This window comes from Molothrus aeneus, chromosome 1 (genome assembly GCF_037042795.1).
Source record: "Molothrus aeneus isolate 106 chromosome 1, BPBGC_Maene_1.0, whole genome shotgun sequence".
Classification (NCBI taxonomy): domain Eukaryota; kingdom Metazoa; phylum Chordata; class Aves; order Passeriformes; family Icteridae; genus Molothrus; species Molothrus aeneus.
Genome location: NC_089646.1, coordinates 28,591,610 through 28,726,052, shown reverse-complemented (window position 1 = coordinate 28,726,052; position 134,443 = coordinate 28,591,610). Strand labels below are relative to the sequence as shown.

The 134,443-nt window shown below is 37.4% G+C and overlaps 1 protein-coding gene across 3 annotated transcripts; it reads left to right on the top strand.

The window, feature by feature from the left end:
- The first annotated feature begins 26,957 nt into the window (after positions 1–26,957).
- On the top strand, positions 26,958–91,673 carry ETV1 (ETS variant transcription factor 1). Of its 3 annotated transcripts, none has more exons than XM_066564963.1 (13): positions 26,958–26,975; positions 28,105–28,240; positions 29,039–29,126; positions 30,849–30,896; positions 40,756–40,809; positions 61,123–61,252; positions 62,802–62,990; positions 66,814–67,061; positions 79,117–79,185; positions 81,548–81,616; positions 84,637–84,806; positions 88,313–88,414; positions 90,977–91,673. In XM_066564963.1, exons 2-13 carry the CDS (start codon positions 28,196–28,198, stop codon positions 91,196–91,198), a joined length of 1,434 nt encoding a protein of 477 aa, XP_066421060.1. In that variant the 5' UTR covers positions 26,958–26,975; positions 28,105–28,195; the 3' UTR covers positions 91,199–91,673. The 3 variants fall into 3 exon arrangements, with proteins under 3 accessions (XP_066421060.1, XP_066420985.1, XP_066421131.1); XM_066564888.1 differs by lacking the exon at positions 26,958–26,975 and adding an exon at positions 27,387–27,558; XM_066565034.1 differs by lacking the exons at positions 26,958–26,975; positions 28,105–28,240; positions 29,039–29,126; positions 30,849–30,896 and adding an exon at positions 31,008–31,413.
- Positions 91,674–134,443: the final 42,770 nt, after the last annotated feature.

Sequence of the window (134,443 nt, the reverse complement as noted above, 5' to 3'; positions counted from 1 at the left end):
TCAGCACAGTAAGCACCCTTTTCACACAGCTCAGTTCCACTTCTTACATCAGTGCATCTGTTGCAAGTGTTGGTTAAATGTAATACATAGAGCAGCCAAGGTTCCTTAAACCAGAATATCTCTTGCTTTGTTTGTCTGTGGCATTATTTGGAGAAGAGCTTGTGTTGCTAGCAATGCAGGGAAAGACAAATTTTTTTACTAAAAGGAAAATATGTTTTTCTAAGGTTTTTCTTGCAGTACGTTTAAGTGCAAATAGATGTCAATGAAAATTCCAGGCACAAGATTTCTAGCTGAACTGTGATATTGTCAACAAAGCTGACAATATTTACAGACTTTACATAACAAAACTATTTATTAAAAATAAGTTGTTCTGATTATAAGAGCCACATAAATGTAACTCCTATTCCTATAGCACAAGAAAGCAATGGTCCCAGAAACTTCATGTATGTAACAGAATCTGCTTTAAAGTTTTTGACAACATTTGGCAAATTTCATTGCTAGAGCAGGCACAATAGTTATTGGTACTAAGGTTCAAGTTGTTAGTCTTAGCTACAAACCTACCACAAATAGTTGACTACTATTGTCAGGCACCATGTTACTATTGCTAGAGAAGACATTAAAATGTAATAAAAATTAAACTTTTAAAGTAAGCAAAAAAATCCACCAAATCCATGGATAAAATAAAGTTGTGCTACCTTACTAGATAAAGAATAGAATTAAAAAATATCTTTCGTTTGCTCCTTGATATTTTTTAAGTACTTGTCCTCAGTACTGAGACTGTCCCATATATAGCCTCTGCATAATAAGCTAGAAAAATTAATTTGAAAGAAAATGAGTAAAGAAAAAATGGGTACTTATTTCATAGTATATGAAATTTGATAGTATAGCTGTTGATGGAATTACTGAAATAAAACTAAACTAAATACCTCTATGTGTGTATTCCATTTTAGAAGTATTGGTGTCTCCTAATATTTCAGTTGTTGGTGCATCTAAACATTTAAATAAGTTCTATATGAAGTTTACACTTAAAAAATAACACCCACCTTAAAAAAAAGAATACAGGAACTACATGGGTATGTCTACAACACTTTTTTATGTTGGCAATGTTTTTGTGAGCTTGAGCACTATTCAGCAGTGGGATGCCTGTACAGGACTGGAGGATGTGGCCAACAGAGTTTACCAAGTAGAAATCAGAAGACATCACTTAGACTCAAGCTTTTAACTTACTTGCCATCAGACTGAGACATAATTGAACTCCATTTTTTTTAATTCCATGTATGTTTTGATTATTATTACCTAATAGTCAGCATTTGATACCAAATAGAAATTGCTTAAACCTCAGAAATACCTGCTGTATGAAACTTCTGTTTCATAAAAGCCTGTGGGTTTTTTCTGCTTTATCTTGTAAACCTTGCCACTTGTATGTGCACCACTTGTGTGAGATTTACTCTGTTGATTTAGAAATTTAGCAACAAGCAAGCATGATTGCTTTTCTATTTCACGTTTTTTTTCTGTTCAAAGATAAATATTTTCTCCTTGAGCTTTCTTTCTTCACTGTGGTACAGAAGAGGAATTCAGGTACCTTTTTGTTCATATGAGTTTTGCAAAAGCAGAAGAGTCATTGCCTGCACTGTTATTTCGTGTGTATGTCATGATCTTTGAGCTTTCAACCTTTACCCTGTTGCAAATCAAGTTTCCGCTAGCACAAGCAGCTCCTGAAGCAGCCGCTTTGGCCACAGTCAACCTACCTGGGTTTCCTGAGGATGTTCACCCTGTGGTTTCACAGATTCTGAAACAGGAAGCAATTTAGTGAATTCTATTCACTGGAAGGGTCAAATGCCCTCTGCTTAGAAAAAGACAACTGACCTAACAAGTGTTACCAAGTGGAAATAACTTCTTGTGTTTGCTGATCAGTTCCTTTATTGTCTTTCTTACATTATATGAACACAGTCAAAATTTTCTTTAATACCTATAAACAATTTATACTTAAATATGGACAGATCTGCATAAAGCAGTACTTCTCTCATTCTCTGTTCATTGGGGAGAGGAAGCTGTGCAAATTAGGTGTGCAATTCCAATTGACAAGCTCAGGACTCATAATCTTGAAGTTGCTCTTTAGGCTGTGTGAATGATGACAAGTTCCGTAACTTTAAAAACAGGAACAATTGCTTTCAAAGCTATTTTTTTCCTTATTACTGCTGTGGGAATGAATAAAGATTGAGGCTTTCTTCCAGAAACACAAAAGATTGAGGTTTTTCCCAGTACATTTTCCCTCTTCTAGATGCAGGAACAGAACATGCAGAGGTTTGTAACTATTGCTTCATCACTATACTTTTTGGTGAATAAATATTGCTCATCGATAAAACCTCAGGCAGACGGTCAATAATGGTTGAGTATTAGGTAAGGCTACAATGAATGTCTGGATAAATTTATAGGTTGAAGGAAAAGACAACAGAAAACTCTGAAGGCTAAAGAGAATATTTAAGCATCCTGTAGGAATTAGAGCCAAGTTGTTCACTGGATAGCAGGTATCTTCTTACCCTTTGGGAAACCTAAGAGTTATGTGGGATTTTATTATTAGAAATGCTAAAGAAGAGTTATGTCAGCAGCATTATCTTGTCCTAAAGATTCTTGCTTAGTTCCATATAATATTTGATTTAGTCCCATTGAAAAGCAAAATAGATGTTTGTTTGCTAGGCATTTATGATGAGTTATACTTTGCATCAGAGGAAGTTTCTTTAAAACTTCCAAATGTTACACATGGTACCATAGAGCTAGATACACATGCCAAGCCATGCTTTAACAGATTATGAACTTGGTAAATACAAAAGCAGGCTAACAGCAGAAGTCATCTTCTGAGGTGGTTTCAGATCGCATAGAACTCCTTTTTTCTATTCTGTGGTTTGAATTTAAATTTTTTTCTTTACTTGTAGTACTGGACATGGGTTTTTTTTTGTGATTTTTTTTTCCTGACACTTAACAGGCATATTATGGATTTCTTTGTAGATCTGAGTGCGAGTTAGACAACTAAAGAAAAAAAAATCTGAACTTCACATGTTTGAAAATCTAGGCAAGAAAGAGAATTCCTCATTTGTCCCCCTGCGTTAGAAGGTCACACTTGAGAGCTTTATTAACACACTGGATTTTTCTCCCTCTCCTTATGGGTTCACAGCCATTTAATTTGTCTGCCAAAACTATTGAAGAATCTTTATTTATCCTCTGTCTGCAATAGGTACTGAATGTAACATTGCTAGAGCTCATTTATGTTTTTCCTGGAAAGTTAGAAGCATAACAAATGTACTGCAGAACAGTCCTTCAATCCATCTCTGAAATGTTTTCAGAAACCTCTCTTGCTCACCTGTTTTGACTTCCTTCGCAGCCAGTTCTGGACAGCAGAATATGAGTTAGTGTTGTTTTGTGCCTGAGCAGCCTCCTTGACTGCTGCTCTTTACAGTTCCATCAGGGAGGTGTGAATGACTTGTGTAAGAGTGTTTTCAAGTGTAGAAAGGTCCTGGAAGCTGCTTGTACACCAGCACTAAGATAAAACTTTAATTTAGGTCCTGTAAAATGTATAGCTTAAGCTCATGTTGTAGATATCTTTATTTAGTTCATTAAAAATTATCATGATATTTGACTCAGGCACAGGATCCCTAAGATACAAGGTATCATTCCTGGAAATAGTGGGGAAAAGCACATAAACTCACCCTTTTTTAGTAGGAAAGGAGTGTGTTAAATCTGAACATTCCTTGAAAATACATAATTGGAATACCCAAATATCATTTAGTCATTAACTATTGACGTCTTCCTAGATATGTAGAAATGGAGTCCTATTCATTACCATTTTCTGTTTACATAACACTCAGGGGACTTCAGGGGTCTCTTGGCAGCGGGGAAGCCTTGAGAGAAAGGTAATTTAGACAGATGATAACTGTTGTGTTAAAAGGAAAGTATTTCCAACATTTGGAAAGGGCCATTGAAGAATATGATGAGTTGGCTTTTGTTTTGCAGATCATTGTCAATGATTATTGATAAGGTTTTTCTGTACATCTTTTTTACTTGGGCCTAGAGGTTGTTCAATGAAAGATATTCATGTTCATTTTCTTGAATATGAGGGATCTTTTTTCAAAGACAGAAGTAACTTACCTACCCAAAAGACTAGTTTAGGAAACACAGAAATGGCCATATTCTAGCACATAAAAGGCAGAACCAAGGTGGAGTTGGAGCTGAACTTGGCAAGGGATGTAAAGAATAACAAGAAGCGCTTCTGCGGGTATGTCAGCCAGAAAAGGAAGGTTAAAGAGAGCAGCACCCCCCTGATGAGCAATGCTGGCAGACTGGTAACAAATGAGGAGAAGGCTGAGATGCTCAGCAGCAGTTTTGTCTCAGTCTTCTATGGCAGTCTCTTTCCACACCTCTCTAGTGAATGGGCTGCAAGATGGGACTGGGGGAAAAAGAGGAGGGACCTTGACCAGCTTGATAGGGGAGTCCAAGGTAACCACATGAAATACTGAAAAGTCAAGAGTAAGGGGCAATCCCCAGTATCAGCACAGTCCAAGGGATGAATGGATGAAGAACAGTCCTGCCAAAAATGCCCTGGGGGGGCTGTTGGATGAGAGGCTGGCAGTGTGTGCCCAGAGAGCCAGGGGTGTCTTGGACTGCATTAAAAGCAGTGTGGCCAGCAGGGCGAGGGGAGAGCATTCTGCCCCTCTACTTCACTCTCATGACAACCCAGCTGGAGAGCTGTGTCCAGCTCTGGGGTCCTCAGCAGAGGAAGGACATTGAACTGTTGGAGCAGACCCAGAAGAATGCCACAAGGTTGATTAGAGGCATGGAAAACATCTTCAAAGCAGAGAGAATTGGACAGTTCAGCCTGGACAAGAGAAGGTTCCAAGAGAGACTTTATTGCAGTCTTTCACTACCTGAAGAAAGCCCAGAAGATAGCTGCTGAGGGATTTTTTACAAGAGCATATAGTAATAGGACAAGGAGTAATGGCTTTAAATTATTTAGGGTACATTTAGATTAGATAATTAGAAGAAATTCTTTACTAGGAAAGTGAGGAGGTACTGGAACAGACTGATCAGGAAAGCTGTGGAAGCATTCAAGGCCAGGCTGGATAGAGATTTGAGCAACATAGTCTAGAGGAAGGTGTCCCTTGGAACAAGATTACCTTTAAGATCCCTTCCAAATCAGACCACTCAGTGATTCTATTATAAAAATAACTAACTTGCTAGTTCTATAATTTCAGAGTCTGTCCACAGGATTATGATGTTTGCTTGACAAAACAAGTCCTTTGGTTTATCATTTATCTTTCTCTCCTTTTTCTCCCTTCCCCCTGCTTTCTGTTGTTGAAAGGCAGCAATATATTACACAATTTTCTGGTATCATGATGGTACTCTGAATCAATAAATGAATCCTCATGTTGCACAAAGGATACTGAGCAATTTTATTTCATAATAGGATGCAGAGAGCGACCATACTTTGCATTTCCTGCCCTCACAGTGGTTTTTGGCTTTCAAGTCTCCATCAATCTAAAGAAAGTAAGAGTCAAGTGAGATACAAGAAGCAGTGAAGAGACATGAAAACTAATGATAAGGTAGGAAGCAGACAGATCTATACCAAAGTTCAGGTTGCAGCCATACCTCTGTCTCCATGTATGTTGTCACACCACCCCCAAATTCTGCATATTGAAGAAGCTGTTAATATCTGAGAGACAGATTCTCTATCTGAAGAAAAGACCTCCATTGAGCTCTGCATCACCACATTGCATTTAATTAACTACCAAAACACCCTGAAGTAAAATTGAATTAAAGGTCTCAATCTAAGGAAGGTGAAGAATTTCAGACTTAATTTGCTAAATGGTATTTCAGTATTTCAAAGGTAATGTGAAATTCTTACATAAAATTGGTTATAGCCAACTTGGTCATTGACATGTTAAAATTCTTGAATGTGTCTGTGCCTTAAGCAGAATTTCTTCTCTTTTGCACAAAGTAAGTTGACATAATTTGCAGAAATTTTGTACAACAATTCTGTTGGCTGAGATGAATTATGTGCAATACCCTGGGAGCAAACAGACTCTAATTGGATGGGTGAGTTAGGTTGTGAAGCTCTTGCTCTTCCTTTACTCTTGGAAAGTCCTAACAAAGATGTAGGAAGCTGCTTTGGAGTGCAGAAGGATGTTTTTGCTTACCTCCTGCCTTCATGTAATTCTTTTGTGTGTGTGTAGTACATATCACAATCTACCACTCAGTTTCTACTACAGAAGCAAAACACTGCCTCTTTTTGGAATAAAGTCAGCACCAGCTATATATATATATTCTGTTCATAACTGACAGAATCCATTGAAAAGACAGAGTTCCATACTGAACTTCTCCATTCCTGTTGTTTCTATAGACTGTTCTATAGACTGTTACCAGCCTATATAAATACACCAGACATTTATATTTTAAACATGGAGTAGGTCTAAAATGTTGTCTTTTTCCTTTTTTTTATAGTAGTCAAATGACACGTAAGCTTTTTCTATTGACATCACAATGGTTGAGAAGTCAAAGGAAGTGTATTAGATTGGAATATTCACAATATGAATTCAAGCTGTATTTTTTAAAATAGATAAGAAATGCAATAACCTCTGATTCCTTGCCATTATAACAACTCAAATATTGTATGCTCTAAAGTCTTCTAAAAAAAGAGTTTAGAACATACCTTATGTCTATGTAATACTTTAAATCCCATACGCAGCTAACGCTGATCTTCATTTGAATGTAGGGAGGTATAAATACTTCTATGTGGGAAAAAAGTTACTGTCATTACACCTGATTTTGAACTTCCATTTCTGCAGTTAGGACACGATCCCTGCACAAATGATAAGAGAATATGATGGAAGTTGTAAAATTGTTAGGTGAGTTGGCATTTCCCTTCATGGAACACCTTATGCTTATATAACTATGGTGTGCTTTCATTATTATTCTCAAAACCTAACTGTAGAATGTTCATTTTAATATTGGAGAAATTATTATTTTGTATTTCTATCTGCAGTATCTCCCCTCATGTTCTATCCAATTGCCTTTAATCTGTGGGCCAGAGGATGAGTTGTGTGCAAAGATGAAATATTTGAGGTAGTTTATTATGGAAAACAGAAAATTCTGAAGAAATATTAGGGCTTCTATACATAAAAACTTAATGCCCAAAGAGAGACGTCTCTGGATAGGGCAAGAAGTAATGTGATTAATTTGACCATCAAGAACAACAATCTTTCCCTAAGGGACAGTTAAGCAGTGGAGTAGTTTGCCTAGGAAGGCTGGATTCTCTGTTGCTAGAGGTTTTTAGAAACTGGTTAGACAAATATGTTAGGTGCGGGGTTTGTGCCACTGCTTACTTGGAATACAGGATGCACTACACAGACTCCTGAGGTGTGTTCCTGCCCTGTTTTTTGGTTTCTTCTGTAAAGGTTCCAGGACAGACTACATGAAAATCATTACTAAAAATCTATTAAAACAATTACAATCACTTTACCCAGCAAACCATCTCTTTTAATTTTTTTCAGAGATGGCTTGGTTTACTGTGGCCTGATAGGTTTTATTAAATTGATCCTTGCCATTTATCATTCACCATCTGGTCTCTCCTAAGTGTTTATATATTGATTCCTTTGTTACTTAAATCTGACCGGGTAAGAAAAGGAAGCAGTTATCTTCTGTTCAGAGAAAACAAGAAAAGTTAACCAACACCTGTGGCAGGGGCTCTGCAATTCTTACTGAGTTTTTATGTTGATAAATCTGTCCAGCATTTTCAGTAGTCTAGTCAGTGCTGCTTTGCTGCCCTGAGTAATCCCTCAAGTCTCACCCTACAGCAGCCTTGTGCCATGCAGTTGGCATTAGATACCCTTGACAGGACTTACATAACCTCCACCACCCCTGAGAGGAAGTGTTTTCTTTAAGCTGCACTTGAGGCCCTTACAATATCACAAGTTTTAGTCCTTCTCACATGGACATATGTCACACAGACATTTGTTCTCTCTAGCATTAATATGAATGTCTTGAACTCAGCAGTATTGTATTGTAGAGTAACCCTATGAAAACTGGAAAGGGGTAAAAAGACAAGAACAGTTTTTCTCAGCTAGCTACAGGGCCTTGAAAATAGAAGAAAAATCTCAGCTGAAATCAGCTTTAGATTTTATAAACCATTCATGTGAAAAACACTTCTTAAGAATCTTTCATACCATCAATTTTTTATACATGGATGCTGTGATAAGCATTTTACATGAAAAATGCTCAAAGCAATTTCTGTTCTGAAAAGGGAAACATTAATTTAAAAGACAATAGAACAAAAACTTGTGAGTATTTTATGATGTTCTTTTATTTTGGCATTCTTTGTTATTCTTGTCTCTTATACTTTGAGTATCTAAGACTGACATTTTTAATCCTGAAATATAGAGTTAAGTGTTTCTCCAATTAGAAAATCAGATGTGTATTAAGATTTTGCCTGAGCTAGAAATTTCTTGCATCATATGTGTACAGTAGCAGTATATAATTAATAATATTTGCATTAGCAATAAAATTTCAGTAGTTAAGATTTTATTTTTGCAAGCAGGGGCAACTTTAGAAGCCCTTATTGCCATCAGACAGTAATGTACCTGAAAACTGAGTGCATCCTGTTGCAGATCCTGTAAAGAATCAAAGAAATTCTTGTAGATTTGTCATTTACAGTCATTTACAATTGGTGAGTCCTATTTCCTTAAACAGGCATTTTACAGGTGTTTGATTGTTCTAAAACAACATAACCTTCCAGGAAAACTTATTCTTCTGAATTGAATTACTGAACTTTCAAATGTTAACTAATAAAGCACATATGCTTTAAAAATTACTGTAGCACATTTCTTATCATTAATTGGTATTATCTATACAGAAATCAACTCCATTCCATTTACTTGTGTGCCACAATATTTTATGTTTTATGAAGCCTTTCCTTCAGAATAACTGCTGTAAAGCAGGAAAATGGAACATTGAGAGCACAGACCTTGGAATTTTCAATGAAGTGTATTGACATGGTGTAAGGTGTAGTGATATTAGTTTGCAACAGGGAGACACACCTGGGATAAGAATATATAGGTCTGCAACACCTATGCTTTTTTCATGATACCACAATATTGTTGCAATGGAACTCGATTCACTTTCCTCTGCATATCCACAACAATTTCCTGTGAACATGTCTAGTGAAACAGAGGGTCATAAGGCTTTGAAGCCAATTGGAGGGAGTGCATCTTGAGATGATCAAACCCTTCTGGTGCCTCAGACCCTGAGATTATCTGAAAGCTTCTCAAAGTTGCCTGGCATCCCTTCACTTTAGCCCCGTTCTTCAGGGAAACAGTAGTAAATTGGATTCTTAAAAATGTCTCTGTCACAGTGTGCATCTTCCCAGTGAAACAGTACGAAGCTTCTTATTGTGACTGGTTTATATGAATTGTCAAGAATTTCTGGAAACATGTTTATGATATGACACAAGCCAAGATAGTTGAATAAGTAAAACTAATGCTTATGCTCTCTTCTTGGGCTTATGTTTCTTTTCTAGATTTTATGGTTAAGGGAAAAAAACACAATTAAGCACCATGTGAGACTTAAGTAGGTAATCCTTTATGCCAAACTGCTAACCTACTATTAATGTTAAATATTTCCAGGGAAATATAGCTTCCATTCCAATTAAGCTTAAAACAAGCACCTACCCAATACTACAAATTTAAAATTCAGTTATGGAGGCAAGTTTTACTCTTATTAATTCACACCGTTTTATATGTGACATTAGGATAAATATTCTTTAGAGAAGATGTAGTGGAAGGGTGTAAAAAAGTGGGATTTCTTGTGATTAAACCCTCCTGAAATGAAATGTTTCCACCAAGTTAATACAGATACAGGTGAATATATTGAATTGAACGAATAGAGCGGCTGAACAGTGACTGCAACAAAGCTTCATTTGTGTCCATCAGCTATGTTTTTCTGCCAAAGCAGTGACATGGAAGTGATATGCAGTTCAGTAAACCTTCTTAAAGCTAAAACAAATTGAAGTAGTCTGAAGTGCAAAATCTTTAATGTATTTGAAGGCCCTTGTTGTCTACAGTGCACTGAATTTTTGAGCACTGTAGTCTTTTAGAGAATTAGACTTGATATAGATGGGGCTTACATTGTTTCCACAAACAATACATCAAATGTTTCCATTTGTCTGTGTATTTAGTGTCTGCAATGAAATTTTTGTTATCCAACAATGGACACTATTCAGTATGCAATATCTTTACGTGGAAGTAAACTATTTGCTTCATGTGCATTATTATGCAATTATTTTTAAGATGAAGAGGTGTTTTAATGCTGAAGGTGAGAGGAGTTACACTTTCTCAAGTATTACACAATGACCTTTTTTCAAAGTCCTCTTAAGTCATCACTAGAGAGTTGATGATGCTCTTACAAAACACTCAATTATTGATTTTTAAGCACTTTTAAGATTCTTGAGATGAAGCTTATATGCTTGTACAGTTTAGAATATGCACCACAACTTAGGCTTTGAAAAAGATGCCAGATATTTATGGTTGTATGTCACACATGAACTCCCAAGGAAGTACTCTTCTAGTTGAAGTGCAGTCAAATCAAAAGAATAGAAAAAAGTGAAAAGCTGAAAAGCTTTAGCAATAATTAGCAATCCCTAAAAACATCAGTATTTAAAACTTGATAGACATAACAACATGAAGTAAAAATGGTACTTCTCCTTCCATGTAATTTATTTCTAAAAATATTTCTCAAAATCCTTAGAAATTTGGGTGGAAAAATCCTTTAATTCATTCATGGAGACAAATGTCAAAACAGAAAATGGTGTTTAGTCTGTGGCATGCTGTGAATTACTTTTGTTGTTATTGTTTAGTTGGGGTGGGGTTTTTTAGTTTTTTGGGGGTTTTTTTTGCATTAGGGAACTTAGCATACAGCACTGCTCCTGTATAATGAGGTTTTTATGTGGAAGGGTCTATGAAGTAGTGGCATTTTTACATGCTTGAACAGATGTGGATTAAATTTCCCAAACAGGGAACACAATCTCATTCACATAAATGGATAATAGTTTTCTTTCAAACTGTAGACATTTATTATGAGTTTTCGATTTGTCTTTAGACTTCTGAATATGTTGGTAATGCATAGCCACTATTGATTTCAATATGGGTTGGGAGTCAGTTGTCCATCTTTAGGCATTTTTATATCTGTCAAAATCACAATTTTAACTCTGAATAGGAGTTTTCCTTTCAAAAACATAAGGCTTAAATAAATTTTTTAGTTTGTAAGAATGCATGCTCTAAGTAAAACACTTATTTTACAAAAATACAAATCTAAATAAGTTTCTCAAATTATGTACAAATACTTCTGAGCTTCATTTTTAGACTAAAATTCAGAGACTGTAGGCAGATACACTTATATTAATTTATGTGTTTTGTGATGAAATTTCAAAAACTTGTAATTTATATACCAATATATGAGGTGTACTTACTGAGGTGTAAGTACTGATTGTACTTAAAATTTTCAATTTCTGTTTGTACTAGCTTTCAGAAATATTTTAATAATTTTCTATTTCTTTGTTGACTATCTGGTCCCTAAAATATTTTTAAATAGAGTGAGCTGTAATTTTTGGTCACAGAAACTAAATCTGGTTTGGTTAGAATTGCATAGGCAGGACTGAAGTGGAATAATTTACTCAGGAATTTTTCTTTTATGAATAATGAGAATTTAAAAATTATGACAATTGCTTTGCAGATTACTAAAAGCACTATAAATGGACTAAATTTAGGATTACTATTGTAATTACTATTATTATTATTAAATATGCTACTTCTCTTACAAAATGTTTGAAGTCACAATGGTCAGTTTTCATTAATGAATTATTCTAATGTTTTGTCAATATCTTCATACATCATTATTTTCACATTGCATCTTTTTGGCAGAGGATGGGTTGCACAATGTATCTAGGTGAATAATGAGGACAGCTCAAAATTGGGCAAATCTTAAATTGCCTAACCAAAACCACTACAGACAGATAATGTGATGTCACTAGTACAGACAGAATGATCCATTTCATGTCCATATGTCTAAAAAACTGCATGTTTCTTCAGAGATTTCAGAAGAACAACCAGCCATATGTGTGATTTCATGACTGAGAATTTCCCTTGCAGGCTCTTATCTGTCTTGTTTCTCTGTAGCCTCTATGTTACAGACTATTAACAGCCACGTAGTTTGGAAAAGGGACACTCGTGTGCTTTGGCATGAGTGCTGGATACTGGGCAGGGAAACCTTCCAGGTGAAAGGAGAGATTTGTCCTTCCCCATAGGCAAGTCATCAGGCATAATTATATAATAAGACTAGCAAAGCCTTCTGGGGTTCAGCATAGAATTTCTGAGGTTCTAATTTAAATAATATTGCTTATTACAGACATCTCCATGTTTATAAATGTAAAGATTTTAATTTTCAAAGAGGAGAAATGAAAAGCACTCAGTTCATTGAAAAGTTGCAGGAAGTTAGCCTTAAGATATTGGCAAAATTGGAATGACATTGTGCAGATAAATAACAGACCATTTTGTCAGATTCCATTTTACAGCTGCCTGTGCTGTTAAAAAATTGTTCTACTGCTTAAGAATATTACTTTTTTAAAAGTAAAAAGGCTTAGAAGTGCTTTTAAAAGTGCTTCTTTTAAAAAAATAGAATATACTGAAGCCTTCTCCCAGGCTTTTCTATTGAAAAAAAACCAAAAAAACTCAACAACCCTTCCACACCGAATGTCTGTGTGGTGCTACCAAGGACTGATCTCTGTTCTCACAGCTGAACCTGGCTGTGATGTTGAAGGGCAGGGAAAGGTATGCTACCTAGCACCCTAATTGTTATCATGTTATGCAACAAGGACAGTGTGTAATTCTGAATGGTTTTACTGGGCAAGAGTGACATTCTTATAATCCTCCTACTTTTATGTCATTTGTCCCAGTAAATCACTCTCTAACTTACAGTCTTGCTGAATCTGTGTGGTGTACTGGTTCACCACCTACAGAAATGAGAAGCTGGCTGAAGATTATAACTGCAGGCAGTAGATGCTTGTTAAAATTCTCTATTATGCTCTATTGGCATTTCATAACAGAGAATGGATGGATTAAAAATGTGTGCTGATTACTATACAGCTGGGACTTTTTAACAAAACGGCTGCATACTTGTGGTACACCAAAGAGCTAAACTATGTTCTCAGAAGCACTTAAACTGTGAATCTATGAAGACTCTTACTTGCAGGGATGAGGTCCCAGCTTCTGTCCCTAGTGTGCTGGGTTATGTTCCTTGTGTGGGTGTTGTTTCTGGGAAGTATGGAAAAGTTCTGGCAGTCTGGTTGATGCCTTAAGTTTAAGCTTTCATAATTTCCAGATTCTGTACTACTTTAGTATAACTCAGAACCTCATATAAAGTGGTCACAACTTCTCTTCACAGCTTAGTTGGACAAAAAGATCCTTTTCCAGCCCAACAACCAAGGACACTGGTGCAGCTTCAGGCCCAAACACTGTAAGCAGCAGCAAATTGAGGAGAGCAGTCTGGGAGGATGGGAGTTAACCTGAAGCTGTAATTGGACAATTAACTCCAATATGTAAATGGAGCAAAGCTTATAAAAGTGTCAAAATTCGTGACCAGTTGTCCCTCTTAGGTCCATCTTGGGTGTAGCTATGGACAGGCTCTTGTACTGCCCAAGGTGTATCCTTTGAAGGCCTTTCTAAGAAATACCTACTTTATTCCTTTAACACTGACTAGCCTCTGTTCCAGGTAGCCTCTCTGGGCACCATGTCAAGAAGAACACAATGTACTCTGCTGCTTTCTGTCTCTGTATCTTCAGACACATTCTGTATGGCTGCAGTAAAGCAAATACACCTACTCAAAATACTGTGTCAAATAGGTGAACTGGAACTCACGATTAACACAACTTACCAAGCCAAATCTGGCTGAACTCTAAATACAGTCGTTGCTACCATCCCATCAGTAGTGTGTGCTGTATGAATTCAGATCTAGCAAAATTCACTTTGACTTAAAACATGAGATAAAGTTTTTCCTGACATCTCCATCAACGTTTTACAAAACTTTTCACTGATATTCTGAAGTCTTATATGAAAGTCTTACACAAAATTTCAGACTGTAAAAATGCACATTATCTGTTATTTTGCCTGTGCCCATTTCTTCTGTTTATCTAGTGTTGATGTGATGATTTTATTTTTTACTGCACATGTTTGGGTTTTTTTGCCCACCTCTGTGTAACTCCTGTAGATGAGACCTCCCAGGCGATATTCAACATCTCCCCTTCCCTCTGTTTTTCCTCTCTCCAGTTTCAGTGAACATAAAGGCTGTACATAATGTAAAGGTTTGCCTTCTGTTCTTTGGTACAAAATTAAATAACACTATGTGCTTTCCTAGTGCCATAAAAAGACCTCTAGACCCCACTAGTGTTACCCGCAGCAAACATTACCCAGGACAGCACTTTAGTTGCCATACCAGATGATATTCCTGAGCTCATTCTGCATAATTGCCATCCCTATGGAAATTTTAGTCAGAACAAGAAAAATTATATGAGTTAGGCTAGTTAGACTAGTTTCAATAAATAAAATACAATGGGAAATTCTGTGTCAAATTTTTATTGACAAGGCAAATTTTGATTTAGAATTAGTGAAATGTGGTCTGCTCCAATAGTGACTCACAAAATTTGACCTAGGTTCTTAGCCTTTTTATTCCCTTAAATTTTTAATTTCTTAAAAATTTCTTAAAATTTATTTCTTATGTAAAAAAAGCATATAAAAAAAGATAACTGAGACCATCCTCCCTTGTCATGGTAAAAATCACTCAGCTGATGACTATTGAGTGAGTTGATGAGATCTTGCAGTGTTCCAGATCTCGTTTTCAGGGGTGTTAGATGTGGCTTGTTTGATGTTTAACACTTAGGATAGCTTTCTCTTTTACAATAATGATTACTATTTCACTATTAAAACCCCTGCTATTAATAAGTATAATATGACACTATCATCATTAGCGTAAGTAAGCAGGAAAGTTTTTTTTTTCCTTCTTCTAATTCACTAATTTATCTTAACAGTGATAAATAGGATGAATGTGATTTTGTATTCATGATCAGGTGAGTTATATTTGGTGTTTCACTCTAATGTGATGGGTAATATTTTCACAAGAGTTGCTTCTGGAGATGTTGCTACAGATAAGAGAGGTCTTCTGAACATGCTCCTGTTATATTACACTATTAAGCATTCAGAACACCAGATGATATCCATATGGAAAGCAAGCAAAAATATAAGAAATGCTATATTCAGACAGAAAAAAGAAACTGCGTTTAGTGGTCTTGCAAAAGCACCACTATGGTTGGCAAGAATACTTTTCATGTTGACAGTCTTTGCTCAGAAGTCCAAGCTCAAATGCTCATCAAGAGTCAACTGCACTCTTCCCATAGACATGTTCCTCTTGGAAAAGCTGAGGGATGCTTGTCAGCCAGTACTGGCAGCACAGATTTCTCTGCTATATTAAACATACTATAAACTGCTACTTTTAAAAGGCACAGTGTGGGTACTTCTTTGAGTTGACATTCCAGCATTTTCCTGAAGTGCTTAGTTCCCTACAAGATGATGTGTTTTCGTTTGTTTGGGGCTTTTTAAAGAAAATGCCAGAAATATTTGGTCTCTCTTAGCTCTGTTTAGGGACATGCTTGTGCTTTCAGGAGAAAACTCTGAATTTAAGCTCCATAAGGGCTTTCTAAATGAGCTTGCAAAATTTGATAGGCTGCACAATCCACTAAGTCACACTTGGCTGACAGCATCACATGCAATAAAAGAACTATTGCTAGAAAGAACCACAGGATAAACTAGAAACCCTTAGAAGTTTCAGTAAATTACCTCTAATAGTCTTTACTTGCTACACTGTTGCAGCAAAGTGGCATGGAAAGACTACTGAAGAATCTATGCTAGTTTATGTAGAAACTATTTCTGTATCATCAGGAGCCCTCTGGAGAATCACAAGCCACTAGGAAGCAACCATTAGTTGATACATGGTGAAATCACATCCCTTTGCTAAAGCTATTGAAGGAATTTTACGGAGACCAACTCACTTTTTTTGATGACCTGAGCTCTAAAAAATATCTGTGCAGCCTACAGTTGCTCTTTTCTAGTAAGGATGGCAGCTAAAACAATCAGAGAAGCACAAGTTCAATCATCCTCTGTTACTTCACTATTTACTACTGGAAATTAGGCCAGCATTCCTGACATTGCTACTTAGCAATTACCTTAGAGGGTAACACCTTCTTTTTTAGAAAAAATCATGTCTAATTACATTTTTTTTAAATTTTTCAAGCTCTCAGCTTTGAGGTTTAGTTTACTCCCTTTTTTGCATTTGCTGGCATGGATGGAATATTAAACTCTAGGATATAGAGATGAATTTTATGGACATCTGTATTTTTACTGTGTGATTCAGCCAAAATACTTGAATATTTTCTCTTTTTACCATTGTAATTTGTTTATGGTATTTTTAAGTAATTTGACTTTATGTATACAAATGTAGACTCCTTGTGTATGAATTGTGTTATGCATGGCTGTAACAATTTCCTTATTGCTTGTTTTTGAACATTGCTCAAGGATATTCTATCAAACTAACCAATATATGTAATGTACACCCCTTTTACTATCCTAAGGTAAAGCTATGAGTGGAATATTTAGCTTTTAAGTGATTTTAGGTCTGGCTGAGTGCATAGGTGCTTCTTTGTGTATATTCTCCTTTTCATCTATATTATCCAAGGAACGTGTACCAGAGATGGCATGTTTATGGTCATGACATGGACTTCTCAGGGAGACAAAGGTAATTTTCATCCGGTACCTTTTAGTTTTTGAAATTAATATTTTGACACCCTGTTAGGAGACCTGGAGGATAAAAATGACATCCAGGCCAGACAATAAGACAAAAAAACCTATTATATCAACTTAGAAGCCCTCCTTGGAAGGTTTTTCTTTGACTTGTAGTAAAATGCTACCCCCAAAAAAACTTGGTACATTTTTTGTGCAATGAATTGGATTTACACAATTAAATTAATAATCAGAGTTGGTAAAACAAATCTACGTTAGAAGAAAGCAAGCAAGAAAGTTCCATAGCTCAAGTATGTTTTCATTTGTATCTTCCTTGTCCGAAGGGGGAAAAAAGTCACAGTGACTCAGGGGACTGTGCTTAGTAAATTTTAGCTTTCCTTTGAAAAATGTGAAGGAAAACATCTTTCTCCCTTAGGCTATCATCAAAAGCATAGAGATGATAATATAAAGATTCAACAGATTTTGCAACAGGAGCATCCTGAATGAAGTACCAGATTGCAGAGATTGTAATCTTAGATATAAGGAGCCTTATATTTTTGGATTTTTCTGAGGTAAATCTATGATCGGAGGAATTTTATGATATTCTGAGCTTCTGTTTGTATCTGCACTGGACTCTAAGTGAAAGAGAAGATTTTTAATTCTTTTTTTTTTAAATGTAGTCTGTCCCTGTTCAGAATGGGATTCCAACATTTCCTGTTAGAGCATGATATATCAGGAATTTACTTAATCTCCAGTCCAAACTGTAGTACAGGCCTCTAAATTTAAAAAGAAAAATAAGCATAGCACTTAACACTGAAAGAGACCTAAACTTAGAAGTACAATAAATAAAATAAATAAAAACCTAAATTAAAATTACAAAAAAATAAAGATGAACCCAAACCAAAACTGGAAAAAGGAATGTCAGTCAAGCCTGTTATGTTCAAAAGCCAAATATGATTTCTGTCATTTATATCTTAGGTTTATGGTATAATGTAATTAAATACTCTCTGTCCTATCAAACATAACCTGTAGCTTTTATATTGCTGTTTTTCTTAGAGGCGTCTATTTCTTATCCTTCCCTCTTTCTCAAGCTAGATTTGATTTTGAAACACAAGCAAATGAATGTCAGTTCCTTTGGCCTCTGTTCTGCCATTCCATTGCTGAAATTCTGCCCAATTGGAAATTTCCATTCAGGCTGAGTGGCATTTGTTGAACTGGTGGTTGTTGTTTTTATTATTATTTTACGTTATTTTAACACTCTTTTGCAAAAGTCATGGACTTTATGCAACCTTTGCTGTGCCTATGCATGACATTTTAAAAGCAGCTGCTTCTGTGGATCTTTTTCACAATAGTACCTTTCTTTCCTGAAGACACTCTGACCCTCACAAAAAACCCTTCAGTTACTTTTAAACCTTGGTCTGTGATGTTTCCAAACTTGTATGTGGAGTAGTACCACCGAATTTAATACTATGCAAACCTAAGGAATACAGAGACTAACTAAAAAGGTACAGTGAAGAGTAAATAAGATCAGTTAAAGATTTTTCAATATCTCTACCACCTTCTCCTTCTTTAAAACAGTATAGAATGTTGTACAGACTTTGTCTTCAAAATCTCTGCTCTACATTACACCTTTTATGATCAGAATTATTAGGCAGAATGAGGTGGACAAGGAAATAGATGGAGCAGAATGGTTTATGAGGGTTTCTTATGTAAAAAGTGTTTTTCAGATTTGCAATAATTTTTTTCAGCCTGCAGTGTATTAGAAATGAAGATAAGACTATAGAATGTTACTATGCTACAGGAATCCTTCTTGCTCTTTGGGACAGTACACGTGCTGTTTGCTTATTAAGGCAGCACACAGTTCTCAGAAGATGTCTTATTTTAGCTATAGAACTGATTTTTCTTTTAATATGCATTAATGGAAAGTGACTGGAGAACTTTCATACAACATACTTCTATGCTTCTACAGTCCTGAAAAGGCTAGAATTGTGTGAATTCATAGCAATATATTTCAGAGAGCAAGAGCTGGGCAGCTTCCTTTAACCTGCAGTCATTTTACCTTGCTTGCTTCCCTATGGTGAACCTGTAGCAGTAATAGCAGCAGTTGCAGATGGAATTAGAGCACATTTGGCCCTTGTCACATATATCAGGGCTTGAATTCCACCTCCTGCTTTCAATTCCTTTTTTGTTTGATTGATTGATTGATTGACTGATTGATTGAATGTGGGACTTTTTAAAATATTACTCTTCAAAATAGGAAAAAAAAATCTTTACGACAAAATAAAATCCAATAAGAGCCAGTAACTTCATGCCTTATTAAAATACAGTACTTTCGAAAATGAAAATCCTAACATTCAAAGATTGCATGTTCTTCCCTTCTCCCCTCTTTTTCAAATACTGAAAACTAATGAATTGCAAAATTGTGAATAATGGGAACCTTGTGCACTCTATGTGGAAGAAGCCTCTAACATCAGAGCTGAGTTTGGTGACCCAATATAGCTAGGTCAAAGAAGAAATAAAGTCCTGGAATATTACTGAAATCCTCCCAGCATGCAATATTTGTCCCTATTATTGCTCCTTAGTATACTCACAAGAGCCTAATTTTCCTTTTTTGAAAAACAGGTATAATTATTGTTTCCAATCTTGTGAACAGATTTTGGGATGTGCAAATACAAGTTTTTAAGCACATTAAATTCACCAAATGAAAAGATCACTTCCTGCTTCTAAATATTTTGCATTTTATAATTCTAAGGGTTCAAATGATATCTCCTTTGTGGCATTTATTATTTCGGCAGAGACTTGCACAATTTGTCTGGTGGGACTCTGATCTATAGTTCCTGTATATCCTATTACAGCTGTACATATAGTTTTAGTCTCCATTTTCTGTTTATTTTTTTTCCTACCTCACATTTCCTCCCAGGGAAGAATTTCCCTACCACATGACTCAACATAGCTGTTTAGTCCTCAGTTTAAACCTTGCAAACATTGGCTTTTCCCAGTCTACCGACAGCTTTCTTTTATCTGAACTTCATTTTCTCTTTTGGCATCTCTGCCTGTGTGCGCCATGTAGTGCTGCCAAGGATTAGCTCCTTGTCTTTATTGCTGTCCTTTCCTGATTTCCATGCTCTCCTCAACCACCTTTCATAGATGCACCCCATCTTTGGCTCTTTGCAATACAGTTTATCCTGAGGGTGAGATTGGTTGGTCTAGGTAGCTCTCTAATAGCTGTGATAGCCATAAAAACAGTAATGACAGCCAGCAGTGCCCCACATTTTCTTCTTACTTTTTGCTTTTTTGCTTTGGATGGGAAAAGTTCTCACGGAAAGCTCAAGAACCTCATACATTGTATTTTTTCAAATGCTGCTTTAAAACTTCTAATTTAAAATGCATCTGCTAGTCACAGATAGAAGTGAAACATAGCTACTGTCTGTTTTGTTACCTCTGCCTCTCAAGGATACTGGGTTTGGCTGTGAGGGAGAACACATTTTCATTTCTGTTTTGATGAGCAAACACCTCTGCTCTCTAGGACAGAGACCACCATCTTTGCTCAGCACCTTCACAGGAACAATAAAGCCTGGCTACGAAGGCTGGCATTTTCAGCAACTAAAAATAGAGAACATATTAAATATGGCAAAAGTGAGAACATAATGCATATGATCTCATTATCTTCCTAGAAGTTAACATAGTCTGTTCTCTTACATTATCTACTCTACAACAAAATACATGCCCTACTGCAAATGGGCACAAAAAATTTAATTCCTCTCCTGAACACCAGTGGCAACACATGCATGCCTCAGCCTCTTAATAGCAAAGCCACTTCCTAATTAACTGGAGACTGGGGCAGGGTTTGCTTCTGGAACAACATTTACAGTGTGCTTTTCAACTAATGTCTTGGTTTATTTAGGTCTTTTTATCATTTTACTAAGTCTTTGCTTCTGAAAAAACCCTAAGAAATACTATTCTCTGTCTTTTAATTTTTTTTCTCTTAGTAATCAACATCTGCTTTCAGTATCTTGTCATTTTATGTGCATGGAGCTGTGTTTAGATTTTGTCCCTTTTCTTTGACTCTTCTATTGCTTGTCTTGGAATACTCAGGTGTTGTGCACAACTATCTGGGCTTAGGGGTGGTACACAGGTGGAAGTGGATGGCTAGGTCCTAAGGTTCTAATGATTATGCATGTTTACTATTTAAAATGTACATACATACAATATAATATAAATATAGCCATTGCCTGCCAATAGTAATAGTTTTAAATATTACTGTAACTATCAAAATTCATAAATTAATAATTGTAGAGAGAGGTCATATGTTTTACTAACTCAGGTGATGCAGTTGCTAGAAAAAGAGGAAATAGGCTTAAGGCCCTTATTTGAATCCACAAGCTTGTTTGATTTTTTTGTCATTATAGCCAGTCATTTAATAAATGGCATTGCTTTTTCCCTTGCTGCTATGTTAATATCTGTGCTCGAGCTCTGAGCATGTCTAATAGTGATCTTGAGGGAGAGTCTGTAATTCTGAAAGGGCACATTGTGTCATCTTTGTGTCTTCTGGGTTTCAGGAGGGCTTAAAGAATGACCAAAACCATTTAATGTGCACTAAACAACTTATAAATGAGAGATTTTCCAGCAAACTTAGTAAACACAATCTTAAAGCATTTCTCTTCCTGTTCCTTGCTTCATGTTTGCCTTAGACTATAATTGCATCAAGAGATTTGAGGTTTTCTCCAAACTCTATGAACTACAGTGGGGCAGAAATCTCACAAAGTATGTGAAGGATTCTGAAGTGTTTGCATGATTCTCTCTTGGTACCTGTACAGGAGGACATGCAAATTCAAGCCATCTGTGAGATTATGCACAAATTCTTTTGCTGGCCTGATATTCAAGTGACTTTTAGGCTACTTGATTATCACTTTATCATGGCTGGCCATTTAATTAATTTAATTGCAAGGAGAGAAATCTGGAAACTCCACTGACCCTGCAAGAACCTATTGCAATTTACATTTAATGTTTTAACTTGGTTTGTTCTTCCAGTGACTCATACACTGCTATATTAGGTCCTGGACTAGTATCATTTTTATTTTATTTTGATTTTCTCAGTTGGTAAGGAAATGAGTATTATTGTGATGGGATTAAGATGATTTATACAACTCAGTGAAGAATTCTTTCGAGTTTTCTGTAGTATTTTGCACTAGAGCACTGCCTGATGCTTTGGTTGTGTTGGCATAGAGAGCTGAGAATTTATCCTGATCATGGATTCACAGTTCTAGATTATTCACTCCTGTTGTGTAGTAATTGTCATTGAAATTAATACATATGTGTAGCATTTTTGCTCCTCAAAGGTTCAGAAGGAACTAGATTAGGAAAATCCAAGAAGCTAGATGCAGCTAGTATCTCCACAATCAATAGTAATAGACTATTATTGTCACCAGTACTTCTCAAGAACTCAATGCTCAATATCTCACTTTATAGGGACAAAACCCCCAGTGAGATGACAGGGGGTGCTGTGTAGGAATTACCCAGAAGACCATTAGGAGATCCAGAACAATACTGAGGTTACTCTGCTCCAACAACTGGGCCAGTGCTCTAAGTGAGTTGCCAAGCCTTTTCCTCTCTAAAGCTTTTATACTTTGAAGTCTTGGTTATGATGAAGGCTGAAAATATTTTTAAACTTAACTTACTTTTCATCTTTCAGGGAATCACAGAATGGTTTGGCTTGGACCAGGCCTTAAAGGTCATCTAGTTCCAGCCCCCTTGCCGTGGACAAGGACACCTTCCGCTAGACCAGATTACTCAGAATTCCACCCAGCCTGGTCTTGGCCACTTCCAGGGATAGGATAGGATCACTTCTTTGCAAAACTGTTCTAGTGCCTCATCACCCTCATAGTAAGCAGTTTCTCCCTGAAATCTAATCTAAAGCAGCCCTCTTTCAGTTTAAAACTGCTCCCACCTTGTGCTGTCACTGTATGCCCTCATAAAAGTTTCCTCTCCATCTCTCTTGTAGGCCTCTTTATGTTCTGGAAGGTGCTATAAAGTCTCTCTCCCTGGAGCCTTCTCTTCTCCAGGTGGAACAACCCCAATTCTCTCAGTCTGTCTTCATATGACAGGTTCCCAAATGCTATGATCAATTTAGTGGCCCTCTCCAACAAGTCTACATATTTTTTATTTTGGGGGCTTAGGAGCTGGATGCAGTATTCCAGGTGAGGTCTGCCCTGAAGAGAGGAGAGGGGAAGAATCTCCTTTGATCTCCTGGTCACACTTCTTCCGGAAGCCCAGGGTATGGTTGGCACACATTGCAATAAAAGACTTGTCTGGAATTTTAATTTCTTGCACTCATTGTGAAATATTCTAATTTTTGTTTTCCTGTGTAGCATAATTTTCTAGTACATAAATGTTTTCTGAAAATTGCCCTACACTGCATTATCAGTTAAACAGACATTGAAATGCAGTTGGTTATGGAGGCCTCTAGGTTTGCAATTCTAGGTCTAAATGACAATGATGTATGCAATGTGCTGGTAATTCATATAGTCAAACAGAAAACAACACTGTTGTTTTCTTTTTTCATTGAAGATACTTGTTTGCATGTACTTTTAATTCCACATCTCATAGTTTCACACATGAATATAATCACCATTTTATTTCTTCCTACTGGTACATTCCTTTTTCCTGATTTAAGGTTTACTCCTTGATGCTGCATTTGAAACAAAGGCTTTACAGAAAGCCATAATGTTGGGCAAGTATCTGCCCTATTAATTTCTCTGGTTTTTTCTTTTAAATTTTGATGTTATATACTATTTTGTTATATGACACTATGACACATCATGATAAAATAAGCACTGTTAATCTTCTTAAAGAGTCAGCGTCAAGAGGTTAAAATGTGGTCAAGGGTTAATTTACCAGACAGAAATCTCATTAGGTTTTCATGGATTTGCTGTAGTCAGTCACATATGCAGTTGTTATTTTAATGAGTCTTCTATATACTATGTTTTAAAAGTTGCTGCTCAACAGTTTGGATGGAGGGCATCCTTTTTGTTGTCTGTCAGGCTCATCAGTGACATCAAAGTTTTACTGGGAAATGCCTGGAAGGAATGGATAAAGGAAAACAATTTCCAAAACCTAGTATTTAAAAAAATAGGTTTTTTAAATGTAGCTTTGAAATGTACCTGCATATTATGCTCCAATTGTGACTGTCCCTTTTCTGAAGGATTTTTTCAGTATAAGCATAATTTGATGAGGGTGTCCAAAAGGGTTTCTTTTTCATCATAAAGTATTTTTGAATGTATTTCCCTGTCTTCTTATCAAGTAAATTTATGATCTTTAATTTTTATTCTTTTTTAAAAATTATTATTGAACTTGGATTTTATCATATTGTATTATGATGATTTATTTCTTGATTTGAAAATGTGCTTAAGCTCTTTCTACATTTTCCAGAAGAAACCAGTATTTATCGAATCTTCTCTTTGTTCTGTTTTGATTTACTTCTATGTTTTACATTACAGCAATTATTTGTGACTCCATAGTGTGTCAAATTGAACAGAAAATATATATTTCCTTGTCCACTTTCAAATAAATGTGTGAAATATATATTGCCATTAAGAAATGGAAATAATATATAATTTTCAATATATAGTGACGCTTTATAGATTACTTGAACATGTCTGTTTGTAAAAGGGAGCTAGTATCTTATTTCTAAAGCAGTATTATTAGAAAAGTTGATTTAAAAATAATTTCTTATAGCAAAATAAATTCAGCACATTTTTTGGATATTTTCAATTGGGTAAAAAACTGTTCCACCTTTTCAACTAAAAATGGAAGTGATTTTGAAGTTAATTTTTCATTTTCTAAAAGGATTATTTAAAAGGAAAAGATATTTAATAATACAGTACTATTTAAAGTAATTATGTTTTAACTACTCTTTCCAAAAAGAGCAGTTAAAACACAAAAACTTTATAAAAACCCCAGAAATTGCAAGAATTTTGAACAAGCATGTAAAATTACAAAGTAATTACTATGCCTTCACCAGTTAACATATGAGACAGTTATGACTGATGATGATACAAATTGCAATTCAGCACATAGAACTACGTCTACAGCATCCTCCTCTTAATAGTTAATGAAGTTTTCCTGAGTACCACTCAGCACAGTGGATGAACAAAGATGAGGATAAAGAGGGCTTCAAAACAGCTTTACTCTTCCTTTCCTCCCTAGCATGTGTAACAGGGCCAGAGAGAGGGAGGAGGGAAGAGATGTGTGGCATGAGGAGGAACAGCAAGCAGTACAGTGCTTCTCCTGCCAGGATGCATTTATTGCACAGCTTCTCTCGGAGTTACAGCCCAGCCGGGACCACAGAGAGCTCGGCTGTTTCCAGAGAGTTGACCTCCTACAGCTCAGTAAAGCAGGATGCCAAAATTGTGCACATGGAGGGGAGGTGGTGGTGTGTGCTGGAAGGTGGCCACGGTGCTGTGCCAGACTTTGTAAGGTGCAGGTTGTGGTGTAGGGAAGTACAAGGTGGGACCCAACCCATGTGAATTTCATGGGTGATTTTGGGTGATTATTTCATGGGCCATTCCTAATATGTGATGGCTCTGAGGTAACTTTGGAAACTTCACTTGATGTTGGTTTAATTGCCTTGGCCGACTGACGCACCAACGATTTTTAGTGCACTGTTTAAAGACAAGAAAATCCATTACTGATTTTGCTTTGGAAGAATATGTGGTAAAGTCCAGTGCTTTGGGAGCTGGTTGATGAGTGGCTCAGGGTATCCATCCAGTGGGGTGGGGTGGTCAGCTGGAGGCAGTTGCTTCACTGGCTCTGCTGGTCCAGGGGTTAAATTGGCCACTTGCTTCCCAGGGTCGTATGTGTAGCCACAGCCTTCCCATAAGCCCAGCAGCTGCTCCAGTTTGAGTATGGGTATAAATAAGAAAATGACGGCCTCGTTAGAGAAGCTGTGAACGCCCCATCCCTGGCAGTGCTCAAGGCTGGGCTGGATGCGTCTTTGAGCAATCTGGTGTAGTGAGAGCTGCCCATGGTGGGGGGTAGAATTAGCAATTATTGTATCACAAAAGTGGCTTACAGGAACAACTGAGAGACTTGGTCAAGAATAGAATAAAATTATCATAGGTTTTTACATTTAGAATAATATTACTCTCTTGTAATTGCAGGTATGCTGGGATGGGTGTGTGAAAACAGAAGGAACAAGAACACAAAAAACAAGCTGCTGGTGGTGGATGTTTTCCCTGTGAAGGCCATATGGGAAGGACAGGAGTGGTGGGAACATGGTGCCTCTCTCTTCCTCAGCTGGACTGGACAAGTGAGTATAGATGGTGAGATCAGAAAGGAGGACAATCAAAGTGTTGTGGCAGAGAGTAATATGCTCCAGAATAGAGTGTAATGAAACAGCCATAGTTTTTGAAACAAAGTAGTACAGAAGAAGTGACCTGAATATTGTTAAAACCACCAGAGGGAAATTATGCAAAAGCAGGTTTCTTTAGTTGGCTTTACACTGTCAGCTATAAAGTGAGCCCTCAGAAACGGCCGAGGGAGAAGATGGGCTTGCTGGCTTTGGGGCTTTACTTGTTAAATGCTGAACTACATCAGATCATAGAAACCTGAAACTTTGTATCTCACAGCAAGACAGCGTCATGAATACCTAAATTTACCACCTGATTGCTGCGATACCTGGGATTTACTGCTCAAAGGGAGGACAAATATAGCTGTTACAAAACCACACAAATCTGCTTTGGTGCATCTTGCCTGTTCAGAAAGGCAAGAGTTTTTGGACACAGCCTTCCAACAGCCACTCTGTCCAAAGAACAGAAAGCTTGCTTTCTTAGAGAAGTTCTCAGAAGTCCTGACCTTGGTAGGTCCTGGCACCACTACACCAAAAAATTCCCCTAGGTCCGGTGTATGGGTGCTGCCAAATTCTGTCCACAAAACCTAGAAATTATGTCATCCTCGTAGAAATAAAAATTGCTTTCTATGATTCAATGAAAAAAAAAAAAAAAGGAAGAACCAAAAAAAACCCACCCCAAACCCGCCAACCAAAAACGCCCAACAAAAAAAGCCAAACCGAGAGCAACCATGAGCCCCGGGATGCCACCAGCTCCGGACAAAACGGTACCAAGTGTCTCTGGCCGCGCTCACCTCCGGGCGCCCGCGGCGCTTTGCGGGGCAGCTGCGCCGCCAGAAAGGGCGCGCGTGTGCCTGGGGGGTGCGTTTCGCTTTACGGAGTCAGGCAGGCGAAACTTTTTCTTTAAATAATTTAAATTTTTGTGAATGGAAGGGGTTGCCCTGCCACCCCGGGGAGGCGTAGGGGACACGGCGTGCCGCGGCAGGATCCCGGGCTACCGGCGGGCCCCCGAGCGCCACTTCCGAGGCGCTGCCCCGCGGGCCGGGGCCGCGGCGGGAGTCGCCCCCCGCGGGGCCGGGCGGGGCGGCGGGGCCGGGGCCGGGGCCGAGGCCGGGGCGGGCGGGCCGCGGCGATCGGCGATCCGGCGGGGGGCGCGGGGAGCCAATGGGCGGCGGGGATCCGCCGGCGCGGCTCGGGGGCCCCTGGAGGAGGAGGAGAGGAAAAACCACGGGATTGAGCTCTGTCAGTGGCGCTCGCGGCTTCCAAGGGGGAAGTGCCGGGGAATAATTAATGTTTTTATTAAATTTGGAGGGAATTTTTTTGCAGCCGATCGCCGCGCGTGGCCTTCAGGTGGGTCTTCCCCCGCAACTTTGCCCGCCGCCCCGCAGGATTGCGCGGCGGCGGTGGGGCTGCGGGAGCGATCCTGTGGGAGAAGGTGGCTGGTGCGCGGGGCGGGGGGGCCGTGTCTGTGTGTGTCTGTGTGTCTGTCTGTGTGTGTGTGTGTGTGAGGGCGGTGAGTGCGTGGCCGCCGGGCGCCGCCGCCGCCGCGAGGTGCGCGGCGAGCCCCGCGTTCGCCATTACGAGTTGAGCACACGCTTGCGAGAGCCGGGGCTGCCGCCGGCGCGGATCGCCCGCGGGCGCGGCGCGCAGTGTAAATAAAGCCCTGCCTCTCGCTCCGCCGGCCGCCGCCGCCGCCGAGTGCTTTTGCTCCTCCGCGTTTTGCTGGCAGGAGCGTGTAACCCAGGTGAAGGCAGAGAAGGGAGGGTTGTTTTTATGAATGGGACTCTTTGAGGTTAATTAGGTATGCAAATGCAAGCAGTTCATTCATGCTGCCTCTTTTTTTTTTTTTTTTTTTTTTTTTTTTAAATCTAAAAGCCATCTTGTATTCCCCTCTAGGCTGATTGGTGTCCAGATCCCGAGGAAATCTCCAGATCAAATGCCCAGTAAATAAAAAACACTGAGCTAAGACTCGTGGAAGAGCTGCAGAATGGATGGATTTTATGACCAGCAAGTGCCTTACATGGTCACCAATGTGAGTGATCAGTTCAAAGTTGGTGTTTATAAACTTGACTCCGACTTATTTCTGTGGGGGAGTTTTACAGACACAGTCTCTGCTTTGTTACGGCTGTAGGGGCGACTCTTCATCTGGGAGCTTTGCTTGCAAGATGAGCCTATCTTCTTAGTTATTGCAATAAAGCATCGTGTTCTTTTAAAGACAGTTTTGGGATGATTAAAAAATCATGCACATGATTAGCGGATGAGGGAGGCGAGAGCAGCAGCAGCTGCATTCAAAGTTTCTGGCTGCGTTTGCCTGCAACGTTCAAAAGAATGAAGTTGAGGCAAACATTAACCTTTTTTTTTCCCTCTCTGTTTTTTTTTTTTTTTTTTTTCTTTCAGGACTTTGCTAACAATTTTATAAGTAACACAGGGAAACAAAGCAGTCTATTATAATTTCATGTCTGGGTTCTCCTGCATAGCTTATGCTATGGGGATTTATGGGCTATTGTGTAGGTTTGTATACTTTAGATGCTAAAAATACGATTGGCATTGTGTTGCTGCTTGAGCACATTATATATGTATTGTACAAATAGATGTCTACATAGATAGATAGAAATGTGTTGCATTTAGATATAGGACTCTTTGGGAGGATATTAGGTGCTCAGCAATATCTTTTGTTTGAAATTGAAGGCTGGCAAGAAGTCCCTGTTTGAAAATATAAAGAATTTATGCCAAGTTTGCATATTCCTGATTAATTAAAAAAAGCCCAAAACAAACCAAACCAAATCTCAAACCTCAGATTTCTAAAGTAACTGATCTTTCCTGTTTATAGAATCCGCGTGGGAGAAACTGTAATGAGAGACCGACAAATGTCAGGAAAAGAAAATTCATTAACAGAGACCTGGCTCATGATTCAGAAGGTGAGGGCTTGTTGTTTCCCCCCCACCCCCCCCCCTTTTCTTACTAATGCAGAGAAGCTTTTTGAGAGCTCTTTATTTATTTATTTTGGAGATAAATATATCTAGATCAATCTGAATAAACAAGACAAGAAAACTACATTTACTAATGCAAAACAAACTGGCAAAGGCAATAAATTTATAAAGTTGAAAGTCTTTCCTTGACTTACCCTGTTGCATTTTGTGCACATGTGGCACACGGATGTCATGCACTGAGGACAAGCCTTTGCGGCATCTGACACAAGTCATGGCACCTGGGTTTTCACCATCAAGCCTCTTCATATTTAGGGCATTCTTCATCCCTCCCATCTTTTAATGTCCTTTTCCCTGGTATGTCTTCACTAGTGGTAGCAGGAGTGAGAGAATGTGGGTGTGGAGATTTGATTTTCACCAGCTTTACTGTATAGTCAGGGTTCTGGTGCCTGCTGGCCTGTTTCTCTTGTTGTATAACACTAACAGGGTTAAAAATCCAGGGAATTTCGATTAAGAGAACCTACAGTGGAGAAAGTTTTGGAGGCCCAGAGGTTTGTAACTTAGTCCCATCAGTAGCCACCCAGGACTGTAGCTTGAGAACTGTAGCTGTTAACACTTCTTTAGGTTACAAGGTCTGTATTATGCTACGCCTGCAGCCCTGAAAGTACATGAGACCTACAGGAAGATATATAGAGGCCTATAACTTACCCCTATGTAAATCTTATCAGGGTAAGAACACACTGACACACTTTTCAAAGTCCATACTTGCCTGGAAAAGTAGATTCAAAAAAAAGCAACTTTCTGATTTTCAGTTAAATCATTTCCCAGTGTGCATGTGGGGTATCAGTCCACAGGATAAATGAATAGCCTCTGTCATTTAAGTATATGTAAATAGTTATCTGTCAGCATTCATAAAAAAGGAAGTCTCTCTCAAAATACAGTAAATTAAAAATAAACCATTTGTTAGTTCAAATATCCTACTTAGTCTTAGCAAACAGAATTTTCGTAACTGAGTTTCTGAGGCTTGCAAGTAAGCTGAATGCTTCTCTGCTTTACACCCATTATAAGTAACTGATTTCAGTACATTGCAAAAGATAAGCTGCTGCAAAATTCAGTCCATGAAGAAGGAGGTTTTAGTTTTAAAGAAGTACAGTGAGTACAGCATAGAGGAAATAGTGGTGGTTCTCATGTCATATGAAGTAAAACATTAGGGGAAGTACAAAAGATTTCCCATTTCTCTTTGCTATTGCAGCATCTCAGGTCACGGCTTCAGAATTTTTATATGATAGTTATGACCCTACTATTAAAAATTCTCAGTTGTTGCTCAGGCAGAACTGTGGAAGTCCAAGCAAGCTTTATCTGGGGCAGATATTACAGGAGGAGGCCTGAATTGTATAAGAAGAAATTGTTCACCTGTAAGAAATACTACGATTTTTAACTTTTCTATGTGTTGCTGAATGAGCCTTTTATACTACAGAGCTCTGTTAAGATTCTGGTTATTATTTCAGGAGCTGAAAATACAGTAAGTGCTTGGGTTTTTATTAATAGGTGTAGAAAAATCAGTAACTGATGCCTCAGAATGCCTGCTTTTTCTGTGCACTTGACTGCCAAACCAGAATTGATGTATATTGCTCTTAAGGAAAAATATATTTTTGAACCTATTTTAATCTTTTGAAGAGATAAAATTTTATCCATGTCTTTATCTTTTTGCAGAACTCTTTCAAGATCTGAGCCAATTACAGGAGACATGGCTTGCAGAAGGTAAGGGAAAAAACTGCTTGTAAAAAGAGGAAAAACAACTCTGGAGGGGAAAAAAAAAGTCCTGAACTTGCTGTCTTAATGTTCAGCCCAATTAATTGAGCTCTAAAAGAGCCACCTCATGTGTCATGCATACATTAGAGCCTCTGATGAGTTTGTCTTTGGGGACTCTGGGGCTGCTCTACCCAGTGTCATCACAAATTACCAGGAGAAATTGCTTCCAGCTCACAATCACATCTGCTTTTGGCAAGAACTAATGCACCAAGACTTCAAGTTCTAAGCCTCTGTTCAGATTTTAATTGCAATTGATCAGGTTTATATTATTGTACCTCGAGAGACTACATACAGCCAGAACTGGGCTTGCTGTTTCCTTTTCAGCAGCACATATAATTATTTGGTGTTCTGGTGGAGTACTTTTCTGATGGCAGAAATTAGTTTCTCTGGGTTCATCGGGACGGGATGCTTCAAGATTTAAGTGCAAGTGTCTTCTTTCCACCTTGTTCACAACACAGAACATTAGGTGTGTATGAAATGCTTAACCAGTACTTTTTCTTTCTTTTTTTTTTTTCAGAAACCTTTAAATATTTTGCATGTTATTTTTGTCTTTGTATTTGTAGTTGTGAGATTCTGTACCGGGTGATTAGAAAACTAACATCGGTCTGTTTTACACATGCATGCTCTTTTAAGTATTTCAAATAATCTTGCAGAGCACATTCTAGTGAAGAGACAAGATTTAAGAACAATAATGTACAAATCTGAATTTCGAGTAGTTGTTGAGATATTCATTTAACAGTAACAAAAATGAGCTGCTGCATTAGAACTTTAACAAGTTGCAAGGTACCTTTTTGCTTGTTCAAGTCTATTTGTTTTCAGCAACATTTTCCGATTTTTTTTCTTTGATATTTGCAGTACTGTTTATTTGAAGCATAAAGATTTTTGTGCATTATCTCTTCTCAATATTTCTGGTCAATTTTTTATGTAAACTTCTGTATCTGAAATAGACATAAATTTGATGCAAGTTAAAATAATCTCTCCAGATTCATCCTGATTTAAATGAATGTGAGTATTCACAAATGTTTAAGTTTTTTCCTGTGCAGGACTTATACTCTATCTGTGCAGCTGTTTATAGAAGAGATGGTCTGTGTTTAGTTTTTTTTGATTTTTTTTTTTGGTTGGTTTTTGTTGTTGTTGTTGTTGGGGTTTTTTGGGGTTTTGATTTTTTTTTGTTTTGTTTTGTGTTTGTTTTAAAGGAGGGATGGTGGGGCGAAATGCTTACTGCTTGTCTTCATAAAAAGGGAAATATTGCTGACTACTTGTTTATACCCTGATTCTGTTTTAACAGCTTTTTGTGTGGTTTCTTTACCTATTAGTAAGTTGTGGGGTATTGTTTATTTTGATGACATTTTTATTCTGCTAGTATTAGTTTTAGTATGGGGTTATTCTGTGTATAATCAAAAACCCCTCTTGAAATTAATGGAACAGAGGATATATTTTTATGAACTAATAAAATTCTTCCCTAATAATTGAAAACAGGCTGTCCTGAACTAAGATCATTTTTGTAGTATAATGGTCAGCTGTAGCTGTCTCCCTGTGGTGATTTTCCTAAGGAGCTCTTTACATTGTATCATCTCATTCATGTCAGCAATCAGAAACGTGTTAAAATGCTACTCAAAAGATACTATATTTTAATTTAGAGGTTAACTTTCAGTTTGATTGTTTCACTGGCATGGATGTTTTTGTTTCTGAAAAATGATTAAATTTCTTTGATCTTAAGTCAGAAACAATGCAGGCAGATTCATAATGCATGTGCAGATAATAATGGAAGTTGGAAAAATAATGCAGAATTTAAAACCGAAATTTGATCATTTCCATAGATACATAAATTAATGTAATGGCAATTTTTTTTTCTGAAGGCACTGCTTATTTTAGGCTAGAATCATTTGTTTGAGAGCCTTTTAACCTCTTTATCAGAGAGTATTTCACTGAATAACTTTAGATAGGTTTTGAGAGAGAAGGTGTCTAGTCCCATGTCAGCTAGGTTGAATAACCTTTATAAAGGCAGATAAAATAATCTGGGAAATAGTTAAAAATGAAAAAAAAGTTCCTTTTTTTTTACATTGCAGAAAGAAATAAACCTAACTAACACTATTTGTCCACGCTATATTTCAACTAAATATTACAGGTTTTGCAGTGTTCTAGAAATACTTTAAGAAATCTCTGTTTCGGGCCATGCCGTGGTTTGAGCTGTTTCATGGAACAAACTTTGCACAGCTTTCCATAAGGCTAAACTAAAACTGAAATAAAAAGTTAAGATGGCAACATCAAATATTGAACTGTTAGCTTCATCCCAAAGTTTTATGGAAAAAAATAAAAAACCACCCTTAACAACTTCTGTTAGTCTTTATAATATGGTAGTGTTTGAGGACATTGTAGCTCTGCTCAAGTGTCTATATGGATGAGCTTAGCCAGGAAACAGATTTTGAAATCAGACTTGTTTACCCATTGCTAGATGTGTCCATTTATGTTCTTCTGGACCTTCCTAGGCTAGAAGTCTGCCAATTTGGCAGCATCAGTACTGTTTACATATTTCTTTTCATAATGCTATGGAGCCAGGGAAATGACCATGAAATTTTAAAACATCTTGACCCTTTTTAAGAAAAGCAGTGGCAGCTGACCAGGTTTCTCCCACAAGTTCAGATCCCCACTGGGGTGTAACCAGGTCAAAAATCTACTTATTTGTTAGGAGAAGAAAGTGAGTTGCATTTTATGACACACAAAAATAATGCTTGTGGATTTTTCTTTGTTTTGCTTTTCTTGAAGCTGTCCTTACTGCATCACATATTTTAGCCTGAAGATTTTTACAGTTAGTATCACCTGTGACAAGTTGGTGGTAAACAAGTAAGCAGAAAAGATATGTATTCTTTTCCTCTTGAAAATGGTGGGAGGTTCACTTGTATTAAAGAATTAATTCAAATGTAAACAATTTGTGTAACCTGTTTAATATTTTATTACTACATAATTAACAAGCTGAATACTACTTACAGAGAGCTCACAAATGTATTCCACTAGCTGCATAGTAGATTTTTATGGAAATGAGTTTTACTTCTTATTCTGTGTTGTATTATATATGTAAGAAAGATTCTAAATTATTTTGATGTAAAACAACTCTAAGATTGCCCTGTGTCAATTGTTATGCAAGACAGAAGATAGGATATAAGTTTTCTCATGCTAGAAATTGAAAATGGGAAGCCTTTAATAATTTTTTCAATGTTCAACCTTGAAATAGTTAAACTTGCCTATTGCTAACCAAGACAAATATTATTTGGGTTTTATCTTGTCTATTTAAATAACTCAGTGGCAACATTTTGACATGATAATACTATAAAATGACTTTATTGATTCCATGTGTTTGGAATCAGATTGGTTCTGTCAGGTAGCAATTGTTCAGTGACTTGAAAAAAGTGGTTAAAATATTAATCTAATGTTATCTTGTCATGGCAGCTCTACCTACTTGTGGAACAAAATGTAGAGAGAGCAAATTGTTAGTGAGTGAGTGTCTCCTTTCTATGCTGAAAGCATTTGGTTTTGGGGAATACTAGATTAACAAAGAACTCCAATTTTTTTGAAATATTATTTAGACACTAATTTCTCCTACAGCTTGTTTAAGATACATAAAAGGCATCCCAAGCGAAGACAAATAATAAATTTATGTACTAGATCTGCTTCTTGGAGCGAGCTAATAAGCTTCTCAGATGGCAATATACTAAAAACTAAAATATAACATTCTTTGTGTGATTTGAAAAATATACAAGAAGATTAAGTAAACAGAAAGGGGTCTGAAATAACTGCTACAGGTAACGGGTTCGTGCCTCTACCGCAACTCTGCTAAATTGAGGGGATGGCTTCTTCAGCTAGGGGTATTCAGAAGCCCCTTCTTAGTATCTGAAAGTAAGTAATTTCTCTCAAATAATTATTGGCCAACTTTGGAATGAACTCTAGGAAATAAGTTTCTTCCCTCTGTTCTCCTAATGTGAAGGTCCCACCAGTGTTGCAGTGATGTCTAAGCAAGTGTTGACTTGTAGTTTGTTTCTTGAATGAGGAGGTGTGAAAGGAAATAGTTTCTAGGTCTTGAAGGATTGCTTTTATTAAAGGAAAGTACTGGATCTTCAAATATTAGTCTAGTTAGAGTGGCTTTGTTTAATCTGGCTAACTAGCTTTTTTCTGCCAAAAAGTTGTAAAATTTAGCCAGTGTAAGGCAGATGGTATGTAGCCACATTCAAGACCTGTCCACATTTTTATAGGAGCAATAAGAGTCAAGAAATTATAATTTAGTACCTCCATGACTGAAATCTGCCTGTCAGGAACAAACACTCTTAAAAGAAGTGAAAACACTTTCAGTTTGTAATACAGAGAATATCTTATTCTCTCTTTTTTTTTTTTTTTTTGTGGACTCTAGTGATCTGATAGATTTGATTTTCTAATTCGGCTCGTGATCATAAATATCTGCACAAAAAAAGAACAGTTAGATTAGGCAAAAAGGAAGTCAAGGGATGTTACTAAAATAAAAATCCAAAAGAAATAAACCCACCAAAAATCTACAAGTCTGAAAGTCTGTGTAGTAATAAACTTTTTCATGTTTTTCTTGTTTGCTAGTAAAGTAAATAATTTTACTCAAAATCATAATTTTTAAATGCGGACAGGGTTTTGCTAACCATGAGGCATGTAGCAAAATACTAAATGTGAGAACTCCTTTTAAAACTAACTTTTTTTCTCATTTTTAGTATAGCAGCAAATGAAGAGCAGATTCTACAAACCCATCCTCATATTCCTAGGGTTTATTCACATAAGGAAGAATTTTGAGATCTGGAACTAGTTTTGAAGTGCATTTAAGTTTATTAGTGTGAGCATCTCACGTTATGTAAAAAGGGTTTGGGGTTGTTTTGACAGCAAATCCAGTGCTTATGGGTAATAATTTTTTTTGCCATCTTGAAATTTATCACTGTTTTACCTTCCCAATGCTTCTTTGTTAAAAACAGTTGTTCCCGTGGAAAAAGTACAGCCACCAACCAACCCCCCCCCCCCCGCTCCAGCTCTTGCAGGAATACTTACAATTTAGCCAATCTTTCAGATATTCAGAACTGACAATGAATCAAAAACTCAATAGATCCATTACTGTTGAGGCCCAAAGTCTTATTTTAGCTAAGGCCAAAATGCTACTGCTCATATAGAATTTCCTGTCAATTTCAATTTCTTTTGCCACTTTGAATAAATGATGGATATTTTAAAACTAATTGCGCTTAGCTCTAAAAGTGAAGCATGAGGTCAGAGCACACAGTACCGCAGGAAGTGTTCTGCTACCCAAAATAAAGTTTTAAGTGAAGCATTTTCAGCTTCTTGTTTTTCTGGACCATTTCCAGTTTGGTTTTTTTTTTTTTTTTAAACAAGAACACCTTTCTCTGGAGTGCAGCTGAGCTTTTGGAAGCAGTTTTTGAGTGGGAGAAGGAAGAGTTAAGTTTAAACCCTTTATAGTTTGCTTAACTTTTCATTTATTAAATAACGTTCCTCAGCAGGTCTGTGCTGCATCTTGAGACAAAGCAGTGAAATCACTGTGTTTATGCCTAAAGTTCAAGTTTACTTTGCTGTAGCTTTCTGGAAGGGTGTGACATGAAAAGCTTGTGGTTGGGGCCACATGGTTCATGCTGGACTGTGTTTTTGTGAATGGAGGCAGAACTCCAGTTCTGACTGCTTGTCTTGAGGAATTGCTTCGGAGATCAGCTGTCTCATTCACTGGCAGAAAGAATGACTCATACATCTTCTGCCTTGTTTGGCTCCAGGTCATTGTTACAGTGGATAGAGCTGGTTTTAATTAAATATTAACTCCTTTTGTCCTGGATGCTTGTTAATGGGAACTTTTTGTTTACTTGCGATGAAAGCAAGCTAACAGGCCCAAGTTCTAAACTTTTTTTTCCCTCCAAATTGCTTTCCCTTTGCAAAATGAACCGTCAGTTCAGCCTTTCAAAGAGTGTTTAAAGCTTTAAAAACTACAAACAAGCATTAAGTATTTTTGTGCTGTGAATGTTTGCATATCTCAGTAGGTAGTGAAACTGTAAAACCTAAACTGATAACATCTTCAAGATCGTCATTTAAATTTCTGCATGCTTTTCAAATCCTCTTGAGACGTTATAGCTATAGTCAGAAGGAAAAAAAAACTTGTGGTAATATTCTAGGCTGAGTTGGATAGCTTATGCTGCAGATGTTGTCTGCTTCAGGAGTCTGAGGCTTGATGGCTCTGAATGTGGAATGAACTCATGTAGCTGCTTCTGCTATAAGCAGTAAAAGCCACGTGCTTAATATCCTTCAAAACCTTTTATCAGTCTTTTGGAATATACTTGCCTTCTCAGACCCCCATAATTAAGTAGCTCAAGGAAATGTTCTCATTCAGATTGGTGATCATTTCACATATCTTTTTTCAATTTCCCTCTAAATGGCAAAGTAAAAAAAAAGTTTTGCTGATTTCTGCATTGTGACTTGTGTATGTTAACAGAAGCTTTTATGGTGGCCTTGCTAAGTTGCAGTATTTATGAATAAAAGAGGAAATGAATGGCCATGTATATAAATGTGTAGACAGTTGTGACGCTGCAAGTTACATTTTCCTTTCAGACATTCACGTTGAGGTGTCTTTACCTGCCTATTTAATTTGCTGCAAAATCTACCTGTGATTATCCAAAATCCAGGTACAAAAGCCCTCCTCTGCTTGAGCGATGGGATGGTGTATCCCAATGATGCAGCATCTCACAGCGAGATGCTGGTGGAAGGAGTCTCTGTATGACGATAAGTGCTTGCATTTCAGCAGTATGAGCATATGCAATTTCAGTTTTGCTTCTTTAGGAATAATATCAGATTAAGTGAAAGAAATAAGTACTCATTTCCACCAGTTAGCAGGTCCTTTTAATTTCTCCATATAGGCTTATTGGGTTCATTTCTAAGGTACTGATGCTACTAAATTTGCATTCCAGTTGGAAATGCATGTTCCTAGTTTGAATGTTTTGGTTGCTGTTATTTGTTATGTTTATATTTGGTAGGGTTTTAAATACTCTTTAACTTGCATTGTTCCTTTCTCTACAGAGGCTTTTAAGGCTATGTTAATATTGCATTTAAAGTAAATTTTGACAGCATAGTCTCCACCTGTTTCTAGAGTGCCGATAAAATGATGTGCTCCATCTCTCCTAAATACGCCTTCATAAATTTTGAGGATCCACGAAAAAAGTACATTATTCTTGTTTACTCCATAAACAAGAGCAAATCAGTGGTAATGGCAGTAATGTAGTAGTTTCTAGGACAGTTCAACCAGATATATTTTATTTTTTTCATAGAGTACTATGGCTGAGAAAAAAAAGGACCTTACTTACTGATATATACATAAATCTCTACAACAGATTTTTTTCTGGACTAAGTCAAATTAAACTGATAAAACCAGAATGAAGCACTGGTGAAGCTGTCCAGTGCAGAGAGAATGCTCTCTGGAAAGTTATATGAGATTTCTATCCCTGTTCTGCAGCCACTAAATGTAGCCTCTTTATTTAAACAGAAGGCAGTTTTGTTTTCTTTGAGGCTTTTAAAGATATCCTAGATTCACAAATTTATATATATATCTCTACATATACATGTATATATGAAATGCAGGTGCATGTTAAAAAATTAATTCTGCTAGTCTTCCTGCTGCATTTGAAAATGATGTGTGGCTTAAGAAAAATGTGGGGGATGTGTCTTCTGTAAACAAGTTACTTAATTCAATTACTTTAACTCTGAATGTACTCACAGATGCTTCAAAAACAAGTGGACTTATTAGAAATCTTAGGTACTAATTTCTAGTAGAAGACCTTGATTTCATAATCAGATATTTCTGTGACAATCAAATAGTTAGCATTTTTGTAAGGAAAATGCCAAACATTCACGTGTAGTGAATTGCATGAAATGTCAGAAATTGTGGAGTGTGAGTATTTGGGCTCATTCTGTCCCTGAGTTCTTTCTTGGTAAAACTTGCGTGGTTTCTCTAGAAGAAAGAGAAATTGAACACATCAAAATACTGGGTATATTTGGGTTGATAGCGTTTTATACAACTTCAAACTTTGAGGAGCCAATATGTCCTCAGAGGTATTGGTTTATTATAAAAGGATGAGTTACTGTCAGGTTTGATTTTGTTCAGTTTTTTTTTTTTAATTAGAAACCCGAACAACAAAGCAACAGTAGCTATGCTTTTTTTTTTCAAAGTAAGGCTAATTACACTTAGTGTATTTATCTCACACTTCTTTTCAAATCTGTATTTGCACATTTCCAAGGTCATTTGTTTTTAAGGGGTATTTGCTGCAATTAAGACAGTAGGATTTTAATTTTATTTTAAAACCCAGAGCAAATAATTTTTCAGTATTATGAGCCTGATTCTGAACTCTTTACCCAGGAAAAAAACTTCCAGTTAAGTCATTAGAAATATTTCCTGAGTAAAGGAGTGGAGATCTGGTCCATGAAGAGCACTGTAATGCACATTCAAAATAATTGTGAGTAATTTTAATTAAATATATATTTTTAATTCAAACAAATTATATAAAAACTAGTAGAAATTGCACATATATAATGGGGAATATGCATTTCCTATACTAGAAAATGTTCTGAAGGGCACGAAAGTCACATTTTATCAATTAATGTATTTGAGAACATTTGATAATCACAGTTTCGATAAAAGATTATATAAGCAGCATTTACCTTTCCAATCTTATTGGGTAACCAGATCATGGCAGATGTTAACTTTTAATTAAGATTGTATGAATTATTTGCTTGTGTTTGGACAAGAACTGTGGAAAGTATTTTTAAACGGGAATTTTACGCAGCTTTGCTGCGGTGATTCCGGTTAGTGTGGATGCTGAGGAAAAGATGACAAAGTTAAGCGAAGATAAGCGGGATCTCTCTTGGTGTACCAGAAACAGTCATGCTCCGAGGACGCCGCTTCTGTGTAATGTTCTGCAGTTATTTGAATGTATTCATCTATAATAAACGTTTAGTGCTATTTCAGCTTAAATGGTTTAAATGAGTTTACCACACAGTTTGAGAGATGGATAATGTCTTAGATATACAACGAAAAGGAAATGTGGTACCAGAGGAGCAAAATTATCTATCAGCAGACCGTGAAATGATTGTATTTAATAGCTCAGGTTTGTGATGGCAGTTTCCTAAAAGCAAAGACGATCTTACAAAAGGCAAATGGATGTTAATCGTGATTTTTGTTTTAAGTAAATCTTTTTTGATATCTGAAATGTTGTCATTGAACCAGGAATTCTGTGGTCTGGTAAAATAGTTCTTTTTGAATATTTAAAATAATAACAGAAAATCCCTACTGTGTTGGCTGACTGCCATGAACAATTGGAATCACTTTTAAGTAAGCCAAAGGTGTGGTAGTTTCAGGTTAAAGAAACATTGGTGTTAATCAGTGGGATTTGGTTTTATGTGGACTTGATGTGCAGATATTTTGAAAATAAGCACTGATGAGTTTTACCAGTGGCTTGGTGGGTCCAGATCCTGATACAGGGAGTGAGGCAGGGCCAATGAGTCCCCACATCCTCCCATTCACATTGTTCTGTGCCAGGACTTCTCTGGACTTACGCTGCACCACACAGCTTCACCCCAGGGCTTATCTGATATTAAAATGATGCGCTTGCCTGATTTTCATACCCAACAATGAAGAAACAAAAAATCATAATTTTAAATTTGACTGTGCTTTAAATTAAGCACAAGAGTCTTTATTTATGCTTTAATAGCTTATTTTAATTCTTGGTTTTTGTTTGTTTTGTTTTTGTTTTCCTTTCTTCAGCTCAGGTACCTGACAATGATGAGCAGTTTGTGCCAGACTATCAGGCTGAAAGTTGTAAGTATACTACAAATCATCACTTTCTTGAAATATACATATTTGTATGTTTATATCTGCATCTTCATACTTGTTATTTATTTTGTCATCTGTGGTCATGTGATAGCTCCTTTTGCTGATCAATGACATCAGTGTGATGAGTAGATAAAGCAAGTGGCATTTTGATGTGCAGCCAAAAGAACTTCTTTGGGCTGAAGGTATAACCTTTAGCACGGGGCCCTTCCCTGTCATTTCCACCCACAGCCCCAGGGAAGCACGGAAAAACTTAGGTTGTGGAGGTGGAAGGAGTTTCTTTGTCTGTAGAGTGTGCAGAGGAGCTTTTTAACCGGTACAGATCAGATACTGTGGGACGGAGGATGCCTCTCTGCTGAGCAGAAGTCAGGCTGCTCGACACATTTTGAGTATGAACAAATAAATAAAATTCTCCATGTAATCAGTCAAATACAGCCACAGCTGAAGCATTCTAAATTTGTCTTAGCATGTGGCATTTTCTTGCTCAAACAATATTTTCCTTTGAGTTAATCGGTGAAAACAGGAGTTATGTTAAGCTGGGTGCTTTGCATTGTTTTCTACTTACTTAACAAGAGTCTAAACTTATTTTTATCAGCCTGTACTCCTCAAGTCTTGCCTTTACGTATTAAAATGCTCCTATTCTGTTAAATGCTGGCTCCATTTTGCTGTACCTGATGTTCTGTGGTATTGGGTGATTGCAAGGGCATAGCATGAGAAACGTCTGACAGTCACAGGCTTCTTGGAGCTTCTTTTTGTAGTTCTGTTCTTCATGGCAAGGCTTCTCCCCATCATCAGAGATCTGTTCTAAAAAGTGTCTGCTGATTGTAGCAAAACACATGGTAGCTTTTCCATTTTGCTAAATAACTTAAATAGTTTATCCTATTGGAGTGAATTACTGCAGTTCACTAAACCAGATAGCTGTTAAACACGGCATTCATATACTGAAATATTAAGATTAATATAGAGAGATTAGGGAGAATTGCATTTAAATTGTCTTTAAACAAAAAAAAAAATCACACTTACTGAATTTTCCTATAAATCTTTTAGATTATTTTTCCAGTAATTAAGCAGCTGTTTTAAGAAGAATTCATTGAGAGTATTCATAACAGCATTTTGTGAGGCAAAAAAAAGCCCACACTTTTTTTTTAATCCCCTGGAATTGTTGCTGTGCAGGATAGTATCCCTACACAGCAACAATTTAAATTAGTTTTTCTCTCAGAGTTCCTGTACATATGCTAACCAACAATCGTGGTCACTTTTAAACTTTGAAAATTGCCTTTTATAAGAGAGGTGTCTTTTTTTTTTTACCTCTGTCTTCAAAGACTTTTTTTTTAAATTAAATTATAATACAAAAGAGAGAACAATCTATACATTGAAAATCAGATATGTTACTTTACATATGGAACTGTGTCCAAATATAGTCATTCATGCATATGCCTTTGTGTAAGAGTACAAAGTTCAACTGGGGCTTCTATTAACCCACAATTATCGTTACACAACAAGTCAATGATTCTTGGAAAATAATTTGTGGACTATGAAAAGCCCTATTGAAGCTGGCCACTGCTTTTGGTGATAAAGAAATTCTCCTAATATGGCTATTTTATTAATGCTGTTGTGTTTCAAAGTTCCTTAGCCACAGCTTACACAGTATTATCACAGGAACATTTATTTCTTCATTTCAGTTGGTTTCTTTATCTTAAGTAAAGGTCAGGAGAGCTTCCTGGAGAGTTACTCTGGCAAAGGTTATGGAGTTTCAGACATATACTTGGATATAATGTACGTAGCTGTGGGCTCTGCAAAACAGGAACGGAGATCAACATAACCAAAGCCATGGGGAAATTACTGCTGCAGAAGTAGCACAATTGTGACTGTTTTCTTTAGATCCAAGCCTGCCTTCAAACTCCATTATAATGACTTGCTCTATATAGTCTATAACTGTGCAGTTCTGAGCCCATTACTGGCAGCAGTCTGGCAGAAGCGCTTGATTTCCTTTTTTAAAAATCTCCTTAAATTTATTTTATTTTATTTATTTTTATTTTTACGTGGGAGAGAATGGACAAGCTGTCATAGATTTAGTGTTTAATACATTTAATTGAGGCAAAAATGAAGAAGGACACAAGTGTATACCGATGAAGGGGGTCACAGCCACATGAGTTAAGGCATCTAAACTAAACTGTGCTTTGCTACAGAAATTTCATTTATGGAGCTGGATATAGATAGGGGTGTGTATAAGTGTGTAAAGAAAACTGAAGTGTTCCAGTGAAACAGTTACAATCTGCAGTCCAGGTAGAAAAAATAATGACATTTTATTTATAGCTTCATTGCTTGAGAAAGGAGCTTTCAATTTAACAGCACAGATCTGTCTCGGCTTTAAAGTTGTGATGTTAAATTGAAACATTAAAAGGAGACTTAAGAAGCTTCACTAACAGTGGCAGTTTTGGAAGAGTGGGGTTAAAATTTTTTTGCCTAGAAATCACCAGCTTGGTGGTCTGAAGAAATCAGCTCTTGAAACAAGACGTGGAAGATAGTGGAGGAGCTGCTATGCCAAGATCATTGCTGTGTCCTAGCACTGAGCAGGATTAAATGCCCCTTGAAGTGCTTTGGCTTTTGCCTTTATTTTCTGTAATAATGATTTTAACTAGTGAAACTGCACTGGTATTAGTAACTAGGGGAAACATTTAGTTTAGATTAGATATACAGTCCACTTTGTCCACTCAGGGATTTAACTTCAAAGCTAGCTTGGGACCATGAATATTTCAATTATGACTTGCTATTAAACTTCAATCAGTTTTTGAAAAGCAAACATAATATGTGTATTTATAGTTAGGTGTGGGCTTTAGATATTATGGGTGAGATCAACAGCCAGCATAACTTCATGTGGTATTATTGACATTATTGGAATTATGCACATTTCTATTTGCTAAGGATCCAGCATGTCAAACTTTAAGCTGTTTAAAAGTAAAATTTGTTTTGTTACTCCTTTATGTCTTCTGGAAAGAGGCCCTTCCTACCATAAGAATCTTAGTAATTCTTATTTACTGCACTTTCAAACCTTAATTTTTGTCATCATAGTCCCATCTTCTCTTACTCTTTTATTAAATATTTTTAACTTGGCATATCTATCACAAAGAACCTTTTTGTAATTTTATTTAGAGTGAGTGGAATTTAGAGTAGATAACAACTAGCTTGTTTGGCTGAAATTTGAAAAACAAAATGCAGTTTGGTTTCTTGTACCTTTCTACTTTGAGCACTGAAATTCTTGAGTTCTAAGAGGCAACAATGTGTATAAAAAAGGTTTTTTTTGTTTGAAATTATACTGGAAAAATATTGAATTGCATATTAAATATGTCATTTTCTTAGTTTTTCAATTTCATTCTCACAAGAAATAAAAGTTCCACAGAGAAAGAGTGAGGAATCTTCTACAGGCTTTTTCCCAAAAATTCTGTTTTAGGCAGGTTGGTTTTGTCTCTTTCTGAATCTGCTTCTATAATGCGGATCACTTGTTTGCTGAACATTCAAGTAACTTCCTAATGACTATTCTTTAACAATAACATGAAAAGTTGTGTAAAGCAAAGATGTAAAAATCTGTTTGCTCTAAAAATGTGAATGTTTTGGTGTGCTTTTTAATCAACATACTTCATGTGACACTTTTTCCTAATTCTTATCCAATTCATAAAACCTAATTAAGCTGGTTTTCCCTCCATGTAGAGTCAGTATTCACATTTGGAGAAGGGTGACCTGTGTTAACTTCCTCAGATAAGGTCTCCTATTGTTTCAAGTCCATTTTCATATACTGAGGAGGAGCCAGATCCTGAACTGGTTGTAATCAGTGGCAAGGTTTTCAGATACCGTAGAACAGCAAGGACTTGCCACTCCAGGAGCAAAAATGAATAAAGTGTTGAGTTTGCTCGAAGTCAATAGCTGTTGAGGTGAAGATTACTTGCTCCCATTGTTTGGATGGTTTCTGTGACAGACACAAGAGGAAGTAGGTAGGATTTGCTGATGTTTAAAAGATGTAGTTGGCAAAGAAAACTTGGTATTGTCAACAAAACACTGAATTGTAACGCGACCTTGGTACAGTTGGTTATGAATGGGGATTACTCGGCACCAAACTTGATTGCCTGGTGTCTTAATGGTTTATTTTGTTTTAGTAATATGTATTTGCATGGATCTACTTTTTCAGAGTTTTCTTTTTTTTTCTTTTGCCCTGAAGCGTTAGTTATGTATTTAAAATTAATGATAAATTCTAGATTTTGGCTTTTATTTGCTATGGAGTTTCAGTTAATGAGGATTTGTCTTGTGCTTCACCTTCTTGATCAGTTTTCTTCCTTCTTGTTTATTTTGTTCCTGTATTGTTTCCGAGATCATCACAGCCTTACCTTACCACTGCCAAGGGGTAAATGTTAGTGTTAGACCACATCTGTTGACAGTAAATGGGAAGGGCTGGCTGTAAAAATCCATGCTTCTCCACGTCTGATTAAATTTTAAGATAGGAAAAAGTACTTTTTTTAGCAGTGATTTTGTCACTGATCTTTTATGACCTTTATTCTTTCTCTAACCTCTTTTTTTGTTCCTCCAGGTTTAGTAAAGGGGCGCTTTCAATGTAGATGCCAGGAATCTTAAATTATTCAGGGATGTGCTTTTTAGATGCTCTGCTTCCATCTTTAAAAGCCTGTTAAAGAGAGATTCTTTACATAGGCTTCAGGTAGCTGTATTCTTCTGTCATTTTAACTAATGGTGTAGGATATTCCAAATGCAGTTTAAATGAGGAATAGCTTTAATACTTATTTATATATTTGCAGCATACAAAGGAATTATTTTTTACATTACCATATTAAAAATGCTTCTTTTGTTTTATTTTCTTTCTGTTTCTTTTTGTGATTTAAATTTCAAAAGTGAATTTCAGAATTAGAAGAGCATTTTCTGCTTGCTTTAGTATGGCAAGAGCTGGTGAGAAATTGACAGAGGTTAATTTTCCCTTCTTTTGACATATTTTGGAGAAGAAACCCCACACAATAAAAGCAGAAAACACCAGAATACTAGGTGTATTGAATAGAATACAGTGTACAGAATACAGTGAAAGGTCTACTGAAGTCAAAATGAGGTATATTTACTGGAATTAGTTTTGGTTTTCATGCAGAATAGTTTAATTTTGCAGCTTCTAGAAGAGATTTTTGTGGACTAGAAAAAATGTCATTTTTTAATGTGATGATTCACTTCATAGGCAGCTGGTAGTCATGTCTTGGTAGTGCACAATGTTCTAGAAATTACAGTTGGTAGCGTTTTGGTTGTGGCAAGTTGCACACACCAGCATCTTTTCAGAGTTTCTTTTTTGAGATTTATTTTATTTTATTTTATTATGCCTTTATTTAGAGTCTGTGTGTCTGGAATAACCTTTTCTTTGAGTGTAGCTCTGCAAGTGTGGTGCTACAGCAGGCAGTGTGACAAATATCCTGCAAGGTGGTGCTACTTATTCCTGGTGCTGAGCTATTCCCTGGTAGGGCTTTTGCTGCAGCTGTGTTTTGTTTCTTGCCACTTGTCTTGAAACTACTTCCTTCCATAGGTCAGATGTTGTCAAATAGAGAGACATTTGCTTACTTCTTTTAGTCCATGCCCGACTGTGATGGATTCTTTCTTAAGGGCTGTGAGAGTCGAGGCTCTGCGGTTTGTTCCTGCCTTTAGCTTTGCATGACCTTGGGCATGTTGCTTAACATCTTTGTTTCTGGTTTGAAGTAGGTACAGAAATGCATGGATCACTCTGCTGTGAGATACACAGCTTTCTTAATGATCACTTATCTGGAGATCTCAAAAGCATTTTACAAAGACAGTCCAGTGCAATTGCTGTTGTAAGAGCTGGAGAGGTCAGACTGAGGAGTCGATGCTGACCACCTTATCTCCCTTCCTAGTTGCCTTAGATAGCCTTGCTTCTTTCATTGTATCCCTGAGCACTTGTTTCCTTTGTTTAAAGCTGGACTGAAACTGTTACCACCTGTTAACTTTCTTTTTCTTTTCCTATTTTTTTTTCTTAATTCACATTCAAAAGAAATTAGGATTTGGTGTCTTTCAGAAAACTCATTTTGTAGCTCATTGATGGGCATTAGCCTGTGCTAATAAGGGTTTTGGTTTTCTTCTTTTTCCTCTAGAAGGCTTTTGGAAATATTTAAATATCTGCCATATAGTTGTGACCATAATTGCAAGATTTGATTATTGAAAAAGTTTTACCATGAAGGAGAGTGTGGACCGTAATGCCTTTAATTTGTGATCTTAATAGTAGAGAATTTGTGGGCTTGCTTTGATTTTAATAAGCAATTTCTGTTTATTTGCTTATCTGCTTGTATTTTTATACTAAATTTCCAGCTTTGAAGGTGCAAAGATTTGAGATTCTCTGGGATTGCAGTACTGGTAATGTCTCACAGGTTATGTAAATACTTGTGGTGGTAGTAGCCCTGTGAAACAAATTAGAAGACCCCCATCAAGAACATAGCTTTTGATTTTTAAAACTTCTAAAGCGGAAGCTTTCTTTCAGAGTGCCCAGCAGGCTGTGATGTGAATTTTATTGCTAATGGAAAGCTACCTCTGGGCATCCACAGAGACAGCAGACACCTCATGCAGACCGGTTTAACTGCTCAGGACCAATCTGAAGCTGATGGTCTCCAGCAGTGTGGGGCATGGGGGAGCCCAGGCAGCTGGACAGGGCTCTTCCTGCGGGGTTTTGTGCCCCTGTCTGCCCACTGCCCTTCCACTGCCATGTCCCTGCTCATCCGAGCTGAGTTAGTTTCCTTTCCTTAGAGCCCTGTCCTTGTTTGCTGCTTTATTGCAGATAAAAGGCTTGGGTTGCATGTGAAGGTTATCAGCTAATGAATAAACTTCAGTCATCCTGTCCTGTGATAAATCTGTCTCCTAGATCAAAGATGAAGCATGTAGACCTTTTTCCTTTCAAATGGTAATTTCTTAAGGCTGTCAGGTCACTTCCTAACGGCTGTTTACATGAAAACAAAAACATTAAACATATTTTATTCAAAATGTTGAATTCTCAGATTTGAAAAAACCTTCTATTTCCTCTCTGAGGGAGCCTCCCCTCCTTTCTTCTGTGGAGGTCTCATCTGTGGAAATACAAGTGATCCTCACATTGTAACTTGTGGTCACGGCAGTATTTTCTTAACACTGCCATTGTTTCTGTTACAAACCAGATAGTTGTTAATTTCATCAGGAGTATGTGTATGTATTAGAATATTTTTTCACTTCCAGTTGTATTAAAATGTGCATAAACTTCTTTTAGCTGTATTTTCACACTGAAACCAAGCAAGGCAGACTGAAGGGTCTTTGTGATTCTACTTTGATACAAAACCCTTATTCTCCTAAAGCTCCTTTCCATGCAGTGTTTTTGCAAAATGAGTTTTGTATTTCAAGAGCAGTGTAAATACTGATTTGAAAATCTATAAGCTCTGGAATGGTCTAAAATAAGGAGGCAGTCTGCAAGCTGAGTTCATCCACTTCTATATATCACATATGTTTCTTTACATAAAATGTGTTTGCAGTCTGTATAATTTTTTTATCTTTTTATTTCTGCTTGCTGCCTCAGCAACTGGAGATAGAAATCAGGCTCTCCTACAGAGTGCTGTGAAGTTTTCAGGGGATATACCAGTTAAAAAAAAGAGGAGAGAGTGAAACTCCTCGAGATGTCAGTTAAGCACTGACATGCTTAACACACATTTGTGTCATGTAGGACAGAGTTAGCCCTCTGTAAGCTTACAGGAAAAATAGCCCTTGTTTCAGGTTCTAAGTCCTTTTGTTTTGGTGCATTTCAGTACTAGGAAGTAGTTACAGTGAAGCCATTTATAAGCTGATAAATATGCAAAAATGATTATATTTATTAATTCTTTTGAAATTTAGAAGTCATCAGTGTTTTTTCTTTAGGAATGGTCTAAACCTAGTTTAAACTTGTAAATGGAAAACTGATTATTTTATCAAGGCATGTGCTTGTCTTTTCCCTGAGAAGGACTCTTTTCTTTTCCTTTCACTTATTCTTCATTCTCTTTGTCTTCAATACATTACTCTTACCAGTTCCTGGATTCTAGTATGACCTTGATGGGGTGAATGGAGAAGTGAACTGTCTTGGTAAAGGATATCTTAATTCTTACATATCTATTTCTTCTATAAGCTGAGGATTATGCATGTTAGAAAAGAGTGAATCATTAGCAGCTTTATTTCTGGTTGTCTTTTTTCCTGTGGCTGTTTATGAACTTATTCAGCAAATGTGGTTGCCAGTAAGTTAATGTAGTGAAATATTTTCTAGCAATGACATTTACTGCCGAGTCCTGCAGTCACCGAATAGGAAGGTTACTGACTGGCCAGGTTTTTGTCTTTGAATTTATATATTATGAGTCGTCATCAAGGACATTTGAAAAATTACATGTGCAAAAACAATTCCCAGTCTTGCTAATTTGATCCTCTTTGCTCAAAGGTTGTTTCCTTTCTGCTTATAATGTATACCTAGAAAAGGTAAACAGTTTAATTCTTTTTTAATACTCTGTCTTCATGCTGTAACTGAATGCAATATTTCCTTACTAACAATCTGTTAAAAAAATTTCACATGGCCAAAGCAATACGAGAAATGGAGACAGCAAGGACTTTTTAAAGTGTCAGTATTCTGTAAAGACAAAAAGTTTCAAGCATTTTGCATTAGAATTTGGGAGCTGGATTAATACAAGTCTATATAGTCAGTGTGTGTGTGTGAATATATGTATATGTATACATGCATACAGGAAATACATCATGTAATTGTCAGTCTAACTGATTGTATGTACTTATAAAATAATCATAAAACTTTAGGAATGCTTGGCTTCAGAAAGCATCAGCAAGTGTATTAGTAATGTATGTTCAGCGAGTCTCACATACATTAGGAATGCTTTAAGTAGCAGCAGAAGCCTTAAATATCTGTGCTGAGCATGAGCACCTGGTTGCAGGTGGTCACACTTCCACTGGCTCCAGAAAGAGCACTTTGCTAAGAGTCTTTGAAAATCGGCCTACTTAAATATAGTCTTGACTTTATGTTCCCAGACGTAACCACTTCTGACAATGGCTGCTTTGTTTCCCTGTTGAATCAGTGATAAAAATTGTGAGCTGAATTTTACTGTTGACTTATTTCAGTGGCCCGCACCTTTTCCACTGGAGACTGCAGGTTTTGCAGTAGTGAAGTAGAGAATTCGATTTCAGCCTTGCTTGAATGATTTGTAAAAGTGATCTTGTTAGAGTTATTACTGGTGAACATTTGTGAAAATTGAACATTGAAGCATGGAGGACACATGTATTTAGAGTGGTGACAGTCCCTTTCTCCACATGAAGTAAACAAACATCCCATTAGCTACCCTGACTTAGTGTTGTTTTATGAATATATACTTATTGTTAAAGGCAAAATTGAATTAAAAATAATCTCAAAACACAGTTTTGTTCAGTGTTAGTGCCTAACATTGAGAGCCGCTAAAATAAAAACAAATTGTAAATAATCTTTTAAATTAGTCCTTTAATTCATGCTAGAGAGCACTCAGTGTGGAGTCCATTTCATTATTTATTGTTTTCTCTTACTTTTGCATATACTTGAGTAGCTATCTGACAGGCATGATTATCCTTGAGGATAATCTTTTATTAGGATGCTCTTGTATTATGAGGATATTCCTGTTTTTATAGGGACACAAACTGACACGTTGGTTATGGGTCTCTAAGGGTAGGCTCCTGAGGCTGAGCTACTTCAAACTAGAATCAACCTTCTGACACTGGTTGTTTGGATTATGGCAGAACCAGCTATTAAATCCAGCTTCTTTCACATTTTGTCCAGCTGCAAGAACAAGATTGGTGGCCCTCTCATTTATAGATGGCTGTTAGCTCTTTGCATGAATACATCAGAAAAGAACAACAAAGATAATAATTATATTGATGTAACTTGAAACTTTTCCGTAAGAGGCGAAATGAGGCAGAATCAGTTCCGTTTGTTTTCTGCTGTGGGCATCTTTCCTAAATATCAAGGTGATGATACCTTTAAAGCAATAAATAGAAAATACAAAATTTTTCATTTTAGAGTTTATTGTTATGTTTGGTAAAAATGCTTGTTATAGTTTCCAGAGTTTTCTTCATAATTTTGTTTCTATAAAACTATTTAAATCCAGACCTGAAATGTCAAACTGCATAGTTACCTGAAGTGGAAAATGTGCATGTGTGTGTATGTGTAAAATGCTGGTATATTATTGGATATTTTAGTAATGGAAACTACGCAATGCTTAGCCATTACCTCCCACAATTTAAATTAAATTTTGAAAATTGCTGCAAATGGAGATCCTGTCCTCAGAAAAGCACACAGACCCTGATATAGTGGCCAGCTCTTCTCTTTGCATTTAACTTTATTGATAATTCCCAGGTAGGAATACAATTTAAGTTTTCTCCCAGGCTTGATTTTACATTAAGAACTTCCTCTTTAGCAGAAGCTCTAAAGGTGGATTGCCTCTTTTTGCACCCTGCCTGGGAGCCTTTGAAGCCAGATACATTATCAGTAACGGTAGGAAAAAATGCCCTGATCTCCTCCCTGGATTTTAACAAAGCAAATGCAGGTGAAGAGCAGCCCTGTTTCTCTGTGGAGGTAGCAGATGCAATGTAGAGGGATTAAAAAGTCTTCGGAATTTTTTTTCCCTCCCTATAATCATCTTCAGCTATCCACGTGTTTTAGTTCAATTGCTACAGAACCCAGCTGGTTTAATTTTATTAGGTTACCGCTTCCTCCTCCAGAGAGCCCTAAGCCTCTGTTTATTTTGGGGGCAGGGAGAGCTCTTAGTCCTGCCTCACCTGCTCTCCTCAGACATCAAAGTGAGCCAGTTCACTCCTCCTAGCTTAATCCTTCCCTTCTCCCTCCCACCAATGTTCTGCAAATTTCCTTGTATTCTTCCCAGTAATCCAGTGCCCCCGGTATTTGTCAGCAGGTTCACTCTTACCCTGGAGGTACTTGCTAGGAGGCAGAGACCCTCTGGCAGCACTTTCCACTCGACTGCCTGCAGCTGTGAGTCTCCTACAGCTGGACAGGTAAATTGTCTGGAAAGGAAGGAGAGCACTGCAGGAAGGGGACATAAATCGGAATAAAACAGTGCCTGTGACAGCATTTCTGTGGGATTGCTTCTTTTGGAGGTTGAGAAACTGTGTTGGTAACTGCAGCTCCTGCTGCCTGAAAATACTTTCCAGACAATTCTTAATGGGAAAGTGAAAATCTTTTGGGGATAGAGGCAAAGAGGGATCAACTAACCACAATTGTGCCAAAATGTTCCATGCTTGAGGGTAGAAGAGTAGAGACAGTTTTCTAATACTGTATGGCAGTTCAGCCAGGTAGCAGCTGCCCAAATACATTGTCAGTTTGTGACAAAGGACCTATTAGTGCCTTACCTAGGTATTTACTAGAAGCCTCTAGAAAAGTTTGCCTTGGAATTGCTCTACATTTGCATTTTAGCGAGTAGGTTATCTTTTATTGATATTTTCTGAAACTTACTCCCCCTACTCCCCAGCCCAGTGGCTTACCCTTTTGGGTGGGCTTTTTACTTGCTGTTATACTGAATATACTCAGTGAATAGACTATGAAATTTTTGACTGACATGGTCCTTTGAAATGAGAAGTGAAGTGGCTACAAATATATGAATTATCTCAGTGGTGCCTTCAGGACTTCCAGTGTCAGAAGGCTGCAGGTGTACCCTCAGTAACTAATGAGCATTTCAGAAATTGCATCTCCACAGATAAGCAAATCAGGGATATCTTGCACTAAAAGTGAGGATTTATAGAAGTGAACCAATTATTAAGCAGAATGCGTACAACCTCTAATATTGTGCTTCCTCTCCCACACTAACTGGGAACCCCTCCACCTCTCAGGGGAGGCTACATCTGTCATGGCAAGAGGGTCTTGGGTTAGCTGCCCAGAAATAGCTACACTGGCAGAATTTTTTAGTGTCTTAGCACACAAGCTGTAGAAAATTCCAGTTAAAGAATGACACTTACTTTCCTTTGTGAAGAAGGTCCTAGAAGAATTTCTTTGCTGAACAGGGGCAGGACCATAATGTTTAATTGTCAAATAAGATGTCCTGCAGGGAAATGGCATATGCCTACATTTTCGTGATGTTTCGTTGGTCACCTTTTCCCTGGGTATAAATGCCCTTGTATAAATCTGCCTGATGGATACTGATGCAGACTTGGTGCCCTACAGTTGCAGCGAATTCTTCTCTGTTTTCTATTTCAACACTATTTTTGGCCTCAGGTGCTAATCTCAAAGACTTCATGTTAAATCCAGATCATAGTCAGGATAGGGAAAACTATGTTGAATATAGAGAATTAACATAATCTAGAGATGAACAGGTGATTCAATTAATTTAGAATTGAGTTTCATCGATGCATTCTTTTTGTCTTTTAGTCATTAATCTGTAATGCTTTTTGCTTAAAAAATTAGGAAATAAAAAACCCTGACTCCAAAGCAAGAGCAAGTTATTTTAGCAAACAGTGCTGGCTAAGATGGATCCATTACTGTAGATCTTAATGTCCAGAATTTTCCAATATCAATTGTAGGAAAATGGGCTGTTATTTTCCATCTTGCAACTCCTTGTTTGTAAACAAAAATAAATTCCAGCTTTTGCTGCAGTTTGTTTTCACCTACTTGCTACTTTTTCCTAAGTCAAATTCAAAATATTTTTTTTTCTATTCTCATACCATGTCATCTGAGAACATTCCATGTAGGCTTTGAGGAAAAAATCCCACAATTTTGGGCTGTCTTTTATTCTTTACCTTCCCCCCACATCCTTTCCCACCCCCTAAGGATTGTAAAGGCTATACTATTGCGTAGCATTCATGCAATTCAAGTAGACCATTAATTGACATGTACAATATTGTAGGCTTTAGTTTGGAAGAGAAAATAAGCAATTTGTTTCATTTTGCAGCATGAGTTCTAACTGTTATTAAAGTGCATTTGTAGTTGCATATTTTCCAGTAAAGGTGACAGATTACTTCAAAGCTGGTATTTTCTTTTTGTTAAACAAGGTTCTCAAATAGATCCATCTTGCCCACGTATTCTATTCTTGCCAGTTGGCTTTGAAAGCTGGTGCTTGGGCTCATCGTTCAGAACTAGCTTCCAAAAAATGAGGTCCCATGCTGTTTCTATCTTTTGAGCTGGTAGGAGCTGGAAGGATCTGATCTGAAGCCAAGGCGAAGACTGAATTGATGGAATCATATATAACGGCTTTGCCAAGTGCTGCCCAGTGATGAAGTCCCACTTTCTGGGAAAGAGCACTGAGACAAGGGGTGGCAGAGCATTCTCTGTGTTAAGGGCTGTCCAGAGATTTTCTTTTTTGGACTTAGAGTTAGGTTACTACATAAGAAAGAACTAGCTTTTTATTGAATGCTTTTTCACACATTTACAAGTTGCTACTTTCTTCTGCATGCTGCTTACCCATTTTCTCCCCAGTTATACATATCCATTTGAAGAGGAAAAAATCCTTCTGCTCTTTATTACAGTATTACACATATTTTGGCCATATGTAACGTATCATTGCAGAGGCATGCTTGCATATTCAGTATGCTTACTTTCATTTGACTCTGTGTGCACACAGCAATACCCAAACACACATGCAGACTGTTTCAGGTGAGCGATCACTACTTGGTGAGTCTAGATGGAGCCCAGCTCTCTTTAGGTCTAAATTCTAGATCTTGAAGGCGTTCTAGTTTTCTAGATGCAACTGTAAAATGGAGAATAATATCAAGATCATGTATTTCTTCAAAAAGATACTTGACAAGAATGCATAGATTCCTCCCATCCCCACCCTCCCTTCCCTTGCTAGCAGGAAAGGAAGGTAGTGAAATTTGTAAGGTAGTGAAAGTTCAGGTCTCTTGTCTATGTTCAGCTTTTCTATAAACTGCCAGGATAGTCTCTGAAACCACAGTGATGATGCATATCTGTGTGTCAGATATCCAATTTGTCACCAACTTCTTCCAATATCTGGCAGAGAGCAGGACCTAAATGAAATCCAGTTGACTGGAGCTCAGCTAAGATCTGATAGAGGTGACTTTGATAGATAAATGGTTGAAGAACCTGGTGGAGTCTGTGTAGATGTAATCTCTTCAGCCACTTTTAAATCAGTCCACAGCCTTCAAGTCTTGCTCATTTCTGCAGCTCTTGCAGTGGTCAGAAACAAAACGTTTTTTTGCAAGAGATTACCTAGCGTGAAAACAACTGCAGATCTTGCCTCAGTCGTCCATGCTTGCAGTCACTTCTGTCTTCAGCTGTAGCAATTGTAGGTATTTATAGGCTTTTTATTCAAAATCTTTGGGAACAGTTTAGATGGCAGTTCTTGATTACCAGCCTTTACTGTCCCAGCTCTCTTCATGTGTCACCTCTCCTACATGATATTTTTATTTCAGGTTCTGTTAGTATACGAGGCTGCATACCTCATCCAGCTGCAGCACAATAACCTCTGGAGTATGAATGAATGGTCAGCTATGTCGAGTGCCTGCTTCTGATGACTCCTGAGCATCTCAAAGTTACCAGTAAAACTTCTCATCAAAATATATAGTACAATGAAATTGAAAGAGCACGCTGCTTTGGCATCCTGATGTCTTTAATCTGATTCTTATTGTTGAAATTCAGAGTGCAGCTGTCTGCAAAGCTCTAAAGCTCAAATCATAATCATCTAGAAATAAATAATCAATACATGCCTTCCAAAATGCAGAAGGCTGTTGTTTCATGAGTTGAATGCACACTTTTGAAACCTCTTTGGAAAATATATCTAAAGCCTGGCATTCCCACCTAGAAAGAAGAGAAAGTATATAGTTTCATAGCTCATTCTTAAGGTAAGCAAATACCTATACTGAATGTATGATTCCAATGTTAAGGTGACTGTAACAAAAATAAGGCATTTTTAGGACTTGTGAACACACAGTGTTGTGCTTGGATTTTTTAAAAATGTTTTCTGATAAGAGCAGCTAAGTCACTGCTATCACCTAAGACATAACTAGCATTTTATGCTCTTTGATGAACTGTTCAATAAACTGTTTAAAAGCAGATTTTTTTTTTTACTAATGCCTACCTGTTGTACTTATAGCATAAATAATTTGTTTGAATCATCAGGTGAGTGCTGTTAAGTTATAGTGAGCGAGGAAAATGGCAAAAACATGAATTAGGGTCCCTGTCCTTAAGTGTATTTCAGTTTGCATTTTGATAGCAGTTTAGAAATGTTATCGCCTGTTTTGTCACAGACATAATTCACATCTTTCTTCAGGCACTGTAAACAAGAGAAATGGTTTAATGGCTCCATAAAAGGCACTCTGTGCTGATAGCTGAGATTAGACCCTTTAGTAATGGATTTTTGTGTGTTGGGGGAAGGGGAGGGCTTGGCAGAAGTAAATGTACTGGAAAAGAATCTTGGAGAGACTCTGATGTATCTGAAGTGCCTGCTGCATTGCTGTATGTATCGAGAGATAGATTTAGAGTGTGACACTGTTGCCTTTATCAGTACAGGGGCCTTTCCTTCTTGCATTTGAAATTTTACCAAGTATTATCTTGGTTCACCTCAGTCAGTCTAGTACCTGGAGTTGTAGTGGTATCAACTTAAGTATTTTTATGTCTTCTGTCTTTTCATCTTGCTGTTGAGTCAAGTCTCCTATATTCAAGTATGTTCAAGAAATCTCTCAAAACTTACATTGCATATTAACCATTTTGCCTTAATTGATGATAAAAATTAGTGAGTTTATTTACAGAATTGTGTTTAGAGAATGATTTGAGAGCATAAATTTGAAAAACAACTCAGAAACAGCGTGTTTAGGCCATGACTTACTGTTACTTTCTTTTCTCTTCAGGTACTCAAAGTCCTCAAACATAATACATGTGAATATAGTATTAATTAGGTGACATCAGAGTTCACTATCAGGAGCAAGTGTGGTACAAAATCAACTGCTGTCAATTGATTTTATACCATATAGTAAATGTTCTTGACCCACAAGTGTGGATAGGACATCTTTGTCTCTTTGGTCAGTAGTGTAAGCATTGCCTGCCATTAGCCAACATCACTGAATTACCAGTTATATTTCGTGGCTTTTTAAAGTATGTTTAAAACCATTCTTTCTCAGAAACAAGATATTATCATGTGTTCTGGGCAGGAATCTGAAGTTTGAAAGTTAAAATGTTACTTTTTGTTCAAAGGAGAAATGACTTGCCATTTCATATAACATATTCCTAATTTCTTCTTCACCTTGAATAGTCATCTCTTGAATTGAAAAATATTTTAAGCCATTGCTTAATGCTATGCATGTCAGGCCCTTCTCAAAAGAAGTAGATTCAGTTCTGTTTGTACAGAGGTGGTACACTTCCTGTTTCTCAGGCTAGAAAGTGTGCATATCAGACTCCTCTGAGACAAACCAATTCCTCCTTTGACTTCAGAGTTCTTGATAAAATTGTTCTTCATTTGAGAGGTGTGGTTCTTCATTCTTTGGGTGTTATTATGAACAAAATGTTCAGGGATTAGGCTGTTGACAGATAGCAAAGTAGAGCAGCACTTCTGAAGGATGGATGGCAGGTTCCACCCCATGTTTTTGCATGTTACATGTGAGCTTACTTTGTGGGGAAATCATTATGGCTTTGTATAAAATCTAGTTCTGTACAGCAGCACATTATGTATAATATGCAAGCCCTTTTACTCTGCAGATATAAATAGACATGTTTATGCACAGAGAATATGCATACAGTAATTTATTATACCTTCATCAGTTTGCTACAAATGGCAGCAGTCATGCTTGTCTTATATCTCTGTGTTGGCTTTGGAGATGCTCCAGACAGGGTCTGTGGGGCAAGGGTCTGTTTCTGATACCGATAAGCCTGACTTTGCATGGTAGTTGAGATGAGGTGTTGAAGCCATCCATCTAAATACACGCTGTAAGATTGTTTGCCTTTCAAGTTCGGAGGTAGTTATCTGTAAGTAATCACTCGGGATGAAATCTTGGCCCTTGGTCACTGTTTAATAAGACCATTATTAAGGCAGAGAGCCCCTTACTTTAATAGGGTTGAGACTCTTGTTCTGGGGTTAAGTAAAATGAATTTAGCATCAGGAAGAAAGAAGTGGTAAGGAGATGGTTGTTTAAAATGTCATTTTGTTAATATGAATGTGTTGGTAGCTGGTATGCTGCACTAAAATTAGATTGTATAAATAAGCAACCCTGCTCTCCTCAAAAGAAAGAAGATTGAGAACATAATATAAAATCCAGTTTAGCAAAAGAGTGGTATGTTTAAATTCTCTTTTAATAGGTGCACTATAGAATGAGTGTCACACTAAAATCAGAAGTGACGGGCAGAGGGTTTCAGTGATGGTATGAAAACTGTTTTGAATGTTTGAAATTGTATTGTTAAAATAAGTCTGTCATCTTCAGCCACACTTAAGACATGTCCTGAAAGAGCAAGTAGCCTTCAAGAAAGGCCCCCAAAAAGCAGTAAGTATTTTTATCAGCCTATCTTTTTTCCTTTCTACCTCTAAAAGTGGAGTTACAGATAAAGCTTAGCATGGTGACTGTGTCAGGGGACTGCCCGAGGAAGGCTTTAAATTTTACAGTTACATTATCTTTCTGGCTGTAGTTAAGATAAAGATCTAATATAAAATCACTTTGGTCTGTAATGCTTTCTCTAAATGAAGTGAAGGTGTTAACCTACTTGATTTGATACACTTTACCCTAGCTTATAAAGCTGGTAGGAAGGTGAGGTAAACTTTAATTAAAACTACAGCACAGATGCCTTCTAGCAGTGTGCCCTGTACCTTGCTAGGACTGTACAGTAAGCAAAATAAAATGTACCTCGCAGTTGAGGCAGCAGGCTGGAGCCGTGTTCAGTGAAAGTAATTTAATTAGTGTTGATCATGACTCCAGATGATGGTGATTTGATAAGGAATAATTTAGTACTTAACAGCCTTTTACATGCACCAACTCCATGTGGGAAGGTAAAGCAAATTGCACAAAATGAATGTGCTGCTTTCACTTGTGCTCGTGCCAGTGAGCTGGAAAACTGCCTGTTAGCAGACGTTCAGGCTCTCGGCGCTGTGATGAAATACCCAGCCAGTTCTCCGCACAGGGCTGTAGTGTGGGAGTCTCTGTACTCCCGTTATTTAAAAATAAATAAGGGAAGTAATTTTTCATAACAGATTAACTCCAAGGAAGTAGCAAAGTAAAAAAAAAAAAAAAAATATAGAGCAGCATGTGGCCTTTGTGCAAATATGTGATACTGGCTTTAAAAAAGAGTCTTGTTGCAGTTGTGTTTTAATTTTTTGATTCAAGTTAAAGTGATTGCCTACCTTAGCTTTGGAGCCAGCATCCCAGAGTTGTGGGGCCCATCATATACATTAAATGTATATGCATGCATTATTTGACCAGACATACAAAGGAGAGTCAGCAGTAAAAGTTCACTAGAAGCATCCTGAAACAAACTACTGGATATCAGCCTGCTTTGTGATTGCTTTGGAAAACTGACTGAGCTGCATTTTGCCATGTTATTAAGTCTGAGAATCATTTTTCAAGAAGTCTATGTGGGCTTTTTTTTAGTGCAAGTTCAAACAGTTTTATTCAGGAAGAATTCTTTTCTTCTTGTGATGTTCACATTTTCCATCTCCATTTCCTAAGTTGTTGTGCTGTGCATATGCATTTCTATATGTTTTATTGTCTGCTTCTCCTTTCTAATCTTTCCACATAACTGGTATTGTCCACAAAATATAATAGCTGAATAGGAGTTTTCTGCTAACTCTTGTGAGTTTTGTGAAAATACGTGTCAAAATAGAATAGTGTTATGTTGCAGATGACTCAACTGAAAGGCAGTAGTAGAAGCTGTCATGTAATAGGGTATGAGAGGATCTATTTGTGAAAGAGTTCTCTGAACATTGCCTAACCATGAGAAAACCCAATGCAAAAGTCTGGAATCCAGACCTTACTCACAGATGCCAGAGTTATGTGGTTCTGATGCTCACTTCTTAGCATTTCATTTATCTCCCCACTGAACCCTGGCATGTGTATGCAGATTCATTATTATCAGAAGATATGTGTCTAACAAATCTTCTTTCCCAAGTTCAGGTGCAAGAGAAGGGGTAAGATGCTACTTGATGGTATACAATGATAGCCTGGCTTTTTGCTGAGATTCCCTAACAGGAACTGCTGCATGTATGTGGATTTTTATGGAGATACAAGTGTCTGTGTCAGGCTGGAATGTGATGTTCGTACTATGGTGTTTTGGTGACAACATCAAAGTGATAAAATTATCTCTGAATTCTAGGCATCTTGGAGTTCAAAAATGCATTAACAACCTCATTTTATTTAAAACTTGAAAGGTGTGTTTTCAAGCTGTTACATACCTGTCTTTTAGTCCTTTGTCCTTCTAGCCACTTACTTAGGTCTGTCAGTGTCAGGTGAACTTTGAATTTTCTTCTGCTTTAATTTTGGTTAAGATTGGATATGAAATAAGGAAAGTTCTCTGGTGTAAACTAATTTGCTGGTTAACCTTGACTTTACTTTTGGCCTTTCCCTTAGTACAGACCACCTTGTGCTTCTAATTAATACTGCATTTCTGTCACACCCCCTCTGGGGTTTTTTTTAGCTTTTAAAAAGTATGACTTTTTTTTTGTTTGTGTCTATATCACATCTACTATTGAATTTCATCAGGCCAGGATTTTATCTTGTTTATTTTTAAGAAAAATTACTTAAACCATTTATTCTGATTTTTAAATTATGTTATTTATAATTAAAAATGCATATAATCATCCAGTTTCAAGGGGTTTCACTGCAAATTTTCAAGCATTCTGTGGGATGAAAACATTACTGATCATACACTTGAGGCTGATATATCTTAAATTTATTTTGGAGTTGTTTGTGTGATACTCTTTGAAGTGGACTACTATTGCATTTATAACTAAAAGCAACCTCTGATATTACTTAGAAACATTTGGTGCCTGGGAAGTATTTTGCCTCTGACAACATTTACAGTAGTTAAGCCAAATATAAGTGGGCTGTTATTTTCCTGCTAATGAGATGGGATGCTGGCCACCATTCTATTAAACAATAGAAGTGATAATAGCCAATGTGAAGGATCTCTGGTGTCTATTTTTCAGTTGACACTCAAAGAAATATTTGAAATATTTATTTCCTATATTGTTTTTATTATTAGAATTGTTTAATTAATCATGTGTTTAATTAGCAGTGTCGAGCTTACTTGGGAAAGCTAATTGTTGATATTGTACTTGGGTTTTAATTGCATTCTCCTTCTCTTTCCAGTGGCTTTTCATGGTCTCCCTGTGAAAATCAAGAAGGAACCCCATAGCCCATGTTCAGAACTTGGCTCCGCTTGCAGTCAAGAGCAACCATTCAAGTTCAGTTATGGGGAAAAGTGCCTGTACAATGTCAGGTAAAGTAATTAGGAGCATATTTGCAGTGAGAACTGCTGGCTTAAATGAGGACTGACGAAAGAGTAATAAAACCATAAGAGAGGTCTTAGAAAAGTTACCTCTTCAGCAGATAAGAGACTGATGAGATAATGCATTTAGCTGATGAACACTGATGGATTTGTTTACAGTTGTGTCAAACACTTACATAATAATTTTAAAGCAGTGTTTTTCATCAAAATGCACATCCTCTATTCCTCCTCCATGGGAGCTAGCCAGAGTTTAAAAACCCAGGGTACAAGCATGAAATAGAAGAAAGGAATATCTTGTTTTCTGTGAGCTGTGTTGAAAGTACTTTCAAAATGCATTATGTGCATTAGGAAAGAGAGATCTGTGTAACAGGCAAGGGATTGGCAGGTCTGAGCAACACATTAGGTATTTGACAAATTGTGCAGATGTTGTATCTGTATATTCCTGGGTGATTACCTTTTAAAACAGTGTTTCATTAGTTGCATTCAAAAGCAAGTTGTCTTCTTTTATAGGCATAGATAATAAAAGCTTTATTTATTTGTGGGTGGTGGAGGGGCTTGATACCTCTTCATTCCTTATTGACTTTCTTTTGGTTGCACTTACATGTCACTCCTTCCTTTAGTATCAGCAGTGAAGGATTTCTTATTGACATTTCAGTCTATTTTAGAATCTTTCATCTAGCTTTGATTCTCATCAATGTAGTATGAAAACTGTTAGCACTTAAAGCATTATAGCATTTAACTTTTTGGATATGAATGGGGTAAAAAAAGGAAAAGGCTTTTTTTATTTTGCCAGTTATAAGGAATGATTTTGGTTTCAAAAATCAAATGAATCCGTTGATGGATTTGATGGGTGCTAAGGGACCTGATGTAGAAAAGCATGCAAGCTTGTGCTTACTATATTCCTAATGTCTGCATTTCTCCTGGTTAGAAACAGGGATGATCAAAGTGTTCTCAAGTCCTTTCCTGATGTGAGACACCCTTGAAAATAGCATCTGTGTATTTGTAGGACCAGCAGTTTGAGAGAGAGAGAGGGGTAAAAAAACCTGTCAGGAGAGGCTGCTGACATCCTAGTATGGGTAGCTAAGCCAGCATACCATTGTTTTTCTGGGTCAGATCACTTCCCTCTGGCTGTATTGTTTTACTGTCTCACTTTGTGGTTTGTGCAAAAGAAAAAGAGCCTTGACAGGCACTGTCAGCTCTTTGTGCTCTAGTCCAGGTGCTTCTAATTTTATGTATTTTGTATACCTCCTGTTAGAATGTGACTGTAAGACTGAGTCCTTTAAAAATACATTTCTGTGTCTCAGAGAAGCAAATGCTGTGCTGAATCACTTGCCTCTAACATGACTTCTTCATTGCTCTTCCTAGTGAAAAGTTGAGAATTCTTCTGCCCCAAACTGATTCATAAGTTAACTATTATCAAAAGCTTCTAAATGGGGCACTTGTGGTGACTTTTTTTCTGGATGTAGATGCTATGGTTTTGGTTTTTCTTCTTTCTTTGGAAAAAATAACCTACCTTGCTTTTCCCTTGCTTTACTAATAGTGCCTATGATCAGAAACCACAAGTGGGAATGAGGCCCTCCAACCCACCGACGCCATCCAGCACTCCCGTGTCGCCGCTGCACCATGCCTCCCCAAACTCCGCTCAGACTCCTAAACCTGACCGCGTTTTCCCTACCCACCTCCCTCCATCCCAGTCCATTCCAGACAACAGCTTCCCTATGGATCACAGGTAAAACACAAAACATGGGAAGGATCCATGCAGAAGGTGTTTCTGTTGTGGCTCTTATATAGGGTAGTACTGGCTTTCTGCCCACCACTCTTCCCTTTTAGGTTGGGGGATTGAGGTGGAAACCAGCAAGGTTGGTAGTGTCAGAAATGTGTGTGCTTATGAAAGGCTGGCACCCAGCTTGGTGCACTAGTGTATGAGTTCATATTGGCAGTGACAGAATTTAAATTACATGTTGGTTCTGTCTTGTGAGGGTGGTTACAGTATGCTGGATAATCTCATCTAGCCTCTCTTTCCCACGAAAGGTTGGTCCCAACAGTCTTTCAAGGTCTCTTCCAACCTGGGCTCTTCTGTAGTTCTGTGATTCACTTGAGGCTAGAAAGCCCTTCAAGGTGATGAAGTCACTAGCAAGCATGTTCCTAATTATAAATATCTGGCCTCTCGCTAAGCAGTTCACATATCTAAGGGATAAGTGGCTATGTTACAGTGTTCCTTCTTCAGAATATTCTTTAGGAGGGTGGATCATTTTTCCAAGCCCTTCTGTAATGTAGCATTTCAAAAAAAGATGCCAACATAAACTGTGCTTAAATAACATTAGTCTGAGTAAAAGCCACAAGAGTTAGAGACTAGAATTAAAGCTTAAACTGTCCTTAAGTCACCCTGTTTTGTTTTGATATCTTAGAAATCCCCAGACAACTGTCTTAGCTCAGTTTTGCAACAGATATGTTCAGTGGATTTCCCTGTTTTTTCAGTCCAAGCACTTGTTTGTGGAATTCTATTTACCCTAGCCTTTATTGCATGAACCTGTTTTTGTATGCTGAGTTTTCATTGCTCTCAAACATTTAAAATTCCAATGGTGTGTAAAGAGATATATGTTCAGAAACTTGTTTTACCTCTTAACCATTATCAAGTTAAGAAAGACCTGAATAGAAAAACAGTTGTTGGGAGTGTGATTTGCATGTTTCTGCTCTAATAAAGGCTGTTATCTCCAGGGATTTGTGCAGATCACTTTTGAAGGAGGTTGCTAACGTTAATATTGCTGTTTTGTGCTCTGCTGAGATAGCTTTAAATACCACCAAGGTTCTCTACAAGCCCTTCTGGCCATCAAGAAACAATGAATTGTCCCCTTCACCTGTCATAGTCCCCATCTCCTCCCCAGCTGTGGACTGTGGTCTAGCCACAAAGGCCCCCAGTGAAGGCAGGCAGTGGTTTGGATTACAGGAGGGTGGATAAATGTTTTCCTGTACATACACCAAAGTCAAGCTGCCAGGAGACTGAAATCAGCTGAAGCTAAATGGCTGATGTGCAGAGAACAGTAGTAAGATTTTTCAGATGAAAAAAAATATTTTGTTATAAAGCTACTTGTAAAGAGAGCACTGAACCTGTATGTCAACCCTAACTTCAGTATTTATAGACATTTGCATACATCCTAGTATAGTTTCTGTACCCACAACTATTGGAGTCCTTGCTCTGTGCAAGCTTTGTAGGTTCTTTACATAATTTCTGCTCCCTCCCCGTCTCTGATATCCATGTTCTTTAGGGCATTTTGCACTAATGCTTCCCTTCTGTTATAGAACATCATGTGTTCTAGTAAAGTCCAAAATAGCTGACACAAGGAAGAAAAAAAAATCATCTCATTTTTCTCCATTTTTAAAGAAAGGTGGAACTGTAGTGGGAGATATTTTTTCCCCATTTTCTTATTTATTTTGAATCTTGTGTATGAAGCAAACATGTACTTCATATTTTTCTGAAATTCAAATTTTTGTGATTTACAAGGTGAGATACTACTATGTATTCAGAAAATGTCACTTAAACAAATGACCTGCCTATGTGAGTTCATATATGCATTTATAACTCAAGGCACAGTGTTTTTGGAACATGCATTGGTGGCACAAGATAGCATTAGTATCTAGTACATACAGCCCATACATCTTCATACAGGGCATGAGTATATGAACGATAAGTGGTCCTAACAAGTACCAACAGGAAACAAATCCACTTGTATAAACAAATGGCTTGATTCCATACAAAGCTTCCAGTACAACAAGTATTATTAACTTCCTTTGAGGCTTTGTGAGTGAGCCTGTTTCTTATTTTATCTTCAAGTTGCAATTTTCTGATTCACTCCTTGACAGTTCTTAATGATAATTTCTGCTTCTTTTTTTGGCTAATGAAAAAAGGAAAAAAAGGAAATGAATGCAGTGCCAGTCAGCCTAACTGTTTCATAATACATTTGAGTTTCTAAGTTTATTTTCTGCAGGTGTAGGTGGAATTGCAAACCCCAATGTTACAGCACAGTACTCTTTCTACTGCAAAAATTATAGTATTTACAGCAGCATTGGAAAAATTCATTTTGTCTCCACTACTGCATGGTAATAGTTTCTATCGCTGTAGTTTCCACAGTATTTATAATTATGCTATGATAGTAAATATTTGTCAGAACAAGTTACAGCAGTATTATGACAGATGGTAATAGAGTTTAAATTGTTGTAGAAATATGTACTACCTATGAGTTGATAGTCAAGGGTTTATTGCTTGTGCAATCAAACTCCTGCATTGTATACTTCACTCACACAGTTTTCTCCAAAAGAAAGTCTTTTGCTTGAGTGAACCGAAGCTGGTTCAGACCCGAAGTACAAGAAGCTCAGGAATGATTAGGTCTCCATTTTTCTTTTGTGTGACAGTAAGAAGCTTCCAAAGAAAGGCACAAATTTTTTTTTTTTTTAAGTGTCTTGTTTGTAATAAGTGCTAACAGGACTAGTAAACAGTTTGTTGCAAGAGCATTGCATTTGCTGTTGGTTAGTGTGGACACAATATTACTGCTGTGGTGATTACTACTGTGGTAATCTGCAGGAGATAACTGGAAGACATCATGCAGTTCATCAGGGTCCAGTGGGAAAAAAGCATCCTGGTATTCTTCTGTATGATTCTGAACCTGCAGATGTCCAAGTAATTACATTCAAGCCTTTTAGTTCAGTTAGATAGGTTTTATCTAAGAGAAAACAAGCATAGGCTCTTGAGAGTAGCATTTCATGTAAAACAAGATAATTTGAAATGAATTCTCTTCTTTTTTGCCTACTGAAGAGCATTTGGGAATACCAAATGGCAGTGTGGCTTGTACAGATTACAACTTTCATGTAGAAATAACCAAGGGGAAAAATAAAAGCAGGCAGGTAATTAATTGTCCTAGCAAAAATTTGCACCCTCTCCTTTTACGGGGGTGCTGACCTTCCCTTCCTGTTACAGCTGGAGTGCAGTGACATCCTTGTGAATCGATCTCTCACAACACTACCCCTGAGAGGACAGAACAGTGGACTTTTACCCTGGAATGTTTCCAAATGTTAGAGCAGACAACACTCTATAAAAAATGTGTTTCTTGTGGTCAGAATGATTTCTGTGTAGCAGTAAGATGGGTGAGAGTATATTAGAGTAGGAGCAAGCTGTTGCTAACGTTTGTGAAAGAGCAGAGAACTCTAACTACGCCTCCTTCATGTCACTGTGGTAGAATGTCAGTCTTTCTACTGTTTTGGAGCTGGTGCATTTCCTGTTTGCCTCTTCTGTTGAGGGAAGATATTGAAAGCAAAGAGGATGTGGTGGGGACAGGTCTTAGAGCTGGTATTAATAGGTGTAATAGGTGGGATTTTTGTTTCTTTGCTTGCCGCTGTTGTACAGTGACAGTGACCCTGATGGGAGCACTTGGCATGATCATAAGCAAAATGTTGGTTATTGAGAAAATGATACAGCCACTAATAACGACTTCTGAAGATCTTTGGGAAATGGAACGTAGCTGGAGTCCTTTACATGACCTCTCTAATTTGTGTTCTAGATTTCGCCGCCAGCTCTCTGAACCTTGCAATTCTTTCCCACCTTTGCCTGCAATGCCAAGGGAAGGACGTCCAATATATCAGCGCCAGATGTCTGAACCAAACATCCCTTTCCCACCTCAAGGTTTTAAGCAGGAGTACCATGATCCAGTTTATGAACACAACGCTATGGTTGGCAGCGCAGCCAGTCAAAATTTCCCCCCTCCTCTGATGATTAAACAGGAACCTAGGGATTTTGCATATGATTCAGGTAGGTGAGATTCTCCTTTAGTTCTGCAGAGCAAAACAATATGTGACTCCAAGCCAGTGCTATTGATGTTTTCATTGTATGAATTGAAACTTGCTCTTTTGACACTTATATCTCACAAATTATGTCTGAGACAGCTTACAAAGTATTAAGATTACTACATAATACAGTGTGGCTCGTGCTTGCTCTTGCTCTTTAAAGGGCTTAATTTTCTAGAAATCTCTGTCCAGAAACATTAAAGAAGTCGAGGAAGAAAGTAATGGGTGCAAATTTGCTTTGTTAAGAGGGAACTTGTTCTGTACTATCTCATCTTTGACCTCTGAATTTGTGTGCTCCATTTTATGAGTTCTTCCATTTGTGTGCCAGAAATAGAGAACTCTTTCTTCTCTTGCTTGCATTACTTTAAATCAGGAGTAACTCCACTGAAGTGGGGTTTATACAGCTATAAAACCGATGAGGGAGAAGAATCGGCCAAATTGGTGTCAGCTCCTCAGTTTGTGCATACTGCTGTGTTTGTGGAGGCACACAATCTGAGATGCCAGGTTGCTGATGTAGAGAATACACTGTTGCTATTAATAATGTTTATTATGATTGTGCTTATAGGGCAACTGGAATGGAACCTTATTGCTCTACAGACAGTACAAAACAGAGGAGGTGGTGGCAGAATATGCTCTCAATAGCTTCTGATCAAAATAGAAAAGAGAAGCAATAGGAATGATAGAAAAATCAAGGGAATAATACTGTAAATGTTTGACAAAATTTCAACATAATATTTCTATTATACTTGGAAAAATAATGAGAAAATTAAGAAGTCAAAAAAGAAATTTAGTAATGAGTACTAAGTAACAAGGCGAAGGAAGCTACAAAGAAGAAAGTTTGGAAAGGTGGTACGAAAAGAAGCTGAGATTAAAACATGAGGAATGCTCTAGGTGGGGTTAAACAGTTGATTGGTATGGAGCCAAGATAATGCAATCAAATTGTTGTTCAGTTTTAGTGTAAGTGATTTCTGCAGCTCCTCTTCAGTGTCTGCCTTGGTCCTGCTTTGTGCATGCTCCACTGTTGAAAGGGAGGGATTTCAGCATGTCCCAGCCGTGCTTCTGGAGGAGAGTACATTGCTTTCGTACACATCCATGATGACTTGGGCAGGGGGAATGGATGGCTCTGTCTGACTCCCCCTTCTTCTTGACGCTGCTGTACTCCCAGGGCTTTCCTTCTAGTTCAGTCTGTAGCCAGATGCTTTTGCAGTTTATTTTCCAAAGGCTATATGACAGCTGAGTTGAAGTGTCCTTTGAAATTTCAGCTCATGCAAGACTATCTTGCAATTTGATATAGTGCAGAACAGTTTTTTTATTTTCTTTCTGTAGCTAACTTAACACTGTTTATCTGGTGGGGTATTTTGTGGTTTCATTAATGTAAAGTGCTTGTTGTAGAGTTGATCTCGATGTTAGAATGGGGGAATTTGGCAAGTTTTCCTTTCTTATTCTTAACAAGCAAAAAACCAAAGTTAGGAAAATTTGAGTTAGCCCTTAACAGGGAGGGGACCAGGGGTGAAATATTTCTCCAAGCTGAAACATAAGACAAGATGAAAGTGAAATTGAATTACAAGGATCAGATCCAGAACTCAACCCATTCATTGATGAGGGTTCTGAGATCTGTGGTTTTGTGGAGTTATGTATCTTTGGTCCTAGAGCATATGGGAGAGACTGTGTAGTTCATGTGGCAGTGGATAATAAATGGGGGACTGCAGCTTCAGGCACTGCCAGTCCCTTGAAACCTTCACAAGCACCATTATTGATCTTACTAAATTAAAGGTCAAAAAAGGATCCTTTTGTAAATATGCTTCTTATTTGGCTCAGAAGTGGGATCTCCTTATTGCATACTGTTGCTTTAAATCTGGACTGGCTGCTAACATTCATCTTTCTTTGGAATATTCTGTATGGAAGAAAGCAGGAAATTTTATTCTGAAATGAAGATGTACAAACTTGTATCCAGTCCTGTCATGTCTATTTATTTTGTGCCAGCAAGAACAACATTCCACTTTATAATAATTATCTCCAAGCAAAATTGTTGCTTCTTTTGTAGATGAATGATTAGTTTTTAAAAATGTAATAGCTGTGTAACCAGTGGTCATGAAAAATTAATCTGTTGGTATCAGGAAGTACTTTTATTGGCCTCAGAATCACTGCATTTAAGTTGACACATCTGTACACTCCATAAATTGCAGTCAACAACTGTGGTCTGTTGATATTTTGTCTTGTTACCATCTGTTCTCCAGAAACCATCATTTTCCATCCTTGCTAAGAGTACATTAAATAACCCCTTAGGAAACATAATGTATTTGTCACTGAATCATTGATTTCATTTTTCACCTATGGATGTTCAGGGAAGAAGGAATGCCAGAGTAAAAAGTCTTTTTTTTCATTGTATTTTATTGCAGCTCAGATAAGAATATAGAAACACATTCAAAAAGTTCATTGTAATGCACTGAGATATTCCTTTTGGGATGTTTTTGAAAGGGACTCGTAAAAGTTCATCGCTTTTGTGCACTATTCTTTTATACTTTGTGGGAAGCTGATGAATGAAAAGCATATTATAGAATGATTACAACTCTATTAAAACATGACATTAATTATGACATGGGAAATGGCAGATCAATTAGTTGTAATTGTAATTGCAGGTATGCAATTTCTACTGCAGAATAGAGATAATGGAGATGTTTGAGATAATGGAAAAAGAAAAATGTCAACAGAGTAGAGTCTCTTCCTTATCCATCCACGCTTCTAGAAGTCACAGTGCATCATATTGGTTCAATCAGACATTTTCTGTCATGGATTTTTTTTTCCCATGTCTGACAGTCAGATGTATTTAGTACTTGATGGTAAATCTAGCAACCTTAGTCACAGATGTGCAGCCAGGGACATACAGAGCTTTGAGATTTTGCATAATTAATGAATATACTCCAAAAGGCTTCCTAGGACCTTTGTTTACAAGGCCTAATAGTGGGTATTCCTGTACAGTTAGCATTGCTAGAGTTCAGTAATGTATCCAGGTACTTAAACATAAAGGCCAAACTTGATGTAGCTTGTCTCTTCTGTGCTTTGTTTTTGAGCAGGACCTTCACAGGTTTAACCCTTCTTACATGATGTAGTGTATTTGCAAATATAGTAAGGTATGACTCTAGCTGTGTGTATATCAATTAATACTAAAAATCAAGTTTTAAAGCGACATCTTAAATTATTAAATCTTGTATTTGGTTTTGCCCAATTGTCCAATATTTGGTTTTGCCCAATTGAAAATAGTTATTTTGCAAAATTGAAACAGTTATTTTGGTTGAGAAATTTTTATAATCATGTCTTTGGAAACTGAAATTTTCTGTCTGAAAACTGTCACACAGTGGTAAGGGAGATGAATAGAGGAGGAACTGTTGCTTGCATGTACTACTTACTGATTGCCAGGAATTTTTCTGTTGAAATTTAGATAGATTCCATACTTCCTGAATGTGTTACAGGCATTAGCAGGGCTGTTCTCACAGTTTCATTTCAGGGTAGCCTTACAATTAATACGCTTGAATGGACTTTAGAAAATTTGGATTCTCTCCCTGTCACTTCCGAGACACTAGTCACATCACTTAAAGAATGAACTCTCCAGACAGAATTATTAGCCTCCATGTCTTTCTTTCTGAGTTGCTCATCCCTTTAATTCCTGAAGCCTCACAAGCAAATACTTTGTGTTTGCAAGTGAGAATGGATGGGGAACTGCCCCTCTGGTAAGAGAAATGAACGGAGGCCAAGAGACAAATCAGATACATAAACCTGTTTGTTTGGATACCCAATTAGAACTGGGTGATTTTTAAAATAACATTATGTACAACATATGTTCAAATCCTAGCTCCTAGGGACTTTCTTTGTGTTTCTAGATGAAGAATTATGGGAACATCAGATAAGGGTCTCAGTATAAGCAGTATAAAAATATGTAATACCAAAAATCTGGCAGAAGCAATGTGGCTACTTTGAAAAACCTTGTTGGAGCCAGAATGGCTTTACTGGGACTTAAAGTTGACCATTCAGCTGTATTATCTTTTCTTTTCTCAAAAACTTCTGCCTCAGTACATAGACAACTTCCATCCCCTGTAACAAATGAAGCAGGAGCTCCTCCTGCTAAGCTGTTTGCAGCATGGCTCTCCTTCCCACAAAGAGTTTTGACCTGTGCTTTCAAGACAAGAGTGATGGAGCAAAAGGCTGTATGATATTTGCAGCAAAGGAATTGTATAAAGTTTGTGCAGGAGGTTGTTAATTATGACATTTACTAACCTCCTAACTTTGCTCTCCGAAGGAATAGAATGTTGGTAGCGTTCTGCCATCCATGTTATAAATGTATTTACCTAATGATTGGAAACGGATTAAAATGCAAGAATTCTCTCAAATACCTGATGAGGTGTTTTTTGAAAAGCAAGTCAGTGGTTATTTAGGTGGAAAAAGACCCCTAGTAGCACATTCTTTCCTAGGTGTCAGCCAATGTATTCTTAAATTTGGGATTTTGCAGAATAGCGTAAGAGAAAGTGTTGAATTGAAATTTCAAGGGGGAAAAAATATTTCTTCGGGTTATATTTATTTGCAGGTTGATTCCTCCTCCCCCCACCTCCCTCCAATTTCTTTTTTAAACAGTTTGTTATTCTATTGTATTTCTGAAGGAAAAATTTAGATATTTGGAGATGCTAGTGTGAAGAGAAAAAGTCAATTGGAGGCAGTGCTGGTTTGCTTTTTACAGGATATTCTCTAGTACTGCATTAAATGCATTGACCAGTGCAGCATTTAAAGTGGCACAAGTCATGGTGCTTCCACTACTGTTTTTGATTATATTGGCTAATTTTTGTACCATGCTCTGAAAATATAAATTTCTGTGTGATTGCTAAGCATTATTACTTCTATTTTTTCCCCCTGGGAGATTATTTCACAGACAAATAGACTTCACTGTTAAGAAATATTTCTTGATCATAAGCCTAAATTTTCTCTTTGATTGGTTGCATTCCCTTGCTCATAGCTACATTTCATGGAAAACAATTTATTGGTATTAATGTACCACCTCTAAATCACTGTAGATGGATTGTGTGTGTGCTCTGTCAGTGTGACTCAAGATTTTGTATCTTGCTTCAAAAGTCTTCCAGCTGCTGCATCTTTTCCTCAAATTCTCTCCAAGTTTCCTTTTTTCTTTTGTTTTTTTCTTTTTTTTTAATCGGGCTGTTTTGAACACATTTTTATAAAATGGTTTGTGAAACAAAACTGACTCCATCCTTTTCCTGGGTATGGTGCTTAGCACACACATCTCGAAACTGCATCTCCTTATGGCCTTAAAGAAATTCTTATACACAAAAGTACAATTGTTCTCAATGAAAGTCCAGATGGCATAAATGCAGGAGGAGAGAAGGAACAGGGTTTGCTCTTGTGTTAGGAAGTTTAAGAACTCTCCCCACCTCAATTTTGGTTTTGCAGTTTTCCCTGTGGTTTAAAATATTTCATCCTTGTGTTTTGGGAACTTGTCTTTGCTGTGTTGCTTCAGTGAATGAGTATGAATTTTGTTCAATAGTTAAGCTGCACTGGACTTTGTACTTGCTTTTAAAAGACAAATCTGCTGTTGGACTGTGTGGTGGCAGAAAATAAGAGCATCTGACAGGGAAACTTGGGAAACCTGGACTTCAGAAGTTTGCTGTGAAGGGCAGAAATTTAACTTTTCACTTGCTGTCAATCTAGCTGATTTCCTCTATTCACTATTTCTGCCTGAAATAAATCTGTAGTTAGAAATGATTTCATTTTGCAATGTTACTTTTGTGAACAAAGGACAGCCTGATTACCAAGTTAATGTGAGTACATAGGCAGGAGACCATATATGTATTTTTGTTTTCAAGGCAGACAATACGATCTGAAAAATTGTCCTGCAGTCCCTGTTTTTCAAAGAAATGGATAAATATCCTCTAAATCTACAGTTACAGTAAGTGGCACTGGCTAATGATTTGATTTGAGGATTGAGAGCGCAGTCTGGATTTACTCTTTGTGCATTAAGGCAGGTCAAATGGACACAGGCTGCATTTTAAATCAGTAATGGAAGGCTGAAGCCTGCCTTAAACCAATCACATCAGCCTTGCTCAAGACCAATTGATCCCAAGAGACTGAGCCCTGTGAGCATAGCTTTTATATGAATGGACTCTGTGCAGCCTGAAGTTTCATTCATAAAATGGATGCTGAAGGGAAAAAAAAAAAAAAAAAGCCAACCCACACACACCAAACCCTGGAATGTCCATTTATGCGGAGCTGAAGGGTGTAGTGTTCCCTCAGCTGCTGCTTTTGCCAGTTGCCTTAAAGTAATGATTAATGCTTCTTGGCCCTGCCTGCCTGCAACCTGACACCATTTATGGCCTTGGTGTGTTTCTAATGTATAGTGAATGAGAAGGCTACATTCTCAAATCAGAAACATAAACAGGAACTGGTTGGTCTGAATTCCATTCAAATATGTCACTTCAGCCGTGCAGTGTTTGTCCAACTTCGATTTTACAGGCAGGGAATGGGGCGGGGGAGAAAAAGCAACACAGACATTTTTGCAGCAAGATTACCAACAAAAGGAGCGAGGAAGAGAGAAAATACTGCTGTCTTTTGTTGAATTCAAAGGAGAGCAATGTTTAAGACACATTTTACAGTTACTGAGGTTAATAAAAGCAAATACATGATTTTAAAGTATGCTCAAAAGATCAGCTCCATGTGGAATTTCAATTCAGAGCTGAATGTATGAGCCTTTGTTTTCCTGTTCTGCTGTACAAAAAGTTACACATCGCCTAGACAGGCTGTTGACATCTGGTCTCACAAAATGCATTGGATGTTGTCATAGATCTAAAAACCAAAGTTGTGGAAAGGAAGATGTTTGCTTAAGGTTTTTTCTGTATCTGTGTAATATTTCCACTTAGACATGAGCCGGTGAGGCCAAACATAATTCTCTGACAAGTTTTTGTGAAATGAGGTGTAAGAAATTAAACTTTAACAATTTTAATCAGCTATTTTTAGAAGGAAGCGTATGTGTATCTATGAGTGCACATTCTTGTAAGTTTGTTTTTTTTCCTAGATTGCTGGCACAAAGGCTGGTGACTGAGAAAATGCATAAAACCTTCATTCAGAATGTTTCTAAATTACATAAAGATTTGGGAAAAGATTGTCTGATTTTTAAATTGATTTTTAGAGAATTTTTATTTGTTTTCACCCATGTAATTTCAGTGCATTTCACCTACATTTTTTTTCATGCTGAATCTGCTACTGAAAAAAATAGTGCTAACTTTTGTATTGCCAGGACTTTACCAGTTTGTAGGTCTCTGTTCATTACATAGCTTGTGAGGGGATAAAGCTTTTAAAGGTGCTTGAACTAAAACTTGATCCACCAGCATTTGAGTGGTGGGTCAATTTCTCAAGCAATTCTTGTAATTAGTTCCAGTATTTTTACCTGAATATCTCCTTTTGGGGAGATATGAGTTTGAATATAAATGTGTTCTGCAGGTTTAAAAATCCGAAAGAATAATTTGTTACTTTTCCCTGCAAAACACAAATCATGCATTTTTCTTAGTGACTCCTGGTGCTACCTGAGTGATTTGTTGCGATCTTGTTTGAAGAACTGCCATTCTTACCTAAAAGGGTCCTTTTTTCTGGTGATTTCACTATTATCTTCACCCTTGAGCTGGTCAGAACTTTCTCAGTGATGTTGTAAACAGCTGCTTTTCACCAGGAGGCTGAATGTGTTTCAGTGGTGGATGAAGTGCTCCTTTGTAAACAGTTTGTCAGTGCTCTTGGAAATCCATGAACAGAAAAGTTATTTGCAGTGATATTGGGATGTTTTAAGTTTAATGCCAAAAGTATGATGTGTTCTAGTTTGAACATTTTATTTTTAAAAGGCTACTTTTGTCTCTGCACTTGGTAAAAATCTCTCCCAGTACACCAACCACCTGCTCATGTAGCAGAGAAGTGCTTGTACTGTGCAAGAGAAGCTCTGAAAGGCACCAAAAGAAGGGCTGGTGTGTTCACAGGGTCAGGCTGGCACATGGGAGTGACTCCAGGTTTGTCCCAGCTACCCAGAGGACTTGTGCATGTCCTGTACCCAGTAGTACAATGGGAGAGAATCTGCAGGTGCTGCATTTCTTGTCTCTGGGAAGGCAAAGTGGCACATTTAAGCCTATCTGTATAGACACACAAACTCTGAATTAATGAAATAGGGGCCAAAATTCAGATAATTACTTTTCAGACCAAAAGGACAATTTAGAAGGACATGGTATAAGCGAAAGTGCAAGGTTTGCAGTGAAGTCCCTTCAATGTTTTGGGGACCAGGTCCTTTTGAAACAGTTCCTTATGGAATCTGCTGTTAATATGCTATTACTTGGTAATAAATTGTAAGTGGAAAAGTGGGCAGGAAAATATTAAGAAGGTTACAGCCTTATTATCACTTGGTTTTAAACCTTTAGGGAAGTAGGCATGTTTCACTGTGAGTTGAGTATTTGGTGAATTTGGGTGACTTGTTAACAGGCTCCCTGACTAAGGCAGCTGCCTGCCAGTGCAGTGCAGTTTTCACCTGAGCTGCCACATGGAGGGTGAGGCCAGGCAGGCAGTTCCTTTCTCATCCCACCCTGTTTCAGGTGGCCTGTGCCTTCTAAGGCTCCATCTCCACATCTCCCCCTCTGCACGTGTACATGTGCAATGCCACTCCTCTGTATGGCACTGTGCTTTGTCACCAGCACATGGGCTGTGCCCTGGGCCTCCAGATCTTCAGCTGATGTCGATAAAGTGAGCTGAAAAGTAATTCAGAAAGAATTAAAAAAGGAGTTAGAGTGTAATAACATAACAACCTGCCCTTCAGTTAGAGAGGCTGTGTAAAGTCAGAAACAGGAACAGCTGAAAAATAAATCCTGGTTCAGGTTTCCAGTTCCTGATTTGCTCTGCTGCATTCAGAAGAAGACAGTCAGTCACTTCCTCCTATAAAATACAGAACAGAGTTTTGTCATTTCATCCCTTTGCCTGCAGGAGCTCCATCTTCCCTGTGTCTACTCTGCCTAGGGACACAGGCTGAAATTTTGGTTTTTTTTCTGTGCAGGGTGGGATTGTGGGAACAAAATCTCATCCTTATATCTGAAAACCAATCAGAAGAGAGGATTTAAAGATTCTTTACCTGCTCTGAGTTATACAGGGCTGAGACAACCGAACCCCTTAAATTCTGACATGATAATTAATAGGAACTACCTTACCAAGGGACCACTCGTGTCTTACCTGATAATGAAACTTAGAATCCATGCCTGCTAAGTTCAATAGCAGATTTTTCTTGTCCTGAGAAAGTCTGTTTGGGCTTTTTCTGCTTGGATGTATTTTGAAGGAGGCATAGCAGAGCTTATTTCCATTATTTTTCTCTGTGACAGTCCTGGATGAGAAGGCATTTTTGCAGTGTCTAGATTATGTGTACTGTTTGAAACAGCACCTATTGTGAAAAGAATGGTTTCATGGTCTAGGATATAAAACCATATTCATTGTTTTAAGATGATTGCTATGTTTCTGTTAATAAGAAGAGCAATTAAGAATGGCCCCTAAGTTTTCCAAAAGAATAATAAAAGATAAGCAATTTTGTTACATTTCCATATTTTTAGATAGCTTTTTGTTTTGTTGTTTTTATTTTCTTTTAAGGAGCTCTACTGTTCTTGAGCTGATGTAACCTTACAATGTGAATTACTTCATTAACAGTCTGAAATAAGCTTGTTGTGTGTCTAAATCCAGGCACATTTTTCTTCAAAGACCAAAACTTGTAAATAGATGATCAATCAGTCATCTCTTAGATCTTGCCCTGGAAGTATTTCATGCTTGCTTCTGTCTTATTTGTTGTCTTGAAACAATGGTTTAAGAAGAAGGAAACATATAATTGCTCTGTAATTTCTGCACTAAAATGTTTTCTTTTGAAGTAGCTCCGCTTAGCATGTAAAAATACTTCTGGGTCTTAGTCAAGCATTTAGTACAATTTAAAACTGCAATACTAAATTTCATTGGTTGGACTTTTTATTAGATAAGGTAGAAATGAAAGCAGCAGGCAATTTAATTAGCAGTAATTTTTCTGGGCAAGTCATTACTTTGATGAACTTCAGAGCAATGTTTATGGCTCCTAATTAACCATGTTAGTCATTTGATTGAATAATCACTTTGGAAATGTTTCTACAATTTGATTAGAGTCTGACCCACTCTGATAGTCATAAATTAACTGATAGCACTTTAGGATAACAAGACTCTAGTTGCTTTACGAGAAATAAACTCTTCGTTGCTGTATTTTTTTGGTCCTCTGTGGACTGTTTAAGCACAAGCTAACCAGAAGATTAAGTAATGTTGGTACAAACAATGCTTGCCTTAAAGAGACTCCAGATGTTAATTATAATTGACTTAGGAGCATGGGAGATGAAACCCCAACTTGGCTAAGAAGACAACTTTGTGGATGGATGCGTAATTCTTTATTCAGTATACTCTGCTCTATCACTTTGCAGGAGCGGAGTTCATGAGTCAAAAAGGGCTTTGCTGCCAATACTAGAGAAGCTTTACCTAAAATAGAAAATAGCATCTGTTTCAGTTCTACAGCTTCCTCTTTTTTACGTAGATTTTTCCATTCTCCTTAGAATTCAATCTACTTGCTAACATGAATGATTCCTTGCAGGTGAAGCACTGCTTGTAGCCTTGACTTCTAGCCTGCAGAGCTATACTTGACTGGGGTGATCACTGAGTCACCGATTCCTGTGGCTGCTCAGAATAGCTGCCTGAGACATTAGAGATTCTCTAGGCCTGAGGAGGCAGGCACCCAGTGTTTTATCAAGAGAGGAGGTAATGAAGAGTTTGGCACAGATGTGCAAGAGGGACCATGGACTGTTAGAGGAAACTTATTATTATTACTGCCCTGTGTTTCACTTGTTTGTGAAGTCAGTGTAAAACCTCATTTTCTTATCCTGCCAAATCTTTGATACTCATCACTAGTCAGTGAACAGTGAAATTTGGAATCACAGTCTGAAAGAGTCTGTAGGCGGTGTTGGAAAAATAATGTCTGCTCTTTCGACCTCTGTTTGCATCTCTTAAAGAGTTACAAGTTACTGGTAACAGATTGCATAGCTTAGGGTAGGAGTTCATCACAAGATCAAATAGACTTTGTTGAGCAAGACTTTTGATATCCAAAAAGTAGGTTAAACATGGTCTAGAAGGGCAAACATTTACGGTGTGTTTCTGTTTGCAAATCCCTGTGCACAGGATGTGACTACTTGGGGACAGTGCAAGACATGGGGAAGAAAAAGAAAGACGCTTAAAGAATACGTTTTTCATTAGTCCTATTTGGCTTTTCTCATTCTTCCTGCAGATTTGAGTAGAGGTGGAGAATAGCAAATAAATATCAGTATTATTTAGAATATGCACAGTATTTTTTTAAGGTGTCATTTTTGTTTTAAACACATAGAAGTGGAGAGTGATATAGATAGACCTAAATTTCTAGATAAAATGCTTAGCAACTGCAGAAAATTTCATTAACCCTTCAAGTCCTTAGTCAGAGTCTAAAAAGCATTATCCTACTCTAAATTTACTTTGACATTCCTTGTGTAAATGTAGTGTTTATAAGCGTGACTGGCAGTCTTTTCAGCACAATTGAGTAAAAACTTTGGGTTGAATTAGATACGAAGATAGATATACAAGCAGAGGGTTTAAAATATTCATGGTCACTGGCGTGGGTTTTTTGGTGAATGGTCCAAAGTGTAATTGCCATGGCAGTCAGCTTTTAGCAGAGTTGATTACAAGAGGTTTGGAGTTCAGGTGCCTGTGATAGGTGGGATCTGTGAGCCTCACTTCATGACTTTCTCCTTGGCCATGTGTGGTGTGTGCTGCTGTGAAATGCTGTGTGTTGACAGGTTCCCTCTCACTATAAGCTGCATCCTTTTCTGTTGCTGTTGTGCTTGCAGCTTGTCCCATTGATAACCTGCACACTTTTAATTCCTGACAGTCTTTTGACTTGCATTGTCATCTTCTACTTTCAGAAGTGCCTAGCTGCCATTCCATTTACATGAGGCAAGAAGGCTTCCTGGCTCACCCAAACAGAACAGAAGTTAAGTTTTCTATTATGTATTACTTTTGTATGAGAGAAATGTAAAAAAAATTAAAAGCCTGGGGGTACCTGGGGCTCACTAGTTTAATTCTGGTTCTGGGAAGACTTGCATCATCCTTCTTTCCCTTTTCAGTGTTGAGTTTCTAATGCACTGAATTTTTGTAGTTTCTTTTAGTGCCATGGGTTGATCAGGATAGAAGCAATTATATTATGAACTTAACTCATTCTGCTTTTCAAGGCCTCTAGCAGTTGAAAGGAGGACACACTTAAAAATTTGTCTGTTTCACCCATTCTGCTCAAGTGATATTTTCCAGGCTGTTAGCATGACAGGCTCAGTTAACTGTGTTAAGTAATCCATTTTATACTTCAAATTCAGTGAAGGTTTTGGGTTTTTCCTTTTGTTATTACTTTTGCAATGTTTTGATGTGATGCACTTTATGCCCAAATTGAGATGTACCAGAATTCCCAATGATTTCAGTAGGACAGAGCTTACATAATTGTCAAAATTAAGAATTCTGAGTAACAGAACTTTATATGTACTAGAAATAAGAAGTCCAACAGAACTAAGATGACTGTGAAAGAGAGGTTGTAGCCTTGACTGTTCTGTTTTAGTTTATCTGTCTTAGCAATATATTATTTTCTGCTTGTTTGTTTAGGGTTTATTTTTCTTCCAGTGGGCAAATTTCAGAAACATGAGGAATCTGGTTTTGAGATTGATGAGAATCCAGATAGACGTATGAATCAAAGTCTTCCAGGAAGACTTCATTTGCTAGTGTAAAGATAGAAGCAAAAAGATAACACATCTGGCTAAAATCTCATCTGCTTCTGGGTTGAAATAAAGACAGCAAAAAAGAGATAGTGTTTAAAAAGGAAGGTAAAACAGGAGATGGAAATTTCAAGTCTTGTTATATGAAATTATATGTAGTATAGAAGTTTGGTAAGGGAGGTGAGAGACATCAGGAAAATATAAACAAACTGCAGGGATAAGGGCAAAAGAGTTTTAGTTTTAATCATAGCACAGATAGGGGAAAACCCATCTTATCCATATTATGGTCTTATAAGGAGTTGGAGGTGGCAGAATTTTAATGAATGACGTAAAAAAGCAGTGATGTTAGCTAAATATTTGTTTTCTGTATTTGGAAATCAATCAACATCATTTTACAGAATAAAGGTCATGTCAAATCTGATTCTGTTCTTTGCTGAAAATAAAAGTTTGATTGATAAAGATGCTTGTATCGTATAGTTTGACTTTTTATGGCATTCAATTTGCCTCTGTGTTACATTCTGATTAAGAAGTTAGCACAAAGCAATATCAATAAAGTACTCATTAAATACATTAAGACCTGGCCAACTGACAGATCTAAAACAGGCTGTCAGCAGGCAATCATCTCTGAAAGGATTATAGTTCTGTAGGAATTGATATCAGGAGTGTTGCTATTCAATATTTTCAGTAAAGATATGGAACAAAGTTAATAGATAACTTTATGGCACAAAGATAGAGCAGTAAATAACGGGCAGAACAGGGCAGTCACAAAGCAGTTTGAATTGTTTGGTTATCTGGGCACATTAAACAAAATGTTTTTTTAATACATGAATGTAGATCAGGCCTGTGGAACAGGGAAAAAATATATTGGAAGAAAGGATTTTGAGGTGGGCCTCCTCCTCAGCTTCCCAGTGGGAAACCAGCCCAACCAAGCACTGTAACCTTAAGGCAAAAAGCCTTCTGCAATGCTTAGGCAGTCAAAAGGAGGGTCCAAGGGCAGCAGGAGAGGAGATGTTTTGTCTCACTCAGTAGCACTGGTGAAACTGATATCGATATGCAATACAGTTCTGGTTAGGCAAAACATGAGCATAATAGGAAATAGCAGGAATGTGTGCAGAATGGTGTGCTAGGAAGGCTGCTAGACAGTGTCTTTTAATGACAAAATAAAATTTTACAAAATCATCTTAATTGGAAGGAACATCAAGAGCAGCGTGTGAGGGTGACCTGCGTGGGTGTGAGGAGGAAATGCTGAGTGGTACTTCTTAGACTTGCAGGGAGAAGATCTGCAGGAACTGATGGTTAAATGTCAAAGCCATGCTAGTTCAAACAGGAAATGAGCAAACATTTTGTAATAATTCATAGAGAAATATGGGTGCTTTTTCATTTTAGCAGGTGGAGATTAACAGTCTTTTGGGAATGCATATGTTAATTAAACACCCTTGTACTTAGGCCAAAATGTTGGGATTGGGCGGTGTCTAAAGGATGTGGGATATTAATCTGATTCCTGTATAACTTAGTGTTCCCTCTGGCATTAAGCCTGCAATCTCTTTTTTTCTCCATGCATCTTTTATATAAATACCTCTCTCTTTTCAACTTACAGGCTGTATGTATGAAAAGGGACCTAGGCAGTTTTATGATGACACTTGTGTTGTTCCAGAGAAGTTTGACGGTATGTATGACACATCTCTTTTTCCTGTGCAGGGAGATGAAAAAGAGATGAGGGACTTTTCTCTGTTGCTGATCAAAAAAGCCCAGTAACGTTCCAATTTAGGATTCCTTAACACACCACTTGTGGTGCACCCAACCAAAGCTGACCTTTGTCTCTTGAAACCAAAGTCTCCTCTTCAAGAGGATGTCATTTGACTTTTGCCAGTGAAAGATGCTGAATCCAGACTCGTGGCAAAGGAGCTCAGTTTTGTACTGTTGAGAAGTCATAAGAGGATTTCCATTGCACTGATCATCATATATTGTTGCTTGAGATGTAATGAAAGCTGTACTTATAATTAACAAAACAGTGGAGAAAGCAGCAGCTTTGGTTTTACTGAGGATTAAGCCTCTTGTCTTGCTGTCTACAAAGTGATGAATAGTGAGAAGTGAGTATATAGGGCATTTATTGTGTTTATGCCAATGTATTTGCACTAGGTTGAATGTACTAGTGGCTTATTTTTCAGTGGGATTGATAACAAATCAATGACCTGTTCACAAAACTACCAATTACAGCAGAATTTTTAAAGAGGAATTCTGAGGTCAATTAAAATGAATGGTCCAAATTATCCTCAGTTACTCTGATGTAAAATCAGTTTCCTGGTGTAACTCAGTTGATTTCAGATTTATTTCATTAGAAGCAAAGTAGATGGACACTGTATTTCTTGCCAGTGACTCTGTTAGTCTGCAACTTTGGGAAGTAATTTAGAGACCAATTACTTAAATTTGCTAGAATGGCATTATATTAGTGGATGCATGCTAGTGTAGTGTTGTTAGTATAGCTTTTGTGTTAGTGTGTGTATGTCTGGCTTTATTTATTTCAGCAGGAAAGATTAGATATTTCCTGATAAACTTGTGAACAAATCTTTGACCACAGCTAAAAGTAGGGCTGTCGAATTGGTGTTTTTCTCCTACTTTATTTTGTTTGTTTTGTCCTGAGACTCACTTATGGATTACAAAACTATTGCATGTTTAGCAGCATTTGTTGTATTTGCTGAAAATCTGGAGACTCTGAAATGAAAGTAACCCAGAGAACTGCACATTCTTCAGAGTATCACATGTATTTTTATGTTGCTAAGAAATAGATAAAAGAGTTTTAAACTACATTAGACCTAACTGAAGGCTGCTCAATGCAGTATTGCATTGTCACTGCATTGACACAGTCACAGAGTGTTTTATTGAAAGTCTGCTTTATACTGTGGCTTTGTAATGTGAGCTTGTTTGGATTTTTTTAACATTTCTTTTTAAAGCACATTGTATCAGGTATTTTTTTTTGTTCCCCAAAAATGATTGTGGATCTGATCTAAGCACCAGTGTCAGATTTATATGTACATTTATGGGAATGGGATCAGATCCTGTACTACAAGAAGTTAAGAGTCATTAACAGTAGCATTTGTCTATGTCTTCCTTAAAAAACCTTTTGGTTAATTTGGGTATTATACAGGAAAGAGAATGAAAATTAAAAAAAAATACAAGTACACTAAAAGAATTAAATGTTAAGAAGTATTTTTGTGCCTGCACAGCAAGCAGTCTGCTGCTAGTTTCTATTACTGTCCATTGAGAGAACACCTTGTACTCTAGAAGATTGAACTCTTGATGCAAATAGGTGTGTTTATGCTTGCAGCATGATATTTTGAGGGAAAAATAGCAGATGTGTCATCATATTCTTGCCAGTAAAGGAAAAGTTGGATAAGCCCAGGACTAGCCATGATGTTTCAGAAGTAGATTCTCAGCTGCTTCATTTGAAATCAAAGATCAGCACAAGGAAAGAATTTGATCCTGTGTAATACTGTGCTTGCTATTTGCACATTGCACAGCTATCATTACAAGGGAAAAACCTGCCCTTGAAAAAAAAGGACTTTCAGGACTGGAACTTGAACCTCACATAAACCAAAAAGCCTTGTGCTGATTTATTTGTTTTCCACAGCTATTGAGTCAATTTTCTTTCCTGATTACAAAAGGAAGTGCTCCATTTTTAATATTATTATTCTGCCTTTCACTATGCAGAGCCATTCTGTAATGGCTGTCAGAGCATCCTAATGTTGTGGCTGAATTTAAATTCCTGACTTTCCTTATTAAACAGGTCACACTGTTGGAGGCTTTTGCTGTTCTGATAGTTGAAATGAGGAATTTACCAGTATATGTAGGATTGCAGTCATTGTGTGGAGAAAAAAATACTGTCTGCTTCAGCATCAGACCTTTCAGTTGTTGTTGTTTGTATGAGTTGTTCAGTATAAATATGATTTAAAAACAACTAAGACAGTATGGATGTAACAGGATGGTTTTCTCATTGGCAATTTGTGGAACAGCTAGTCGAATGTTACTGATATTTTTAAAAATGTTTTTCTAGACTTAAAATTTTAGAAAAATTAACTTGTTGCTTTTCAAAGAGAATACTAATTTAATATGTAGATATGAGTAAAAGTAATTTTGCTCATATGCAAGTCCAGTATGCCACAGAGGAACTCGTGTATCTGAAGGATTTACATGCCTATACATAAAGGACATGCTGTTTAAGTCCAAGTCAAATACTATGTCAAAATTTCCTTAGAAGCATTTGCATGCAAGAGAAGTTTCACTCAATAGGGTTTTGCACCTTTATGAAGCCTACATTACTTTACCAAAACTGGGGCCTGTGCAAAGTATAGTACACAAACACAGTTCTGCACATTTCAGAGCTGCTTCAAAAATAGTTAATGTGCTTTCAAAGAGAAGATATTACAAAATGGTTTGCAAGAGATTTGCATTTATCAGACCTACATGACTTAGTGAGACTTCCATACATCATGAATGAATTTAAATGCTTTTTAGTATATTAATATGTTATTGTAAGTCCCCAGCAAACAGGGGAATGTTGCATTTGAGGGTGGCTGATTCTTCCCTTTGTTTTGTTACCCCTAATGATTGCTTTGCCAACGTGTCTGACAAAGTGAGTGATGGTGTTCCAGGGCATTGCTCCTCTAACATTGCTGCTGTTGTGTGCAGGAGATGTCAAACAGGAGCCAGGCATGTACCGCGAGGGACCCACGTACCAGCGGCGAGGCTCGCTTCAGCTCTGGCAGTTCTTGGTAGCTCTTCTGGACGACCCATCAAACTCTCACTTCATAGCATGGACTGGCCGAGGCATGGAGTTCAAGCTGATTGAGCCAGAGGAGGTGAGTTAGACAGACAGCATGCCCTCACATCCACTGCCCCATCCTGCAAACTTAACTGTGCTGCTTTGGAATTAGGCCTTGTTTTCCTTCAGGATTTTGCTTCAGTAGTGCTTTAGAAGGGTGACAGAAAGGACTGGCAAGAGAAGTACTTCAGTTAGGACAGAGGTGTGGCTAAGCATAGATTTGACTCCTGGTCCCACAAAACAATAAAAATGTTGCAAGTACTAGAGTTAGTAAATAGTTCACATTAATTGTGGTGTCTGCATATTTCAGAATCACTTTATGGATGTAACTGTATCCCAAAATCCTTTGAAAACTTGTCCTTTATTAGTCTTTCAACACCAAATATTGGATTCATTAGATTGAATCATTAGATTGTTTAGTACAGGCTTAGATCCTAGGCTTGCAGACACTCATGCACATGCATGGCTCTTCTGTACCATGGGGTAGATAAAATTACTTATATTCATGAACATTTGCTGAAGCGTGTCTTAGTTCACTTGTGTGATAAACAGGAATAAATTGAATATTTTATTATGTAAACTGTTTTGGACTAGGTAGTGTTATGTAACCTAGCCTGCATTCTAAACTGTCATGGAAATTGTTGGAAGATCAGGTGTATGTGAATTTTGTTGTAAAATTTAAGTGGAGGATTTAATTAGGGTTGTCAAAAGGCAGTATCATTCTGCTTTACTTTTCTTGCCCCTTGAATATGGTTTTCTAATAGAGAGGACTACATCAAATTTTCTGACAGGATCCCCTCTGAGTTAGAGCTGAGTGGGAAGGCTTGGGGGTTTATGGCTGCTTCTGCATTCCACCAGCTATTTCTGCTGTTTGCCATCCATCTACTGGCATTAGGAGTCTGAAAGCTTTCTTGCATGTTACTTACATTGTCTGCTAATCCTGTGGAGAAGTTGGAGCAGCTGGGGATGGTCTCAGGACTGATGTCCCTTTCCTTCCTGACGTGGTCTAGCTGAGGAGCAGGTTGCTGCAAGGACCAGGTGCTGGCTCTTATTGTCTGAGCATCCCCTGCTCTAGTGATAGTCACCATGGCAGATCCTGGCATTGTGTATCTGAGGATTTGAACTCAGAATAGTTCTAGTCAATATGACCCTGAAACTTTGCGGGCAAGCCTGCAGCCTTAGCCGGCTACATGGATTCCTTAGTTGTGTAACCTGTCTAAGAACAGAGCAAAATCTTTGGAAAGTTTTTTGTTTGGTTTTGGTGAATGTTGCACATTATTTTTTCCCCCTACCCTAGTCTCATATTTTTACTCTCAGTTTTGTCTTGTCTTTGAGGTATGCCCAATTTTTTTAAAGATTGAAGCATTTTATTGAGAAATGGTTTCCAGCAGATGGTGCAAAAACTTTATAGATTTATTAGCTAAGGAAAGGAAAGTAACAAACCCCTGTTTTCCTTATTGTGTAATTCCCTGAAGAATTGGATATTCTAATTTAACTCAAACAGATCATCTGCATGTCTGGCTATGTAGAAGTTGCTTTTTGAGCAGCATTGCATCCAAGATCTGGAGGAGGCTTGAAGGTTGCCTCACTCTGTGTGTTCCTAGAAGTACAAAGGACTTTAAGTTGTTTTCTTAATCAATGTCATGAATCTGACAGAAACAGTCAATTAAAATAAGAATAGCCTATGGGAAGTTACACAATTCTGTTGGTTGCCTAGTATAAATTGAAGGGAAATCAAAGAGCTTGTTGGTTCTGCTGTGGCAAGCTAGGATGTCAGTGACATGACCTTTCCATCCATTCCTTATTGGAGGTTTACGCCCTCTTAGAGAGTGACAACAAAAATGAATATGTATCAGCTCCTGGAGTGCCATAGTTCATTCAGGAATTAAGTGACTGTGAACTGTGGAGCCTGAGAATTGGGCATAGGTCTATTTATGCAGGCTTGTGACAGGGACAACAACCTTCAGCAGGAAGGTAGGGTAGAAGAGTGGAATCCCTTCCGCAGAGCAGGACTAGGTAAATGCTGTGCAGTTCAGGGATGGGAACTGGACCTGACTGCTTGTTTAGGAGTCTCAAAATACCACAAATGTAACATATTCGTCACCATTACTTGTTGTTTATCTTTGTTGTGTAATTATTTATTTTGCAAGCCTGTTATGTTGGGGACATTTAGGACTCCGATTAATGCAGAAAAAAGCCTTGGAAGGGATAAAAAAGGAATGATGTGCTCATGTGTTACATAAATGAATAGGTGAATCAAAGTTAGACATCTGGGCCAAATCTGCAGCTGGAATAAATGTACGTGATTGGAGGTGTGTTTCAGTACAGCTGAAATGTAGCTGAAGTTAGCAGAACTGTGATAATTTACATAACCCTGAAAAGCTGCACCACTGAAAGGAAATAATGCTTTCAAAAGAAATTTTAGAAATTATAGTCCAGGTGGACACCAAAATCATAGATTTTTCTTAGTGCTGCGTGTTGCCATGGCTTGCATCAAAAAGCTCCAGACACCTATGGGAAGTTTCGCAGAGCAGTCTGCAGAGAAGCTGCTTGGCTACTCTGTCCTTTTTCCAGAGCTGTATGCATATGCACCTCTCAATCATTTTTATAAAATGTTCTTTAAAGAGTTCATCAGCTCTGCCTTTTTTTCCCTCAGGTGATATTACAGTCATTTTTACAGACAGTAATTGAAATGTCACCAATAGCCGATTAAATTTCAGGCAAGGAATAAGAAGTTAAGCTCTTTAAACAAAGGGTCGCTTTGTCCAAAACTATCTTTAGCAATAAAACAGGAAGCATAAAGTCAAGTAGAAAACATAAGTCAGAGCAGAAGGTATATTGTTCTCTATGGAATCGTTTCATGAGTTACTTGCAATTCACTTTTTATTGTTATTTTTAAGGGGAAATTATAGAGCTGAAACTATGAAATTTCTGTTCCATTCTTCATACCACCATATAGTTCTTCCAAGCGATTATTCTGCCTCCTTAGATAATTAATTTTTTTTACTGAAGTAATGTTTAGGGCTGGGAGTTGTCTTTTGACTTGTATCTCCTAATAATTGCAACACAGCTGTCATTCCAAGTACAGTCTGTATTAGTTCATGAACTAAGTATGTATGCATGTGATTTTAAAATAACTTACTTTTTTTCCTGACAGCAAGGAAAAGATAGACATGGTACAATTATCCATAGTATCAAACTGAAGAAAGGTTTTGTAAAAGTTTTCTGGTAGAACTTACTAAATGTTTTTTGTCCATCATCTCTTTATATGGCTTTATTTTTTCATTGGTTTTCTTTATTAAAAAGCAAAGAAAAACCCTAACCATCCACCACATTGTCCAATAAGTCTGTTACAAGTTTAATGATGATGCAGATGCAATTAAAATTCATAGCAGTACATGGGAAATTCAGGTCATAGCAACCTTTTCCTATTTGTTGCACCTGCAGGGTTTTCCCTCCTGCATCCCCAAATAAAGTATCTGATGATAAGATCTGCTTGTTAAATGCATGTAACAAATCATTGCTAATCCATTTTTGTGGCAGGTGGCACGTCGCTGGGGGATTCAGAAAAACAGGCCAGCTATGAACTATGATAAACTTAGCCGATCGCTTCGCTATTATTATGAAAAGGGAATCATGCAAAAGGTGAGTAGCTAATTTTGTATTACATTTCACCAGAGTCTTGCATGTTAATCCATAGGTCAGTTTACAAGGAGTTCTTGTAATTGCATGGTTAAGGTAGCTTTTTTCGTCTGTTTTGGCAAACACTAAGCTTTTGAACCTACTATGTACAGCATATGCATTAAGATTTTTTTTTCTATGTAAAAAACATCTGTGGTTTCAGTTCACACAATGCATTTCATGATTATAAGGAAAGAAGTAACATTCAAAAATATCCAAAAGAGCTTCCTGGCAGCTGGAAAAGGCAAATGGTAGAGTACAGTATGATTAATGTTTTGCAGATCTAAATTATCTGCCCAGTGCTTGGGTACTTTAGTAAGTGCAAGATAGGGGAGAATAATTATGCCTATTAACATACGAAGTACTTTAATATTTTTACCAGTAGTGTTGTAGTAATAGTGGTTTTGAATGGATTTTAATATTTATAATAGACTGAATTAAGAGAAATGTATAACAATAATTTATCTATTATGGGCTAGTCTTGCTGACAGTATTCAAGCCATCCTCCTACTGTGGCCTGCTGATTTTTAAATCTTGCTGTGCAGTACCATGTAGATTGACTGAGAAATCAATTGGAGAGGCCAGTCTGCTGTATCTACAAAACTGCCAGGTGTGATCAAAGATCATAATAAACACCTTGGACTGCAAAACTTATTCCATGTCTTTTCATATTGGTCTTGTGACCAGTGATGATGAACATGTTTAAACTTGTCATATGCCAATTCCATGAATGGAAACAGTGCTCTTAGCTCAGGTTACCGGGCAACGTTTCTGGTAGGTTTTGTGAAGTCTGAAAAGTTCTCTTTCTTAGATTATAGGATTGTTGTAGTGCACTCCTTTTTCACTACCAGTTGTCAACTGGGACAACAATCTGGGCTAGTATTGGCTTACAGTTCTTCAGTAGCTCAGCACCTCATTTATTTTTTTGTGTCATGTAACAGTGCACAGAGTCTTTGTAAAGTGGATTTGAGACTAGGTCTGATCAGAGAGAACCAGAAGTGTTTGGTTTTGCTGACTGGTGCTTCAGGCAGAGGAGTTCCTTGTTGCAGGTTACAGCTCAGCAGCATAGGCAACTGTGCTGCCAGCACACTTCAAAGGCAGCAGAGGCAAAAAAAAGTAGCAGAGTGAAGCAAGTTGAAAAGGTGGGGATAGAAATACCAGAAGGCTGATAATGCTGCCCCAACCCACACATCCATTTAATGTGTATAGCTTACAAGTGCTTTGGACAGCTAGCTTGCTACATCCTAAACTACTACTTTATTATCTACAAGAATGGGTTTAACACATGTTTTGAAAGCTAGCTTGTATGCTTATTTTTCTGACATAGCAATGTTTTGTATTTTTCCTGGGATCACTCTGTCTGGCCAGTTCGTGTATGTTAAAAACTAATGGGCGTAGTAGATGCAAAGCAGGTTTCTTTATGGCAAAGTTTGTATGCATATTTTCCCTCCCTTTTTTTTAAATCAACAATGATAGCAGGTTATGCAAAAGCCTGATTTCTGAGTGCAACTTCTAGTCTATCAAACTTGCTGACATTAATTTGATTTTTAAAATTCTGCTGCAGATACAGTCCACACCAAATTCTATTTGTAGAATAAATAAGCTGAAAGTTTAAGGAGGTGCTTCAAACTATTTTGCACCCATAGGAAGAGAGTTGTTAAGTTTGCAACACTTTTTCTCTCTTCACTAACTCACTTCATTGCTATGGTAGCTGGAGTTGCAAGAAGCAGACAATATGATTTTATTTTAAAATCATTTTAATAAATTGTGAGCATGCAATCTAATGCATATTTTTAAGCACAATTTTTAAAATAAGCTACTTGAGAAGACACTATATTGACTTTTGTTTGTTGCTTGTAATAAGACAGCAATTTTATGTTGTTTTTATCATTCTCTAGCTTTTAGGAAATTGAAGCCTAGACATTTAAAGCTGTTTCTGATTAAGGGAAAACTTTAGGATCTTTGGACAAATTGCCCCTCCATAAGCAAATCCAAATGTCCCAGCTTTGCATGAGCAATTGCTAAGTACATATTAGCCTACGCATTTGCTTACACTGTCCCTGTACAATCAGCAGGCACTATAACTAAAGTGCTTTTATACGTAAGCATGAATCAATCTGTGTAAAGTGAAATCCAGATCTCTGCAGTGCAATGTGATTCTTTTTTCCACTTCGCACACAGAGTGTGTAATTTTATTTTGCCACTGTAGTGACAATTTGTTTACATTTTCCAATAAGAACAGTTCCATTTGTGGTTAAGTATAGGAAGCGGTTGCAAACAAATATTTAGAAGCAGAATACTTAGTTCATCTTCCAACAGGATGTCATGAGTGGCAAAATCAAGAGCATTCTGCACAGTCTGCTTTGGCAGGTCCCACTTGTCTTTGCTAGGTTGTTACCTCACCAGTTCTGCTGTCTCGTTATTAATTGTGTAACAAAGGTGAGTTCTTTGCAAGACTGTTGAACTTGGAGCTGTGAAACACAGGGCCTTACACTGCACCTTTTTTTCCCCTTCTGTTGTCCTAAGGTGGCTGGAGAAAGATACGTCTACAAGTTTGTTTGTGACCCTGAAGCGCTTTTCTCCATGGCTTTTCCCGACAACCAGCGCCCCTTGCTGAAGACTGACATGGAGCGCCACATCAATGAGGAGGACACTGTGCCTCTGTCCCACTTCGACGAGAGCATGGTCTACATGCAGGACGGGGGCTGCTGCAACACCCACCCCTACAACGAAGGCTATGTCTATTAACAACAGTGACACTGAAGGGGTGTTTCCCCCTCCCTTAAGCTTCTCCTCTTTCCCAAGACCCAGAGGAAAGCTGAATCGACTTCAGTTTGTTTTTTAAATAGTACACTAAAAAGGGGCTTTTCCTGTTGCATTACTCCTATGGTCTGCCATGGACAGCGCACTTTATTTGAAAGGGGAGGGTTGGAACCTAAATGTTATTCTGTGTAAAAGGAGGAAAAGGGTGGGTTTGCTTTTTACTTAAGTTTGGGAAGGGAACATACAGGTTTTAAGTACAAAAAAAGCTATATCATGTCTGTTTTGTTTCATATCGGCATAAGATATTGTACATTTTCTCTGGGTATCCGTAGTACAGTTAATTCTCATTGTGCAAAATAACCACTTTTGATGATGATATCAGCACAGCATGCCTAGGGCATTTGTTTCTTGCCATTCCTAATTGTCTTTCTGTAGTAATAAAAGAGAAGCAAAGCATATACCACAGCATTTAATTTTGAAGTTTCCAGTGGCAGAACTTGTACCTTGCCTTTGTGAACAACCAGATAGTTTTGCTATTTTTTTCCTTTCTTTTTCTTTCTTTTTCTGTTTTTTTCTTTTTTTTTTTTTTTTGTGTATGACTTAAAAAAAAATCCTATTTAATGACAGACTGGCCATAAGTACAGTGACCAAGCAGTGAAATCCCTGACTTCAGACTGCAAGCTGCATGCTGTATCTGGTGCCACATTGCTATACCTATATGGCCCATGCTATGGCGCTGATTTTCAAAATCCATTTGAGGGTAGTAATTACATGGAGTAGGCTTTCTGGTGATCATGTCAGCATTAAATACAGGATCATGATCAGGAGGGAGAAAACATTTTGTATCCTTCCATTTCCTTTGGTACATAAATAAGTTATTTAATCAATAGGAATTAACTGTACTAAGTCACATATCTAATTATGCTGTTTAGACACAGCAAGCACTCCTTGAGAAAAATATCCAATACACTAAATAGGTACTTTAGTAATTTTTAGACACGGTACCCATTAATATGCATTTAAACCTTTTACTGCTGTGTTATGTTGATAACATATATAAATACTAGATAATGCTAATGCTTCTGCTGCTGTCTTTTTCTGTAATATTCTCTTTGATGCTGAATTTACTATGACCATTTATAAGCAATGCTGTAACTACAGGTAGCATTTCAGGACAAAATAGATGACTTGAACCATTTATTGCTTAGAAAATAGCTTACGCCATAGCTGTGCTATAAGCAGCTTTTATGCGCATCCACAAATGACTAGTAAGCTTCAGCTTGCTAAGGAAAGCTCTGCAGAACCTTTTGTAATTTTCGGTGGAACAGAGATGAACTGTCAAAGAATACCATGAAGTTGCTGTATGACGTTGTAGTGCTGGCACTGGTGTTACCAATCAACTTCTTTTGGACACTAAATGTAAATGTGATCAGATATGCTCGGAAGACAATTTAAATTTTGAGGGGTTTTTTTGGTTGTTTTGTTATTTTTTCAAATTGTTTTATGTTTTGAGAGGGGTTACCTTGGACACAAACCACACGTGCTATTCTGTATGTAAAACAAAAAGCGGCAAAACCCCAAAAGTTTAAAATATTTATGAGCACCTTTTTTGAAATACAATAATTCATAAGTTGGAGGGATAGAGAGGAAGCTAAGAATTGGATGTAATTTTTTGCCCAGTGAAATTTAAATGGTTGTTATATGAAGTACCTCGTTTTCCTAGATTGTCAAGAAGTGGGAGAAAAATAAATACATAACCATAAAAAGACAAGAATAACTTTCATCATAATGGATGGATTTCAAAGACAGTCCTAGGTGGTGGGTTAATCTTCCATCCTTTATCAGTTAAGACACTACTTAAGTTATGAATATTTTAATACACATTTAATCAAAATAAAGAAGTAGTGGTCACTAGAAACCACAGGTGCATAAAAAGCATTTGGGCAGGTATTTAATTTACCCAGATCCATGAGACAACATATTTTATGATATATGCCTTAATATGCCACCTAATTCTGTCATTCATAGGTCTCAATGGCACTTAAATACTTGGTGATCAGCTGAGAAAAAGAAGTCTAAAATTGCAGAACTAGCAAAAAGGAAAGGGAAAATGTTCAGTAATATTGTTTAAAAAAATGTGGTTTCCATTGAAATAAGGTTCAAATGAAACATGCTTTGATGAAAAGTTCTTGGATTGGTTTTGGTTCTTTAATGTCAGCACAGAGCGCCTCTTGGCTGTGGCAGGATGTGGGTATTTGGGAAAGGGGTTGGACAAAAAAAGGAAAAAAAAAGATTTTAAAATTGCACTGAATGTGTAATATTTAAGAAGAAAAAATATATATATATCTGTATACGGTAGTGACTCACTGAACAAAACAAGCAGTCAGACCAACATTACATGATCTCTCAGCAGAAGACAAAAAGGTCTTTCACTGAACTGATTAACCCTTTTTAAAATGTACCTAAGAGGTTTATTTAAAGTCTATTTTTATTCCACTTTTTTGTTTGTTTGGGGTTGGGTTTTTTTTTTGTTTTATTTTGTTTGGGGGTTATCAGGTAGAATAATAAATCTGGCAGCTGATTTCTGCAAGATTGTTGTGTATTGGATTCCTAACCATTTGGATTGGAGAGGCCCCTACAGAAAGGTTACTCTTTTGGGAGAGGAGAGGATGGTCTGTCCCTGTTGCCTAGAATGGCTTGTTTCAAAGGGTAACCAAAAAAAAAAAAAAAAAAGATCGGGGAAAATACAGGTGGCGTATGTACAATTCACATGAATGTATATATGAGTTATAGTCAGGAGTTAGATTACCAAAGCATTGTATTTGACTGACAAAAGGGAGGAGGATGGTCTATGTATATTTTGGGATTGATTCCTACTAAGAACACTTAGACATTTTCATTTTAATACCTTACTGGATTTGAATGTGGGATGTTTGGGGTAAGGGGGCTGGGTTTTCCTTTGGTTGCTTTGGGGGTATTTTAGTTTTGTTTTCAAGCTGCACCACAAGTGGAGGGAATATGCAGCTTTCACCTGTTTTTCGTGGGAGCTGTAATAGAATGAGCTTGTCTCTGTTTGCTGGTCTGTCTCTGTGCTGGGCAGAGCAGTGGGGCAGACAGGGCAGAGCTGCTGTGAAACAAAGTCAGGAGGCATCACTGGAAAGACCCAGCACTGTGGAACAGCTGAAGGGGCTCAGCTTTCATGTGCCATCCCAGATCACCTGCACGAATAGCTGAACACAGGTGAAGTTAGTGAAGGACTTGGCAGATTCCCTCAGAATCCATTTGAGAGCGTTAACATTACAAGTTTAGGACAGTTTCTTTTTCTTTAGGGATCCAACTTCCATGGCAGAGTCTGCCCTTTTCTCTCCAAGGTTACAGCAGTCTAACTTTCTTACATTAACAACCTTAACATTACATTCACTGAAAGAGCAAATTTCATCTGCTTCTCAGACCAAATCTGCTTGCTGTCCTGACCGTGGTCTGGTGAGGTTACTAGGGGAAATTAGGATACATAAATGCTTTTCTCCAGAAATTCCCTGGAAAGAGGCCTTTACTCAGAATCTTTTCATCTTTGGGATTCTCTGCAACATGGGACTATTCCCCAGGGATTAATGCTTAGAGTTTTATTGCCCTTGACATCTGACTGGGTAGGGCTTCAAGTCCATTTTCACAGGACAATATCATCTATTAAATATTTTTGCCTTCTTTGTGGTTTTTTTGTTTGGTTGGTTTTTAATAGCAGGAAACAGATCAATGTGTACAAAAGGTATTATGAGGAAATCTTTGAGTTGTTAATGGCTCTACTTTCTCCTCTGAAGAGCATTAGCTTCAGTTCATGTATTACAGGTAATAGCACCCATAAACAGCCCTATTCAGTGCTCACATTAATAGTACTGAGGACTTTTCTAAATAGTCTCCTTCAAAGATTTTTTTGGGAGTCTTAATTAATATGGTATGTTATACTCTAAGAATCATCACTTTGGAATATTCCTCTAACATAAGAGCCTAGCATCTAGTAATAAGAGCCTAGGAAATTAATTTCTCAGTTCTCTGCTTATCTGAGGGTTTTTCTGTTGTGTGTTTGAGTTTTTGGTTGTTTTTTGTGGTGTTTTGTTTTGGTTTTTGTTGTGGTTTATTTTGTTTTATTTTTTTGTTGTTTTTTTTTTTCCTGATTTTGTTGGTTTGGTTTGGTTTTATATCAGAGCCTACTCTGCTTGGAAAGGAGGTAGCAGCTGAGAGCAGGTGTCTCTGCATCAGAAACCCCAGTTCAAAGTCCACTGCATTTTGCTAAGCTACCAGGCTGAGAACTAGAGTATCTGCAATACAGCACTGAGCCCTGCCCTCCCTGTGCTCTTACAGAAGAGGGGACAACAGTGCACTGTCTTTTGTTTCTTCTGCTACAAGAGCAGTAATCTCTGGCAGAGCAGCAGGATGGAAAGCTAGGGGCAGTAGCATTTTTAAACTGCAGAATTACCCAGATCTGTCTGTCTGAGACACCAAAAATGCATCAGCCAAGTGCTGTCCCTTACCCCCCAGCTTTCACAATTGGTAGGTAAAGTTAACTTCAATCTTCAGGAGGTTGAAATATTGGTTTTCTCCCTGAACACCAATTTAATTTCTGTGGGAAGGAAATATCTGTGCCATCTTCTTATGTAATAGTCTGAAAATGTCTATGAAGTATCTTGTTGACATTTTCCCAAAGAACTTTTTTTGTGTGAAAATGCCACAGCACGCATCACCACAAGAAAGGGTAAATAAACTCCAAGAAGTTATCCATACATCAGGCTCTCCAAAGCTATAGTAGTATTTACTCTAGCAATGTATCATGTCTTTAATACTGCTGTATTGTCCTTATTACATAGTTTCATTGGGCTGACCTCAAAAATACTCACTGTACCTTGAAATTTTGTTCATTTTAAATGAGCTTTTAAATGAGTTACAGGAAGGTAACCCTGAGGCAGGGTTACAATCAAGCATTTGGATCTGGTAAGCCATAACTCTGTGTCTTTGTCTTTGCTCTTACAAAGCTCTGTAGGCACATATACCCATATAAATGCTTTTTAGTTGTGTGGTAGAGAGGAAATTACAGCCACTGGCTGGATTTGGGGGGTGAGGGTGGTTTGGTAGCTTTTGGGTATCTACAACTGGCTTTGTTTCAGAAGGAATGTCTACATGTATTACGTTTCACAGTTACTTTTCAAGTAACCAGGTAGAGAATTGGTGTCCAAAATAGCATTTTTGCTGTGTAATTTACAGTAGAGGCTATGGTATTTCCTTGCTGCTGCTCTAGAAAGGAAAGAGTTGAGGAAATTTCACCATTTTCTTTTCCCCTCCCTTCAGTGACAGGACCCAGCTGATTTGTCTGAAGATAGTTCAAGCCAATTCTTCTCTCACCCATTTTAGTGAACAAGCTGCTCATCAGTACAGTGGCACTTTGTAGAAGCTCAGGTACAGGGTGTTGAGTATTTTAGATGTACTGCAAAAGGCTTTCTATGGTGGCTTTCAGTCAAAAATCTTGCATGGGCAGTGCCATATGGCTACACCACCTAAACAGAGGCAGAGAGAGATTTTTTGCAGAGGCACCAGCTCCTCAGCTTGAGACATTTGCTGAAATCTGCAGTTTAGGCTGATTCCTGGCCAGCCAGGGTGAGTCTGCCCTGGCAAGGAACTCAGTGTGTATGTAGAAGACCAGATAGAGCACTATCCCAGCATGCCTGAGTGAGGAAGCACAGAGATGGGAAAAAGTCTGTCAGGGGCAATCTGGCTCTACCAAACAGCTACTCCAGAGCTGATTAGTACAGGAAGAAGGAGGTTATATGACCAATACAATAAATCACAAAGATAATTATTTGAATGACATGCTGCAGGAGAATCATAAGAAATTATGGAAAGTAATAAACTCTGTAAACAGCAGTGATTTTTTAAGACCCTGGTGCTTGTGGGAGTGCTTCAGGAAAAGGAAGAGAGAAAGTAAAACACAGAAAGGGATGATAATATTAGATGAGAACAGCAGGAGTCAAACCATGAACTGCATTAAGGGACTTGGAAGATTGCAGTGTTTTAGATAAAAGGAAGGGACTAAGATAAGTGCAGAGTCAGTACACTGAGATAAGAGCAAGAGAGAAAAGGTAATTGGAGGCAGTGCACTTTGTGGTCAGTGGGCCAAATGTGTTAGGCTCAGAGCTGCACTGGGGATGTGTATGGCCCTGGTAGCATATCCCCAAGGACGGGAATACCAGTTCTGACTTCGGAGTGATTGTTGATTATTTAGTAAAATCATCTGCATAGTATTTGGTAGTTGTTAAAAACAAGATACTAGAATATGCAGAGAGTGTTTGGGGCTGTAAATGTAATGTCTATTTCATCCCACTATACTAAAAAAACCCAACAAAACCCACAAACACAAAAGAAGAATACCTTTCAGGATAATGGGGCAGATTGTGGGTTGGTATAACTCAGTTTGGTTTGCTCGAAATCAGCTATGTAGCTTTATGTTAACAGAGCCTGTATTTGGTAATGTGTATGCCTGTCTAGCATAGTATATACACAGGACTTTTTTACTTGTTGCATTATTCAGAAAGTTATGCAAATGATCAAGACCCGGGGCGTAGCATGAGACCAACAATAAAACATGAAATTAAGCAAAAGTACATGTCTTCTGAATTCTACTGATGTAGGCAAGTCATTATGCTTTTGTATAAAGCTCTCTGATGGAGCTCTATACACGCCTCTAATCCTTGCAATTAACTTTCCTGACCAATGCTGGCAGATTCTGTGTGCTGGAGTCTCTGCTCCCAGTGGCTCAGCACTAGTCTCTACAAAGGTATCTGGAATCTGCAGGGTCAGGCTGCCTGCCCCACTTGTCACAAAGACCTTGTGACCACTTAAGTCTTAAGGACTGTACTAAGCTTCCAGCCATTCTCTATATTAGGGAAAATCAGGTATATTGCAGATTTAGCAAGAAAGGCTAGACCAGCAAAGGAATATACCTTTGGCTACAGATGACTTGGGTATAACTGGACATGAGTATTTGAAATGAAGTCACAAATTTCTATTGGTACAAGGTAGTTCTGTGTATGGCATTTTGTTTCGGTCCTCTAACTGAACTGAAAAGGAGGCAACACAACTCACTTAAGTAGTTTGGATTTCTTATGCTAAATTGCAAAGGCCTGTGCATGATGACAAAACTGCTGACATTGGGGTTGGAGTTCTTTTTAAAGGGGAAAGAGAAATATTGCTGCATTTATGTTTAGCTGGGAACTGTATGTCTTTCAACAAAGAAGAAATGAAAAAAAATCAAGAATAAAATTTGACGAATTAGTGAGTAATACTCATTTTATATCACTACCACTAACACCTAATTTTCACCATAATATTTGCTCGCTGCAGGACATTTTTGCATATAGGAAGCTAAGGCTATATAGTAACATAAAGGGTTGAAATAGGGCTAAGAAGTTATAACCCCCAAAAGTAAGGCAAGAGAGAAAAACACGCTTATAAATGTCCTTCCATTCTCATATTGCCTCTAAATTTATCAGTTCCATATTCCATAATGCTCTGAGTTCCAGCCTCCACAGATAACATTAAGCAGTACATATTATAATTTCATCAGACTTGGACTCTTCCTTAAAACCTCAGGTGACTTCATGCATTTATATCAATTTTATCAACAGAGCAGTGCATCTGACTCTCTGAAAGCAGGTGTGGATCCAAGACCAAATTTATCATGACAAGAAGGTTTGGATTTTGATGGGATGCTTATGACAAACACAGACAGCAAGAGACCAAAATTTCTCACGTAAAATAATACAAAAAAACTCTGGAAATACTGTATATGTGATGTCTTCAGTTAGTAATATTTTTGGAAGACTAAAGGCAGTTTTATTTGGCTGATTTGTGTTACTTGGGGGTGACCATGTGCATAAACTATAACGGGAAGTCAGTATTTCTGAAAATTTATATAAGAGGATTTAGCCAGAGAAGTGTGACCTGCTGACTCATTGTCCCAAAATGGTATCAGTCTAAAATATCATTGCAAGTGTGAGCTGAATTCTCATACCAGCCCTAAATGGGACAGACAGTGTAGCTCCATACATTAGGAGAACAGGCTGTCATAGCTGTATCCAGTAGAGAAGAGCAAGGAAAGAATCCTAAAACCATTAATTATAAGGACAAAAGATTAAAACTTTCAGTCCTGGTGCAAATTGGCAATTGCAAGCTGTAAACTGTAATTAATGAGAAACAAAACTTTGCTTAGAATGGCTTGCTAAGAGACCTTTGATTCTGGGACAGCAGATGAGTTCAGCTTCTGTTGGACTGCACACCTAGGACATGTAAGTAACTCAAGCCAATGAATTTTTTAACTACATGAAATGGTCTCAAATTTGCTTATAAAAATCCGGACTGTTCAACAAGATGTGCTAAAGAAAACATCATCACGTAAGAAAATGAACCTCTAGATTGACAAGAGAAAAAAAATTGAATCAGTTAGTGGATGGTAACATTATTGTTAAAGAAAAGGCCATTGGAAGAGCCTATATACATAACAAAAAAGGACACCAAGAAAAGCAAGCCTCTCCAGTACCTCAGGTTTAAATGTTTAAACAGGTATAGGGTAACTTCCTTTTCTCATGACCCAGCTTTTGAAGGAAAAATAAGCTTCCCCTTTAAAACTCAATAGCTATCAAGATTCCTACTCTTTTCCTTTATCCTTGTTGTTGAAAGGTAAAATTGAGATTTAAAGCTAAAGCCTCTAACCCACTCTACTGAATACAGCTGTTGCTATGTCATAATTATAGAATAATCATAGAGCAATGTGGTATAGGGTTTTTATTGACATGGATATGAAGGAGTTGTATTACTGTGCCCAAGCTGCTTGTTACTTCCATGCTGTTTGTTTCTGGAGACAGAAGTAGATTTTACAGCTTTCCCCCTGCCCAAATAAAGAAAGCTTTTATAGCAACAATCCCAAGCTATTTTTTCCCCTGAACTTCATATGCTAAAAAAAAAAATGAAAAAAGAAAAAAAAAATAAGGAGAAAGAGAAAACTATTCTTCAAGTGTTTAGAAAATTTTAAATAGTGGCACAGGTTTCTTCATTTTTCTGCTTATAAAGTTAATGACTGTCATGGAAAATCTTAAGTCCTGACAAAGAATTTTGAAAGCGAGGTCCAAATAGAGCATCTCAGAGAAGTAGCATAGCTAATATTTATGTGCTCACACACATATTCAAACCACTCCTTTCAACAAAAGTTGTCAATTATTTCAGATGTTTATAAGATAGAAATTGGTGTTTCCTATTTTGCCCTAACTTTAGATTTTGTGAGAAAGGAAGGAAAACTTTATCAGAAAATAAAAGAAAGGAAGACTAACTTTTCTAGATTGCTGGAATATGAGATTGCCCAATGGAGCAGGAAAAAGGAAGTTAAAAATGAATGGATAATTACAGTTGACATATAGCTTTGTGATTTACTACATGGATACTATTCATGTACATAGACTCTATAGGCACTTTATATAATAGCCATGTAATTAATGTATACATTATTAATATATAAGTGCTTCTATTAAGGAATGTCATTAATGATTCTGCCATCCTGAAGCTGTAGGATACAACTTAGTGTGATACCCATAAGGTATTTATTCTGGTCTGTCAGAATTAAGACAAAAATGCTGCATTAAATTCTTACCAGTACATAAAATCTTCTAATAAAAGCCTAGGAAAGTAGCCAGTCTAATTGCCCTGGAAAGGAAGCACACAGGCCAATTTTTGGTGAAATGGGCAGACAAGATATGGAAGGGGATCAAGGAGGACTTAAAATATACTCAGGCCTCAAAATATAGTCAGATCTGTAAGAAAAGGCTATAGGAAGGACAGCACTGATATATATTCAAAGTTTACAAATAGAAAACTTTTTGTTTTTCCTGTGTCCAGTTTCAAAATAACTGTGGAAATTAGAAAGGGACTGAGCAGTTCTGAGAGGAGTGACATTTAACAGATTCCTATTACTGGCATAAAATAACCCAATTATTTTTTGCAGGTTTCTGCATAACAATAGAAAAATGTTCACCTTCCACTGAGAACTGTAAAACAGAATGACTTCACAAAACTTCAAGAAAAAGAAAAATAATTAGTGAGTTGAAGGTTAAGTATAATAATTACAGCTGGTAGCAGAGAGTTTAGGATTGAAATTTAATCAGCTCTGTCAAAATAAGTTAAAGAGAAGAATATTTAGTCACAATGTTTTAATGTACACAGTTCAGGTGTTTTCTCTGAGTCTGCCTTGAGGTCTACAGACTTTAGGTCCCTCTGCCTTTTTTATACCCGTAAATGATGTATGGTTTCCTGAATGCATGAACATTCTCTGCACAGGTGAAACTCTAAACTGTGAAGGAACAGAGTTCAAAGGTCAAACACAAGCAGAAGCATTGGTTTTTTTCAACATTTTCTGGCAGCAGAGCTCCACTCAATGGTGTGGTAAGTTCTCCGGCATTTCCAGAGGCTCTATGCATTTTTCTGTACAGTTTAGTTAAAACAAGAACTCAGAAGTCTGTTTAATTCAATAGGGCTGGGCCTAAGATTTCCCTACTGCACCTCATTTTCATATGGATGAAGCTAATCTTATATGCCTTATTGGATTTTTTGTGTATGCCTGCTATGAGAAGACTGATTCATTCTGCCTCTGCCCCTTCTTTATACATTTATTCTTGTGTAGAGGGTGTGAATTGAGCAAGGTCAAACCAATCAGCACAAATGCAAATGAAGATAAAAACGTAAAGAATTGGGCTGTGGCATCCAGTTGTTTTCTATGTTCTCCATGCAAATCCAAGAGTTTTTCTTCCTCTGTTTTTTAGCAATAACAGACTATTACTTATTTTTGTTCTGTATCTCTGTCAGCACTAGAACACTGCAATCTGCTTTTTCACCTCTTCAGATGAGAAAAAATCCTTTTTTCTTTTTATCCCATGCCTTTCCATTTGCTTAGGTTCTTCTCTGTTTCATACTCCTTCATTGTGAAAATCCCATTTTCAGGAAACTAAGGCAGACATAACGACATACTCAGACAGGTTGACATCTCTTACTGGGAGTACTGTGGCAGAAAAAACATTTCAAAAGGCAAGTATCTGTAATATGTTGTCTTAGAGTATGAACTATTCTAGCATTGCCCACTAAAATAAGACCCCTATAGAAGGATATTATACAGTATTAAATACATCTTCCTTGCTGAAACATGGACAGACTAATTTCAAACACAGAGAGTGCATTACACAGCTCTGCCTTGTCCTGTTCCTGTTTTTGAGGTGACCATCATCCTGTAATGGGATGATATTATTTTTACACTGCCTATTGCCATCAATATATTTCAAAAAACTCCTTTGATTGTCCTCTGGCCAGCTTGAACTCCAGCTGAGCTTTGGCCACACAAATTTTCTCCCTCAAGTAGAAAGCTGCGTCTCTCTATTCTTCCCGTGTCATTTGACCTTGCTTCCACTGCACATGCACCTTCCTTTTTTGCCCTATTTCCAAAAGAAGATCCCTGTTCAACCAAGCCGGCCTTTTCCTCACCTGCTTCTGCCATTTGTGAATTGCCTGCTCCAGTGCCCTTAGGAGGTGGTGTTTAAAATGTGCCCAGCACAGATGGACCCCAGCAGCTTCAAAAAACAAGGGCCAATCCCTGATTTCTGCAGGAGTGCTGTCAGCACAGGCATCTCCTGCTAACCACAACCCATGATGGCAGCTCCACTCAACTGAAAAGTATGGAATAAAGTTGGAGATTTTTGTAATCTCAATGAGAGAAAAGATCAATCAAAGCGCTTGTGTATCAACTACACTCTGGACTTACTAGGAGGTTTTTCTATCCTCCTGCAATTCCATCTATGCCTAATGAATTTTGCATTGTCAAAGGAATGACAGAGCAATACTGAAAAACTAACATTTTTACTACCATTCCCTGACTCACAAACCAGGATCTGTTTCATCTCCATATTCTTTATTCATCAAGGAGGATGGTTCTTTGTTTTTCACTGTTACTTTTAATAAATTAAATAAGTAGCTAATAATAAGGGCTAAAGATCTATTGTGCCATTCATTCAAATCACAGTGACCTTTCTTTGAACATGAGCTATCAAAAGTACATCATGAGCATGACTCATATGAGACCTCAAAAATTGTTTGCTTTTGTGCCTAATGCCAGAACTTAAACTCTGTTCTCCCAAGGCTGAAAGGCTAATGTACTAATTCACAATGTCATGCAGCTGCCTATTTGGTTGAGTTTTCTGGTCTTCTCACAGAAGGTTAATTTCCATAAAAGGGATTTTGATTTGACTGGGCTTGTTTGGACAAGATTTTAGGGGAATGGGTTTCAGTCGTGGTGTTTGATGTCTCATTACATAAAGAAATACAGCACAAGAGCAGAAAATACTGTTGAATTTTTCACTGCACAAGCCTTTTTGTATTGAATGTGTGTGCAGGCTATGTTGTCCTGGGCTGATGGAGTGTTTTACTGTGTCTAGCAACATTATGTTAAGCCAGAGCTCTTTATCACTCTGGTTTTCATGGTGCTTATTTTCAAGGGATATGTATCAGAAGATAAAACTGATTGAAGTAAGTGATAGGCAGTAGGAACCAAACAGTTCCACTTATCAGGCCATGGGTTCGTAGTGATCTGGGGAAAATATTTGACTGCAAGAAAGTCTTTGCAGAAATCCTGGGATTTTCACAGCCATATGTTAGAGGTGTGACAAATGCACAACCTCAAAGAGACAAAGCAAAGTTAAAGAAGTTTGTAGATCTCCACCTGATCAAGGCACACAGATCTTGAAGATGTTAATTTCCACCAGTTGCCTTGTAATTAGAGCTAATACCATTGATTAAATGGAAGGAAGGTGAAAGAACCTGTAGATTGTCATGACTCAGATTTCTTTTGTGTTCTGGCCTCTCCAGCATGCAAGAATCAAAATGTAGAGCAAAAATTTCCATCAAAAACCAGTAATATAACTAAAGCAGAGGAAAGAAAAGTCTCAAGGCAGTAAACAAATTCATCTTCTTTAACTCTAGTGGATGAAATCTAAGTTGAGATCAGTCTTCTACAACCTTGCCAAATTTAAAGCCATCTGCACAGGGGTAACTGATGGCAGCATTTGCCCCTGAAACTCATTTAGAAATATATCTTCATTTGGCACAATCCAGCAGAGATGAAACGCAGCAGCACTTTGTGAGCTCTGCTGAGCAAAAAGGTTTAAAGCAGCTGACAAGCACCATAAGATATTGTTGTACCAGTTTGTATTGATTGTGCTGGAGGGCACCTCCTTCTGGAAGAGGATTGATTTTTGTGTGTTTTCACAAAGAGATTTTAATAGTCTTTGTACTTGCTGTCATGTTGCAAAGACCCACAAGCAAGGCCTGCCTGACACCACAGCTTTAAATGATCAGCCATCCAGCTTGTAATAAGCATCAATTAATACTGTATAAAAACATCTCCAATGCACTTATACCAAAAACCAATTTTTATAAGCTATAAGGTCAAATTTCTGCTATAGCAAAGAAATCAGCATCATCCAGGAATTAAATTAGCTCAGCTTCAGAGAGCGATTAAGAGAAAGAGTACTCAGTTTCTGATTCTTTGTTAAGAAGGTCAAATTCTTTCTTAAACTCATGAAAATGTGAAAGCTGTTAATTGCAATCATTTGAGTCATTGAATAGAAAATTGTTCCTAGAGTTTTTTCTTTTGTTACTTCACTCAGAAATTTAATGCCTCTATAATTTCCTGAGGTAAAAATTCACAGCAAAGAAATGACTAGCTAAATAACTTTTTAAAATTTGGACAGAAAAAGCACAGAAAAGAGTGTACAGTTTTTGTGCCTAAGTTTTTTGTGTCATATATGTAGGCTAGGTCAAATGACTATAATATTACTAAAGCTTTATCATAGATCACTGATACTGCTATCAATAAAATAGTACTTCTCCATTTGGAAAACTCGTAGAGAATTTAACAGAATGGAAACCAGAAATGGAACACAGAATATTATGTGTAGATTTAAAAAAACATCTTTTCAGTGATGTGAGAACTATAATAACTTTTAGCAGGGGTGTCAGAAAAAAAAATTATTCTCATCTATTGAGCTTTTCCATAAGATGAGGAAATCCTTTATAAATTCATGTCCAGTCTGCCATCAGATTCCAGCTCTGCTGGGGTGCAGTGAAGCATCTGTTGTAGCAGAGCTGAGGCACTGGTGGTTGTAGATGCTCCAAACAGCAAGTGGTTAATTTGTGGTTTCTCCTGACCACAGTAGGTAATGCCCCTTGTTGAGCCAGTAGTGACAGAAATTCTGGAATTGCTTGGCTGCTGCAAGTGCTTAAAAACACAAGTGAATGTGGCACCTGGGGACATGGTTAGTGGTGGACTTGGCAGTGTGGGGTTAGTAGCTGAGCTTTACATTGTTAGAGGTGTTTTTCAACCAGAACAATTCTTTGAATTCCCTGAACGTCCTCATGGACCATGCCATGAAGTACTGAGCCCTGTATCCCAGATGCCACTCCAGATGTCACATTCTCTTCTTCCATCCCTCCCACAGGTGTAATTCCCACCTTCTTTCTTCATGTCTCTTACTATGGATATTGAAGAGAAACTGAGGTTTTGCCAGAAAGCCAACAGGAAATGCTATCTTTGCTTTCTGATTTGGCTTTTAGAAGCAATACTGACAATGCACATGCTTAAATTAGTTGCCCAAAGTCAGGGAAAATATTCTCTGCTGCATTGGTTTTGTTTTGTCGTAGTGTTAACAAAAGTCTTCTGAATTTTCAGGAGATTGTATGTGAGTTGCAACCATTATAATGCAAATTACAGATTGAGCCCAAATCAACATGGAGGTAAGTAAAATTAATAGGACTATTTCCACCAACACCTAGAGTAGGTTGATCAGAACTAATAAGATTTCTGAATAAAAGCTTTTCTTTACTATATATTCATGCAATATTTTGTGAAGTGGGGTCTGGAATCTGTTTTTTACTGCTGCTGCTCTAAAAATAGCAGTGATGTAATGTACTTTGCAAATACTGTGCTTCACTTGGAACCTAGAGTTGTAGCTTCTAACTTTTTCTAGTTTATAGCTGCAATTTGTCACAACTCTACCTGCATATTTGGATGAAGAAAGCTCAAATGCTTGAGTGTTGGGAAAGTAAAGAGCAAAGAAATGAGATGATGGAAAATGTTGGATGGTTCTTAGGACATAAAGATAGCTTCTATTCAAAATAAGTGAAGAAAATCTTCTTTGTCATTCGTCTAGAACATAGAAGATGTGAGAGTGGACAGAAAAAAACACGTGTCTTAATTTTAATGAAACACGAATATGGAATATATCAAGATAAATCATACTCTGGCTATTATCAGAACCATCAACACTATTTTTTGTGGAACAAATATGCAAAAAAAGAAAAGATTGCATCTTTTGTACAATACTGATCAGAAAAACAGGGAAAAGAGTAGAGAAAATGTGGAAGACAGACAAAGAGAGAATGAGTAACATGACTTTGTGAATCAGCAAGTATTGGCAGTGCTCCTTAAACTCTTAACCAGCTGGGAAAAGTTGGCTCTGACTGTAAGCTTAGATACAGAATATTTATATTCTTCAGTATAAAGGAATAAAAAAGAAAATATATTAACTAATTGTTTGAAGATGAAGGAAATTATAAGATTAACTAATATACATGTAAAATTCTTTCTATGCTGTGTGTTGTATATTATATATTTTACATCTTGTACATGGGGAACAGCTCCTTCAAAACTATAAATCTTAATTTCTAGTCTAAGATGTTAGTAGGTCTTCCATTATAGTGTAACTTTCATCTTTTCTTCAGCAGCTTTTTGGGGGAGAATGGAAGTTTGAATTCATTAAAAAGAGACTAGATGAACAGTAGAAGAGTCGTGAAATGACAAGGTTTTTCCCATGGAAACCTAGAAGAAGAACATTCTGCCTCAGAGTTAATTTTGAATGACTTTTGGTTTTGTTTTTGTTTTTGTGTGTGTGTGTGTGCGTGTGTGTGTCTGTGACACAACCTAAGAAGTTTTTAAAAGAAAAGTGCTGTGTGAGAACATCTGGGGATAAAAGCAATGAGATCCAAGGCACTTTACCTAATTAAAAGAATGGATCTTAAAAGGCAGCTTAAGATGTTCAGGGATCAACTGCACAATTCTGTCATTCAAGGAGTATAGAAGCCTGATCACGGATGCTTGTAAATATCATTTATTAGAGCCAGAAAAATACTGTAGATGCATTATCTCACTCATCTCTCTGCTATGTGACTGTTTCATACAATATTCCTTGTACTGTTTTAAAAATATCACTGTTTAACTTCTAAGTCTGCCTTTAAAAACAATGTTGAGTAACTGAGATAATATTCTTATGCAAATATGATACTTTATTCTTAGAATTAGCATGGAATAGATAATGAGAGAAAGGTAATGACTTGTGATTGTATAGTTGATACTGCATAGACTTTAACAGCTAGTGTTACATGTATGAGATAGATGTCAACTATCTTCTTATGCAGTCCTCAAACAATTCACGTGATCCTCTACATAGTCAAAGAAATTCCTGGGCATTTCTTTCTAGTCTCTCTGCACCATTAGAGATACAGCTGGATTCTGCTTTTAGGACCTTGCAAGGATCTCTGTGTGTATCAGCAGATACCTTTCTCAGACAAGGGAGGTAGAGTGATGGTAATTACAGGTCAACCACCTGTGAAAGGATGAGAAAGGAATGAGCCCACAGGCCCCATTCTTCACCCAGAAATATGAGCATGTATGATGAGTTTGCTGTGTTCCTTGTCAATTTAACTCCTTTCGTTGCATGATGTTCTCAATGATGAAGTATGTTTTCATACCTGACAGTGAAATTAGTTTCTAGATTACATGTTTTCACCTTGGTATGGAAGATTTCAGGTGGGTGACTTTTCTTTAATGTTTATCAGGGGAAAGCATGCTTAAAATTTGTTATCAAATATTTGTCATATGCACTAGAGAAAATGAACAAACCTCAGAGCTATGTGTCCAGAGATCTGTCTGCTCACTCAGATCTTTACCTGAACTATTTTACAAGGATGGTCACTGTCTTCATTTTTTTGTGCTCAAGTTCTCCATCCTCAAAATGGGAGTAATTACATTGATTTAATATCCCCAAATATTATTGTTAAGCATAAACAATTGTTCATGAAACCTGCTACAAAGATTAGGCTTTTTCAGAAATGGCAACACGGGAGGTTGAGAGAAGAACACCAAGCATTCAGGAAGTACTGAAAACTCAGTAAGTTTTATTAAGCTGTTGACTGATTTTTACAGTGTGGTTGCTGACATCCCTAGGACACACGCACATATATATAACCATAAGGGAAAGGTAGAGGACTGGCAAGGAAGGGGTGAACAAAGAAATGTATGTACTTTTCCAGGCATTACGAAGTGAGATGCAAAGTGAAAAGAAATGAAGTGGAGGTTAAGTAAAGAAAACGAGGAAATGATCATTCTGTGACTCAAACCGTATGATGAATTAGGGTTGTTGGAGAAGGAATAGAGTTTAGGGGGAATATCTAGGAAAGACTTAGAATGGAGAGAACTGGATAATCATAAATGAAAAAGAGGCAGATGCATCTGAATGAGGATTCTATATTATTGAGTTTCTCCTGAACAATCTAGCCTTCAAGCAGATTTTACACAGATGTTCTTGCCTACTGCAGAAGGATGTGATCTGGTCATGAAAAAGCAGATGAGGTTCTAGACTGGATCAAGGAAGTTATGACCATCAGACACTGAAACCCATCAGTCTCATTGCTGCTTTGTGCTGTGTTGATTATCTACTTGGATTGGTCATCCCTAAGGACTTGTAACTGTGATGAATGCACAGACAGGAATGCCCAGGGCCTGTTTATTCTAGACTGGTCCCAGGACTGGAGAGTCTGTTATGTGCCAAAAGATTCGGATGAGTACAGGAAAAGGGAGTACTATTAGTACCTATAAATACTTTCTGTGGTTCCAGGCAGCAGCTACTGCCTCACATGGCTCTTTGGTTCCTCTTCCTTGGTTCCTAGCTCAGGTCACATGTGGCCCATCCTGTTTAGGATGGTGATGCAATAAGTGGCATTTCTAGGTGGTCCATTCCTTCTGTGGAATTGAAAAAAGCGCCATAATATGACTCATTTAATGTTAGGAGGCTTTATTGCCACAAATTTTACTAACAACTTCCATATGTGCAGTACATTTATTTGTACAAAAGCTAAACAGGGAGTTGGAAAGTGTTGTTATTGGTAGAGCATTGCTGCAATTGTACATCTTGTACAGTATTTCAGGGGAGTCAGTTGTGGTGGAATCCAGTCAGTAAAATACTGCCGAAAGCTACTTGAGAGTTAAATCTGATCAAATTATAGGAGTTTGAATAGTATTTAAAAAATGGAATGGTTGAGATTCTGAAAGGTATTAGAAGTTATTTCTAGCTAAATGAGATGGATTTGGTCTAAAATGTATGTATTTGGAAAGCAAAAAGCCAGCAATATTAACCTACTGGTTTATTATACTTAGAATAACTGCAGAGCACTCTTGGAGAAAAAGCCAAAAAAGGAGGTTATGTTTAAATGGACCATGGGAACTAATTTTTAACTGAAACACTGATGATATTTTTATGCTTATTAGCTTCTATCATTTAGGAGGGAGATTAAGCTTTCTACAGAACCCATAAACATTTAGTTTGTTGTAACTACAGATTTTAATGGTTGAAAAACAGGCTTATCCATCTGTTGGAGATCAGCAAAACAAATACCTTGAGTTACCTGTATAAGCTGCTTTGTCTGTACATGTAGCTCTAAATAAGCGTGACATGATAATACTGATCATTTTTTAGACAGGATGTCAAATTTAGGGTAAATGATGCTAAAAAATATTGTAAAATGGTCCCTAGCCTCTCTGAGTGCAATAAAATGATCACAGCAGGTTTTTTTTTCTCATCAAAGCAGATGGCTTTAATGATTTTTCAAGCCATGCTTAATTCATCTGCAAACAACAGAGATTGGTTTCCAAATGTGTACTGAAAGAGAGAGATGTTACTGTTCATAAATGCTCTGCAAGTTTGTTTTGCCCCATCATTAGTGGCAAATGGTGTTTACTTAAGGTAAATTATTTTTTGTGAACTGCCTTGGAGTTAGTGTTGCAGTTGCAATAAATTACCTGTAAAATGAAATGAGCATCACCTGGTTAATGTGGCTAGTAATAGACCTGATGGAATATACAAAATTATCTATTTTATTTTGAATTAAAATTGCGTTGTAGAAAGACTGCTATCTTTTCCAAATACTTGTTTGTTTTGTACTATAAAACTGACTGTTTTTGGTTTTTTTTCATAATTTTCTATTGTGAGTTTGTTATTGTTGTCATATTGTTCTTTAACACCAAGTAGAGAAACCACAAAAACACATGGCCAATTCCCATATGGGTTCATATTTTAAAAAAATCTTTGTTTTTTTATTGTGTCAGAAGTTAGAGAACAACAGAAGAACTAGTCTGCATAAGATATCTTACAGGAAGGGAAACATTAAAATACACTGAGTAAATAAAAACAATGATTCCAGCTTCTTTATGTCTTCAGAGGAGGAAATGCTGTTATTCCTAAGATTATATCATTCCTCCATTTAGCTAGTGACTGAAATATAACTGGAGAAAGAAAGTTTGTGTTTAATGGATGTATTTCTGAACACTGAAACTAATGTCTGCAGAGGCTTCCTCACATTAAAAGCCTTGGTTTTATCAATAATATTGTTGCTCCAGGCCATAAAGAAATGGAAATTTTTTTTTCTTTCTATAGATACATACCAAAACTCTAAAAAAAAAAAAAAAAGTTTTCCAGAACAGGCATTTATCACTTATAGATGTGAGTACTGTACACATTTAGGCTATAGAAGACTTGTTTTCTTTCTAAACTGATCTTAGTTGAAGTTAAAATATGTCTCATGATTTATGATTGATGGCTTGCCAGCTAAACCATTTAAAATGTAGCAAGAACAGACAAAGGTGTTGGGATGACACTGACTATAATAAATAACATGAGATATGTGTTAAGAAAACTGTGAAATTAGATATTGAAGGGCATTGATGCTTGGGGTTGTAGATGTTCTTGATTTCAAACTGGAATTATAAACAAAAGTTTTCACTAAATAATTTCAAAGAAAGTTAGATGCAGGTGGTATTCCTGATATGAGCATTATGTGTTTCTTCATAGTCCAGACCTTCATGCTCAAGCTTCATAAAGTATTGGAACATGTATGCAATTAATAAGATCTGCTCACTTCCTTACTGTGTCATAATCTCTGCCCTTCCCCATCATTCCCATTGAATGTTGTGAAAAGCCACGGTCCCAACGTGTCAGAAAGGAAAGTTCAGGGCTATGCTGTACAGAGTTTGAGTATGCAGAGCAGTCAAGCAGAGGTAAGGAGACCTGATTAAATCAGTATCTACACAAAAAAGGATTCGTTGACCACTCTCATTTCAGACCATGACCTTCAGATTTTTCAGTCCTGGTAAATTCAGTCCTTCAGTAAGAGATGCACGGGGTTTATATGTCAATATAAAATTTTAATTAGGCAGACAATAGAAAAGATCTCTTCCAAATAATCTTCTTGTTGCCCAGTTAGAAAGAATATTTTAAAATCATCTTTATTTTAAAACTTTGCTGATGCAACATTATTCATGCTGTTATTTTTCTGGGAGGATGATAGCAAGCTACTACATGCAAAGATGTGACATTTTTGAGTCACAGCAATTAGTTCAGTTATCTAACACAATACAAGTGGAAGTGAGAAAGAATGGGCCAGAACAGGAATAATCCTCAACATGTCTTTCAATTCAGAAGGGGGGTCAGGGTTAGAAACATTGCATTCAAGATGTCAGAGACCGTGTTAGAGAGCATAATTTAGCTGTGACGTTCATGGCTAGTGCCAGGAAAGCAGCTGGCATCCTACAAGAAATACACTTGAATAGAACATAGTTCAAGACACTTAAGACCTTTCTGAGAAGTGAAAACCTAGATGAAAATACAGCCCCAGAGTATAAATGGAGGATCTGTCTAGCACTGTGTTGTTGACATTCTGTCAAAAAAAAAAAAGAAATAACCCACAACAAAACCCACAGTTGGAAGGTGGGAGGAGGGGATTGTATCCTGCTAAACTGTGAGTTTCAGTAATAAGGCTTCACTAAGAAAAGTGCAGCATAACTAAATTTAACATACATTCTAGAAGAGCAATCAAATCATATAGCCAGAGTTTCAGTGAATTATTCATGTGAAACCTGATGAGATAAAAGGACTGACATGAGAGAACACCATAAATAACATACTGTAAAAAGAGTAAAGACCAAAGATCTAGGCTTTCATTAGCAGATATAAGGCAGCATTCTCTTTTGGAAATGATGGTGGTTCTTCACTCAATCTAGTCAACTTGCATTTTCACAGTTTTTATCTGGGAAATTGACAGAAGACAAATTTCCCAGCAGACAAATTTAGTATTGCTAACTTGCTGCTAAACTCTAATTCTTGCCAATTCCCTAATTTTCTCAAGTTGACATTTTGCTGAACAGGATAATAAATACAGGATCTTGTTGACATTCCTGGTGAGTGTAAACACCAGAGTGATCTCTCCTACTTGGTCTATAATCCACACCACACTTTTAACCACTTCTTGTATTTGGCAGACAAGATTGATGCCTCCTTGTCTGAGTCACACTGCTTTTCTTCATCTGATCTTCTAGGTTAGAGTAGAGAGATGTAAAGCACACACTGAAAGACTGAAAATCACTTTTCTGGGAAAAATGAACTTTTTTTGGAATATGTCTCTGCTGCAAAGGATTAACGTAAGTAAAGCAGCACTTTAAAAATAGTGATAATCCACTGCTGCAATGGACCTAGTGGCAGTAGTGGAAGTACTGCATTGACTAAAAGTTCCTCCCTTCCCTTGCATAGCTGTGTTGCTCTTACCTAGGCTTTTTGTTTGTGGTGACTAAGACAGTGTGTTTTTCAAGTTGTTTTTTTTCTGACCTTTGCAAGAACACCTGAATGGCCTTTGTCAGCATCTGCCAAAGTGCAGCAGCAACAATCTGCTTTATTGCTTCTGATAAAAAAGGACACCTATGCTCATGCCAAAGCCAAGCTCAAGAAGGCTGTTCAATTTCTTTATATTCTAGATGTGTTATGGTGTGCTGTGAAGGCTTGACAAGATGTAAACCACTCTCCTCCTCAAGTATTTGCCTTAGTCAATGTACTTCTGACTAAATGTTGGGATGGGATGCAGACATAGTCCCATTTTTCTTTGTAAACAAATACTGATATACAGGGAATAACAAAGCATCTCTGACTTCAACAGGTTCTTTTGGTGTAAATAATCAGACCAAGGTGTGTGGTGGCCCACTGAGTTTCCACTGATGGGAGTCAGCTAGAAACCAAAGTGAATTGCAAATTATGCAGGTGCAGTATAAATGCTGGATTGTTCTTGTGTTTAAAGTTATATATACTTTACTCTGCTTTACTATGCCAAAGCCAGGATGCCCAGCACTTTGTAAACTCAAAGGGCTTATAGCATTTAAACTAGACCTAGTCATACTATTTTCAATTAACGTGTTTATTCTGTTCAAAAGTGCAGATTTTTCACACAAAAAAAAAGGCAGAAAAAGAAAAAAATACTTCTATCAATATGGCGTGATAACATATAATGTCATAACAATGATTTATTTTGTTAACTTAAATTAATTTCTTTTTAGATAAATTTAATATTAAACAGTAGTTTCTGACTTAGCTTTCTGTGAAAAATTGTTCAAGTAACTCAATTTTACATGGCCTGGGTTGTTTAGAGCATTGTCTTGAGTACATTGGAAAGGAGAATTCCACTTTTCATAGCATCTTTGGAAATCCAGAAAGAGTGGAACAGTATCACATGGCTCACATGAATATGTAAGACATATTCAAACCAGATTCACTGTTTCATAGAAGGAAAAATGTCTTCCAGCTTCACTTCTAATTGGTATAATGAAATTGTTTGATGCTGAAATGGCCAGAAGCAAATTGCTTCACCTTTGTATAATGATTTTAATTTTTTTACACTATACTCTGTGAGTTGTTCAGTTTTAAGTTGCCACCCCAATTTGAAATAATGATAAATATTGATGTATGTCTATTGCCTATAAAGCATGTCCCCACTCCTACCTAGGTCTCAAAAACCTTTATTCCTGGTCTGTCAGAGCTATTGCATCTTAGTGAACATTTTCTAAACCAGCAAAACAGCCTCCCACAGCCCATTTGGATTGCTGTGGTGGGCCAGTGCTTAGTTCACTGCAATGCAGTGGTAAGCCACAATGTCTCAAGAGATACTGGACTCTCTGGAATGCAAAGCTAGCAGCTGTCATTTTAGTCTCCTGTACATTGCACTGAACATTTTGGCATTTGTACATTGCACCGAACAGCTCTGCCTGCCCCAAGGTTAAGGGCCAGAAACTAACCTTGGTTAAGCATTGGATTCATTCTTCTGGCAGTTCTCTCAGCTGATACTCCTTTCCTCAATCTGTGAAGATATATCACAGGCTTTCTATTTATAATGCATTTAATGTCCCCTACTGGTGGTTTATGCGTGGAGGATAGTGGTACAAAAGTATGTATTAGAAGCAGCCGATATTAGTCCTAGATGTACTTGTAGTCTCTGAATTTTATTGAGCAATTGCTTCTCTTGCCTGCAGGCACTGATTCATTACAATGCAATCCAGAAAACAACCTTGGATTTCAAATAAGTAACTGAGGTCAGAAATTTGGCAAAAAGCTCTAAAACCAATAGTGGAGGAAATTACTTTATTGCAGAGTTAGGCTGATATTTTCAGAGGCAAGAATAACTCCCATTAACATTGCTGGCAATCACATAGCCTAATCCCAAGCACGTAACTTAGAAAACTTCCCCCTGTGTGGACAAGTGTTCTCAATGAGTTTCTAAATTTATAGAAGCCTCAAAAGCCCATAGTCTCTTTGTTCTGTTGTTAGAGTCTGCAGTTAATTCCCAAAGGTAGGACTCCAGCATAGCAACAAGCAGCATTTTTATTAGGCCAACATTCAGCAAAGCAACATTGTTTATATTATACATTCTTATTTTTACACATAATTTTCATTATTCCATTTTAGCTTTATTACCAATAGATGTCTGAAGTACCATTGCTGTAATCTCTACTGACTAAGAAAACATGCAGTAGATTAGGCAGTGGTAATGGTTACCAAGTGTGGGGCCCCTGCTGTTGAACACAAATGACAAGCTCATCATGAGCTGTTTCTGATGTTCAGCTGTTTTACTTCAGTATTCTTCAAGAAGCAAAGCTGGCAAGGTCTCTCCTCTGAGAACAAAGTGACAACATAAGAAAATTCAAGGCCCAAATCACGATTTTCACAGCCCTAAAGATTCCAGGAAAATGACTTCTTCGTTAGTATGATCTGCTTTTAACTTTCAAGGACAGCATGAAAATTACTGTTAAAATAATAGCAACATCAGCAAGAAGTCACCATGACCTATAAGCTTGTGTTGTAATATCTGTTCTCTATAGTTCAGGTCTGTCTGAAATCTGAATGCAAGTCAGGCTTGTAGTACTGCCATATCTTGGAGATCATGAAGCAGGAGTTCCTTGTGGAACAATTTTGTTCTTGAGTAATATAAAATTGCAGTAGCTGTTAATGTGGAAGAAAGAGAAGAAGCTGGAACCAGAATGTAACATCTGGATGTACCCTGAAGAAGTTCCGATTTCTCAGAGAGGTGAGGTATTAATTTCTTTACCCTTTTTGGTATTGTGATTGCTATTAATTCTGTTTGGATAAAATTCAGAGCCTCACACTCTTCACCTTCACAAAGACAGGACTTTCAAGCTGTTTGTAGAGAAATATTGAGTCAGGGAACCCAGCAACTCCTTTGTGGTTCCCATCTTCCATGGTTTTGAGGCCTGTCTCTGTTCATTCATATGCAGCTACATTAGGTATATTCCAGAGCCTCCTGAAACATTGGTCTGCCTTTTGCTGGCCCTCAACCTCTGTATACAATTACCAGGAAGAAATCTCCCTGGGAGGGAAAATGTAGAGGAGAAACAGTAACACTTGCAAAATGCATGAAATAAATAAATAGGATGCACAGAAGAGTCTTCCAAAATTCTGCTGGTCCTTGTCCTGGTTCAAGCAATAGAGACTATGCAATCCTTGAATGATGGATATGCCAATATCTAGCAACGTGGTTCTACTCATTTGCATTTTAATATGAAGATCAACACAATTCCAGCATTACCAGGAGTGCTCAGGATCCCAGCTTTCTCCAAGGAGGTAGAGAGTGCTGCTCACCCAGCCCTTTGGGGGACTGATAAAACCTATCCTGAAGCTCTGTGTCCACTCTTGGTTGATGTTTTGGGAAGGAAGAAGTGATGGCTACAATGAGCTGATGAAACCTGGCAGGAGCAGACATGGTATGGACAAGAGAGGCAACCTGGATGGTGACATGTAGCAGGGGTGGAGACCTACTGGCTCAACCCAGCCTTTGAATGAGAGCAGTGGTGTGTGGTTACTGTTGTCTGGGTTTGGCCAGGACAACAGAAAGTCTATTTGGTCTTGATAGAGAGAAAGACAAATATTTGGAGTGAGATAATATTTGACTGAGAAAGACAAATAGGGTGTGGATGATGAGTTATGTATGAAAGAAGATAGGAAATCTCTGGAAGTCATGCAGGACAGGTGTGTAGGCCAAGGAAAGTGAACAAAAAAGCAGTCAATACCTGACAGGATGGAGAGAATAAAATAGGAGAAGGGAGGAGTGCAAGTGGAAGTTATAGGTAAAGGTATATGAAAAATCAGGAGTTTCCAGTATTTTTAATGATATTAGGAATAAAAAGGTAATGTTTGACTGAGAAAGAAGACATTGTTGTGGTTGATCAAGCTATTGTTCTGAAAATTATCTAAAAAGCAGAGAGACAGGACTCCAATGATGCTTTTTACTTTTTGTTTGGTCTTTAGGGGAGGTTTTTTTGTTCCCAGAGAACCTGTTTTGAGAAGAATTTTCACTTTTCTATTCCAAAAAATATATTTTTTGAAGACTCTGGGAAATACAGATCTGGATTTTGATCCACTCATGCTTACTTTTAGCTGTGTTGTTCAAGCAAGGAAGTAATATTTTTAGATTAAGAGAACCAGATGCTATATCTTAATAAAACTTCTGGAATCCTCTCGTAAATTCTTCACTATTTTGAAGAATTTGCATGAAATAAATAGAGTACAGAGGAACTTCAAGAAAGAACTGTGTAAGAAAAATCAGTTCTCCAACACCAAGGTTAGATTAAATATTTGCTGCATATCTGTGGCAAGAAAGAGCCACTTTAGTTATATTGATGGCTTTTACCTTATTGCCAATGTACAACTTGGATTTTTAAATTTTTTAAACATTTTTTAAACTGTGCTTCAGTTACAATGTGTACTAAGAAAGGTGATGCAGAAGGACCAGTACGGGCTTAATATGTAGCCTTGCCTGTGACAATTTCCCAGCTTCTTCCTGAAAAACCCAGTCCCTTCTGTATTCATGTCAAAGCTGATATGTGCAAATTTCTTTGCAGTGGTAATTAATTGGTAAAAGGGGAAAAAGTAAATTAATTTCCTCTAAAAGCTGAGCTTGATTATGAACAGGTCAGGCTTACCCAGTAATTGTCTAAATTCTGGGTTTTTAGGAAGTTGATTCATGACTCAATCTTTAAGATACTGTCTATCTAGGTTTTCAATGATGCTGGTTAAAGAGTGTGTACTGATTCATAAGACATCCCAATAGAATGCCTATAGTATAGCTGGAATGGAGCAAGATGCTATGAGCACCACATTTGGAAAAAAACAGATCAGTATCAGTCTGGATAATTTTCACATAATCAGAATGTCTGAGGTTGGAACAGACCTATGGAGATCATTTGGCTCAAACCCCCCACTCAAGTGGGACCTCCTGGAGTCAGTTGCCCAGGACTGTGCCCAGACACCTTTTGAATGTCTCCAAAAATGACCACTTTTGAGTTTCTAGAAGTGCTCCAGCCATTCCCCTTTGTATCTGTTACTGAAGGGGCAGGCTATAAACCAGCATGCGCAATGCGTCACTAAAAACTCACACGTGGACTCAAGAGCTTTGGTGTGAGCTCTTGAGCTCATGTATTTGTATTTGCCCCATCCCTCAGAGCATTATTTTACAGTCGTGCACAACCAGCCAAAGTCACAGCTCTGCCTCTCTTCCCCAGCCTTTAAAAAGAAAATGATCTTCAGCTGACTCAGCTCCATGAACTAGCTCAGTGCCAAATCACAGAAATGCCAGCATGGGTGACAAGGAGGGATTGAAACTGTATGGCCAGGGGAGAGATGAGGAGTGGCAGGATTATTGGCGTTTGTGTTTGAGTATGACTTAACAGCCGCAAATGACCTAAGGAGGAAAATTGAAAAAAGCTATGGAAAAATATGAAGGACAGTTTATTCTCCTCATTGGTGAAGAGCTGATTCGACTCTCAGTCCATAAAGTGCCTCTGTCATCTAAGTAAGAAAAATATTAAGATATCTTTACTGAATTTTAAAAATAGTCAATTGTACTTGCAGAGTAGGGTAGAACACAGTATAAATGACAATGAAAATCATATTGATAGCTAGATGTTTTCTATTCTAACTTACTATCTTCTTTGGTTAATACTCTTAGGTTTTTGTTGTAAGTGTTTAAGTATTTTCCTTCAAATATCATGGACAAATTGAAGCTAAAGTATCTTTTCTCCTACTGTGTCATGCTCAGCTACAAGAGTCAAACTAAGTGACTGCAGTGACTTCTGAAGTAGCAAATTATATTACTAATGTGAGCAAATATTGTAAGAATAAAAAATTGATTAGATCGAAGAGATTGTTGAATTTTGTATTTCAGCTGCTTTGGATTTTACCAAGAGAAATTTAGATATCTCTTCCCTAATGCCATGTATATATCCCATTTTTTTTCCTGCCTGCTATTTCTTTATAGAAATATCATTATTCCAACCACATCACTTTTCAATGTAGAGACCTACATGGGCAGTGATTTGTGAAGGATTACTTGCAAAGCTTACACTATAATTGTCTGAAGTAGAAAAAAAAAAGAAAAAAAATAAAGCTTACAGTAGGTAATGTATACTCGTAATATCAAATTGATTCTACATGCAAATTTTCAAGCCTGCTGTGTTTGCACAAAAATATTGCTTCAGTTTCTATATGTCAAAGAACAATAATCCATCTGCAAATAAGGATTTGCTTTAAGCTGTCTTGTATATCAAGATTTCAGCAAAAAAACCTGATAACTAAAATTTGTAACTTCTATTGTTATTATTATGTTTAAGGGTAAAGGGGCCATTTTAAACCTATGAAACCAATGAAATTTCTTATTATGATTAGCATACCGATAGCACAACTTTGTTTGCACCCCCCTGTACTAGATACTTTATAAATCCTGAGGCTTAAGCATCAAAGCTGTTGTTCACTGTGTGTCTGACCAAGGGGACTAGATACCACCTTGTTCATATAAAGAAAATGGGTAGGATAACTAAACTAATCTCTCCAGCTACACCACTGTAATCCTCTCAGATACAGCCTCACTGCAGTGAACTGAAACTGGCAGCACATCAGCTGTGCTCAGTTCCCTGTTGCACTGCTCTAGCTGGAGCAAAAACATCACTTTATGCATCATTCCTATAAATATAGGGTCTGTTAGAAATGTAAAAGAAGAGTATGCAGTAAAGCTGGCACATGTCACTGGAAAGCATATGTGTAGAGGCAATCAGGTGGTTTCAAAAGTGAATATCATAGGAGGAGTGTAAGATTTGGTCTTATCATCTGTCTGTGCAGCACAGTGAAGCACTGATGCAGTGAATTATGTGCTGCTTTCAGCTTCCTTGTCTTCTGTGATGTTTCACTTTCTTTAAGACTGGTGTAACTTCTGTTCATCTGGTACTGAGTTCTATTTTTCTCCCTGTGGGATAATCAGGTTTTTTTATTTTGGTTTTGCACTTCTTCTTACCAGTATCCAGACACTGTAAGTCTTAGGGTATATCGATCTTAAGCCTCTATAAACAAAATTAATATTTACCTCCTTCCTTGGTTGTGCCAAGTATGAGGAGCAGGGACTTTACAAGATTCAGGACTCTCTTACTGGAAGGGTTAAAAGTGAAAAGTAACAAGATAGACTCTAAACTTTCTAAGTGGCAGGTACCAGCTTGGCTTTCTTGAGACTCAGCATAAGCCAGAGGCAGTGCAGTCATGCTCTAGTCTGCTGCTGGATATTTACGCCTAGATCTGATCTTCTTTATAGCATCAGAGCTCTGTAATGATAACATATTTTCTGTATTTATCAATGGCTTTGATAATTTTGCTGATCTTTTTGATCAGATCCTCAAGGGCCACCTCACTTTTAATTCTTTGAACATTAGATACCCAGATGCAAGCTGGACACACAAATAGGTTTGAGGGCTGAGTGAAAGTTTTTTTGCTGTGTACCCTCCCCTGGCTCTCCTTTTTAGGTAATCCTTGACTTTCCTTACTTTCTTCACTGTAGTAAAGCTTTCAGCCATGTATTTTGCTTCACTATTTGCATATTGCAAACAGACAGCCCTATAGTATTTTAGTGCAAAACTTGTTCTGGTGAGCTTCAAACTGATCACAAATCAGTTTTCCTATTGACTTCACTTAGATTTAGGTCAGGCCTAGATGCTGGGATGGGATATATAGTTAAGGATATAGAGTTCTGCAAATTCCTGTATTTTAGTAATGAGAAAGTGGGGCATGATCCTTTCATATAGTTACCTGCGTCTTATTAGCAAAGTGTAAGGCACTGTGTGTTCTACATGGTACTGTCCTGGGTATCTGAAAATGCCATCTGGTTTAGGCAGGGTTTTTAGTTTCTGAATATGGGTATAATTGTTGGTATCACATAGCCTAGGCATGTAACAATTTGCCTGTGAACTCTGAATTTCCTTAAAGGAATGGCCCAGGCTTAAGTCCAGGCATGGAAAGTCAGGGCAAAAGGAGGGAAGAATGGGTAGCAAGTGAAGAGAGGCAGGTAACTAATACCTGTAATTCTTTACAGCCATAAGACCCTCTGAAATTTGGAATGAACTTCTAAAAATTTCTAAAGCTGTTAATGTTGCAAACAGGCATTTGTTGCAGTGAAATGGAAGTCAATAACAACTCTCTTGCTTCTAAGCATGCATATCTTGCTTGGCAGATCTGAACTTTTGACAACCTAAGGATTAAAGTTGCTCATTTGAAATCACATGATCCTTTTCCAAAGAATAGATCAGAGATTGAAAAGAAAGATGAAAATATAGCAAAAAAAAAAAAAGGCAGAAAATAAAAGGACTCTTTCTTCTATTATATCTCTCTTTACCTCTCTCCTTCTCTCATTCTGCTTTCTTGCTCCACCACTTGACTATATCATACTGTGTTGCTGGTTGCTGAGGTGCTGCTTCACCTTCTGCAATGTTGCTTGATCTTTGATTTCCTGTGAAGCACAATGAATCTTACATTAGAGTGTGCAGAGTCAGGTGGTGCACCATCTGTTCCCAAGCTCTGAAAACACTGAGTAACAGAGAGCAACAGAAAGCCACAGCTACACCAGTTTCATCAGAATATTCATATTCACACAGTAACAAAAAACCAGATGACTCTTATTTTCAAGCAGGAAAAAAAGCATTTCGTTTTCCAAGTTACCTATTAAATCTAACATGTTGGGCTGGTTTTCTTTCATTTTGTTAAAATATGCTTAATACTCATTAATATGGCTCAGTCATAAGATATGTTAACCAATTCATTCTGCTTAAGTGATGTGATGTTATGGAGGCCATGTGACATGGACTGCAAGTAGAGTTAATTTAACTGTATTTAGGAACACCTGTGCATGCAGCGACCAAAAGACTGCTGGAAAACTATGGTGCTAACATTGTGAGGAGCAAGTAATGCAGAGGATTGGTAATTCCCTGGCCACCAACATGTGATAATACTTTTTTCTTTTAGTGTGCACTAACATTCTGTTGAGAAAGCATTGTGTATCCCTGACTTAGCCTTAGAAATCTCTGTGCTACCCTACTAAATATTGATTATGAATCATAGGCTAGAACTATTTTAATTATATCTTTTCTTACCTGTGGTTTAATCAGACAAAAGAGAAATACCTTGAGTGCCCTAGAACATGCTTATTGGTTGAAAGTAAATCAGCTTCAGTCAAAGTTGCTAACAAAAGGGCCTCTTATTCTTCAAGGTTCCTCTCCATATTGATGCTAGAACAGCTTAAGTCAGATTTACAGGAGTCCAAAATCACTTTAACTACTTTGCTAAACATTGTGCTTATTATAGAAGAAACTAGAAGAAACATTTATCACATTTTTAGAAACCATTTAAAAAGCTTCATTGATCTTCCTGCACTTTAACTTTCTGACACTCTTGTTTTGAAGCACTATATTACAAGAAGAATATAAATGTTCAAAACTAAAATTGCTCTTGCCAAAAAATGAGGAAGTCAGGGAAGAAAGAAACGCTGTTTTGTTTAACACTGGTGCATCAGTACTCTCTCTAATGTCTTCCATTTCTCAGTACACAGCACTGAAAATAAATTGTATCTCATGGGTAGGGTTGCCTATTCCCAATTGTGCTCATGATTTGTTGAATGATCTTGAGACTTTGCTATGTGCTATAGTTCATCCAGACATGAGTAGAGACAATGATGATTGTATATACAATGATTTTGTATATGCAGAATCTTTGACTCAGAAATGTTCATGTATTTTACAACCATCTAAATATCTTACTCCATAATTTCCTTGAGGGAAAACATATTCCCTCAAGGAAATCATGCAGTAAGATATTTGCCTAGCTGGCAACCACATGTAGCATTGTATAATCATATAATGCAAAATGTGTTCTAATACTTGTATTATTTTACATATGTGCATATGTGTGTATGTGCTATATGGATTTTATAAAATGTGTGTAAATTTAGCTATACAGATAAACAAATATACAACCCCCATGATATGCAGTAAGGTTACTGCATGGTTGTAAAACATTTGAAGATATCTGCATCAAAGATATTGTACTAACACAAAGTGAAAAAAACCCTCCTACCTTAAAAAAATGCTGAGCCACTCACTGTTGGAAACAGGGCAATGGAGGGAAAAAAGGTAACTCAAAAAGCTGACACATACATATTCTGTGTCTTGGCAAATGTTGGTTGCAAAATTGATTTTGCATTGTCTGAGTTTGGAATGGTTGATGTTGAGATCAAGCTGCTAGTCTGCAGAGGAGCTAAGACTTTTGGCAGATAGGAATAAACACAGCATGTGCAAGTAAAATGCAGGGCCAAAAAAGACCCCAAGTCCAGTTAAATTAGAGATAACTTCTGATTTTCAGCCTGGACAGTGCCAGTGCCCAGCTGGCTCAGCCTTACACTTCATGGCTAATCAGGATGATCAATTGAACTATTTCTCATTGCTTAATGTGCAAGTATGTCCTAGATCAATGAGGCTTAGAAGTCCTACAATTAGATGTCCTAAGCTTTTAACCTTTCATAATTGAGCTGTAAGAGAAGCTTCCTCATTCTTCTTGAAGCCTTCAGGAGTACGTGTCAGTTTATTCTTTGCTTGTTAATTGTTCATTTGAATGTAAGAGAGTCTGACCCTGTGTTTGCTGACCTGAACAGAAATATTTCCATTGAACTCAATGGATTTGGCTGCACTGTTGCTGCCTGGGGGTTGGTCATCTCTGAAGCAATGTAAACACATGGGTGTTGTATATGCTGGGAACAAGCAAACAGCCAGCCAGAGATGAGCTGTTAGCAGGATAGGTTTGATGCCTCTGCAGCTTGTGCAGCAATGTTGGTGAATATAAAGTACTCTGTAGACAATACTGAGTTACCCCTAAAGAAGGAATTAGGATCATTCCAGCTGCAACCCTGAAATGGTTTTCCAGCATTGGAACAGGCTGCCCAGGGAAGTGGCTGAGTCACCAACCCTGGAGGTATTTAGAAGATGTGTAGTGTAGATGTGGCACTTGAGGATGTGGTTTGGTGGTGGATGTAGCTGTGCTGGGTAGATTCCATGACCTCAGAGGTCTTTTCCAACCTAAATGATTCTGTTATTCTATCTGCAAGTTTCATCCTGGCTAATTTATTTTGTTCTGAAAAGTAAATGTGGGATGTCTATGTCCTTTGGCTCTCCCACAGCTATAGCATAACTTTGAAAGATTTACTCCTTCAGAAGCAAGGAAAAACAACCTCTGGTCTAAAAACAAGCTACTGAGGCAGAGTCTGGTCCATGAATTTGTCCATGCTCCCACTGGAGGTCTGTGTCAGAGCTAGAAATCAGAGACAAATATTGCTGTATCAAGATGAGTTGAGCCTTATTCCTGTTATTCTTATGGCAAAGGATCCTCATTGTGCGTTAAGAGATGAACATCAACACCACCCCCCAAGCTCCCCAGTCATGCATTTGTGCATATAAGTTCATCAACCAACACTCATCCCATTCCACTGGGACCAAGTTCTGGATTGAGCCTCCTTGTACTCTTTTTACATATGGGCTGGATTTCTTGAACAATGTAGTGATGACTAGAAGAGGTAATGTTTTCCAAGAGCAAGTCTCACAATCGCTTTAAGGTTAACTGATCTGATTATTACATTTTTCTCTCAACAATGAGGGTAGAAGATGTGTGTGAATCTGTAAGTGCAAAAGGTAGAAAAGACTTTATTCTTAAGTTCCCTCAAGGTGCTGTGGGATGTCAGCTTCTGTTCAGGAGCTCCTGAGACTGTATCATGTCAGCAATTGCTATGGACTGATCTGAACTCTGGTGCAAATGTGTCTGGGGTGGGACTATGTGCAAAGACCACCCAGTTGCCAGGGTAATGGCACTGAAGGCAGCAGTGAATACGTTCTCTGGGAAGGGAATGGACAGAGTAGGGAGGGGCAGCAGGGATGGTGTGAGATTGGACTGATGCTTATATCTCTTTGGATTTAAAACTTTAACCATATAATCTTTTTTTCTATGTTGATTTTTAAAATTTCATTATGTACTGCAATAGAAGCTTAAATTAAAATTAATGCTGACCCATTGACTTGAATAGGTGATGGCTCTGAATTTCAGGGAGCTGAATTTGCCTGTGTTCACATTTCCTTCAATTGCAATGACAGCAGTTTTAATTTAGAATAATATTATCTGGTACATAGTTATCTTTCTGCTGCCAACTAAGATCACCATGGAGAACCTGAAAGATTGTGACATTATTAGTAGAGACAATTTCCAAAATGCCAGAAGTGAGTAAAGTTGCAGGCAATCCCCTCTTGAATTTACCTGCCAATATTTTTTCTAAAATGTGTTATGATTCCCATTTGTTTAATATTTATGAAAAACTACAAAGCTCTTTCCAGTAACTGTGTTCTGCATTAATCACATTTTTACTATTATACCTGTTTATGACTTAATTGATTAATTAATTATCATTACTAATATAAATAATGTTTACATTTATTAATTCTTAAGTATATTAATGAATTAAAGGCATTTTATTAAAGAAAGTGGAAGTGAAATATTTTGAGGCCCAACTGCCTCTTAGATTTACTGTAAAAACTTGCAATGATAGATGCAACCTGAAATTATCCCACGGATGAAAATCTATCCTGTAACAGGTTTCAGAGGGCTGCCTGACTCAAGATGCCAATAATCTCTGCCATCATGGACCAGGCTCTAAACCCCAGATGAGATTTCACCAGACTGGACATGTTCTGTCTGAAATGTCAAAATGTTACTGAATCATGGGTGGATGTTTATTTTGTTTGATTCAACCTACAGCAAGGATCAATCCTGCTCAATAAGAGATTTCTGAATGCAGCAATTCATTTTAGGATCTATGCACTAATAACTACTTTAATTCAAACATAGGCTGACAGCTGGCATCTCACTGACAGGAACAGTAGAAACAATTTTGCTCTTTTTGGCCTCATGAAGTCAAAAGTCCAATATCACTCTCATGTTTTGGAAGGTAAAATCACATCAATTGTTCATTCTACTATAAATTACCCCTTATAAATGTTAACCTCATTTTGTGCTCTACCATATATGCTTAAGGAGAATAGAGTATCTAGATTCAAGCTCAGTTTTGTGAATATATATCAAAGGTTTTATACACAGTTGACAAAGAACCTTATTTGTCAAGATATATTTCCTTTATCCAAAGCTAATAACTAGTTTCATTTGCATCAGCTGCAGAAAGTATGTGTGAAGCTGGGACTGAGATTTTGCCTTTTTTGACTGAAATGAGGCAGGTGAAAGAAAAGAGGAAAAAACCCTAATAGCTGATTTTAGAAAAAATCTGATTGGAGGGTGTTCATTTTGCTGAAAAAATTCTTGCTCCTTTTTAACAAAGTTGATCTTCCCTTTTGACATGCCATATCATCTTCTGAGACAAGACAGGATGCCTTGAGATTTTCACTGAAGTATAAAAAGCATAATACTGCTTTATTGGGGGTTAAGTTAGAGCAGCAACGTGCAATATGTTGTCAATGCCTGGTAACCCCTCAGCTGTGTCTATTCCTGTGCCTTCACACGTGGGTGGTAGATTACCCAGCAGCAAGAACTCTCCTGTGTGAGGTAACATGCCTTGATATTTTAAGTGCCTATAGGTAAGCTGAACCTGAAGCTGGATCCAGTCTGATTATATTTAGAGCCTATTTTATTTGAATAGCAAATTTGGGGTTTTGTCCCTGCTTCTAACATTAAAATATACAGATATCTACCGGCCCTTGTATAAGTGTGTTAGTGATGTTTAAAAAATAAGTAATTTTCACTGTACTTGTTGGATTTATTTCAAAGATTTGAGAATTTGAACTAGCACTTACAGCCCTCTTAGTAATAAGAACACTGCTGGATTTGAAAGAAAACAAGGACAAAATTATTTTTTCGTCATTTGATAAATGTTATGAAAATGTTTTAGATCAAGGTAAATCTGATCTGATAATTGTGTAACATAAATATTTTCTTGAACATGAGTGTAATTTGGAGTTTAAAGAGAGACCCTCTTTTCTTCTATTTCTACCAGCAGCTGAACTGAATATAATGTAGTTATGTAGAGAAATGACAGACCCTTTACATTCAGGACCCATGGAATAACAAAAGGAAAAATATTGAGAAAGCTCTTCAACTTGGCAGTGGTTCTCTGAATTTGCCCACTGGTTTTCAGGAATTCTGACATTACTTAGGTTTTCTTACAAGTGAGACTGAAGAACCCTATGTATTTCTGTGTATATGAGAATTTTGCTCAATATAAACCAGAAATAATGTAGGACTTAACAGCACATTTCCCTAGATTTTGTATGGCTAGTAAAATAAGTTGTTTGGAAGTTAAACTGTTTATTCAGCTTTTGGCATCTCTGTACGTGATGATGACCACCACCAAAAGAAAACACCCTTCTTCCCAAACACAGGTAAAATAATACCATTTTTCTACTCATCCTCCTGTGGCATGCTACACCTTACAGGTCTGCGAGAAAGTATGGTTTTATGTAATAAACTATCCACAGGCCACAACAGATGTTAGGATGGAAGCCTCCTAAGGAATTTGCATCATGGGGTACAAACCTACCAAGAATCCTAGAAAGGGCAAGGCATACCAAAAGTTAATAGTGTCTGAGAAAACGGTGCTGGATTTTTAAGAAGTAGTGTATTATTACAGGTCAATACTCCCAAAATTCATAAGCTTTTAACAGCTTCACTTGTGCCGCTTTACTTTGCCCAATGATGTATCTTTTGTTCTTTGTAGACTATCTTTAATTGGAAAATTGTTTAATAAATCCTCACATTTTATCTCATCAAAGACAGACATAGCATGTGTAAATATTCATTACCACTTCATGTTTAAAACCACTTTGATAAATTAACTTCATAACCTTTAGAGAACAGGAAGAGACAGGAAGCCTGGATGTAACTGAGACGGTGCATAAAAAAATGGAATAAAAAAAGTAACCCAACAAAGTAATTTGAAAATGTATTTAGAAAGATTTTGACTGTGTCTATTAGTCAAAAGGAGATTCACATGAGCTCTCTTAGAGTGGAAGATGAATTATCTTCTTGAGCTGCCAATCTCACTCTTCTGTCTGTAGATATAGCTTCAGCCACTGCCTTAACATAACTTTAAAGTCACTATGAATCTAAATTTTGTGGATATTTAATAACTACAAACAATTAGTTATTAAATAACTATTTAATAACTATTTAATAGTTATTAAATAACTATTTAATAACAAGTAGTTATTAAATAGTTATTTAATAACTACAAACAAGTACATCTTAGTACTGTAGGATGTCTTAGTCCAAGTTTTATGAGAGTCTGGTCTCATGTAAAATGCTGTTACAATCATTTCTTTACCATCTTTCTTCAATCTTTTAAAGGACTGATTTTTTCCTTTTTCTGCATCTTTTCCCACATTTGTTATGAAATTTATTGCTTTCACCATTAAGTTTCTCCAGACCCTGTCTCCACCATTGATATCCCTCCTATTCACACCTGAGTCTTCACAATTCACTGGTTTTATCTTCTATCACCTCTGAACTTCCTCTCCCCCTGCTCTTCATCCTGGGAAAAAGCTTTCTGTTACCATATACACAGCTACTTTATCATCCTCTTTTCATTCCCTCCTTAAAACCCTCTTCTTTGGGATCATAAATTTTAGTGAACAGCTGACAGCAATTATGATGTGGATGTGCTTTGACCCCTATCAATCTTAGTGACCAATATCGCCTCATTTTTCCCTTGTATTTCCCCATATGTCTGTATCAGTTGCCTCTTATCATACCATCTCCATAATATTTATGGAGCTAGCTGCAGAATAGAAAGAAAATATCTGAAATATCTTTAAATGAAATGACTTTATCATGAGCAGCAGTCTCCTGAACAGTATAGATGTATCCTTAAATTGCAATCTTGCTGAAGCAGAGCCTGCTTTTTTGGCAGGAGTAGCATAATTTCAGCTTGTAAATAAGTCTCCTAAGTACCAGGGCAATGCAAATAATTATCAATAATGCCAACAAAAAAAAATCCAGTAACCAGACAAGCTGATTAGCAGCTGAAGCAAAAGTAGAGGTCTTGTCTGCATGAAGTGTTAAGAAACAAGCAAGTAAAATATCCTATATCACTTTGTACCAGCCCTCTTCAAGGTTTGCTTGTGCTAACGCTTAACAGCATATGCACATCATGCAATTTCTTCTGCTTTAATTAGAGATCTGTGAGGAGTGAATTCTCTAGAGATAAAACTTCTGCTTACCCTATCCACTAATTATCTGTTTTTTCTTTGAAAAAATATTTGATATTAGAATCTACTGTTCTTGAGTTGGAAAAAAGTTACTGTGACCTTTGATGTGACATAATGCATAACAAATGAATTTAGAGAATATGATGAAATGTAGTTAGACCAGTCTTTGCAGGAGTTAATATACAGCACATAAAAAGAATTGTATGAGGAATCTTGAGAGATTGCTACCTTTTTTGCTTTTTTCTCCTCAATACTACTGGGTGAATCAGGTTTGACTATTGCTATGGGAAATATATTTACAGGGGTTCTTCCTGGAGAGTAGGACAGCAGGACAATGGTGTAGTAGTATAAATTCTCCTGGTAAGGAAGACAAAACAAATTGGCAGTACAAATCATGGCCAGTCACCACTTCCTTGCTGCAGTCAGACCTGTCTGTGCAGTGCTGGCCCCAGAAGCTGTGCTGGCTTTTCCACCAGCCACATGCTGCTCAGGGGAGCAGGAGGAAGGAGGCACCCCTTGGGTTCCCTGGCTGGAGCAGCTCCTGGAGCTGCTAATTTCATGCCCCCTCAGGCTGAAGAGAGCAGGGTCCCCCTTCACTCTCCTCGGGGAATGCTTCTAACCACCGAGCTATTACATGTGGCTCCTCTATTGGATTTATTTTTGAAATAAAACAATGAGTTCTGCACAAAGAGCAATTGGTAAAGCTTCCTTCAGGAGAGCATTTGGGACTGAGGGTCCCAAGTGTGAAAGGAGTATCTGTCTGCTCACAGCTCAGATCAGAAAATCAAAATTCCAGAGGAGAGAGAAGGGATTGCAGACATGATTGACATTTCCTATTAGCTAGACATAAGAGATTCCCAGCTCCTTAGGAAGCTTCCCTTCGCTATATGATTTTGTTAAGGATATGTTTTGCTGGTGCCTAATTTTTAATGTAAATGGCTCTGAGAGGTTAGATATCTCTTGGGACTCCACCTGAGGGGTTAGAGATGCCTGGCATGAACAATAGTGGGAATAGTTGCAAGAGGGTCATGCCCTGGGTCATACTCTCCATCTTCACTTTGATTTATTAATTACCTTGGATCTGATAAATTATGACTCTTTTCAAAGGGCTCAGAAAGAGGACATTAAAATACAGGGAAATTTTAACTTTGTTATTTGACAATTAGACAATGTCAGGTTGCTCTCACCCTGATGACTGAACTCTTTATATGGCAGCCACTGACTTCATAAATTTTTGACCTCTCCTTAATGCACAGCACTTTTGTAAACAAGGCAGAGGACCACAATTGTAATTCATGCAATTTCATATGTAAGAAATCTCCAACCAAAGGCCTTGTACCAGTTTTAGGTCAGTTTGACTTCTTGGACTTCTGAAATGTTACTCCTAATACATACTTATCAGATGAGATCTAAACCAGGCCCACAATACTGCTGAGTGTTCAGCGTACTACCCTCACCTCTTTGTATTCCAGGCTTTACAATAATGTTAATGTATTTGTGAGGAAGACAGAAAAAATAGGGTAAGAGTACTGAATAATGAATGATTTCTTTTAGATAAGGTATATACATTTGAAACAAAACAGACTTGGTCACTTGAATAAACTCCACAATATTTTCACAGAAGTAGGAGGATTGGCTACAAATTCCCAGTGGATTTTCATTCCTCACTCTTTCCATATAAATGATCTTGCCCTGGGAAGTTAGATTTGTTTTGCCTGCTCTGGGAACCAGGCAGGTTTTCTAGAAGCCCCCAGAAGCCAGACAGTTTTCAGGGATGCTAGTATGCATCACTGGCACATACAGAAATCCTAGCTCCCAATGAATGGGGACAGTTAATGACATTTGTACAGACAAGACTACTTTGTCTGATAAAACATAGATACCTAAATTCAAGAGAGGGAGTCAGAGAGTCTACTTTCCATCACTGCCTAACTCTGATGGCCAGAATGAAAACAGATAAGTGGGACAGCAAATCTTTATCTTATTGATTAAGGATGCTGGCAGGGTTTATGTGAGATCTGGGTTTTGATCTGTGTTCCCTGGACTATTTATCCCTTATTACATTCAGTGGTCTAGGTGAAAAACAAACAAAGAGAAAAACGAGGCCAGACTGTGAGAAAAGGCCCTTGACTTCTGCTCAGATAGGCACCATTAGAGACCACCAAGGACTGCTGCTGCCTTGCAGAGCCAGACTGCAGCTTCTGAAAGGCTGCCTGCCCCCAGCCAGGTAGCACAGCTGCTGAGGTGTCTTCTGTGCTGCATGGAGTCTTCCTTCTGGAGATGAAGATTTACACCTGAACCTCTCAAAGGCTGCCAAGGGAATTGAAACACAATTTCACTGACTTATAGGCATGACTATTAGCAAAAAGATAGGCTGTGCTGTGACAAAAAAACAGACTTTTCAGTAATTTTGTATTAGCCAGGTGGGCAATTCTCAGGGCTGCTGTAACTCAGTTGGCCATGGTCTCTTGTTCTTGAAAGCTTCAGAAATAAAATTTTGAGCCATAGACTTGCGACCAGGTCTTGGTTTCCTACTGAGTTTGCATAATGCCCTGCCTTGTAAACCAGGCACCTTGTAAACCAAACCTTGTAAACACATCTGCCTTTCTTCAGAAATGACACAGGGAGCTGGGCATGATAGAGTCATAGAACGGTTTGGGTTGGAAGTGACCTTAAAGATCATCTAGTTCCAACCCCAATGCCATGGGTAGGGACACCTTCCACTGGACCAGGTTGCTTAGAGCTCCATCTAGCCTGGCCTTGAACATTTCCAGGGAAGGGGTGTCAATAACTTCTCTGGACAACTTATTGTAGTGCCTCATTACCCTCACAGGAAAGAACTTCTTCCTGATATCCAATCTAAACCTACCTCCTTTCAGTGTAGAGTGTGCATGTGTGCTCTGGCTTACTCTCCTGAGGTGAGTGGAACATCTTCTTGGCCAATGAGATGCCTATATATTATTTATCATTGTGGCTTTGAGTAATGCTTGTTTAGCCTGAGAGTAGCTCCACATTTCAGGTAGAGTCTAGAAAGCTAAGCTTTCATGGAATAACATTTTGTCATGCTGCTGGAAGAGGCGTAGCCCATGATAGGTTTAGGTGAAGTTACCTTCTCTAGTTTACCTGCTGTTTGAGCCAGATTGCCTTAAGCTACATAAAGATATCTCTAGATCAGTCAGATGTGTTTGCAGCACAATGTGCTTAATTGTGGAATCCTCCACAGATTTAACTGTCATACAGTGCAGATAAGATGTATCATGAATGACTATTTTTTGTAAAAATATTTCTGAATAAAATAATTCAAATTTCACAATCTCTTTTTTGATGCTACTCTTACAAAAAACACTTTGAAAGAGAATTAGAACTTTCAGAAGCAGAAAAATGTAAGAAAAGCATGACAGACAAAAAATGCTGACTCTTTGATGTACTCGATTATAAATCCTGTAATGTAGAAAATTAACTCTACTGCAGCCAAAAACCAGCACAAGCATCATGTCAGTCACCACGTTACTGGCAGTGGTCGGTGGGAATACAACTAAATCTCTTTTTTTCTTTCTCTGAGACACTGTCATTCATGGGTGCCTGTTCATGCATAATGTGATAGCCCTGGGGTCACATACTGCAGAACATAGTATGACAATGTCATGTGCTTAACTGAAGGTTGTATGATATTACCTTTAATGAGGAAAAAAAGAAGAAATTAGCCAGGGACACAAATATACTAATTAACTTAATAATTGGCTATGTTTTCTGACAATGCATTCTACTATTCTGTCACTCTCCTAGATGTTTTAAATCTTTGGAGGACTGACTAGCAGAAAGGATGTCCAGTTATGGGGAAGGATGGAGGGTAGGTAATTCTCACAGAAAACGAAGCATATTGACTGTTAATGCTGCTTAACATAGGAAGCTGATTTACATGTTTCTTAAATGAGATATGGTATAACTTAGTTTAATACATGAAGTAGTAAAAACAGTTTTGTCTGTTAAATAAAGTAAACGCCTTTATCATTGCAAAAATTTCAAGTTTTACACGCTCAGCATAAAAATGGCTTTATTAGCTCTCTTTTAGTCACCAATGACAGCAGAAAAGGCCAGATTCATTCAATCCACGGGTTCTTTGTAAAATAGTAAAATAAAATCATGAACAGAAAACTGATGCAAGGATGAATCTGTCTTTCTATTAGGGGGAACATACCATGGTCATGGTAATATTTGAGAATTGTCCTTCCTAACTCAGAAGCTTCAGGTTCCTTGTTATTCTGTAAAATAAGTTCTGTTGCACAATGGCCTTCTAACTGTGAGGTCTGCCTTTCTAGTGGTTTTTGAAGTGTCTTATAAAAGAGTATTTAATATATTACTGTTGCTCTTTTCACTTCAGCAAGATGTTTTCCTCCACAATCTTGTTGAGGGGACTAAAGAGAGACTGTCATAACTTCTCCCATTTTTACAGGCTCTGCCCTAACTTGTAACAGGAGGGTCCAGCCCTACGAATTTATCCTCCTCTCCTTTTCTTTCTCAGGACACAGGAGGGCATAGAGATGTGTGTCACTTACTGTCCCAGGAAGACACAGTAGAACTAGTAATCTCCTTCTCTATTGGCTTATTGTAAGTAACAAAACAATTAATTGTAAGGGCATGGGAAGATATTTAAAAAAAGAGAAGAAAGCATATCAAAATGTGTATTGAACTAGAGCAGATACTTTTAAAAGCATAACTGAAAGGATAATTTTATTTATTTTACAATTAATTCAGTCATTTTTTGAAAGGCTGGGAACAAGTCATTGATATGATACAATGTAGTGGTAACGCTACTTTAATTTTTTTATTTTTATATGGTGAAAAAATTATTGCCTGGTTAGCACTACTAAAACTAAGTT

Coding starts and splice junctions, on each gene's coding strand:
- ETV1 (XM_066564963.1), top strand. CDS start 28,196: ATGGATGGATTTTATGACCAGCAAGTGCCTTACATGGTCACCAAT. Junction 29,127..30,848: donor CCTGGCTCATGATTCAGAAG/GTGAGGGCTTGT, acceptor ATCTTTTTGCAG/AACTCTTTCAAGATCTGAGC. Junction 30,897..40,755: donor GGAGACATGGCTTGCAGAAG/GTAAGGGAAAAA, acceptor TCCTTTCTTCAG/CTCAGGTACCTGACAATGAT.